At 38.8% G+C, this 144,179-nt stretch overlaps 1 protein-coding gene and 1 long non-coding RNA gene across 2 annotated transcripts; both read left to right on the top strand.

Annotated features, from left to right (window-relative positions):
• Positions 1 to 664: 664 nt before the first annotated feature.
• Positions 665 to 104,344, top strand: CEP192 (centrosomal protein 192). The gene is made up of 58 exons (XM_075140805.1): positions 665 to 862; positions 2,816 to 2,866; positions 3,914 to 4,060; positions 5,472 to 5,683; positions 6,952 to 7,050; positions 8,109 to 8,249; positions 8,552 to 8,709; positions 9,354 to 9,504; positions 13,002 to 13,315; positions 16,460 to 16,808; positions 17,957 to 18,184; positions 19,028 to 19,150; positions 20,019 to 20,173; positions 21,717 to 21,763; positions 23,325 to 23,457; positions 25,995 to 26,149; positions 28,596 to 28,736; positions 28,992 to 29,331; positions 29,673 to 29,813; positions 32,321 to 32,385; positions 32,466 to 32,657; positions 33,613 to 33,736; positions 35,683 to 35,813; positions 38,859 to 39,900; positions 40,009 to 40,135; positions 40,643 to 40,814; positions 41,728 to 41,876; positions 43,711 to 44,083; positions 45,413 to 46,310; positions 48,093 to 48,241; positions 50,118 to 50,348; positions 51,814 to 51,939; positions 52,917 to 53,060; positions 53,271 to 53,334; positions 54,003 to 54,142; positions 54,272 to 54,364; positions 58,757 to 58,872; positions 61,016 to 61,192; positions 63,046 to 63,136; positions 63,929 to 64,105; positions 64,637 to 64,897; positions 65,117 to 65,229; positions 67,301 to 67,410; positions 72,081 to 72,222; positions 73,892 to 74,064; positions 74,426 to 74,549; positions 77,635 to 77,740; positions 79,193 to 79,397; positions 81,134 to 81,213; positions 82,090 to 82,185; positions 83,756 to 83,875; positions 87,686 to 87,807; positions 88,716 to 88,839; positions 89,316 to 89,374; positions 94,920 to 95,035; positions 98,560 to 98,674; positions 99,812 to 99,926; positions 103,058 to 104,344. The coding sequence occupies exons 1-56, from the start codon at positions 752 to 754 to the stop codon at positions 98,595 to 98,597; spliced, it is 9,966 nt and encodes a 3,321-aa protein (XP_074996906.1). The 5' UTR covers positions 665 to 751; the 3' UTR covers positions 98,598 to 98,674; positions 99,812 to 99,926; positions 103,058 to 104,344.
• A 924-nt stretch (positions 104,345 to 105,268) lies between these two features.
• Positions 105,269 to 118,102, top strand: LOC142078887 (uncharacterized). Its single transcript, XR_012672387.1, has 3 exons — positions 105,269 to 105,551; positions 116,555 to 116,688; positions 117,089 to 118,102. It is a non-coding gene; the product is annotated as an uncharacterized LOC142078887 (long non-coding RNA).
• Positions 118,103 to 144,179: the final 26,077 nt, after the last annotated feature.

A 144,179-nucleotide genomic window follows, 5' to 3' on the forward strand; every position in this document is an offset into this window, starting at 1 on the left:
CGCACCTGCCGAGGCCTGTGCGGCTCCTCTCGGCAGCTCACCCCTCCCCGCCTGCAGAGGAGCATTCTCTGAACTTCCTTACGCCACTCCCAGCCGCGCCCGATCGCATCCGGCGACCCCGCACTCGGTGCCAGCCGCCTTGCTGTTTTATACGGCAGATGCACTATTTAAAGTCATTCCGGCTGGCTCGGCAGCCCGGTCCCACGCTCCCGCGACACACACCGGCGCCGTTTTCACACCGGAGCATGAGGCCGCTCCCGCAGCCCTCAGCGCAACGCACCCGAGCCTGGAGCAGCCCGCACGCCCCGGGCTGGGAATCGGGGGGTGTGGGTGTGCACGCCGCGGGCAAGCGCGGCAGCCGGGTAGCATTCCCCGGCGGGACGCATCCCCCCGCCGCGGCGGGCAGCCCAGCCCATCCCGCCGCGCCGCTGCGCCCTGGAGCGCGTCACCCGCCTCAGCCTCCCGGCGGGGGCGGCCGCGGCAACGGCCGAGCACGAGACGCCGCTCCTCCCCCCGCCCCTCTGCTCGGCGGGGGTGACCAGCTGCGCCCGCGCGCGTCGCCGGGGTGCCCGACCGCGCTTTGCTCGGGGTGGGAAGGAGCGCGCACGCGCGAAGCAGCGAGCGAGCGCGGCGGGCTCTGGCGGCTGCGCGCGAGCCGGCGGCGGCCGTTGCCCCGCCCCGCCCCGCCCCGCGGCGCGAGGAGGGCGCGGGCCTGAGCCGGGCCGGAGCGTGGGGGCTGCGCCGCGGCGCGATGTTCGTGGCGCGCAGCATCGCGGCGGATCACCGCGACCTCATCCACGATGTCTCCTTCGACTTCCACGGGCGGCGCATGGCGACCTGCTCCAGCGACCAGAGCGTCAAAGTGAGCGGGCGCCGCCGGGCCTGGCGCGCGGGGGTGTCGCGGTGTCTGCCGGCGGTGCGCGGCCTGCTGGGGTGGCGGGGCCGGGCCGGACCGGGGCGCAGCCTTGCCCCTCGCGGCGTGGCCGGGCCTCCGGGCGGGAGAGGCCCGTACCGCTCCGCTCCGCCGCGCCGTGCCCCGCGGGGGCGAAGGGCCGCGCTCGGCGCCCACGTCCCGTCGTGTGCGCGGGACGCTGCCGTGGGCACAGACCGCGGAAGGTCCCGGCTGCGGCCCGTAGCGAAACGCCGGCGGTGTCAGACGGTAGCGGCGGGGGCTGCGGAGCCAGGACGCGTTCACACATCACGCTCGTTGTTTGTATATGCGCGCGTACACAAACGCGTGTAAGAATACAACTTTTTTCCCGACCCGTTGCTGCAGCTGGGAAAACATCCTTAAACTATTGTGGCTACAGCAGTGCTGCGTGTTTTGTCGATTCAGCTGAAAATCTGTATTTATTGAAGGGCCCTAAGGGAGGAAGGTGCTGGTTCTTAATGAAGTGCCAATAACCAAAGGCTGAAATGTTCTGCATGTGCTCTGGCAGATCAGGGAAACAATAAAATACTAGAAACCTTAGTTTTACATTGTTTTAGAGAAAATAAAATAATAGTAAATGACAAGTTAATGGCTTTTTCCATTTTCTGCTCATAGCGAGAAGATGGACAAAAATTAAGGAGCTACACGGTTAGATTTAAGAAATGTAATTTGCAGAGAGCAGTCATATCTTTTGTTAGACCAGGTAAATGGTTGAGAAAATTGCACTTCCATAGAAAGCTATGTCAAATGTAGATCAGGCTTAAAAACAAGCAAGCAGCCCCTTCTCCCTGACTACATATTAAAAAGCAAACACCCACCTCCGCAACAAAAAAAAAAAGGTCCCCCAAAAAGTAAGCCAAAACCATGCCAGGTCTGGACTACGTAAAACTTGCAGCCTAAAAAAGAATGTTCTTAAGAAAGATGCCAAGAGGTAGGTGGAACTCAAAACCTATGTTCTTTAGCAATGTAACGTTACTTTCCAATCATAACAGTATCCTTTATGCGACTGTCCTAAGAAGTTTTACTCTAACCAGAGTTTTACAACACTTGCAAAACAGCAGTGGTACATCTGGCGTAGGTCCAGTTCTCACTAGGTGTGTCCTGCAGAATAGCAGTTGGGGAGAAGTCACGAAGTTGGGCGGTGATGATAACAACCAAGGTTCTATTCGAGATCCAGAATGGCAGAAGTGAGGTGACTTTCACTAGAGTTACATAGTGACTGAGTGACAAACAGCAGTGGATGCCAGGCTTCTAGAGGTGTCTTTCATCTGGTTACCTTCATGACTTCCTTCACAATTTTTCAGAAAAAATGTCATAAAGATGATAAAGATGTATGGGAAATCAAGAGAAAGGAGGGTTAAGTGACTTGCCTGTGGTTATAAATCAAGACAGAAATATTAGAAACAGGAACAAGATCTGTTCCCCCACTAGCTTGATTTTCTTTTTGCTGTCCTGCTCTGTCTTTGGGGTGATTGCCAGGAGCCACATCAGGGTTTTGCAACCAGGTCTGAGCACGTGCAGTGGTGAGGACCGTGCGGGCTCTAGAGTGAAACTGCGGAGTGTACTCATGGAACAGAGTGAATGAAGTGTTGAGAATTGTAATAATTTGTCTTCTATGAATAATTTATTGTTTAAAAAAGATAGACTTCATACAACAGTATATGCCTCATACACCTTCATACAGGTGTATGCCTCTTCTCCCTACCTGTAGTAGGGATATTTTCAAGGTCAAATGAAGTGCAGTTGTGTACTGAGCCGGGTAGAGTTTTCCAGATGAAAATGTTTAGTGGTTCATATGTATGTTTTTTTAATGGCTGTGTTTTTTAGTACTATTTAGTAAGCTTTATATACAAATTGTATGATTCTATTTTGATTTCTCAATAGGTCTGGGACAAAAGTGAAAATGGGGATTGGCATTGTACTGCCAGCTGGAAGGTTTGTGTTTATAAAAATTACACCATTACAACCATAATTTCTCCTTTGTTTTTGAAGAAACATACTTAGTTTTTACTGACTTGTAGAGTAGAAGTGCTTTTGGTTTGTTGTAGATCCTGTATTTCTTATGGTGAAATACTTTTTCTCTGCTTTTATAAAACATCTCTAATGCCTTTCACTTAAAGCACAGGCTAGCATGCAGTCTTATAGTATTAGTACTTAGTTATGCTGGCAGACTTTGTTATTAGTAAATATAGCAGTAACTGGTGTTTAGGGAGTTGGAAAACAGTACCTTCATTTTTAATCGAATATTTCATTCTTGCATATTGTAAGACTTAAAAAAAAAAAAAAAAAAAAAGGAAGAGATTTGGCTATTAAGCGTTACAACATCTGACCTCTTCCCCCCCCATCTTCCCCCCTCCCCCCCACCACCTTTCTGAGGACTGTGTCATATAGAGACTCTGCTTCATCAGGATAATTAGTGCATTCAGCTTCTGAATTGTCCTTAAACTTGTATTAAATAGGACCACAATACAGTAATCCCTGTAAATGGAAATGTAAGTGAAGCTTTTGAATTCCCCTTCTCTAAAAAAAGAAGCATTAGGTTGACTAGGTATGAAAGAGGAGTTTCATGTAAAACAGGAGAAGATAAGTAATGCTCTGCATATGCTTTGGAAAAGTACAGCCAAGCTAGAAATGAGCATGGTAATGGCTGAAAATTGAAAACAAAGCTGTACTTTTTGTGTCAGGGCAGAATCTTAGCTTGGAACTTAAGGAGTAATAAATAATGCCTTGAAATACGCTTGTAATAATTACCTTTTAACCATTAACTAATAGCAACAAAACTTTGCAGAGCTTATAGGAATAAACAAATGCAACAGCTGCTGTGTAACTTAGAGCTTTATAAAAGAACACAAGTTTCAAAGGAATAATCTTTCTACTTCCTAGAATTTATTTCTGCTTCTGAAGAAAGTCATGAGGATGTATGATCGCTTGGACTAATACAATAAGTATGTTTCTCTATAGTGTTTTGGTGTTCTCTTGCAGACACATAGTGGATCTGTGTGGCGTGTGACCTGGGCCCATCCTGAATTTGGGCAGGTCCTGGCTTCCTGCTCTTTTGACAGAACAGCAGCTGTATGGGAAGAAATAGTGGGAGAGTCAAATGATAAACTCCGAGGCCAGAGTCACTGGGTGAGGCTTTAACATATTAATTACAGTTTCTATATGTTCTTATATAAACAGATTTACTGTGCCTCATTGATTTGTTTGCTTATCATAATGGGGTGAAGCTTTAAACTGTTTAAATTCCAGAATTAAACAGAAGACTGAACATGAAAATTGTTCTAAATACCAAGTTACTGGACATTTCTGGGTTTGCAACACATTTTCTATTCCTGAAACAGAGAGAGCACCCTGTTTTCTTCTGTTAATATAAAGCGTTCCTGATTTTGTCTATGTTTTGTTAATTCATGGCAATATTCCAATATAGAGTAAGTATTTCTAAAGCATTTGGGGAAAACAGCTAAATGGCAACGTTCAGGCCAGTTAGTGTCACTACTATTGGTGTTTCTTAATAAGATATTCCCTGGCAAACAACTTGCAGACATGAATTCCCATCTACAGTAGAATTAAAGTTGTGGGGTTTTCCTTCTGTGACAAGAGCTCATTTGAAACTGTCTCATGCTGTTCTTTCCCAACTTTCAAACAGTAGATCATGGTTTGGGGGGAAATAGTTTGTGCAGAAGTGGATTTTCTGGGTAGCTTTTCATCAAGGGAATTTTAGATCTAAACAGATTGTTCTGCAGCTATTCCTCACATGTAATCTTATATAACTCAGTATAGTATTCTCGCCTCTGATGTTTTATTTCGGTTTAGGTTGCTAAAATATCTGCAGTTTTCTACTATCTACTAAAATTTTCTAACGTTAAAATACATAATTGTGAAGAGTTGGGTTGTCAGGACCTTTGGCACCCAGTGGGGTATGAAAGCTGACTTCCATGTGCAGGAGGCGGTTGTGATCAGCTCAAACTCATACTTTCTTGTCAGGAGAGGAGACAACTTGAAAAACAAATGTTTTAGATTTTTTCCTCTTTCACCCTAGCTAATCTTCCTATCACATGTCTACTGTATTCACCCATTCACTTATCAGAAACACTTGTTGTTCTGTTGGAAAATGCTTCATGGTAAACTTTAGCAGTACTGAAAGTAGAAAGTGGTATTGCTAGGCATCGCAGTTAATATCGTCACTAGTATGAATGGACAGTTTCAAACTGCCTGTGGCCAATACTCTTGTATTTTATGGTTATGTTACGTGGGTTTTTTTTTCTGAAGAGCATAATCTAAACAACTCTTTTTGGTATCAGAACATTGATACCACTGTGAGTATATCTCTTGATGCTTGAAACTGCGTCAGTGCAATGATCTGTCATTTCTCCAATTCATTGGTGTATAAAGATTTTTTTTTTTTTTTTTAGTTCTTGATGGAAGAGGTAAGTGATCCTCTGAAATGGTGTTGTCAAACTTCCATTAGCCTTCCATAGGGAATACATTTTTGATGGAAATTTCTAGCATTTCCTTGAAGAATTTCTGCCTTTCTTTGCAGGTAAAGAGGACCACTCTAGTAGACAGCAGGACATCTGTTACAGACGTGAAGTTTGCTCCCAAGCATATGGGTCTTATGTTAGCAACCTGTTCAGCAGATGGAGTTGTAAGGATTTATGAAGCTCCAGATGTGATGAATCTCAGTCAGTGGTCACTGCAGCATGAAATCTCATGTAAGCTGAGCTGCAGTTGTATTTCTTGGAATCCTTCAAGGTATGTTATTAAAAATGTAGGTTTTGCTTTATGACTGTTTAAGCAGAAGATCCAAAGAGTTAGTTCTGAAATTCTGTAGAATAAATCCTAAAACATGCATGGAGAAGATTGAGTGTACGTTACTCAGATCTGAAAGAAAGCTGCTAACATTTCTTTTAATAAAGCAACTCTGGCAGAGCCAGAGAAGTGTTACAAAAAGTCCTCCTGTGCTCCCAGCTTAATTATTTGTAGCAAGTAATGAGCTAAAGAGCTATGGAGTGCTTTTTATTTATCCCATGAAACTTGGATTTCCATAAGAGAAGGTATTTATAAAGGGAAATTCCTGTCTCTTTCTCCTTTCCTTAAGAAAGGTGTTGCAATAGGTGATAATTTTGACAACTCCAACAAGGACACGCACCCTTACCAGTGCAACAGAGTACTAGGAACCACAAGAGTCTTGCTACCACAAATACAAAGCCTAAGAGTTGTTCTTTTAGTTGTATCCTCAGGGGCTCAATGATATACTTGACCTTCTTGAACAGGACGGAATCAGAGAGGAATTTGGTTTGGTAGTCCCCACGCAGAAGAACACATACAAGCAGGGGTTCTTCACTTCCCAGCTCACATCCTCCCCCAGCAATAACAGGAAGGGAAAAACCATTCAGGGCTGAACTGCTTTGGATTCTGTTTGTCCAGAAGCACCTAATGGCTTTCCCTGCAGAAGGAGTGGTCTGTGTCCTGCTGATCCAGTTATTCTTCTATTCATTAGTTGTAGTCTGTGCTGGAGGTTCAGAGTACAGGCTTTCTCTTTAATGCATGAGATGGCATTAAAAGTTGATTTAAAAACTAGAACTCATCCACATTTAGCTTCTGTAATCTATCTTCCAAAACCTCATTGAAATCGCACTAAATCGATCATTAAAAGTACTGCAAAGAATGCAGACTCTGCCGTGAAACCTGTGGCAAATACTTGACTGCAGATGCATATATAAAATCAATCCTACTCTCTGGGAGCATTATCTTGAATGGCCAAATAATGTTCCCTAATGATTTCTCCTTGGTGGGTGTATAAAGCGGGCATTCAAAACAACAGAATGGAGATTGTACTGGTAACTCTGAATAGCACTTACTTATGTTTCCTTGTGATTTTTTTGCCCCCCCCTTGTGATTTTTTTTTTCTGCTATTGTTTTGTTTTCTTTATAGATAATGTGTCTGAAATTTAAAAAATGGCTTGGTGTACTTTCTGTGAAATCGTTTGTAAATATAACTATTTGTTTTCACCTTCTAGCTCTCGAGCACATTCTCCAATGATAGCTGTAGGAAGTGATGACAACAGTCCAAATATATTGGCTAAGGTTCAAATTTATGAATATAATGAAAATACCAGGTATGCTAAATGACAATATATAACATTTGTGGAATCTTGAAGTAGTTTTTAATATATGGCCTTTTATTTTATTCCTGTCATTAGATGTGGAGTGTAGTAGTAAATAATAATACCTTAATTCTGTTTTGGAGCCATTGGATGGGAAAGGAGAGGGAGACCTCAGAATGATAATTGATGTTAACAGACATTATATTGATAATTTTGTTCATCTCAATGCAGAAATGCCAGTGTTCTTACCAGCATTTTAAAGGGAGAATTGTTGTTTCTGCTTCTGCTAATTTACATGCTTGATTTTGCACAAGGAATTAATAGGACAAAGTTGAAATTTGAATTGTGTTGCACTAGGCACTGTTGTTCAAGGTGACCTTAAAATGCTTTTAAAAGCATGTTTATAATGACAGAAAGTCCTGTGAATTACTAGCGTTCTGTGAAAGTTCAGTTTGTACAGTTAAGAATTCAGAACCGGAAAAGGCCAGGAAGTGTACGCACAACCACTTTCAATTAAATGATGACAGGGAACTTGTGTTTCATTCAGGGTGATTGATGTGGGAAAGGAGCCAAGGTGTTTTCTGGATTTATGCCTGGCTTCAATGTTCTCTGTGCATTAACAATAAAGAAAAGTTGTTGTAACTTACCTGGTGGTAAGTAAGAAAATGGAATACGTTTATCATACCGTGAAGGAGGCAGGTAGGGGTCTGCTTACAAGCACAGAAAATTTAGTAAGAGATACAAATTCCCTTTAGATTTGAATGGAAGAATCTTTTTATGTCCCTTTTCCAACTGTAGACAAAAATGTTCTTTGTACTGGAATCCTTGCTTTGTTGTATGGTTTAGCATACTGTTGTTAGTAGTTGCTGTATCTGATGTATTCAATTTCTGAAGAAATCAACTTGTAATTATTACTTAAAATTAAATTTATGTTAAGAAAATGTTTTTATTTTTGCAAGTCTCATAATGCATACTAACCCCTTTTTCCCTGTTCCACTATGTCTGGTTTATATAATTTGCATCACTGTCAATTTTGACGGCACTAAAGGTTGATTTTTTACGCTGTACAGGAAATATGCAAAAGCAGAAGCTCTGATGACAGTCACAGATCCCGTACATGATATTGCATTTGCCCCAAATCTGGGAAGATCCTTCCACATCTTAGCTGTAGCAACCAAAGATGTACGAATTTTCACACTAAAACCTCTAAGGTGAGCTTGAAAGGAAGGTAGTTCAGTATGATGTGGTGCATGCTATATAGTCTTATAATAGTATCTGCGAAGCAAAAGTGGTAACTTAATGTATGCAGGATTGTTTTTTAGCAGCCTGATTTTTAAAATGACAAGATTGTGAGCAAGTCTATAACTTTGTCTGAACATCTCTTAATACTCCTAATCTAGTAACAATAGTTACAGAAGCTCCTTGAAAGATGTAGTCCTGTCTTTTTGTCATCGTGTTCAAGCCCAGACCTTTGAACAGTTATGTGCAGAACTGTTCCTTTTCTCTTACACAGGAAAGAATTGACTTCATCTGGAGGATTAACAAAATTTGAAATTCATATTGTGGCACAGTTTGATAATCACAACTCCCAGGTGTGGCGAGTGAGCTGGAATATTACAGGCACAGTGCTTGCCTCCTCTGGTGATGATGGCTGCGTTAGGCTCTGGAAGGGTAAGGTCACCCACCTGGAACACATTAGCTTTGTAGTATGCTGAATATACTTGGGAATTTTACTAAAAAAATAATTTTGGAGTAAAAGTTCATGTTAGATTTGTGAATGATAGATTTTTATATTTCTGTTTACATAACTTTCTGTGCTGGAACATTTGCATGATTTAGGCTGCTGTGAATAGTTGTTACTGTACCCTCAAATTGTTTCACCAGACTAGAGCTATGTAAAGTTGTAATTTTTAAAATTAACACGTGTATTGCATTACTATCTTTGCCGCTGCCAAAACCAGAAAATCTACGTTCAGTCACAATGTTGAAGCAAATTGGCTTTTTTCTGTTTAAATTTCCAAGCAACAACAAAAAAAAACCAGTGGCAGTTTCCTCATCCATTCTCATTTGTTTCTCAGTATTTTAATACAGGAAACTTATTCTTGCTACTGAACAAAACTGAGTTTTAAATCATGGATAGGCAGAGAATGTCAGACAGCTAAAGGGCCAGATCCTCAGCTGTTTGGAATTTATATATTGGTATTTAAGTTTAATTCTAATTCACACCAGGTGTGTAGCTGTTGAAACATCATAGTTGTATCAAAAGCTGAGCTTCAGGAGAGAAACTAACAATTTTTATTTATCTATATTTGCAGCTAATTACATGGACAACTGGAAGTGTACTGGTATACTGAAAGGTAACGGGAGTCCAGTGAATGGTAATTCTCAGCAGGGAATTTTTAATGCCTCTCTAGGTTCAGCCAATACAAGTCTACAGAATTCACTAAATGGATCATCTGCCAGCAGGTAGGTTGATTGGTAGAGAGATTGAATTTCAGTAAATGCTCTCTTCTCTGAATCTTCTTAATTTCACTTAGCTTTCATGTTTGTTTTATAATGTTTTTTTGAAGTGCAATGTCATTTATTGCGTGAATACTTCTACAAGCTATTCTAGTTTTGCTTTATGATGGTGTCTGTTATGCCAGTGTTAAGAAGAAAATGAACAAAACCTAAGCCATACTGAATCATTCTGTATAAATAAGCAATGTAAACAACTATTTTCACTTTTAGTCCTTTCACATGATTAAAAATAACTTTTCTGAAATAGTTTCAAACAAGGAGAAACTTCATCATACTGCTGTGTAACTGCCCTTCTGTTTTAGATGCATGTTTAAAAGTGAAGCAAAAATACCAGCAACAAATTCTGTTTTTCACTGGGATAATGTAGCAGAAAGGAAGGAGGAAAAGATACTTCATAATGTATGGTTTCAGCAATCACATACTAGTATTAGTTTACTTGCATTTTTGCAGGTGTAATACCAACTGAATAAGTTTTGGGTTTTTTTAATCTTCCTCATATGGCATTCTTACTGCAGATTAATTTACTTTCTCTGATATGTTTTTATTCTGTAATAATTGCTGTTTAGTAGGTAATTTAACTGCCTCTTCTGAAAACCCATTTTAATTTGTGTGCACCGAAATCTAGAAATACACTGAGCCCTGCATTTGTATGGTGGAGTGTGTACAATCAACTTTACAGCATGTGTCCTATGTAAGCACTAGATGTGGCCAAATGCCATAGCAGCAGCTTACAAGTTTTGTGGCCGCCTTTATTTTTTTCAAATGCCTTGGGATAGCCTCCATTTGCATCCATGTACAGCTACTCATATGGCTTTTTTTCAGTTTAAAATGCTCATCTGTAAAGTACAGTGACAGTTTGCTTTTGGAGAGTAGCCTTTGCTCCCCCCTTCAGCATTCAATCCTGAATGGCAGTTCTGGCTTCCAGATACCTAGCTGCGTTGAACAGAGAAGGGCTTTCACGTTTCCCTCATAATAGAAATGAGAGAGCGAGAGGTGGTAATGGGCCAAGTCTCCAGCAAGAAAGAGGCCAAAATTATACTAGTCATCTGGTTCCAGGTGCTGCTTATGGTGTGGCAAAAAAATGCTGAAATGCAGTCCTGTCTTGGAAGTGTGATACCCAAACCTATTTAACTGTATTTGCTTGGGCTCCTGTAGGGAGATACAGGCCATTTTATACCTCTTTAGCATAGGGTGTGGTTTCACAGTCTCCTCAGCGAAGTCTGTGCTGCTGCCAGCAGGACTACCCTACCCTACCCTGTTGGTGGTTCTTCTCCTCTTCCTGAAGTTGGTAGTAGGCCATTGTGAAACTGAAACTTCTAGCGTTATTTTAGACTCCCTCCATTGCTCTGTATTTTGAAAGTGTTGGGGTTTTTTTGGTGGTTTTTTTTTTTAAACAAATCATTCTCGGCTCCAATTTGGAATTAATGTTTTGTTACAGAATTAAGTCTGTGGATGTGGAATTTCAAAATATATGGTGTCTTGTCCTAGGATTGAGCGTTACTGTAAAAAAAGCTGCACTTAACTACATGTTTTCTTTTGTAATCACATTGGCTTGAATTGCAGAAGCACAGTTGCTAACTTTTTTTAGTGTATTAACACTTAAAATAAAGATTTATGTACTGACATTTGACTAAATTGGTATGCTACACAGAATTTATTTTGTCTGTGACTGTAGGTGCTATGTTTCAGTGTCTATACATTTAAACACTTAGATAAAGCATAGGCAGATCTGGAAAACTTTGTTAAAGCACGACCACCAAACTGGATTTGTAATCAAAACAGTTTCAGAACAGATGATGTAGATTGTTGGAAAATAAGTCAGTAAGGCTATATTGTAATGTTGATGTAATTGTGTGTCTAGATTTATGATACAATTTCCATTCTCCATTTGTATTATGTCCTTTTTAACAGAAAGCAGAGCTGATACCAAGCTAACTGGAGTAACTTTGGTGTTTTGCTGCTTGTTGCATGCACACAGGAATGGAAAACGAACTCCTTTTTCCCCTCCCCAACGCCGTTTGACCTCTCCCAAGACACCAGCAGCCTGCTAACTACTAAATGCTATTCAAAAAGCCTTTTTAAAACACGTGTACGTTTTTTGTACTAGCCCGCACAGTTTGATACTGTTGGAACTTCTGATAGAAAAATACTTGGAGAGGCTTCTTGTTTGGAAAAAAACCACAAACAAACAACAACCCAAACCCAAAAACTTCCATCAAAACATTTTTTTTTAAAGCTTGTCAAATTAAAAGACTAGTTCATGACTAAAAATGAGAATTTTTGTCCTTGATTGGGATGGGAGGAGGGAAGTGGCCATTAAAATAATTTTCATTAAAATTGTTTGGTAACTAATTTGTTTTGCATTTCATAGTGTTCAGCATTTGATTAAGATTCCTAAACATCACAAGTTTGTCACTGCTTTGTAATATATGAAACTGTTAGTTTTAAAGGAATAAGAAAACTGTGTTTTGACAATTGTACAGATGGTAGTTTTTAATAGTTTGGTATTGCTTCATTTATAACTTGGTATGACTTCAAATAAACATTTTGTAAGTACTGTCATACTTTCTTCATCCTAACTAAGAGAAGTACTTTTTCTGATATGTACTTGTACATTCCTATGGTAATTCCATGGAGTAACTAAAATTCTCTGAGCATAGTATCCTAAAAAATGCAAACACTTGAGCCATACAAAGATGGAAACCAAAATGCAGCTTGTTGTGAATTGTCCCATAATTTCATTAATCATAGAGCTGTTCCTTTATGTAAATCCACGGAACTGTAAACAAGACAGAAAACCTGTGTAGGTATCTAACATAGTTATACTTAAATGCACAAGTATTACGGGTAAGTTCTAATAAAACCAGCAGAAAAATGGCATGAAGTGGCATAATTCTGAGTCTTGCATTCACCAGGAATCTTAAATTTACTCTGAGGATTTTGCAGAAATATGTAAATACATAAAAAGATTGTATTTCATTGAAAGTAGTTACTCTCTGTAAATGTATATTATTAAATTTTAAGTATTGTAAAAACAATGATGTTTTTACGCTATTCTAGAAGTGCTGTGAAGTTAATCTGAATTAGATGCATATGCAGAAAATGTACTTACATAATATTTAATGTATATCTTGTGTTGCAAATGAAGCGTTACTAAAAGCTCTGTTAACAAATCACAGGAATTCTGGGAGAATGAAAGCCTGTTAATAGCTGTGCTAAACATCCTTTTGATTTCCAAAGCAATCTGTTCTTTTGTAAAAATGTATACTAGGATTATTATTACGGTATTCTTTTCTGTGAATTTCAGTGGAAAAGACTGTATTATTTTCCTTTAAAGAACAGTTTCCAGATTTGTCTTGTTTTCAATTACAAGCCTTGATTTCTGCTATTATGTTCTATTGGTTTTGGCATGGATATACTAAAGCCTTTTTTTTTTTTTCCAGCATGTCTTTTCTCCCCTTTGGTTCTCCTTGTATTTACTACCTTTCTCTTTTTCTTGTTTTGTTTTGTTTTTTTGTTTTCTTTTGTTTTTTTGTTTTGGTGTTTTGTTCCTTTCTTAATTGTTTCAGGTATTTCTTTCCCCCTCTGGATTCCCCACGGGCTGGATCGAGATGGTCCAGTCATGCCCAGCTCCTTCCTCCTCCTCCTCTGATAGAGCACTCTTGCGATGCTGACACTGCCAACATCCAGTATCCTCACCCTCGCAGACGATGTGTATCTCGGCCTCTTAATCTATTACCTGAGAATGAAGGGGTTTAACATGTTACTTTAAATAAACTCTGAAGGGCCTTATTCTGGTGTTTGTGAATGCTTCCATTTCTGGCTGCCTTTGTATTTCTTCTCTCGTACAGAAGATTTTAAAAAATTTGGGGACTTCATGCATGTTTTGCAAAACAAACCACAACATTTGGGACATGTTATTTGTTTGTGTATCAAAGCAACATTTTGATCTGTACCCTTTGAACTATGGCAACACATACAAACAGTATTAACCACGAGCTATTTACAGAGTAGCTGACTTCAATGTGCCTGTCCTTTTTTTCTTTTTTTTTTTTCTTTTATTTTTGGAATCAGTTTAATGCGCTCTTGATTTTTTTTTTTTCTTTTTGTATATTGCACTGACAAATGTGAAATACGTTCTCAAAATTAAACATGCCTTCAAGAAGTTGTTAACTAAAGGATGATATTGGATCAACTCGTAAAAGAAACCACCATTCCTGTGTATACTGCAGCAAAATAGTTTGGAGCATTTGGTTACATAAGAATTTTCCATCTTGCTGTATAAATATTTAAATTTTATAATTGTGGTTGACTAATAAACTTATTCTAAAAGGTCTGTATTAGTATGCTTTTTCTTGTAATAGGCTTGCTTTTTTTTTTTTTTAAAACAAGTTCCTGATTAAGGAGCTTTTTTGATTCAGGTGTCCATTCTCATAGCTTTGCTTTTGTGAAGTCGTGCTATTCTGGATGCACAGTTGTGTATTGCATTTTTCTGCCACAGGATGTGCTCTGACTTTTCTCATGGGTGTGTTGAAGGTCTGCAGAGACTACTGGAGTTGTTGGATTTGAAATTATCTCGTCATTCTTTTCCAGTGATTGAATAATTCACTTAGGACATTTTGAAGAAATAGTACTGACTTGAAAGCCTCCTTTTTTGATGTGTCAGCACAGGAACATCATTGCTGGGGATCAGCATGCTGGCACTGACTCAGCTTTGGCTGGTGTGAGAGGGGCGGGAGGATAAAACTGGACAGTGACTGCATGGTATTGCTAGGGAGTAGCATTGCTGTACAGGATGTAATCTGGTCAGCAGATCTTAGGGGGAGGAAGGACAAAAGTGGGCTCTGTGCAGCAGAAACCCGAAGTGTAATAGTGTATTTCAGTGTGCTTCAAAAGGGGCTTATGCTACTTCCTGGGCTAGACCAGTAGTATAAGGTAATGGAGAGGGCAACCTGCATTCTTCTAAAATGAGAGCAAGTTCCTGTGAGTTTTAGTTGTATTCTGGAAACCTTATTTGTTCATATGCTATATTTTTGCTCAGATAAACGACATTTGTTTCTTGATTTATCTCTGAGGAATCTAGTTTTAATTTACTAAAAAAAAACCATGAGAGGTAACAATGGTGTTACGGACTGACCGTGTGTGGAGGTAGGCTGCTGGTAATTTTCAACCAGCAGGAACAGAACTGTTTAGTAAAAGCAGGTAGTTAGACCTTTTTACCAAAAAGTTAACTTTTATGGAACTATACCATACTTCATATGGTAAACAACAGAAATGTTACGTGATTTAAAAATAAGGTTTAAATGGGGGTAGGGAGTAACTATTCCTCTGTGGGAGAATGAGTCATTAATTAAAAAAAAAAAAAAAAAAAAGAGACCAAAACTATTATACTGGGATTCATTCCTAAAACAGAAGAAACTGTTTCTGGGTACGCAAGCAGCAGAATATACTTTTGAAGGTTTAAGCTACTTGCAGAATTTCTGTCTTAACCCTATAGAAGGAGATCAATACAGCAATTGATCTTTTCCTTACTGTACTTCTAGTTGTACCAGGGAAAAAAAAGGTCTCCTTCCTAAGCAGCCATCAAGAAAAGCAAGGTGGCAGCGTCTAGATATGCTGCTGTTTCCCAATGCTTAAAGTTTGTGCTGTGAGACTCTAGAGTGTCTCAGATATGCCTCAATTACTGCAGTGTAACAAAAACAACCGTAGAATATATCCAAAGATAATTCTTTACATATAACCATCCTTGATAAGCCAGATCTAAGGGAAAGATTCCCGCTTGCATTTTTAAAATTTGCTTCTGTTGTTGTTTTGGAGCCCAGAATATCCGCTTATGATACCAGTAAAATAAATGGCAACTTTTTGCAGCTTTTAATGCATTTGTTTAGTTAATTCAACATGATCACATTATTTTCCTTTGTGCTGAACATGTATTATTATTAGATATCCTGATTCCAGTTAACTTCTTGCTTAGAAACATGCTGTTACATTTTCAGTGCAAACAAGTCACGTTTCCAAGGGACTGGCCAAGTACTTCGACTTCAACAAATAAACTTACACTGGTTTTGGGCTGATACTTGCCTTTCCCCGTGGCTGCCATTTTGCATTGATGTCTCTCCAAACCAGGACCTTTCACTCCATATCCTTGACTGTTCACCTCTGCTTCCTCAAACTAGTGCTTCCCCCTTTATTCATCTCTCTTGCTCCCGTGACTGAAAATTATGAGCTGTACTTCTGTGCAGGATCTGGGCCCTTGAATGTAAGCAGCAAAACCCCCAAGAGGGAGGGAGATTATAGAAGGGCTTAGAAAGGGATGATTACAGCAGGTACTTGCAGCATTTTAAATTTGTCTAGCAATTTGTAAGGCTGCTGCCCCTTTTCTTCTTCTGAAAGATATGCATTATCCCGTATACTGTTTATGTACTTGGAGCGCATCTCAGCTTGAACTTCCAAGACTAGAAGTTTTTGGGTCTTGTAGTAGCCAGGAGGTGGCTTTGGTTTTGTTTTTTTTTTGTTGTTGTTATTGTTTTTGTTTTGAACATGGTATGAAATTCTGATGTGTGTGATTTTTCACTCTCATTCTAGCTTTTTGCAATCTCCATACCAGGAATACAACTGTAGAAGTAGTGTATTGTAAAAATGTCCTGGAATAACACTGAATTCGATTTAGATCTTTGAAGTTGTCATACATACATACACATATTCCTATATACCTTGTTTGGAAGGCATCGTCTGTCTTCTCATCCTCTACTTAAAAGAATGTGACATTTGTGCTTCAAAACTGAAATAAAATTATCTAGGTACGGCACATTGCTCAATCTCATCCAAGTGACTCATATAGCAACAATACGACAGAAAAAAAGTCAGTAATATAAACAATGCCTGTCATATAAATAAAAAGTGTCACATAAGTCAACTGAAGCTTTTTCCGTTCCACGTGGTTATACCCTGGCCCGGGGCAGCAGGGCCAAACCGGCGGCTCAGACATCACTGGCGGCACATCTCAGCGGCAACGCGGTGGCCGCCGCCGTTCCCCTGAAAGACCCCGAGCTACTCACCGGTACCGGGATTCAAACCTCACCGGTCCGTAAGCAAACACCTGAAATAAACGATTATCATCGTCCCCTTCCAAAAACCTCAGCCGGCGTTAGCGCGAAGCTACCTGTCGCCGGCTCCGCTCTCCCGGAGCAACCCCGCTCCGCCGCACCGCCTAACGGACGACGGAGCACCGCGGGGGGCGGTGTCGGGCGGTGCCGCGCGCCCCTCGCCCAATCAGTATCCCCCTCTCTCTCTTCCCCCTCAAACTTTTTCCTCCTGCCGTGCCCCGCTGGCCAATCGCCGGCTCCGGCTGGGGCTCGCCCATTGGCTGGCGGCGGGACGAGGCGGGGTACGGGCGGGAGGGCGAAGCGCGCGCGCGGGCTCGGGAAAGTTTGGGAGGTGAGCGGCGGCGCTGCGCACGCGCTCCCCGCCAAGGGTTGGTTTGGGGTGTGGGAGCGGCGGGGGGGGGTGGGGGCTGTCGCGTCTGTCGCGTCTGTCGCGCGCCAGGTGAGCGGGTGGGTCCCGCCCGCCCGCCCGCCGGGGGGCGCTGCGCGGCGGAGCGGCGTGGGCGGGGCCAGGCAGGGCTGCGCAACGGGCGCGGGACGGCGCGTGCGGAGGGAGCGGCGGTTTGAAGTTTTGGCGGTTGGGCCGCGGTTCGTCTCTCTCAGGCGAGTGGCGGCGGAACGGGGGACGACGGGGGACGGGCCTCTCGGTCTTGGCTCCCGCCCCTCGCGGCAGCTCCGGGGAGGGCAGGGGCAGGGCCGATCTCTTCCGTTTGGGGAAAAAAGGCGTCTGCTGGCTTCGAGCCGCTCCCCGTCCCGGCCTGCGCGGCGCAGAGTGTCAGCGGCCGCCTCCCTCGGCGGGGCCGTCGTGCCGCTGCCGGGCCGCTCCCGGTGGGGGGTGGGGGGTGGCGGTGGTGCCTGCAGGGGGTGCTGAGGGGGGTAGGGCCCGGGCCTTCCGTGTCGAGATGAGTAGCACTGGGCTGTGGCCCGCTGAGTAGCGGCCCGAGATGATCGCGTCACGGAGTTTGTAGCTCCCCAGGTGCTGGCTGCTGTGGAAATGGAGGAAGGCTGCCTGGGTCCAAGCAGCTTTACAGGCTAAATATAGGTTGGCACGTCTTGCAGCGTCGGTACTGTAACTTGCAGGAGTGCTGCTCTTTTTAGAAAGTCCAAGAAGGCTATAAAACTCCGTGGCCCCCGAAAGACTTGGGGGGGAGAGGACTGGAAATAATTTTTAAGCACATTTGTGGGTGAAGTGGGGTGATTGCCAAAGAATATTAGCCGTGATGTATAAATAACGTGTTTTTGACAGCATTACTGTGACTTGTGTAACTGTCTAGTTGTTTTGTTCTTACTTTCAGATGCTGCTGGACCAGGGCTGATCGTGTTGCCAAGCAGAGTGCTATTTTAAGCAGCTTGATGATGGAAGACTTCAGAAATATTGCCGATGAGACGTTTCCAAGCTTCTTGGGCCATTCACTGAGTAGCAGTGCAAGTGTCATTTTTGAAAATGTTACTATTTCCTCAAACCCTGGCTTACCTGTTGCAGCTTCAACTGTTGCCAGGAGTAAAACGGGCTGTGACAATAGGTGAGACTACCGGAAAATAGCACTTAATCATATAAAAACCAATTGACTGATTTGAAACATTTAACTTTGGAGAGGAAAAATTCTTTTGATAGATTATTTGGTAGATGAAAAAAGTATTTACAAATCAGTAGCATACTAATCAGCAAACATAGGATTGATTGTATTAGCAGTGAAAAATCTGCATTACATTCATAACTCTTAAATTCTTAACTTTTATTAAAATCACCCTCTAAAAGAGGAATTTAGTTTTTAGACTGATAAGATAACAATAAAATTTCTTTTAACTCAACTCTTGAAGTTTGAAGTCATATAGAGAGTAATATATTTTTTACATGTGTGTTCTCTTAACTCTATTAACTATTCATTTAACTTACCTGAATCTGGCTCATTTTAGAAAAGGTAGTGTCAGAACTAGTGTTATGGATGCAAATTAAAATTTAACACAATTTATAATGATTTGTTCAGCAAGGAGTAGAGCAAAGAGTAACAATTGGAAGCCTTTGCTCACTTAACTGCTGCCCTGTGACTTAACGAGAAGTAAGATCAGACTTTTATACCCTGTCTTTCCTGTTTTCCAAATGGGACAGCACTAGCCACTAAAAATGATAATGTGGTATTTCTCTAAAGAACTACGGAAGACTGGAGAGAATCATTCTGGGTACGTGTGTGTACCTGTAAATACAGATTGGCTAGAAAATGCTAAAATATTCAAATAATTGAACTTGTAGGAGATGAGTGGCCATCAATGTGATTTCCCCCCTTCCCCCCCCCAATTCTTTGGAAAACAGGAGAGGTGCATATTAGAATGATTCTGTTGTGTGTTTTTCCTCCCCACTTTTACAGGCTTTCTGATATCTGTGCATCCTATTTAGAAGGGAAACATTCACCTCCATCAGGATCTTCTCACAGTAGTCAGTCGGATCCTGAGCCAATGGGGAGATTTGCCCTCAGTTTTCGTGATGACATGTAAGTGAGATGATAGTTAAAATCTAATTCTGTCCTAAAATGCACATACCAGTATGTAGTATGTAGATTTATATGTACTATAAGCTGATTATGGAATACTTCAGAATTGAATTGCCCACCTCAGCAGCAGCTTCTACTATTGGCCTTTTGATGGCAGTAGCTGGAGAGCTCAGCTGTGCATTAGCCTGTTAGCTTACAGTGTTTGGCAGCCGAGGCAGCTTTTGCTACTAAAACAGCTCCTCCACGTTTTCTAAAAAGGGATAGTGGCAGGCTATGTGGAAGCATCCTGTTTAGTGCTACCACTTAGGCTATAGAGCCCTACATGAACAACATTCTGCTGTTTAATTGATTAATTGGGCATCTTGTACAGGACAGGAATGAATCTTTAGAAGTGATTTTTTTTTTTTTTAAACTATGGTGTTTTGTTTTGTTATCACACTAAAAATTTCCTAAGCGTGATTAATTAATTGACTTATTTGAATCTGGCTTGTATTTACCTAGGTTACGTTACATAATGTAGAATTAAGCTGATGTTTCTGGTTCATGTCATGTGTGTGAATAATAGTTTGCACTGATTTAAATCTGTTCCAAGTAAGTATCATGCAGTTTGCATACAGAAAGGAACATCAATTTCTATTAAATTTAGCTTCCCGTGATTGCTATTTCTTAAGAAATAACTAGTGTTAGTGAAATAATTTAGAGAACATTACTAAGCAGTGGAAGTCTTGAAAGCTGTTGCATAGGTTATTCTAACCAGGCATTAAAACTGGAGAATTTATCAAATCTATATATAGAGAGATGTTGTATAGTAATGTTGATCTGTATATCTCACTGAATGATTTTTTCATTGAAATAATTCTCTTTCTAGGGAAGTTGCTACACAAGTTAAAGAACCACAGCCAACTTCTGTTAGTTTGAAAGAATCCCACTCAATATATGGAGAGCGAGATCAGAATGTCATTGAGCATTCAAATCGCAGTCAAGATACCTTACTTGAGGTATTGCCACTTGAACGATTGGAAGGTATTAAAATTTGAGAAAAACTGTATACTTATTCTCAGTGTAATTAGCTTTTTATGCTATAGATGTCTTCTCTTAACCCTTTCACTGTTTTATGTCATAGTGTAAATGGGTTCTGAAAAAGAATCTATTTGATTTGAACAAACTGAAAACAGAGAAAGCGTGTGGTTGACATTGTGTTCTTAGATTTCTCCCCAAAGTACAAAGCTAGACAGGAAGCTGGTGAAAATAGTGTTTGCTATAAAATACCATAATTAGAATACTAGTAGAAATCTTAATTAATTTCAGGAACTTTACTTGTGGAAAAAGTGTATGTAAGGTGTGTTCTACCCCTTCACTTTCAGTAGGTGTAAGTCTATGAGATTATTTTTTCACTAAAGTCTCTTTTCTTGCTGTGTTCCAACCTGTAATAGGTGATCTTTAACTGCAGTTATAGAAGCTGGAAACCTAATTTTCTAGTGAGGTGATGCATGAAAAAGTAGTTTGGAATACTTGCTGTGAAAACTATGCTTTTTTGAAATATGAATAAAGTAGTGGAAACAAAATAATATTCTGTAACTTATTTTAAAAGCATGGCTATTGATATTAAACTTGTTTGGGTTTTTTGCTACTGCCAGTCCTGTGATTAAATTCTGCTTGTTCCTTAAAATTCAGTAAATATACTTGGTAAATACATACTTCTAATCATTACCCTTTTCTAAGCTTTATCTGAATATTTGCATAGGTTTTCATGAGGTAAGTATTAATAATTTAATAGAGAGCATACTCAATTAGGAAGTATTATGGTTTGTGATATAAGTGGGTCTTTATGAAACACACTTCTAATGGTGAAGTGTTGACTTCAGTCACTTATTATTGTAGTCTTGAGGAAGTGGCAGTAACTATGGCAACAAAAATCACGATGCTTTGGAAAACTGGGACTGCCCGTGCGTGGACTTGATAGTGCCTGATGGTATTTAGTTCATTGGTTTTAACTTGTTGTTTATTCAAGTTTTAGGGTTCTAGTCCGGAAATTGCCTTTTATTCCCATCTATTATTTAAGAATTAGGAACCTGTTCTGCTAAAATCTGTATGTGCATGTGTAAAATGTTCTCTGTCTTGTGGGACTTGCGGTTGGATTATGGGTGGGTATAATACAATGACAAATGGAAGCTGCTTACAAGTGATCCAAAAAAAGAATTGGCCCAGTAGGTGAAATGCAGCAGTGGAACAGAACACTTGTTCCTACTTCTGCTAGTGCAACCTGGGACTCCTTACTTTTTTGCACTACATTATAGAAATCCTTAAGGCAGTAATTGTCTTGTATATTTTTTACAGTTTTAGCCCTGATGAAGCCCTGCCTTTTTAATTATTCCCAGATACTTTTGATCATTGTTATAAGAACATGTAAACTTTGGTATTGTGATAAAGTGTACATTTCAGGATTATTTTTATGGTGTATGCCAAGACCTTCATGGGGCTCAGTCTGCTATCTTACAGAATAGTTAGCACTTAGTAGTATAACAAGAGCAAAATAAAGTACTGATTACTGATTCTTTTGTTCCAGATTTGTCAACTGGAATATGTTTTCTTCCAGAAAGTAAGAATAACAAGGTGAAACCTTTTCTACATACAGTGAAATTAAAAGTTTTCTAATATTAATCTTGTACTAGACTTAATTCTGTGAGAGGAGGAGGGAGGGAATTGAACTGGTTTTATTGTCTTATGTTGTGTATCCCTTAAGTTTGTAACAGTGCTAGTGTGCTGAATGTGTCATGCCTCACTTTGCCTCCTTTTTGCAGATCGCTTAACATAATTAGTACCATGGGAGCATGACTCCACTGAATCTTTCTCAATTGTGAAAATTGTTGTTTACTCCTACCCTCTGCTGTCTTGTAGTTCTTTATCTATGTAAAGACCTTACATTTTATCCTAATTGTAGTTTAGCTTAGTGAAAAGCCTTCTGAGGAACTTCTTTGAATGCTTTTGGAAATTGAAGTAGACAATATACACCTGATTTGACTTGCCCCTGCACTTGATAATTACTTGGAGGAATATTAGTTCAGATTACTTCTTCAGTGTCCTCAGCATTAAAAACTGCACCATTTGTAAGAACACAATCTTCCTGCTGCCTCTGTGTGGTTTGTTTTGGTTTGGTGTTTTTTTTTTTTTTGTCTCTGTATCCCAAAGGTAGCACATAGCTGCAGGTATCGACAGGCAGGGCTATGCTTCAGCTGTTTTTATCTACTGTGTTAGAGAACCTGACAATTATGGGCACAGAGATACAAGACAGACAGGAATGGGAGATTTTGTGGCCTTTACAGAAAATATGCCTCAGGTTGCAGCCAGATGCGGTCCAGTATGTGCTCCTTAATGTGTCATCTGGTATTTACTAAATTGATTTAGTTTTCTTTAATTTGATTTTTAATTTGATAATTCAAATTTTGATTTGAAGCTGCAATGGTCAGTGAGTTGCAGTTGAATGCTCACAGGCTGTCATCTGAAAACCATAATTCAAGTCGCTTTCAAATTTTTTACTTTCTGAACTTTGACTTTTTTGCTGTCTGTCAAAGATGATCTGTTTTATCATAAAGAATGTGAGATGAAATCCAAAACAGACATTACATTGTGCTGTTTTTAAAAATCATTCAGGTATATGAAAGATACAATGTTTACAGTTAGCTAGATTTCAGCTGAAATACTACTTTGTAAGTAATTTAGTATGCTCATTTGAAGAAATTATCAACGAAGGGTTGATCTGGGTGTACGATTTCTGAAGGAGCACTGTTTTAGCAGCATAGGAAACTATTGAGAGTTGTCTTTGTACTTTTTAAGTTGGGATTGCAGCTTAATGAATGGGGGGGCAATTTTTTCAAGTGTAAACTCTTTAATGCAATGGTTCAGTATTTTATTTTTGAGGTTTTTTAAGTTTGGTGTCATTCAGATGCTTTTTCCCTCTTTCCCTTTTATGATCCCTGTATTTCTTGCATCTCTCCATTCTGGAAGCTAGCAGGCAAAGTCCATGGGAAATAGAATGTTTGCTGGGATAAATAGGAAAAAAAAAGTGGGGCAGAGTTTTGGAATATTATTAATCTCATTAATTGTTTATTATTAACTGAATTTATATGATAGCTAGTAACTCCTAGAAACATTTCTGTATGGATGCTTTTCACAGGTTGGTCCATCTGAACCTTCTGAAAAGCTGATAGAATGTGAAATCTCAAGTGATCATCTTAGCAATAGCCTTTCAAGTTTTTTGGAAAATGAGAAACTCTCATCTCTTGAAAGCTCAGAAGAAGATTCCACTGGTAAGTGTATTTATAACTCTGGGTAGTTGACTGTAGAATTCTGACAACGTTATTGCATACTTCAGAAGAAAGGTATTGTTTTACTGAAGTATTTAATATAGGATTACGCTTGATCAAAAACTAGTAGTAGGAATATTGAAGAAAACTCCTCACTGGGAAACTGGCTGTTTTAAAATTGTAAAAGGAGTAGGTGGCTATGGAATTTGTCAGAGAAAATCACAATTGGAAGTTTAATCTAAAAAATTAAATAACAGTCCTCAGTTACTGTGAATCAAAAATACAGGTAGAAATGTGGGCATTCATTTAATAAAGTGGTAACCCTAGCTACAGTTTCAATTTAGATTAATAGAGATAAACTTTTATGATGAAGAACATGTGTTTGCAGTTAGAATTAACTTTTACTTGAGTTTCAGTTCTCTTTAGATGCCACACATGCAGGATGATACCCAAGTTGGAAGTCTAGTTTACTCATAGGGATGAAAGTGAGAGCATGAGTTCTGTATAACTAAACAAGAGTTTTGAAATTTCTGTGCCCTTCCAGTGGTTGCTGTTGAAGGAGAAACATGCTCTTCTTTATTAATGCAGTTGACTTTGCACATAACGTGAAGGATGATAGGGTATGTCCTCAGATGCAGAGTGATAAATAGGTTTACTGCCATCTTGAGATCAAGCAGCCCTGCATTCAAGTAGGGTTACTGGATTTCTCCCTATTATATCTACAGATGTCATGACTATCTTTTGAAGTCGTCTTGTTCTTTCTCGTTGCATAACTTCACTTGTGCGTTAAGCATATAAAAATGAAGTTAATAGTTTGCTGAGTAAAGATACTATTTCTTTCCATCCAAGGGGATGGAATTACTTTTATCTGCCCTCCTAAGGAGTTGGTAGTCTTTAGTTGGAAATACTTCTCTATTCAGTACTGTCACCAGTACTGGTGAAGCTAATTGATGTTTTTATTTTTCCTGGTCAGTGTGCAATGTACTAATTTTTATCATGTAATTCTGTATTCAGTGTAAATTTGGCAGCTGGGTGGTTCTAAAAATAAGGAGGAAGTCTCTGGTATCTGAGGTAAAATACATTAATCTACTTCCTCATTATTTGGAAGGTAGCGGATTATTATTTCAGTTTCATGAAGAAGAAATTAAGACATAGGTAAATGAGATTAAAACAATTATTGTGGTGTTGTTAATTTGAGATTGAATTGTAGGTATTTGGCTACCATTCAGGTAACTAATTAATCCTTATGTAATTTTTAAAGCACTCTATGGACGTTTGTTCTGAGGATAGGTATTAGTCCTCTTTCAAAAATTGAAGAAACTTAGCCTGCTGCAATCCTTCCACCTTCTCCAGTATCATATGTGGAAACAGACCCGTGATGTGGATTTTTCATTTACTAATTCTCAAATGTAACAGATCCTGATTGCTTTGCTGTAATATCAAAGTTGCTGAGCATCCATAGCTTCCAATTCAACTAAATCACATTTTGTTGAAAGAGCGTGCTTCGGGAAATCAGGCTTTTTGTACAGGGCACTGGCAAAACTGGGAATGCAAAGATAATGACTTACCTGAGTGTGTATACATGTACTTTTTTCCTCTACATTCTTGGCATTGTGTAGACTTCTGGCAGAAGGAAATACTGAGAAGATTCTTCAAAATTTCCTTTTTGGGAAGAAGAATTGAAGTATACTACAAAGGCAAAATCGCTGGAGAATTCTTAAACCATCAACAACAACCTGAAAATGAACATTTCTTAAATTATGTGGAAAACAGAATATAGTTGTGAGTTTATAAATGCAAGGCCTGTTTGAGTATACTGGGTTGTTTTTTATAAGGAAAAACACAGACAGTATACTGTTTCCTGGAAATAAAACAATAAAAAGTAAAGATGTCAAACTTCTTCTTGGAATATGTTTTACAATGGTTTTAAGAGTGCATTTAACCATGCCCTAAAAAGCTGACTGATGTTTGGGTCTTTAAAAACAAACAAACAAACAAAAGCCCTGGAAACTCTCCTCTCCCCCCAGACCTCACAAATTAAAAAACCAGCCCCAAAACAAGAAAAATTGTGTCTTGGAAAACTTCTTACTTGGCAGATAGGAATAGTACTGTTCTTAGTAATAGCGCTTAACATTTTTTGCCATTGAAATATAGGACTATGCTTTCAGTTACTTTCTGTGAAGTTTGAAAAATGCTACATGTATTTTACTTTTAATTTATGATTACGTATATGATTTGCTAATTGGAATGTGGTGGTGTATAGATCATGTGAAGGAAGATGAGTCACTTGATAGCCTGGGAGTTAACATGCTAGCTTATAGTCATCTTGTTTTGCTGTATATCACTAGTCATGAGTAAGACGATTACGTGTTTCTGTGACCCAATTATTTTAAGGGAAAAACAGGATAATTCTGCTCTGACTGTGTGAGTATATTGTGAGACTCAATGTATTTAAAAATTATGGAGTTGCTTTGATAGTGTGTCAGGTGATATAAAATGACCGTGAAAGTTGAATAGGATATTTTCTTCTGTTTCAATAGATGATGATATTGATGATGAAGAGTTCTTTGATAACCAACTAGAAGCCTATTTTGAGCAGCTGATACAACCAGAAATGACAAGAGGAGACGCCGACATACAGAAACTCTCAGAATGCTACACAGCGGTGAAGCTTTCTGAAAATGGCTTATTTCAAGTAGGTTTAAAGTAAAGTTCAAAGCTCAGCACGCCCAGTGGCCCTTAAACATGGTAGCATCGTTGAGGGTTGTCTGCCAGGGTGAGCTAGGTTTTATTTCTTTCCTGACAAACCCAAATATTGTCCAACAGGTAGCCTGTACAGCAAAGCATTCTTTTTAAATTTAAAGATAGCAAATACAGCTCTAAACTAGAAACAAAGCCGTTTGAGTGAGCTTCTGACTTTTTCTGTTCCCTCTGCAAGGTTTTCCTTGGGGGAAAAAAAAAAGGAAAAGGAAAGAAGCTGGGTAGCTATTTTTGTATTTATTTTCCTCTTCCCTGTAGTGCAGAGCTAGCAGCGGATTCATCTGCTTGTTAGGGAAGGTCTTGCTGTTTATGAGATGAGGTGGCATTGGGTAAGTAGCTGGCTGTCCCAAGAGGCATTAGTCAGGAAGGCTTGCAGTGAAGCTGAAGGGTTTCCTATTATGGTGTCTCCTTTATTCAAGCCTCCATTCAGGTTTCCCATCTCTCTCTAACCCTGCTCCTCACACTCCTCTTTGTCCTGTGCATAACCTTCTCCTTTCTCCTGATAGGCAGCTCTGGTAGAGAACAGTGTTAATTCTGTAACTTGATCTTGCAAAGGGGGGGGAAAAAAAAACAAACCAAACTCCTAAAACTGGATTTCTGTCCCTTCTCTGGGATGATGGAGACTTGTCCTCAGAGAAATCCTATAATAACTAATATAGCATCAGTAGTATTTCCTGAAGATGGACTTTTTCTGCTGGACTACTTAATACTGCATTTCTTAATTCTTATTACAAAAGTAAAAATTACTTTTAGAGTTTTGGATTGTTTGTGCTGGTCTGAACTTATTGTACCTCTGAGGCATTTTCTTGAACGCTTTAAGGTATGAATGTTTCTTATACACCTTGCTTCCCCTCATAGCTTCCTAGTGGTGGTTTTTATTGTCAGAGATGGTAAGATGTTTGTAGGTAAGCATTTGGGATCCTCTCAAGTCCGCCAAGAGAAATTATATCATTGGTAACTAAGCAGAAGCCTCTACTGATACTATTGTCTTGTGATGGCATGATTTTAATTTTGATTACCAGCCTCTGAATGCAACGAATTTTTGATGAAAGATAAATCTCCGTAAGAAAGCTAATACCCATAAAATGCTTGCTTTACTCTGTCCCCTCCAGCCCCAGCAAGCTGGTCAGCTGAACTGAAACTAAGGCCATCTTTTGATCTCCTTTGTAACTTGCTTGTAATACCCAGGAGGTGGTCCTGTTGTCTGTGTAGGAATTGCTTAATTTTAATCTGATGTTTCTGTGACAAACTACTTCTAGTAGTTTAACTTGTTGGTATTCTTAATTAGAGTTACAGTTTTAACTGCAACAAAATTCAAAGGACAGAACAGAATTTTCTTTTAAGACTTTGATAAAACTTGTTGAAAAGAAATTTAATTCACTACTGACAAAAGATTCTGTTGTATTTTTTGTTTCTGTAACTATTAAGGTAACGTGCTGGCCCTTATTTTCTGTCATACAACTGGTTTATAAAATCTTTTTGATCACTGGTTTATTATCTTGGATAGCAATCTCCAAGGTTTTATTAAGTGTATAGTATCGCAGAGACTTGTTTTTCCAGGCGAGTAAATAAATCTCTTAAATAAGTGGTCAGTGTAAGAAAGGTAAGTGTAGAGCAGCAACTGGCTGACTTGTGGTTTAGGTTTGAGCAGCAGTTAGTTCCATTACAAATAGAGTGCCAGGGATTAAGTGCTTTTCCGTTTTCTTGGCTTTGCAACGACTGATGCGATCCTGGCAGTTGCATGCTTGACCGGAATGGGAAAGTGTAATTGATTTAAACAGTTAAATAAACTGTAGCTTCTGAAATTTCAGAAATTTCCCAATTGACATCAGAGTTTCTAAGCTGTGGGAAGTGATATGTTAACCCTGTAAAAGCAGTTTGCATAGGCTGCCAGTTGCTGATCGACGGCTGTACGTGAAGAAAGGAATAGGTGATTATCTGAAGAGTGAGAATAACACAGTTCTGCTGTCTGACCTCCGGTCTTCTCTACTTGTGTAAGATGTTCCTGCTTCACTGCCATTGTAGATAGGTACAACAGGTTCTGAGTTGGATTTGGAGTCCTCATTCAGCAGTGGGTCAACCAGAAGGGGAAGAGGAGTAGCATGGTGCCCTTGTTAAAGGGAATGAAAAGATGTAGTAGGAATAAGAAGAGATCCTCCATCTTCTTGCTGTGTATGCCCTTGGAGGCAGATGCATGGACTGGCATAGCCAGGAACTATTGTCCTTGGTGGTGGTGCTAGCAGCTAGAGATGTCTCTGGCAGCGGCACATGAGCGAACAAAAAGAGAATTTTTTAATATTGTAAATACAACTGTAGTGTTAATTTTTTTTTCTTTGGTGTATCTGTTCTAGTGTAACTTAAATCTTAATTTTTTTTAAAAGGAGAACTTTCAGGTTCCTGACGCTTACCAGGCTGTGACAGGAGTAGACTCTGGAAATGCTAGTGATGAAGATTCACAAAATCAAGGGATAACTGGATGTCCTGTGCAAAGAGAAATGCTGCCCAGAGCAGTACAGCAACTGGTATGAAATTGTCATTTAAATGTCTGTTTATCATATAGAGTAAGACTGTAGTAGAAGATGGCAGTGCATTTGAAACTAACTCAGACATTGAACTAACAACCCAAACTTTCTTTACAAAAAATTAATAACACCACTTTGTTTTCAGATATATTTTTCATACATAGTTAACTTGGACTATTTTGTACCTAGAACTATTAGCACAAACAGTTAACAACTGCTCTTCTGACACTTTTAAAATGATTATTGTTTTCTAAGAATTCCATGACTACTGGAGATGTGCTAGATTCCTGCACTGCTGCTGAGTTGCGGTTAGATTCACTGTATCTTCAGTGCATGAACAGCCATAAAGCTGATGTCTCGGATGTCCTTCCAAAGCAAGAAATACAGTCCTCTGAGTGTCAGGCTGCTTCTTCTGATGCAGAAGTACTACATACAGCAGGAGGAATTTTGAGGCACTACACCACTCCTCAAGTTCTTCTTGGTGCAAATGCACCTCAGACAGATGCAACTGCATGTGAAGTAGGTCTTGCTGATACTTACCTGTCTCCTACTGCAGACAGCTGTGAGAACATAAGTTTAGCTACAACAGACAAAGGTAGGTTCCTTTAGATATAACCCATCTATACAGTTGTGACCAGACTCCATTGCATGGAAGAAGAAATAAAAATTATAAACTATGCATTTTTCTTTAGTTGTGCAAGTTGGTAATAAAAACCAATGTAGCATGAATAAATTTTGACTTGTTTTTGTTTTAAAAATTACTGACCGTTGTATATTGCTCTTAACTGTTGTTTATTTGATTATGAAACTAGTTTAAGCTTGCAGTTGCAGCAACTTGAGCTACTCTTTTTTTGAACTCCTTAATTTAAACTTAAGAGACTTTGCCATATTCCTTTTTATTTTAATCAACAGTGTAGCATTTGATATATCTTTCAGGTGATTTACCACACAGCATTGTCTATCAAAATGAAGAGGGCAAATGGGTGACTGATCTTGCGTATTATACTTCATTTGATGAAGAACAAGATTTAAATCTGTCTGAAGATGATAAAATAAATGAGGAGTTCATTACTGGATGTATGTAATCTTGTTCCTTTTTAGTTCGCTGTGTTATCTGTAATAATGTTAAGTAATCTTTTTCCTTTTTGGTTTTTTTTTTTTTCCCACTTGAACAAATCAGTATTTGGTGTTGCAAAGCCTCCAGGCTTTAGATACCACAAATTATTTGAAAGCTGATGTTGATAGTAGCCTGTAATGATATTATCATTAGTTACAGTTGACACCTTCTTTCCATGTTTCCTGCTCTTCGCATGAAGAGTCTTTTGTTTTGGTTCAAAAAGCGTTCTAACATCTGTCACTGGTACCTCTTGTATGAGCAAAAGTAACTCCTGTAGCTGTCACTTCCACAATTTTTCCTTTGGACTTTAATTATTGCTATCCTTTCTTTCAAGAAGATGAAACAGTAGTCATTCTGTATTGCATGATGGTTATAAGACAGGAAATAACTGTAAATAAGAAATGACTACAAAATCAACTAGAATGTGAAAAGAGCTGCTGAATTCACTAGCTGGTGATTTTTTTGTGAACCCCTTGGGAATGTCTTGATGCTGAAAGATGGTACTGGTACTGAAAAATGTTGGAGCTTATTGAGAGGCTTTACTGGACTCTCATCTTCTAACAAATTCCAGGCTTCTTGAACCTCTGTTTACTTAAAGTTGTTTATTTTCCTTAAGCTGTCTCAGACCGATCTTCATGAGAGTCTGTATGTTTGTCATACAGGCTTGGATAATATGCATGTAGTACTGTAAATAAATCAATTCCTTAACACGAAAATGTCATCTGGTAATCTGTTTTACTAGACAGATTCAAGCAATGTGTGCAACAGTATTTCTCCTAGTCTCTTCTAGTTTCTAAACTAGACGTATGGATGGGCAAATATATTCTAAAGATGTTCATGGTCCACTCAAGGTTTTTCTTTCTTTCAAAGAGAATGCTGTATATGTTGCTGTCTAGAATTGTTTATTTTGAATGAGTGATCAAACAGGGTTGGTTGGTTGAAATAGTGTTTTTCAACACTGTAGTGGTTTTCTGCTGGAACAAGCAAATATGATCCAATTTGGTAGAAACTTCCCTATCTAGTATGTCAGTGAAGCAGCGCTCGTCCATTATTTTTCAAATGCCAGGATATTTCAGACACTTGCCTGCATCTCAGACTCAGGTTGTCGAGTGGTTAGACTATTTGACTGTTGTAAATTTTTTCAAGGCTGTTTAGTCTTTTCCTACCTGATAGGTTTTTAAAGGAATTCTGCTTTTGAGCTGATTGGCTTACCTGTTCACATGATAGAAGACATGTGCTTACAGATTCAATGTGGTTAGCATTCTTCTGACTGCTAGTTCGCCTGTCTGTTTGCAGTGCTCAAGTGTGATGCTTGACAGCTGAGAGATTTTAGTTGTAGGGACAGAAAGGAAATGTTACATCTGATGCTTCTGAGTCTCATTTATGACATGTCTATCTCTGTCAGCAAACTGTCCACACAGTGTATTCTTGTATAAAATAGTGCAGGATTGCTCACTTGACAGAGTTTGGTGCTTCAGGAAGTCTTCAGAGAGCTGTATGGCTTATACAGAGGATTAAGGAAGAACTGATATTGACTTAGAGTTCAGCCGGATATAACAATGTGTCATTGATAGTGCTAGGTTGTGTTTAGGAATTGCAGTTGGATTGCTCCATAAAGATGTATTCCAACTTTGTTTCTTTCCTCGGAGTATGTATTGTGACTTCCCATGAGTAATTTTACGAACAACAGCTGTATTCACTTTGCAAGCTTGCGTCCATTCTTGACTTATTCCTCCATTTGCCCTGTGTCCTCTATGACTAGGGATGTTGTGTGTACAAGGCCACATATTTTATAAGTTTTGATGGGCTTAATGATACATTAACATTGAAATAAGGTGGTATCACAGTATCTCTTGATCAGCAGTTTTTCACATCATTTTGGTGAAGAGACTTAAAGTGTTCATTGCTCTGTAAATGGTAATTGTGAAAATGGTACAAGCATTTGAATTTAAAAGAAGTATTGATTTTATTTGGCCAATTAATTTGCACAGGTATTTCATGAGCTGGTACAAACCAGTCTGTTTCTTTTGCTCCAATTCACAAGTACCACCTTGATGAAATTTTCAAAACCAAATGTAGTAAAAGTTTGTTTGGAAGTAGCCACATGATGCTCAATTCTAGCTAGTATGGGTAGCATAACCTATGAAAAGTTATAGTTTGGTTTGGGGTTAAGGCTGTAAGAGACTTTATTCACCACTAAGTTAGTTAGCTAAATGCTGATTTTACTTTGGATCCTAAAGATCCAGGGAGTACTCTTTTAAAATGAATTTCATATGAACTTTTCTCACCATAACGGGATGGAATAACTCCTAGTGGGTCAAAACTGTCATAACTCCAAACTGTCTCAGATGTAGAATTAAATATTGCAATATCTGTCCCTCAAAATTTAGTTTAATGATGCAAAATAGTAATGACAGGACTTAATAAATTATGCCTTATTTTAATAAATGTTCTCTTTGGTTTTAAGCTGAAGCAGCAGCTATGATTGCGCAAGATCAGGAAGAATTTGAGAAAGCACACAAACTTGTGCAGGTAACTAATTATCTCAATGTAAACAGAATAGTTCTCTAATTTATTTACAAGTTACAACTTCTGAAATGTCTTGTCTGCAGGCGGAAAAAGTAGACATTCTAAATGCATCTGAATTAGCAGATACTTCATGGAAATCTGCAAATAGCTGCATTCTGCTGAGAACATCTGATCTTGATAAAGATGCCAGTTATTTACGTTTGTCTTTGGGGGAGTTCTTTGGTCAGAGATCTGAAGCTCTTGGTTGTCTTGGTGGAGGCAGTGATGTGAAACGGGTATGTATCTTAACGTTTAATATTAAGACACAAGGAGAGGACAAGAACAACAACAGCTAGCACTACTTTTGTTTTTTTATATTGTAACTAATTCTTTCTGAGAACTACTTTTCTAAGTTCACTTGCGAAGGAAATTCTCTATGTGTGGCAGGTCTGGATTGGCTTTTGTTTCCCACTTGGAATTTCTGATGTGAAGGGCTGGCTGGTGTTATTGATGAATCTTGATCTTCACCTTTTGGTCAGAAACTAATTACGTGTAGGATTAGAGAGAGAAAAGTACATCATATACAGGGTGCACTTTGGAGGTCCAAGCAAACAATCCACTTGGTAGTTGAATGAAACGCTGCTCAGACAGGGGTATTTGAACAGTGAGAGTATCTTTGAACAGCTGTTGATAGTTGATGTGCTATCTAGGTAAATGCCTGACTTCAGTAAAAAATGTAGTCATCTAGACTCTAACTTACCAACATACTTCTGTATGCTTCCTGCATCTATCTGATACCTGCCTCTTCTCTTATCTGTTGTTGGTAGACAGTATCTCATCTGTGTTGCAGACAAAAAAAAAAGCGGGTAGGTGTGTACAATGGGAGGAAGAAGTCAAATATGCTTGTGTAATTCAGTCGTGTCCTGGTGAATTGGTAGAGTTGGCATGTTCGATCCTGGTGCATTCAGAGGCTGAGTGGCAGAGCATGGCTCCAGGCAGAGATGATGAGAGCATATGTACTTTCTTTTGTCTAACTGGTATAAAGTTTATTTTATGTATATATTGGAAGTGTGTGTGTTTGGATTAGGCATTTGCAATGCTAGGAGGCATATGTTATTTCTCAGTGGTATGAGAGCCAAACACCAGCTGGGGAGGCACTGTGGCTGAAACTGCTTTGCAAGCCCACTGAACCTTTTTATTAATGATTAAATTTACTCATGCTGTATTCTGGGGTAATTTTTTCTTTTATAGCCATCTTTTGGTTACTACATTACATCTCCGAAGAAAAGGCAACCTGTTGCTTTGCTAAGGCAATCTGATTCATCAGGAGGTGACACTGGCCAAGAGATTTCGCAATTGTCTGAGGTGTTTCCAGGTAATTATAGAACAGAAGGGTCAGCCCTAGACGGTGTTTATAACAGTAGTTAAGAATTACTTGTATATAGCTATTAAAGACTATTAAGAGTAATCCATGATAGAAAGACTCTAGTTTTCATTTACCAAATATCTTTTTTGCTGTGAGCACCTCCCCTATCCCCCTTCCCCCACAAAAACACAGAACCTAAACACTTACAAGAGGGAACATTCTAATACTAAGTACTACCCTAAATTGTCTTAGATATTTCAGCATTTCCAGAATACTGAATAACTATCAGAATACTTTGTAATAATTAAAGTCTGTTCAGAGTTTTCCTGTTGAAAAAGCTGTATAAATATGTTGCCAAAAAACAACCAACCCACCCCAGAAAATTGGTCTGTTTGCTCATATAGGTGTAGAGGATATAAGGAAAGAAGGAAAACAATTTGGGTTATAGCTGAGCTGACACAGTCTATGTTTTTTCCTGCCATCTTTAAAATAAAAAAAATTTACACTCCCATGATATCTGCTTAACTTACATATGCCTGTCAACTTAATAAGGTATGTTTAGCAAAGGATGAGTGCATTTTAAAGCATCTCTACTGCTCTTGATAGAACTGTGGCAACATCAATCTTTGTGAACCTGCTTCAGTCAGTGCAGTGCCTTAAATGCTTTTTTGCATTGGTGAAAAATACCCATCAGGCTTTTATGGAGTCCGCTTCCTTGAAACAGCTTTACAGCTGTAATTTTCCTCATGCTAAGACCTTGCAAATATTTTTAAAGGGTCTCTAATGATTATTATTTTTTTAAAATCTAGTGTTAGTGTGCTTAAATTCATTATACAGTAATCTGGATTTTTGTCAAAAAATACCAGGAGTTCACTGAGTTCATGACCTCTGTTCAATTAAATTATAGTTATAATTGTTGCTTTGAGTAATAGAAAGATACCCTAATGTGCTCTGCACTTCTTTTGATATGAGGGTTGCTATAAATGTTAGAGAAAATAGGTATTTGGGTCACTTCGTGGACAATAGTTACTGCCATCTGATTTTTAGTAGTACTGGCAATAATAATCTTTATCAGCAGTACCAGTATGCAATTCCTGCTTAAGGAGTAGCAGATGGAGAGGCAGCTGAGAGGTCAGCAACCTGAGGAGGGTGTTACTTGAAATACAAAGTGTATCCAAACCCCAAATATCTACTGTAAGAACAGAAGTAAAGAAAAAAAAAAGAAAAAAAACAACCAAACAAAAAACTAACCAACCAACCAAAACCCAACCCCCACGCCCCCAAAAAAAAAACCAAACCAATAATGTTTGCTGTTTCATACTTGTTTTCTCACTGATCAGAGCATCTTTAAAAGCTGGTTTTAGTGTTCTAGAGAGTCCAGATGTTTTCCTTCAAGCAGGAACTTGTTTGTTGAAATCGTAGCCTCTAGATCTCATATGAACAATACCTCCTAGTTTGGGTTTGATCTCCTAATCAAGAAGATTACTCGTGGCTTTGATGGTTTCAGGAACATACCTGTCCCTCCTAAACATACTCCTTCGAAATTGCCAGTTCACTGCTATCTACCTCAGTCAAACCCTGTCCCCAGCATAAGAAAATTGGCTTTACTCAGATTTAACTCTTCCAGTTTTCTCCTGGAGTTTGGTCTATGTTCATATTATCTTGCAAACACCATTTTATGAAAAGGTTTGTTTAGCTTGTGCTAATATGATAAGCTACCTGAAAATAAAATTTGAAGAGTGTGAGCATGGTACTCTTAATGCCGTCTAATTTTGTGACTTGAATGTAAACTTTGAGTACTGTACAGGGAACAACTGATGTTGCAGTATTTGCATTTGTGCCATTATAACAGCTCTCTTTTCCATAGAGCATTAACGGAGCATGTGTATCCCACGAATGCAGGTGTTTAGACAATTTACTGTAAATTAATTCCCTATCTTTTTCTTTGTTCTTAGATGACTTAGAAGCACAAACAAAAGAACATGCAAATTCTACCAGCTGTGAAGGTGGATGGCATAGGATGGATAATACATCTGGAATACATAAAAGCATTAATATAGAAGCTGCTACCAAAAGTAAAGCAAAGGTATTTCTCTTGTATTTTTCTATTAAGTGCGACTATGAACTTGAACAAAGTTCAAATAACTCCAATTATTATTGTTGCCTTGAATATGGCTAAATTTGGACTTTCATATCAGCTCATTGCTTTTTATATTGATCATTTGACTCCTAACAGGGGCCACTGTTTGTTAGGATAGTTTCATTAGAAATCCATGAACCTGTAGTGAGTCAGGTGTTAACTATCACCATCTCATTTTCCTTTTTCTCCCTACTTCACTTTAGGAGTTGCTTGGTCTGTCAGCCCATAGTTTTTTCAGAGATTCCTAGCCTATTGATGTTCTGCCATCAAGTTTCTGAATTTCAGCTATGTCTTCCCCTTCTGTTTTTTTAAATGAAACAACTTGTCTTTAGCATGCGAATAAAGTCTTTTACTTGATAAAATTTGAAAATATTGATGTGATGTAAGTCTGAAAAAGGTATATTTTCAATTTGGTAATCCTAGACACCTACTTTCTCTGCCTTAATGTGTCATGTTCTTTTTCTGATCAGGCAGAACACATACATACCCATTCAGTTACAGAAACAGCCCTTGTCCTACATGATCACTGAAAGAAGTCAGTAGCTAGCAAGTTTGACTTCGTTTAGCTGATCAAATGATGAAGGCTGCACACTTAAATGCAGAAGGACTGATTGGATCGCTCATCTGACTGTGTACTGCCATAATTGCTTTTCTTTCTAATTTATCCTTATACCTATTGTTCTAGATAAAAAATGAGTAATTTGGGGTTTTGATAATGTATTTCCAGATTGTAATCTATCCTGCCCTCAACTTGTATAAGTTTAGGTCATCCTCAGTCTGATATGGATGCTAAAATGTTCTCAAAAGACAGACAAATCACAGAATGGTTGAGGTCAGAAGGCATTCCTGGAGATCATCTGGGTCCTCTCTGGGCAACCTGTTCCCGTGATTGATCATGTTGACATTAAAAATCTTTTCCTTATGTTTAAATGGAATTTCCTGTATTTAAAATTGTGCCCATTGCCTCCTTTCTTCTCACTGGATACCTCAGAGAAGAGTCTGGGTCCATCTTCTTTATTCCTTCTTTATTCCTCCCCACTCCCCTCCTCCCCCCATCGGGTATTTATACACATTGATAAGATTTCCTCCCGAGCCTTATCTTCTTGAGGCTAAAAAATTCCAGCTCTCTCCTCATATGACAGGTGCTCCAAGTTCTTACTCTGCTCATCTTTGTGGCCCTTCGCTAGGCTCTCTCCAGTATGTCCATGTCTTCCCTTGTGCTGGGGAGTCCATAACTGGACATAGCATTCCAGATGTGGTCACACCAGTGCTGAGTAGAGGGGAAGGATCACCTCCCTAAGCCTGCTGGCAACTCTTTTCTTACTCCAGGCCAGGATGCTGTTGGCATCCTTTGCCACAAGGGCACATTGGTGGTTCATGATCAACTTCATGTCTACTAGGACCTGCAAGTCCTTTTCTGCCAAGCTGCTTTCCAGCTGGCCGGTCCCCAGCCTGTACGGGTGCATGTGGTTATCCAGGTGCTGGTCTTGGCATTTCCCGTTGAACTTTGTGAGATTATTCTCAGCCCATTTTTCCAGCCTGTTGAGGTCCCTCTGAATGACAGCCCGCTCTCCTGGTGTATAAACGGCGCCTTCCAATTTTGTATGATGGGCAAACTTGCTGAGGGTGCACTCTGCCCCATCATCCATGTCATTAATGAAGATGTTGAACAGTACTGACCCCAGTCTTGATCCCTGGGGTACTCCACTAGCAAGTGGCTGGCCTCCTGCTGGACTTTGTGCTGCTGATCACAACCCGGTGAGCAGCCAGTTTTCAGTCCAGTCATGGTCCACTTATCTGCTCCATACTTCATCAGTCTTTTTATAAGGACGTTACAAAGACATGCATGCATATCTACAAGAGGACAGATATTTTCTTTTCTTCCTGAATGTATATGTATCTAAGAGAGGTGGCTAGAGATTGTGGTCTGGACATGACTGTCTACTTACTCCATGCCCTTTGCTAAGAATAGCCAATGTGAAAACTAAAGAAGAAATCAGACTTGAGTGATAGAGAAAACTGTAGAAATAGTCTTCCCCTTGTAGAGAGGCAGATGGTTTAAAGTTAACTGGGAAGATACTGTGTATTTGGTCATGGTAGTGTTTGTTCCTGATGGTATTTTACTCCCAGTTCTTCCAACTGAATTAAAACATTTGAGAGTCATAGAATCATTAAGGTTGGAAAAGACCTCTAAGATCATTGAGTCCAACCATCAACCCAACACCACCATGCCCAATAAACCATGTCCCCAAGTGCCACATCTACACATCTTTTAAATACTTCCAGGGGTGGTGACTCAACTACTTCCCTGGGCAGCCTGTTTCAAGGCCTGACCACTCTTTCAGTAAAGAAATTTTTCCTATGTCCAGTCTAAACCTCCCTTGGTGCAACTTGAGGCCATTTCCTCTCATCCTGTCACTAGTTACCTGGGAGAAGAGACCAACACCCACCTTGCTACAACCTCCTTTGAGGTTGTTGTAGAGCGCAACAAGATCTCCCCTCAGCCTCCTCTTCTCCAGACTAAACAACCCCAGTTCCCTCAGCCGCTCCTCATAAGACTTGTGCTCCAGGCCCTTCACCAGCTTCCTTGCCCTTCTCTGGACACCTCCACCACCTTGTAGTGAGGGGCCCAAAACTGAACACAGTATTCGAGGTGCGGCCTCACCAGTGCCGAGTACAGGGGCATGATCACTTCCCTCGGATTTTAAAAGTTTTACAGGAACTAGGGCTTCCTAGCAGGCAATCTTTATTTAATCTTTTAAAAAAAAATTATGGAGTAGACTTAAAAAAATCAGTACAATGAGTATTACGCCTATTGCAGTATTCCTTCTTGACAGTTGATTAAATATGTGACAACTAGAAATGTTAATATATTACTATATACCGAAATGCAAGATAATTAAAAAAAAACCCAACCACCAAAACACAAAAACCAAAACACTAAACAAAAATTTCTTAATTTGTTACCTAACTAATTTTGGTTTGTTGTAGGATGGAATTCATAAAGACAAGTTTGAAGACGGCTTATCTAATCATTCTGACTGTGTCCTGAGTATTAGCACAATTGCCTCTGCTATTGCTAATGCTTCCTCCAGTGCTGATCCTTCCCAGCTAGCTGCTATGATGATGGCACTCTCTAATAAAAGTAAAAGAACATGTTTCCTTCCTGGAATTGTTAAAGAGACAGAACGCTCTGCTAATCAGGTCTTATCCAGCAATGTGGAAAATAGTGCATTTGATATGGAAAAATACCTCAAAAAAACAGATGAGATTGGACATGAAAGTGAATATGAGGGTATTGTGAAACATGAAGCATCTGTACAGAACCTTATGCCTGATACCTTTTTACTGAGTAAAGATAAAAATAAGGATACTCTTGCAGAAGACTTGATTAATAATCATAGCAAGCAGCAAGAAATAGAGAAGCGATTTCTGGATTATTTTAATGAAGGAAACGATATTCAGAATTTCTCAAGTCTGTCTAGTGTTCCCAACCATGAAGATGTAACTGCAAATAGTGTTAAATATTCAGAAAAGTTGTCAGATTTAGTAAATACTAAACATTTACAGTCAGTGAATGCTGATCTTAGATCAGATACGCTTGATACCCGAACCTCACCCACTGGAAATGAAGCACAGACATGTGGAATTCCTTTAGCAGCAAAAATGGAAGTGGCACAGAGAAGTCCGCTTGCTTATCAGACCAACGATCTCACTAGTAGATGTTGTATTGGGGAAGACACAGAAACAGTAGATCAAGCAACAAATGCTGTTCCTGAACCATGTAATGATTTGGTGGAAAGAAGTACGGAAGATACTCTGTCACTCAGCAACTTAAAACCTGCCCAGCAATCCAGTAAATGTGTCTCGGTAAGTCCTACAAAAGCAAAGCCTACGCAGAAGTTGAACAATGATGAAAAGAAGCAAAATGCAAGAATAGAGAAGAGAAACGAAGATGCCAGTACTGCTTGCGGTGGGAACGTAAAACATGTAACTTTTGAGAAGCTCTCCCCAACTTCCCAGAATAGTACTGGTAAGTAAACCTATGTAAGTGTAACCAGTTGATGATAAGGCTTTTCTTGACAGTAGACTTGTTCTCTGTACTTAAATAAATAGTTATTAATTTCTGTTTATTTACCAGAGCATAAACCCATTCTACCTGAATGTGACTTGCAGCCTCTAGAGGATGAGCAGTGTAGCTTCAGACCTTCAACTTCACCACTAATCCACTCTTCTCCTAGTGAGACTTCTGGAACAGCATTTTCAGGGTAAATTTTTTGGTGCAGGTTATAAGAATTATTAATGCTTCATGAGGATTTTTGAGGGATCCAGTTTTAGTTTGAATGTTAACCTTGATCTCAGTTTATAGGAGATCTTTATTAGGCTAAGACTTCATTCTTAGCCTAAGCCTGGGATATTGAATGATTTCATTTGACATTTTTCCATCTAGTTAGATACAAGTATATTGATTCACCTTTTTTCTTTTAATAAGTTGTTGTGTTGTTTCTGTGACCTTAGCATCTGAGTTCAGTTGTGGAACTCTGATGCTTTGCCTTATGGATTTATATCTAATGAAAATGAGTTTTATGTGCATCAAAGCCAGAACTTCTAAAAGTTAATTGAGAGCTGATTTCTCATTTCTACTGACTGTACTAAATAGAATGGCTAAGTAAGTTGATTTTTAGAATAGTATAGCTAATGTGTAGCATTGATTTTCTTGGGGGCAGCATTAGAAATATATTCTAATACTGACATACTTTGAATCTGTTTTTCAGGTCTGAAACTGACTTTACCTGCACATCACGTTATGAGGAATCTTCTTGCAAAGAGAGTGTACTACCTCAGTCAGTTTACTCAAGTCCTAGCATGAGCAGATTAACATATGTCTCTGCATCTGACAGTACCCTTAAGAACACAGCTGTAATACATAATCCGGAGACATACTGGGTAAGAAAATCTTGAACTGTAAATATGTATTAATTCCCTTTCTTTAAAACAAACAAACAAACAAAACACCTCTCCCTCACCCCCAAACCAAACCCTTAAATGGTCAAAATAATTCTAAATTAGAAAAGCCTTAAATGTTTCGGAACAGTTTAGGACATGCTGTGCATAGGGAAAAGGTATTCTGCTTCTCCCGCACTCCTGAGTTTCAGAAATTTAAATTCTGAAATAGATTGTGTTAAATGCACAAACCCTAATGAATATAAACATAGTAAAACATTCAAAGAACTACTAACTTTAGAAAAGTGTTAGAGTTGGTGTATTTTTCCCCTTTGATTCCCCCCCCCCCCTCAATTGCTTGTTAAGTCATTTCGTTCTTGGAATGCAGTATTGTAGTAGTAGTTTGTAGGTTCTATATCTGCTTTCATCACCCCTGAGGCTCCCTTTCTGCTCAGCTTCAGCTGTTAGGAGAATATTTTTCCTTTTTTTCTGGACAAATGTTTATAAATACTTATTTTAGCTTTAACTTCTTTTTTCAGGATTGAAGCTATCATTTTCTACCTCTGACAGTCATTTTGACTGTTCTTACTGCTTTAGCAAAGAGTGTACTCTGAGAGTGAAACTTTTGTTCAGACTTGCAATCTTATGCTGATTAAGATAATTGGCATTCTTTTATCTAAATCCATGGATTCCTTGGAATATGGAATCTTTCTGTTATGCCTCCTCCCCTTCCAAAGTGTGTGGGAATGTGGGTGGAACTTTAAAAAACAAACAAAAGCTCAAAAACCTCTCTGACTGCATCCATATCTGTGTAAATCTGAGTGGTTACATTTGTTTTCTAATATCTTTATCAGTTGTGGATTCCTCTAACACAGGAAATAGAAATGCTCTCTACTATGCATTTTTTCATTTGCAGAGGGTGAGGCTTTTAGGACTGGTGGCTAGTGAAAGCTTAGTGAAGCCTTCTGTTCCTCCTATAGGAACACCAGCAGCAATGTTCCTTCATGCTGAAAGCATCAGGAAGAAGCAAGCATGTGTTCTGGCCTGTAGCCCATTTTGTTCTAGGTCTAGTTGCTCAAGTTACACAGGGAATCTATTCTTTTCCATCTTGCTGTTTCCAGTGGGAATTGCAGTCCTTAGGAAGGAACGCAAGGGAAAATTTAAATGGGTATTTGCTTGCAGTCAATGCTGGCATAGCATCAGCTCTTGGGTCTGTTTCATGTTTGAAATGCATATGGTTCTAGATTCCTGTCATCTCATGCAAACGGTGGCTCCTGATGCTTTGCTGTAACTGGCTGCATACTAGTTTGCCCCTCTGTCTTGAAGAGATGTTACTGTTTGAGTAGTCTTTGTTCCCCAGGGTAGTTTAGCAAGGAGATCCTCAAGTACTTTGTCAAAGTTTTACATTTCTATTATGAGTACATTTATAAGTCCCATTTATAAGGCTGCAGTGTTAATTTATTCCTTTGCGTTAGTAGTCTTTTACGCTGAGAGAGAGAGAGAGACCGCTGGGAGAAAGAGAGCTTCATCTCACTTGTACTTGTTAAGAGCCATTTTCATGTCCCTTGCCTGAAGCTTCTTACAGACAAGAAGAATGTTTGTACTGGTATTATCTTCAGATCTGAATACTTCCTATAGCACAATCTGTTTAATCAGTGGTGCTCTCTCCCTTTAACACTAGCGTTGGGTTGTCAAAGGTGCATGATTTTTTAAAATTTTTTTTTATTTCTTGTTTGGTTGATTTGGCCCGGTGAGCCATCTCACCTCAGGCAGCTGCCCTGAATGCCCTTTTTAAAGGAATGCAGCTTACTTTTCTACAACAATCGGAACAGCTACTTTATTGTTCTTTCCCCTTCTTTCACGTGCCTTTCTCTGCCTACCAAGTCCTATTTACTTAAGCTGAACAATTGCTTTATAGTGTAAATACTCTTCATCCTTTTGTGTAACTCTCTTGTTCCTGTGTCAGAGTTCTCACAGTACACCTGTCCTGAGCTGATGTCTGATTGCTTTGATACCACACTGGTTTGTTTTTGAAACTTCTAAAAATTTTTTTGAAACTCCATTTTTGAAAATGGAGTCTGTGATCAGGATGTACTTCACAAGAAAAAATTAACCTTTGTAGCACATCTAAAGAACACTTTCATTTTTCAAATGGGTAGGGGAAATCGGTAGGGGATCGGTAGGAGTTCATCCCCTGTATTGGGAAGCCTGCCAAGTGTGATGCCAGTTGTGGGAGGGTGGTTCTCCCATGGTCAGTCCTCCTCCACTGATTAGTGCCAATGGTATTGTTAGTAGCTATGAACAGTGCATGAGAAGATGTAACCACTTCTGCGCTTGACAGTTAACCCAGTAGGAGATTCCTTGAAACACATTTGTGTGTATGCATATTTATGGTTCGTACTTCTTTGTCTCTTGGTTTGATTTCTAAGTACAAAAATCCCAAGACTGAGAATAAGGTGCACTCATTCCACCTATACACCATGCATACCTGCCAAAATGGAAGGTCTTTGGGCTTGAATGATTTCTTTGTGTGAGTGGACAAAGAAAGTGTTTGTATCAATGCATTTTCATGCATCTTAATCTAATCCTTTTTGATTAATGATTTGGTTCAGGACCACTCATCTTTATAGTTTTTTTCTTAAAAAGCTGGCAAGTATGTCTTTAGTGGTGTGTTGTGTAGGTTTTTTTGCTCTCAAAAAATCTATCTGCTATGATGTTAATGTTCTAGGTCCTTACTGCTTCTGGGTCTTTAGCTTTTACTAAGAACTCTAAGTACAGATTTGATACCTAACCACATCAGCTTTTTGTTAGTGGCTTCTTAATACCTGGGAATTCTTATTTCTTGTTAGAAGAAACTTAGACCTTAGAAAGCACCTTTGCATTCAAGAAAGTCCTAAAGAATATGGAGAGAAATAATCTATACCACACTTGGATGCTGCTATTTAGGATCGATTCTATCAGAAATGGGATCAATTAGGATCGATTGTATCAGAAATAGTGTCAGCAGGACTAGGGAAATGATCGTCCCCCTGTACTTGGCACTGGTGAGGCCACACCTCAAATACTGTGTTCAGTTTTGGGCCCCTCACTACAAGAAAGACATTGAGGTGCTGGAGCCTGTCCAAAGAAGGGCAACAAAGCTGGTGAAGGGTCTAAAGCACAAGTACTATGAGGAGCGGCTGCAGGAACTAGGGTTGTTTAGTCTGGAGAAGAGGAGGCTGAGGGGAGACCTCATAGCGCTCTACAACTACCTGAAAGGAGGTTGTAGCGAGGTGGGTGTTGGTCTCTTCTGCCAAGTAACTAGCAATAGGATGAGAGGAAATGGCTTCAAGTTGCGCCAGGGGAGGTTTAGATTGGACATTAGGAGAAATTTCTTCACTGAAAGGGTTGTCAAGCATTGGAACAGGCTGCCCAGGGAAGTGGTTGAGTCACCATCCCTGGAAGTATTTAAAAGGCATGTAGATGTGGCACTTGGGGATATGGTTTAGTGGTGGACTTGGCAGTGTTACGTTGACGATTGGACTCGATGATCTTAGAGGTCTTTTCCAACCTAAATAATTCTATGATTCATGCATTTTTAAACATGAAAATCTTCATGGTATTGGATCCAAACACAATAAATAAGAAAATTCACTGTGGGTCTATTTTTCAGAATAATAATGTCTGTGAACCTGTCAGTGAGTTTAGGAATCTGCTCCATTAGGTTTTTTCATAGTACAATTATTTTCCCACAGAATGACTTTATAAAATCACAGAAAGTCAAACATTTTTGGCCCTGTGGAAGCTCTCTTAGTCCGTGGTAACTTCAGAGAGCAGAGCATTCTTCTGGTGTTAATGCCTAGAGGGGTGGGTTGACCCCCACTGGTGACTGATCGCCCCCACAATTGCTTGCTCACACCCTCACAGCGGGATGGGGGAAAGGATTGGAAGGGAAAAGGATGGGGTGGGGGACTGGTGGGTTGAGAGAAAGACAGTTTAATAAGTGAAGGTGCGGGAGATGGGGGAAAAGTGACGCAAAAGCAATCACTTGCTACCGGCAGACCAATGCCCAGCCAGTCTCCAAGCAACAGCTACTTCGGAAAAAGTCCCCCATAGTTTTATTGCTGAGCATGATATTACATGGTATGGATTCTCTCTTTGGTCAGTTGGGGTCAGCTGTCCTGTCCATGTCACCGCCCTACCTCTTGCCCACCCCGAGCCTACTCTCTGGAGTGGCAGAGTGAGAAATGGAGAAGGCCTTGACACTGTGCAAGCACTGCTCAGAGACAGCTAAAACACTGGTGTGTTCTCAACATTTTTTTGATCACAAATCTAAAAATACAGCACCATAAGGGCTAGTATGAAGAAAATTAATTCCATCCCAGCCAGACCCAGTACACCTTTCTAGAATGTGACTTTAGACAGCAAACAGGTTGAAGTCACAGGTCATCTTTTTCAAGGTGAGGAGTTACAGATGTTACAAAAGCAAAACTTTAGACAAGACTTGACAAACTGGATTATTTATGTCGGATGGCAATACCAGCATTGAGGTCTGTCTTGTTTTATGTACCCTATTTGCTTTTGTAAAATTAATAATACTGCCTATTATATTTGTTTACTAGAGTGAAAATGCCAGTGAACTGAGCACGACAATAATTCGAGCCAGCCCAACTCCTTCGCAGCAACATACAAATGAAAATCCAGAAGACCGCTCATGTCAAAGAAATAGAAAAGCAGCACTGCTTAGTATTGACCAGAAATCAGAAGAAAATGATCTTGCAGGTCTTAAAAGAACGCTTGATGATGTACTGGGTCAAGAGCTGTCGAAAGGTTTTCCGAAGCATGAAAAGCAGCATGCATCTATTCCTTCAAATGTAGCAGCTAATCATAAAGAGCTAGATCATGTTAAATCAGCTTTACCAAGTAAATTCTGCATCTTTCAGCCACTTTCTGTTAATGTTGATGCTCAAGAAGTGTGGCAGGATCAAACAAGCAAAGCACAGAGACAAGGATTACCATCCTTGAATGTATTACCCGTATATCCTGGATTAAGCACTTATATGCCATTCAGTGAAAACTCATCTGGTGAACAATATGTTTCTATTTCAAGCTTTAAACCCCATGTCACTGACTCTGAGAGTCAAGCAGTTCCTTCGTCTGTTCCCACATTGCTTACAGGACGTTCTCTTGCAACGACTCCATTTGCACAACAGCATTTGGGAAATATACCATCTACTGGAAATACAGTTTTGTCTCAGTTTCAGGGTTGCAGCTCTGCAGGTTTTGGTCTTCCAACAGGGCTTTCTTGTTCCAGTATCCCAGCAGGACGTGTTGAGAATCCGCTTATGGTAGGAATTCCTTTAGGTCCAAATATTGGTCCTGGCTCTTTGGGTGCAGCTTCACTTGGTAATCCACACCATACTTCCTGGAACAAGAATATCTTAAATATAAAATCATGTACTGGACAACCTCTTGGAGCTGGTAGAAACGAGTGGGAGTTGCCAAAGTCACCTGGTATTGGTAAGTGTGTTTTTTAGAGTGTGTTTAAAATACAGCTATTGGCCAGAATGGTGATAATGATGATGCTAATATTATAGTAAATAAAATTAAGATGACTACTAAGTATAACCACAATTATTCTTTATGCAAGCTTTGTTATTTTAAAAAAAAGGTATTACTAATTTTCCTTATTTAATGATGTTTTCTGAGTTCAATATCTATTCTTACAGTCCCTCTAATGGTTTTAGAAGAAATTTTTCATAATCTAGAAGAATTTCAGCATTCAGTGGTTTTGTGTTTGTTTAAAAGATCTAGAACCGTCTTTCACAGGAGGAAGAGAAATTCTAGCTGCAGTTCATGCTAGGCAAGACAAGTCATGCTCTGGAAATTCAGTTGTATTTTCTCTGGAAAGTAGATGACATTTCTGTCTCCAGCCTAACTTGGTATTAGCAGTCAGTTAGCAAGCCAAAAAATCCAAGGAGGAGAGTGGAGGGCTTAAGCTGTTTTCTGGTTATGAAGGGGAAAGACAAGCTGCCGAGTGCCTTCTGTACTTTCTACTATTTCTCTGTATCTTGACTTATCCCTAAACCCAAGCAATGCAGATTAGTGTTTCATTTTAAAGACTGCTTTTAACTTGTGATCTCTTTAGTTGTTTTTTGCTATACTTTTTTCTGGCTAATTCTTTCAGAAGAAATTACAAGCTAGTGGGGATGAAGGTTTAAATTTGTGACAGTTTTAGGTTATTTTCTGTTTACTGATTGTTCTAAATCATTGATCTTGTTTGTTCAAATTTTACTATTTTAAAATGCACTATCTTACTCATTGCCTGTTTTTAGTATACATAATTTCTAGGTTTTTGTACATGTTTTTGATCTCCAAATATCTATGTAGTCTAACCTTGGTTTTTAGCAAACTTGATTTTTTTTAACTTAATTTCCAGTGATGCTAGTCTTAGTTTGTATTTTCACCTTCATACTTGTGCTAGATTTTCTTTTTTGGAGGGGAATCAGAGTGTGATTTAAAGTAAAGCTTGTTGCTCAAGTAACTAAAACTACTTCAGGTGATTATGTGTGTCTCTAACTGAGAAGTCAAATTTCTAATTTGACATGAGTACCTATTAGTGGGTTTCTGGATGTAATGAAGATTGATCCTCGGCGTACCAGAGAACTCTTACCTCCATTTGAGTTTTGTGTTGTCATTATAATGTTGAAATTTCTCTGAAAGAGTTATTTTGAATGTTTTAGAAGTAAGGACTTCCTGGAAGTAAAATATTTGAAGCAGGATTTCTTTTTGATGTGGTGATAATTTTTGATGACTGCACTTCTACAGCAAAAATCTACTCTAGGAGTACTCAGTATTTTCTGTAGCAAGGCCTGAACACCTTTTTAGTTAACAGTTATACTCTGGTAAAAAAAGATTTTCCTTTTGGTTAGTGTAAATGTTCTAAAGATGTTGTAATACATTTTCTGAGTTGGGCTAGTATGGTTAAACTGTGAACACAGAGTATTTTATATAAGGTGTATATATATACTTTGTGGGTTAGTGTCTACATGGGATGTGCTATTTCCGTATTTTTGTTCGTGACAGTAGAACTCCAAGTACAATGCAAATCAGAAACAATTGATTGAAATTCTGAGTATCAGGCTTGTGGAAAACTTTCTTATGAAAACCGTAGGAGTCAAACGTTTCCTTGCCATAACAAAGCATTTGTCAAATGAGTTTATAAAGTTGACTTGGTGGCAGCCTGAATGCTGATTTGTTTCTGGGTACTTGGAACTAACAGGAGCGTATTTTCTTCCAAAGGACATGTAAAAGTACCAGAAGAATTGAAGTTCCCTAATGCCTGTTGCGTGGGAATTGCATCACAGACGGTTCTTAGCATTTTTAATCCAACTGAACGGTGGTTGCAGGTCAGCATTGGGATACTCAGTGTTTCAGTTAATGGGGAAAAGGTAAGAGATTTTTTTAATAAAGCTATAGGAATAATGCTGTAATCTTACCAGATGTCATATGTAAAATTAGAGGCCTCTGTACAGATTTGTAATTTTTCCCCATTTTATTGTTAATATGCACAAAAGCAGTGCTACCCTCTTTCAGCCAGGCCACCTGACTTATTTCAACAAGTAGGCATAGAGAGGTAAATGCCACATGACTGCATTGACTTCTAGAATTGTTTTGCGTGCATAAAGTGTGATGGGTTTGAATTTACTGCTTATTCATTCCCACCTTTGTATGCAAGAAAAGTCAGCCCTAGAAAAGAAAGCATCCACACTGAGGACTGTTACTGTTAAAACATTTTGTGCAGTTTGCTCCCATTTTTCTTGAAATCAGGAGAATCTTGTGTGACAGGGAATGAGAAGTATTTGGAGCAGGCTTCAAGCTAGATGGGTTGTTCTGTGGGTTATATGTAGCTTGTAGGCCATAGATTGGGCACCTTGCACTTTAATTTTGTTAAATTGTATCTACTTCTGTCATCATAGTAATAGTTCCAGAGGTAAAAGATCTCAGGAACATGAGAATGAGTTAGATTAAAGGTCCATCAGTATAATTTAATTTCCTTTGCTGATGAATACTCTTAGTAGAGAAGAATATAACAACAGAGCAAGCATAGTATACTCTGAGCTTCTGGCAGTTTGATGCTTGGGAACTTTTGAGCTAGAGGTTATTTATGGACTTATTAGTTTTTGGTGGGCTGCTCTTTATCTAGTTAATCTTTTGAAATTGTGTAGTGTTGTCCACAGTTCAGTTCAGTTATGGATTCTATGCACTGCTGCTTTTTTCCTTTTTTTTAATCTGGTTCTTGCTGTTTTTGTTTGATGGTCCTTATTACTGAGAAATAATGGGCAATAATTCACTTTATATATTGCTGCTTGTAAGTCTTACAAATCGTTATCATATCCTTCCTTAGGTATATTTTTTCATCAGATGCAGCACATGTCTTTCCAGGAGTATGACTTCTGTTTTTGCTCTCGTTTTCTCTGAATACTTCCTCTTTAAAAACCACCAAACCACAATTCTGTGTTTGTCTGTATATACAGGTCTATATGAGAGTTAAGATAAGTTACGTATTTTTCTGGTCACTCACAGTATCATGGGACTCTTATGCAGCTCTTCAAACCTGAGATTCTGTTGTACCAGGAGGTCATTTTTTTCATGAAATTACTTTACAGTTGACAGTCCCATTTACAGTTGTTTCCATGAATAAATATATACATTTAATTTGTTTGCTGCACAATATAATTAAAAACCATGTTTTTCAGTCAAGCTAACTCTGAGATACACTGAGTATGACTTGCAGTCTGTCACTCCTGCTTGAAGATTATCTATTTTCACAACAGTATTTTCACAACAGAAACTTTAAGGCATCTGCACTAGGATTTACTGGTGACCTCCATCCACTGACCTTTCCATTACTCTTTCACCATACCTCTTCCTCCCATCTTTGATGGCAGAAAGCACCAAGTAGAATTGGCTTTGTTTGTTTATTTTGCTGCTGTTCTCTCTCAAAAATCAGGGTTTTACTTATGAATTAACTTTCAAATATAATAAATACTATAATCCCAGTGTCAATCTTAAACTAGGTGCTGGAAAAAAACTCCAGCAATTTTCAGGCTGACTTATCTAAATCTTTAAATTAAAAAAAAAATGCCTACAGTTTAGTGAGATGGAAGTGGGACATGAATATGAAGATGCAATAATTAATATTGAGCAAAAACATATACAAAATGTCTATGTTGAGCAGTGGTGCCAGATAAATGTGATATTTTGAAAGAAGCTGTCCTCTGGCAAGAGGCCTATTGAAAATGACAGAGATTTTTTTTTTTTCAGATGGATCCTGTGAAATATCAATGTCTGGTTTTCAAGAACAAAACCATCGTAGGACCCTATTCTACCAATGACCTGAAAATACTTTTCTTGCCTTGTCATTCAGGGATCTTTCAGTGTATTCTCAATGTTTCATCTTGGCCAGTTTCTGCAGATGCTGAGACAATCGTTCAGGCAGAAGCTTTGGCAAGTAGGGTAGTTCTGACAGCAGTTGCTGAAAATCCTAATTTGGAAGTAAGTAGCTGCTTATTGTGGTGGGTTTTTTCGTTGGAATTTTATGAATAGTTTAATGACACTGGAAAAGAATAGGAATGCAAGGTTGTTCCTCAAAGGAACCTGGGATTTCTTATGTTTGGAGTGGGGAGCTAATATAGGAGAATGTTTATGAGAAGCTTATGTAACTATCTAGGACTTTTTACTTGTGGAAAAGCACCTAGCTGGAAATGAAGAATTATTATGCAAATGTCCTGAAAAGAATAAATTAAAAGGTATTGCTTTTTCATTATTAAAAGAACGGATGAGATCTTAAACATCTAATGCTTTCTAAGTATCTGCTATGTTGCATACCATTGGGCATTAAAATATAACAAAAAGCATTTTTTTCCAATTGTAAGGCTTTCTTTATTTTTTACATTAAGTAGGCTTTGTCTTGTTTCTTATTACTTTCAGCTGATTTATGGTTGTAGAGAATATTTTCTTATTTTGGACTAATTAAAGGTTAAAATTAAGTGGATGTATAAAATGCTTTGTCTTGTGTCTTATCATGAAGAACAACCAGGTGTGAGACAGTGTGACATTAAGAATTAAATCTGGCTTTATGTAGTCCTAAATTCAAGAGTACGGACAGGCAGAAATGGGCTGATGGTACTTTTGGAGGTGACTGAACAAATTACATGATGGTCTGTGACGTCGCTGATAAAAGTAAAATTTTCAGTCATTAACCACAGCTAACAATTTTTTCCCATTTTAAGGTGGTCTGTTAACCTGCTTTGAGCTAAATATGTATTTTAAAGTAACGATATTCTAGCTGAATAGGCATGAATGGATATAATTTTTTTTATGCTTCTTCCATAAATTTTAATTTAATTTTTAATGCTTTTTTTTTATACGTAGTTTGGCAAAATCCATCATTCTCCATGTTCTTCATGGTATAGTTCATTCAAACTTGCTTCTTATTTAAATTAAAATTAAACCCTATGCTATATCTCTGCATGTCTTGTTATATTCCTGAGACTGGAAAAAGTACCAAATGACACTTGTTTTTATGCTAACAAAAATTAACTACTACTTACTTATTTTCTTAACTTTTAACTTGCTAAAATGACGTTTTAACTATCTGAAACTGATACTTCTTACTTGCTAGCAATAATCATAGTTTAAATTTATTTTTATTTTAAATTAGCCAAAATAATTTGGTTGTGTACTGGGTTTTGGTAGATAAATATTGCACGAAGATTGGCTTAATTGATTGAGGCAAAATATGTGGGAGATAGCCAATTGGATGTAACCCCTTTTGATATCAAAGGAAACATGTTTCTTAGACTCCTCCTATCCCTGTTAGGAGGTGTGTATTGTATGCGGGTATAGCATTAAGAGAATGGAATAGGTGAATAATATCCTTACTTTCCTGGTGCTTTTGTATGGTAGTGTGTTTTGGAGGTTTTCCTTCCTTGTAAGTTCTGCTTTGCCTTAAAACCAGGTGGAAACAGGAAAAAGAGATTATCTGGATTTTGGTGACTTGACTTCTGGCAGTTGGAAGGCTCTTCCATTAAAACTTATCAACAAAACCCATGCTTTTGTGCCGATTAGACTTATTATTAATGCCGTAAGTACTGTAAACTTCCTGTATGTGAAAGTTAACTACTTGTGATACTGAATTTTAATACCAAAACACTTTGTTATATGTCATTAAGAAGCATACCCTGGACACTAGATGGAAGATTCCCAAGAAATCTTTGGTTAGTCAGGAAATAATTTTTTTTTGCAGGGTGGTAATCTGATTCAGCTATAACAGTACCAACAAAAATGCTTCTGGGATAGGTGTGGGGTTTTGCTTAGTGGTTTGGTTTTTTGTTTGTTTGGGTTTTTTTTTTTTCTTTTTTTACAGCCCAGCCATGGATTCCTGCCTCTGTGTTGCCTGATTTGAGAGCACAGGGCAGCAGATAGCAAAAGGGTTGCGTTGTCTAAGCCTTCCCTCTGAGAAGATGGAGACGTATTCCACTGTTCAAGTGGAATAGCTGTCTGGTCAAACAAGAAACCAAACGTGCTTTGTAGCAAGCTTAACATATTCTCCCTTCCTCTGCAGGAGCAAGAGCAGGACTCTACACTCTATCTGCTTTGTCTCCCACTAGACAGTAATAGCCTGTATTATAGGCTACAATATGCCCCTCTGTATTTCTGTGGCAATGCAGATTTCATATTTTTGGCTAGGCTGGTTGCTGTTTTGTGCTGTGGGAAGAGCTGGTCTTGTTCCCTTAGATGGGGGAACAAGAAAGGACTGGCCTTATGTTGGATCAGGTCATCTTGGTGACTAGTAAGGTTTGGTCTTGCACAGCCAAACTTTTTGGAGGCTTAAACGAACCAGTTCCAGCTTGCCTCCTTTTACTGCAGAAGGGTTTCTGACTATTTTTAGAGGGTTTGCTGGACTATCACATACCATCTGAAACTACAGGCTAATGTTTGATTGTTTTTTCCAAACTACTTTGATCGTTCAGAACTTGACTTGTATTTCTCAGCTTTGTCAGCATTATTGTTAGTGACAATAAGAGATTTAATACTTTTAATACTTTATTTCTTTGACAGAATGCAGTAGCTTGGCGCTGCTTCACATTTTCCAAGGAACCAGTTAATCCTTCTAATGAACAATCGCTTCAAATGGATGCAGTTTCTCAGATAGCAGCTCCATCAGTTGTAAATCATGTGATACATGCAAGCTATGATGGGCAAGTGAGTAGTTTGTAGTTGACTGATTCTTCCTGTTACTTGCTGTCTGAAATGATGGTTCTGAATATCTGGGTTGACAGTAATGATTTCTGGGGAGTCTACCTATTTGAGCAGTAGAATTTTGTTGCTAGTTTTGGTGTGTTTTTTTTTTTTCTCTTCAATAATTTTCTCTCTGCCCCCACCGTAAGATGAGTCAACAAATTTCTTTTTCAGGATCCTGAAGCTTTAACAGTTTGGGTTCTGTTCCATGCACCTAAGAAACAAATTTCTTGTTCAGGTATAGCAATTTGATTTTCATTTCAACTAAAACAAATTTGACTTTTAATGTGCGCGTGTGTTAGAATTGCAGGAACAGGCTGCGAATTTGAAATTAAATGTTCTATCTTTTGGTTTGTGTCCTAATATTTCGGGTATCGCATTCAGTTTCAGTAGCTGAAGGAGATGGAATACTTCTATGTCTTAATCTTTCAGATGTTAACAGGGGTATTTATACTTCAGTATCAAGCTGTACAAAGCGGTTATCTACTGCAAGATGTGTGGAATTTGCTTTACTCCTTTTGCTGAGGGAATTAAATTATCACTTAAGAAAACATTGCGCTGGTTGCAAAATAGATAAATTTGAAGAAATCTCTGAGTTTTCCGAAATAGGAAATAGTACATATATCAACTAGTTTGGCCAGTATGTTAAGATGGTTTTTTTGTTTGCTTTAGGGGCAATTTCAGCCACATTTGACAGAAAAATAAAAATCTTAATTAAGATCCTGTGAGACTTTACTTAAAGGAAAACAAAGTGTTGCTAGGGTAATGGGGAGAGTTTCTGTTAATATCACCAGAACATTAATATGTTAAGATTGGACAGTAGCTGAAGTGAGACGCGCATCCATAGGAATGGCCTTTTCTGCTAGCAGACTTGGTTGCTTTTGTTACTCATGGAATTGTTCCTAGATTCCTTGGGTCCAGCAGATGAATTCTTGGCAAGAGTTGATGTGGAAGTGGATAGTCCAGGACCTAGCAGTGTAATTAAAAGTATTCCTCTCCGAGCGAGAGCTGGAACAGCAAGGATACATGCTCCAAAGGACTTGCAGGTTTGCATGTATTTACAAAGTGTGTTTTAATAATAGTTTGTCTATCCTAACCTACTTCTTTTGTGATGTTTGGTTTTATTATATAAGTATATATACATACGTACGTACACGCTTCTTTACGTTTTCCAGACAATATACCTGTCTACGAGTGTGGGTTCAACAGCCAAACAGCAGCTGCCTTTGAAAAATGCTGGAAACATTGGTGTATATTTGAAAGTTAAGGTAAGTTGTCTTCTCCCTCTTGAAATCATAAGTTTTGTGCTGTTAATGTTGTATTGAAACTAGAACTGAGCCTTGGGATCCTAACTTAACTGTGTGGTTTGACAAAATGTTTACAAGTTTACATAAAGGAATCTGTAGCACAGGTTATTTTTTCCTCTATCCTTCCAGTTGCGGGCAGTGACATTGCAAGAAACAGATAGACCCAGTCTTTTAATACATGGCTCCGTGGCTGGTGTCACCACCACAATTTTGGGTTTTTAGATAATGGGATGGCCTACACGGTACCAGGCCTGCTGGTGTCAGACGGGATTCACCTTTCTCAAGGGCGGAAGAGGATCTTTGCTCATGAGCTAGCAGGGCTCATTGACAGAGCTTTAAACTAGACTTGAGGGACGGGTTGCTAGCAAGGGCCCTCAGCCTGTGGCTCCGAGACGTGTTGGCTACACTGGAGCACAGTTGAAGTCTTACAAAGATGAGCCAGGGGCTCCTGAGGTAATAGGAGCCAACAGGGAAACACCAGTGAAATACCTCAAAGGAATTAAGGGGTGTTCCTCTAAGAAGATGACATGGCCAACTTCAGCCCAGCTGAAGTGCCTCTACACCAATGCACGCAGCATGGGCAACAAACAGGAGGAGTTGGAAGCCATCGTGCTGCTAGAAAGCTATGACCTAATTACCATTACTGAAACTTGGTGGGACGAATCCCATGACTGGAGTGCGGCTCTCGATGGCTACAGGCTGTTCAGAAGGGACAGGCAAGGAAGGAGGGGCAGAGGCGTTGCCCTCTACATCAAGAAATGGATAGAGTGTGAAGAGCTATCTCTGAAGAATAGCCACAAGCAGGTTGAAAGCTTATGGGTAAGAATTAGAGACCAAGGCAACAAAGGGAACCTTGAGGTTGGTGTCTACTACAGGCTGCCCAATCAAGGGGAGCCTATTAACAAAGCCTTCTTACACCAGCTACAGGAAGCGTCGTGCTCGCAGGCTCTCATCCCGCTGGGGGACTTCAAGCACCCTGACATCTGCTGGAAAAGTAGTACAGCGAGCTGTAGGCAATCCAGGAGACTCCTGGAATGCATTGAGGATAACTTCTTAAGGCAGGTAATAGACAGCCCTCCCAGAGGGGATGTGATACTGGACCTCTTGGTCACCAGTGCAAGGGAGCTAATTGGTGACATCAAGATTGGAGGCAGCCTGGGCTGCAGTGATCATGCACTGGTGGAGTTCGCAGTCCTGAGGGGTATGGGTCAGGTGACGAGTAAAGTCGCTGAATTTTAAGAAAGCAAACTTCCAGCTCTTCAAGGAGTTAGTCAATAGGACCCCCTGGGAGGCTGCCCTCAGGGACAAGGGAGGAGAACAGAGCTGGCAGGGTCTTCAAGGACGCTTTCCATAGAGCGCAAGAGCTCTCGATCCCCAGGTGCAAGAAATCAGGAAAGGAAGGCAAGAGACCAGCATGGCTGAGTCAAGACCTGCTGGTCAAACTAAAGGGCAAGAAGGAGATGCACAGGCAGTGGAAGCAGGGACAGGTACCTTGGGAAGAGTATAGGGATGCTGCCTGGTTGTATAGGGATGAGGTCAGGAAGGCCAAGGCACGGATGGAGCTGAACTTGGCAAGGGATGCAAAGAATAATAAGAAGGGCTTCTACAGGAATGTCAGCCAGAAAAGGAAGGTCAAAGAAAGCGTACTCCACCTGGTGAACATGACTGGCAAACTGGTAACAACGGACAAGGAGGTACTCAACAACCTTTTTGCCTCAGTCTTCACTGGCAGCCTCTCTTCCCACACCTCTTGAGTGGATGGAATGCAAGATGGGAACTGGGGGGAGCAAAGTCCCTCCCACTCTAAGAGAAGATCAGGTTTGTGACCATCTAAGGAACCTGAACATACATGAATCTATGGGATCTGATGAGATGCATCCCAGAGTCCCGAGGGAGTTGGCTGATATAGTTGCCAAGCCATTCTCCGTGATATTTGAAGAGTCATTGCAGTCAGGTGAAGTCCCTGGTGACTGGAAAAAGGGAAACATTGCACCTATTTTTAAAAAGGGTAGAAAGGAGGACCCTGGGAACTACCGACCTGTCAGCCTCACCTCTGTGCCTGAGAAGATTATGGAACAGATCCTCCTGGAAGCTATGCTAAGGCACATGGAGGACAGGGAAGTGATTTGAGACAGCCAGCATGGCTTCACCAAGGGCAAGTCTTGCCTGACCAATCTAGTGGCCTTCTATGATGGAGTAACTACATCAGTGGATTAGGGAAGAGCTATGGATGTCATCTATCTGGACTTGTGTAAGGCCTTTGACATGGTCCCCCACAACATCCTTTTCTCTAAACTGGAGAGGTATGGATTTGATGGGTAGATTATCCGGTGGATGAGGAATTGGTTGGATGGTTGCATCCAGAGGGTAGTGGTCAATGGCTCAATGTCCAGATGGAGATCGGTGATAAGTGGCGTCCCACAGGGGTCCGTACTGGGACCGGTACTGCTTAATATCTTCATCAATGACATGGACGGTGGGATTGAGCGCACCCTCAGCAAGTTTGCAGACGACACCAAGCAGAGTGGTGCGGTTGACACACCTGAGGGACAGGATGCCATCCGGAGGGACCTGGACAAGCTCAAGAAGTGGGCCCCTGTGAACCTCATGAAGTTCAACAAGGCCAAGTGCAGGGTCCTGCACCTGGGTCAGGGCAACCCCCGGTATCAATACAGGCTGGGGGATGAAGGGATTGAGAGCAGCCCTGCTGAGAAGGACTTGGGGGTACTGGTGGATGAAAAGCTGCGCATGAGCCAGCAATGTGCGCTCACAGCCCAGAACACCAACTGTATCCTGGGCTGCATCAAAAGAAGCGTGGCCAGCAGGTCGAGGGAGGTGATTCTCCCCCTCTACTCTGCTCTGGTCAGACCCCACCTGGAGTACTGCGTCCAGCTCTGGAGCCCTCAGCACAGGAAAGACATGGACCTGTTGGAGCGGATCCAGAGGAGGGCCACAAAAATGATTTAGAGGGATGGAACACCTCTCCTGTGGAGAAAGGCTGAGAGAGTTGGGCTTTTTCAGCCTGGAGAAGAGAAGGCTCTGAGGAGACCTTATTGCGGCCTTTCAGTACTTAAAGAGGCTTATAAGAAAGATGGGGACAGACTTTTTTAGCAGGGCCTGTTGCAACAGGACAAGGGGGAATGGTTTTAAACTAGAAAAGGGTAGATTTAGACTAGATATAAGAAAGACATTTTTTAGAATGAGGGTGGTGAAACACTGGCTCAAGTTGCCCAGAGAAGTGGTAGATGCCCCATCCCTGGAAACTTTCAAGGTCAGGTTGGATGGGGCTCTGAGCAACCTGATCTAGTTGAAGATGTCCCTGCCCATGGCGGGGGGGGGGGGGTTGGACTAGATGACCTTTAAAGGTCCCTTCCAACCCAAACCATTTGATGATTCTATGATTCTATAAAGAGAATGAAAGATAGCAAAGAGATTAGCTCACATTATTGGAAAAAGCATATGGGAGTTTTGTTGCTCAGCTTCGGTTATATTTGTTTTAACAAACATACTTTTATGATTTTTAATTAATAGATTTTAACAAGTGTGTAACAAATATGTAGAAGTAATGAATCCTGTGCTGCGTAGCAGGTGTTAGTTAGCTAGTAGAGTCAAGCCCTTTTAGAGCAACTAGGAATATTAGCATTGGGAAACATCTTTATTTTCTAACAAAGCTGCATTAGTTTTCGGTGGACATCTTGCCAACTCAAGTATGAAGCGAGTTCTTTTCAGATATGTGTTTTCTTTACTTGACTTTAATTTTCTTGAGAATCCATGGAAAGTATGGTCCCAGACTGAAAGGTAACTACATGCATTTGAAACTAGCATTTCAAAGTCAACAGAAGGAGCAATCAGTCCCCTTTTACATTAAAAAAAAAAAAAAAAAAATTCAGGGTTGTGAGCCCATCGTGTTCTTGGAGCACAGGCCATGGAAATAGGATGCATGACTAGTATCACAAATGCCACATTAACATAATGATACTGGATACTAATTGATACCGGTAATGATTGGTACCACTGTTGAGACTAGTGATGTTACTTCACTAGTGGTGTGCCATTGCCATGTTGTACTTACTGTTAAATTCTTTAAATCTCTTTGTGGCCCCTTCAGCATTGTATACACAGTTGATGTCTTAAGATGCTTCTTTTAGAGGTATTCGTATTATAGTGTCCAACTCTTTAGAAGAGTTTAACTAGGGCAGGGTTATGGGAAAGTTCTGAAGGTGCCAGGTGCATTTGAATTGTCTGAACTGTATGTATAAGAGATGCACAACCAAATTGTATTATATGTTGTAGAAATGTTTACTCCCTTAAAATAAGTAACCAACCCTCCCTTTTCCCCTTGCCCACCTTCAGACATCAAATCGGGACAGCTGCTTTGCTGTTGAACCTGAGGATCTTTTCCTTCTTCCTGGAGAAGAACAAGAAGTGACTGTCCTGTTTTTTCCAAAAAACATAACGGCTACAGAAAGGTAACATAACTGATTTTATGCTGCCTGTTTTAAAAAGAGCTACTTTTGACCTTAAGGTCATGAACAAATTGAAAGTTTTACCCACAAGGGAAACTTTGACTTCAGTTGTTTTCGTGAGAGTCCTCATTCATTACAAAGTAGATTTTTGCTAGGGTTCACCTGTTCCATAGGTTCCCTACCTCTTTTGCTGCACATAGCTTAATGAGTAGCTAATATTTCCCATCACAGATTAACAGATATCCCGAGACTTGTTCAGTGTAAATAAATGGAGTAAGTCCCTGAAGCCCTTTATACGGAACTTGTTTCTAAAGTACAGCAAAGATTTAAAATACTTATCTTCAGCAGCCCCTTCAGTTGCTTCTCTCTTCTTCACTCTGCTGAGACAAGGGAAATGTTATTTCTATTTTACATACGAAAAAACTCAAGCGCAGATCAGGACCAAAAGTATTCATTAATTTTGGCTGCCATAATCAAATAAAAGTTGGGCTGTAAATCCTGTACAACGCTAATGTACATGTTCTGTTTGCAGATGTAAGCGTTTGTATATTTGCACATTAGCACTTGTCGAACTTCATTCTGCAAAAGAGACTTGATTGGTTCAAGTGACCATTCTGGTGTTGTGTAAGAGTTTTTTGGCAATGGCAGGGGACAGACTAATTTCTCCAGAGCAGCTTTTCCTCTTTTGTTACATGTTTTCCAGTTTCTGCTATAATAGAGCAAGAACGGACAAAGGAATCTGTCCAAAATATGTTCAGCTTCACTATCGAGCTTAACTGGGCCCACTCAGTGCATTAAATTAAACAATGAGAGTTCTGTGCTAACGACAGTATGATCCTAATGGATAGGCACAGAAAGTGATTAATCTTTGCTTTTGTGTAGCTTTATGCATAACTCCTTTGCTTTACAGGCTCAAGGTACTCAGTAGAGTTGGAGACTTTGCAGTCCACTTGCAAATGCTGCCAAAAGACTGACAAACTAACTAAAGCAGTAACAAGAGTTCATGTTCCCTACTGATGGGATGCTGGACTCTGTCAGTAGGCATCACAAGAATTCAATGGCAGCTAGAGTGGAGGTTCTTGAGTTTCATTCCTGGCTCTGAGTGGGTCTGTGCTATATCAAGTGCTTCAGCCTGTTCTTTAAAAGCTTGATTTCCTTCCTGCCTTATGCCTTTTTTTCTAGTTTTTTTTTCTGTTTTGTTTTTCTGATTGTTTTTTCTCTCATTCCCTGTATCGTTGGTTAGATACTTCCGATCTCCACTTCCTTCCCTATATACTTTAGCCTTTTGTTTTATTTCTCTGTTGGTTTCTGTCCCCCTTAATTAGGCATTACTTTCTTTTTCCTGGTTCCTCTTCTGTTTGGTGTTTTTTTTTTTTTGTGTGTGTGTCTAGTTTCTTCTCTGTTTTCTTTGCTAGTTACGTCCAGCTTTCCTGTTCAGTATAGCCCATTTCTTTCTATTTCATTATTTGAATCTCTACTCCTGATGTTCTCATTCATCTATTTCTCTGTTCTGCCTGAAGAAGGCAGTAGTCATCTGCACTGTGCTTGTGTCCTATAGGGTAGCAACCATATCATGAAAAGCCAGCTGTAGGTGGCCTGGTTCCCTGTCTCTGGCCCCAGTGTTCTTTCTCACAGCAATCCCAGGAAACAAAGTGAGGAGAAAATCTTGGGTTTGAGGCTTTGAACGCTACCATTGTTAACAGGACTCAGAGTTTAATTTTGACGCTCCTGGGTATCTCACACTTGTAAAACTTCATTGAAGTTTCACAGATATTTCAAAAGTCATCTCCTTAATGTACGTAGAGACAGCCAGACTTTGTTTCTCTCCAAAATTAGCCTGTCAAAATAATCAGAGGAGAGCTTAGCTGTAGCCTCTGAAATACTTACCTGAACCATTTCCAGATTAAATAAGTGATCAGAAGATTGCTTGAGGTACATGTGGCATGCATATTTACAAACAAAAGGATTTAAATTTTGCTATGCGTAAAGCTGGCCTTTGTCATAAAATAAAAAAAGTATTTGTATTTTCCCCTTATGAAGGTAGTTTAAAAAGGCCTATCTATAATTTTTTTTTCAGTTATGTTTCGTTTTCAGCAGCTAATCTTGTTCTGTGGTGGAATTTAAATTTGTTTATTTATTTTTAAAGTACTTTGAAAATCCTTGTGCTGCCATCTGGGCCTCAGTATGAAGTGGTGATAAAAGGTGAGGTGGAGTCTGAGGAAAATAGACCTGTGTCTACAGCTGCTGGCTGCTCAGATATCCCACCCGTACTCTCCAACAAGCAGTTCATTGCCTGGGGAGGAGTAACACTTGGAGCATCAGTGTAAGTATAAGTTGGGCAACCATTCATATGGAATATCACGTGAAGTATTTTATATTGCACTTATTTGAAGTAAAGTTTCCTATCTATTCACATCAATAATCCACAGATGATAAACTAAGCTGTTTTATGACTCAAGTGAGAGAAGCAGTATATTACAATTTTTTTTTTGTGCAAGAAATTTTTGGAAACAAACTGTGATCTTGTTTGAGCTTTTTGTATTCTTCAGGACTCTTTAGTTATCGTTAGAATAATATCTGATTCTATAAGATTAGTGTGTTATGTAAGTAGAAATGTAGTGGAAAATATTTTCTAAGTAAGTTGATGGAAAAATTCTATTGGTTCTTTTGACACCTACCTCTTGCTAGAAATAAATCTCAATGCTTGTTTTTCTTCAATTCATCCAGTAAGACTAGAAGAATCCAGTCTGGTAATGTAATTTGACTGTCCGAATAGCATAGGCTGTTGAACATCCCTTAATTAATTTATTTGAATTTGAATGTGTTCCAATGTTAAAACTTACAGTGATGGAGAATCCATTGCATGCCTAATTATGATTACTTTGTCCTTCAGACTAGTTCCTGTCTGAACTTTTTTAGTTTCAAGTTTACAGCTTCAGTATTCAATGATTTAGTGAAACTGTTCATAATTGTCTAGATATACTTTGCTTCTTTTGTATGTAAAGGCTGCAAGTTTTGCAGATCTCTGGACTTCTGGTAAGTATTACTTTAGGGACTAATCCACTGTTGTTTTGATACTTTTTGAGGAATCTAATAATGTTCCTGGTTGTTTAAAAGTGATCCATGTTTGTAGCCAAGAACCATATCTGATAGCTATATTCCTATTTTTCTGTTTTGTTAAGGTAGTGTATTTCTAACATAGTAGTTTTGGCTGTTTGGTGTTTGGGAATTACTTTCTCTTCCTTGTATGCTGCTACCTTTTTATTTTCTGTTCCTCTTGAAAAACAGTTTTAATGCACCGTTGGTTTTAGGAAGCTGAAATTATTTTTAGATTTTTTGTTCCAACAGAGTACAAAACAGTGTCTACCACTGAAAATCGTGGAGAGGCTTTGCTCTCTCTCCATCCTCCTCTCTGATTCTAACTGCATAATCCTTTCTCTTCCTTTAAGTTTTTACGAGTTTTAGGGCTTGTCACATCCTTCTGTGATTGTTTTTTGACTTGTTAAAATGACAAAGGCACTCGCTTTTCTTTCTTGAGAGGTTTCCTTCCTCTGTCAAGGAAGGATCTGAGTACCAGAAGCCTGGTCAATGCCAGAGAGAAAAAAACTACTTTTTGGTCAACCTGATGCTGCCAAGTGGCCATAACTTTCTGTGGTACTATCATGTTGAAAAGTACATGAAAAGAAAAAGTTATCCTTGATTTAGTTCTTTACAACTGTTCCAGTGAATCTGGGCCAGACTACTTACAAGACTCTGTTTCTGCGTTACTAAGTGGCTCTGGATAATCTAATTATAACTGTGTCTTAAAGTGTTTTTTTTTTTTAAGGAATTTTTGTATTGACACAACTGCTGCTTGCTTTAAAAATTCAAGCTGTTAAGTACAATACTTGAACTTCAGAAAAGCTGTATTTATATATATTTTGGGGTTGTTTTGCTGCATGAGTGTAATGAGGTATACACGTTTGATGTGTAATGGGGTGTAATATTGTAAGGTCTGTAAGTTTGAGAATACAGAAATAACTTTCTAGCTAACATTTCTGTTGTTCTAAGAGGTGATTTTTTTTTTTCATGAAATGACTTTAAAATTGACTGTCCCATTTCCATTGTTTCCATGAATAAATATATGCAGTTAATTTACATTTGCTGTAAAATATAACTAAACTACGTATTTTTCAGCCAGCAGAAGTTAACTCTAAGAAATGACTCTCCATCTGTGACCCAGCATTTAAGACTGTTGATAAGAGGCCAGGATCAAGACTGCTTTCAGGTAACTGTCATGAAAATTTCTCTTCATTGTTTAGGATAATTATCAGGATACGTTTATAATAAAAAATGTTTTTGCCCTGAAGTGTTGTTTCTTTATAAACTTCAGTGATTAGCAGGCTGTGTGAGTATTTGCTCTGAGACTGCCAAGATGGACATGGTAGCAGAGCTTAAGCTACAATGGCAACCTTAGGAGGAGCTGAAACGATAGGAGTGCTGCAGCAAGTTGGAGCTCAATTTACAGCTCCTTAACCTGCTGTAGCACAACAGAGTCAATACTTGGTGAAGTGATCTGTCAGTGGCCCTTCTTGCAGGAGGGATTCCAGACCTTCCTTACTCCAAAGGACTCTGTGTACTTGAGGGAGGGAGGAAAGGAAAACTGGAATTAGCCTTTGGGAATTACCATAACTAGAGGGTTTTTGTGTTACGTAGTCCACATACATTTATATCCCCTTTTTTCCTCAGATGTTCAGATTTGATATCTAAAAATCTTAAACTGAGGGAGAATTAATGTAGTGCTGGTTAAGTTCAGCCTTACCTTATTGTGGACTGAAGGCAAAAAAACTCTGTGGTCTAAACTGAGAGGCATCAATATGCTCATTGTGGGAATATAAAGTATCTTGAACTTGGTCTTTTCTGTTGTGTATTAAGCATTGCAACCTTAAATATGTGCCATTGTCAATTGAGTTAATCCAGGTTTTGAAGAAATTAATTTTGGGTTACTAGTGAAGTAAGACTTACTACTGTATATTTTTCCTATTGTAGTCACTCATTTCTGATGTCTTCGTTTTTATAGCTGCAAAGTATATTTGGATCAGAAGAACGCTTAACTAGTAATTGGGAACTCAAAATTCGTCCCAAAGAAGATACTAACATATACTTGATGTTTGCACCTACTCGAGTAACTTGCTTCTTTGCAAAGCTGGAAATCAAACAGCTGGGGATTCGATCACAGCCAGGAATTAAGTTTACTGTAAGAGTCCCAACTAACTTCTAATAATTTTAAACATACATTTTTCATAATTATTTTAAATCTAGCACTGAATAGCTGTTTCTATCGAAAAGTTGAAACTTTTCAAGATATACACTATGCATATCTGTATATTTGTTAAAGATTTTGTGGGCACTAAATTTTACAGTTTGAACATTAGCCTCAATTTTGCATGCACTTTTTCCCTTGTGAAAGAAGAAGAAAGATTTTTATGTACTATGTTAAAAGTAGCCCAAGATTTTAACTCTAGAACTGTCAAAAAATCTGAACTTGTCTTGTTTTATAGGTAGGCCTTAAATTAATTTTCAATAAAAACTTGAAACAGGTTGAATAAACTTAGGCTTTTTTATTTCTTGCAGAGTCTTTTCAGTTGACGTTTTAAGCATTTTCATTTGTCTTTCTGTAACTCTTTATATAATTTACCATAGTTGTAAGAAGTTTTAGTAAGAAGCTTTCTTTCATTTGAAGTACTATTTTTTTTGGTGATTTTTTTTTTTCTTTTTTTCCCCCCAGATACCGTTATCTGGATATGGAGGAACAAGCAATATAACTTTAGAAAATGTTAAAAAACTGTCAGATAGTTACATGGTAACACTGGATGGATTATTGCCTGCAAGATTAAGGAAAGCTTCCTTCCGCATAAGAAATACAGGTTCTCGGGCTGCCTATGTTAAAGCACTGTGCTTTGCAAACCTACGGACGAAAACAGTTATGGATCCTCAGGTAATGATGGTATCTCCAGAGAAGTTTGTACTAAGAGAAGGAGCACATGAAGTAAGTATAATACCTGATTCTGAGCAAGTTTTATTAATTTAAATTAAAATAAATGTGATCAATGAGAATGTGTCTGACTAGTTCTTTATTAAAATCTCACTTAACTTGTGTTAAATCCTTTTTCACTTATATTGCAGTAATTTGTTGACTCATTTTCCAAATGTTAGTACTAACAATAAGATTTTTTTTTCTGAGTATGTTGTCTATTTATTTTATCAGGTGATTACTATAACGTGGAATCCAATGGAAAAGAACTTCCATAAAACAAACACATTGGTATCAACAGTATGTTTTTTTTGTGGAGATGAAATTTCTAGGCAGCAGTATCGTAGGTAAGATGTACTTTGCTATTGTAACAGAGACAGATATTTAATAAAAAGTTAAAACTAGAGGTGTGGGCTACCACGAGTATGGTTTTAACATGCTTCCAAAAATAGCAAGAACAAACCAAAAGACAGTGATGATATGGAGAGATCTAGTAAGTCTTAAATCTGGTAGGTTGCTTGGTGGGGGTTTGATTTGTTTATTTGTGGTTTTTTTTACATACTGTAGCTACAATCCTAGTTAAGGGTTTTATTTTCTTTTTACATCCTTGAATTTGAGTGTGTTTGGGTTTTGGGGAAAATTTTTGCTTTTTTGCTTTTTTGTATCGGAAGATAGTTGTGTTCTATCTTGGTATCTCTCTTTCCAATACGTATGTAGCGTTAATTTTTAAAGGAAAGACTCATGAAAGGAGTAGTACTGAAATTCAGTAGTAATAAGTTTTGAACAAGATTTGCATCTTGGTTTGCTGAATTCTGTTGATGAAGACAGTGTTTGAGTAGATGTGTATGTGAGAGAAATAACATCCACATATGCTCGTAACACACTAAGGACATTAGTAGAATATATCTTACCGAGCTGAAATAGAGGCTATGTTACTCTGCATTTCAATTTGCGTGACTCAAATGCACAAAAATGGCATACTCCGCTTTTAATGACATAAGTGGCTCTTTTGACTTGTGCTGTGTATGGTGTATAGTGATAATGCAAAATGTTAAGAATAGGCAGAGCACTAAGGTGCTGGTGATCATTCAGCGCAAAATTTCAGAATGGCAGTATTTCACTATTGCTTTTAAATGTGATTGCCTGAAACTTTATGAAAGTCATTGTATTTATTGTTATCCAAATGAAATATTAAACATAGCTGAATTTAACTGTATGACTTTGAATAAAAAGCTCATGGAATAGCTGCATTTGTGACCTTCTTGATAGAAAATCGGCTTATCTTAGAAGATGCTTGTTACTGATTTTTGTGTGAACTCTTTTGTCTGAGGCGATGCTCACTATCATTGAATCCTTCTCAAAGAGCAAAAATACTTAGGGAAAAGCTTTCATCTACTGATCAACAGAAAACCCATTAAGCTTGATGCACCTATATAGGTAGTGTTGGAAACTTTTTTATTCAGACTCTGGACACTGATACATGAGTGAAATTATTTTTGCTGATTTTGTTAATCAGGAGGCGTGACATTTGGTTCTTGTATGTGGTGGTCTGGTTGGTTGTTTCTTGGTGGGAACTCCTCTGAAGTCTCCCTTGATAATTTGAAAGGGATGCTTATTTCTTGAAATAACTGAGTACTATAAGCCAGTCAAACCCCATTCTGTAACTGTGTACTAGAACAAGAACATGATTTGGGACTTAGAGGCCGGAATGTAAAATGAGTAATCTGTCTAGTCTGCCAACTTGTGGCTCAAGTTCTTTACTCCAAAATAGTCAACAGCCTGGTAAGTAGCTTAGACCTGAGAGTTAGTAGTGCTGAGGTATTCTTTCCACCTCCATGGCTCTGACCCTATCTGAGTGCCAGGTTTCCTCTTACTGACCTGTAGCTTCCCATTTTTGCCAGGACTATTTATATCTCTATGCCTCCCAGTCTTTTCTGTCCTGTTGGCAGTCATGCTCCTTGGCTGCATGTTCCTGCTGTTGGCTGGCACCTGCTGCCATTCTGCCATTGACTAGTCAATTTTTCCCCTCAAAAGGCTTTCACTCGTGACTAAAATAGCATTCTCCTGCTTCCTGTGGTGTTTGAAAAATCACTCAGATGCCTGATGTACTTGTAAGAAATCTAGGTAGGTGTGACTGACAGCAGAGAACAAGTATCTTGGAAAGACAAGTGTATGATAGCCATTATTTCAGTGGTTCCTTTTACTGTGTAGCAACAGAACAGTATTTCTTTAACCATTTTAAGATTTTGAAAAGATTTCAGTTTTAAATGAATGCTCACAGATTTGAGCTTGGTGTATTTGAGAAATGATAAAGTTAAAATTATGCTGGATTCTTACCAATCTTATAAATCTTTTCAAATTCTTGTTTCCAATACTTCGTGTACTTTAATCACGCTTGTTTCTTTATCTCTTTAACAGAGCTATGATGTATAAACCTGAGGTAGAAAAACACATAATCCCAGAAAACAGCTTATTGAGAAACATTGTATTTGATGAAGAATTTCAAGGGGAGCAGCTTGTGACAGAAGGTAAGCCTATGACTTGTTAAAAGAAAAATGTAATACTCGTATTTGGGTAGAAAAATGTGCTTTTAAGCTTGAATCTTAGTTATTTTTCCACTATTTCTTTTTTGATAAATGTAGAAGCAAAATTCTCAGTTGGGATGGATGTATAGGGTTCGTGTGGCAAGGTTTTGGTAGCAGGGGGGCTACAGGGGTGGCTTCTGTGAGAATCTGCTAGAAGCTTCCCCCACGTCCGATAGAGCCAATGCCAGCTGGCTCCAAGACGGACCCGCCGCTGGCCAAGGCTGAGCCCATCAGTGACGGTGGTAGCACCTCTGTGATAACGTATTGAAGAAGGGGGAAAAAAAACCCTGCGTAATTGCAGCTGGAGAAGAGAGGAGTGAATATGTGAGAGAAACAGCCCTGCAGACACCGAGGTCAGTGAAGAAGGAGGGGAGGAGGTGCTCCAGGCGCCGGAGCAGAGATTCCCCTGCAGCCTGTGGTGAAGACCATGGTGAGGCAGGCTGTCCCCCTGCAGTCCATGGAGGTTAACGGCGGAGCAGATATCCACCTCAGCCTGTGGAGGACCCCATGCTGGAGCGGGTGGATGCGCCTGAGGGAGGCTGTGACCCCATGGGAAGCCTGCGCTGGAGCAGGCTCCTGGCAGGACCTGTGGAGAGAGGAGCCCACGCTGGAGCAGGTTTGCTGGCAGGACTTGTGACCCCGTGGGGGATCCATGCTGGAGCAGTCTGTCCCTGAAGGACTGCACCCCGTGGAAGGGACCCATGCTGGAGGAGTTCGTGAAGAACTGCAGCCCGTGGGAAGGACTCACATGGGGCAAGTTCGTGGAGGACTGTCTCCGGTGGGAGGGACCCCAGGCTGGAGCAGGGGAGGAGTGTGAGGAGTCCTCCCCCTGAGGAGGAAGGAGCGGCAGAGACAACGTGTGATGAACTGACCGCAATCCCCATTCCCTGTCCCCCTGCACCGCTGGAGGGGGAGGAGGTAGAGAAGTTGGGTGTGAAGTTGAGGCCGGGAAGAAGGGAGGGGTGGGGGGAAGATGTTTTTTAAGATTTGGTTTTATTTCTCATTTTCCTACTCTGATTTGATTGGCAATAAATTAAACTAATTTCCCCAAGTCAAGTCTGTTTTGGCTGTGATGGTAATTGGTGAGGGATCTCTCCCTGTCCTTATCTTGACCCACGAGCCTTTCGTTACATCTTCTCTCCCCTGTCCAGCTGAGGAGGGGAGTGATAGACCGGCTTTGGTAGCCACCTGGTGTCCAGCCAGGGTCAACCCACCACAACGGAACTTGCTTTCTTTCATTCTATACCTGTCTATTTAAACAATTTAGTGTACTTTTCTCCTAGCAAAATGAAACCCCAGTCTATGAACGTTATAGCATAAAAATGCTCAGTTTATTTGTAGAGTATTTGCCTTATTATTAATAATTGAGAAAAGTTCAGTTTCTCGTACACAGATATATCTTATATTTGAAAATTGAGAGGCAGGCAACTTTGCTGACATTAAAATACATATTTCCCTTCCCAAATTAAATAACTTCATAGGTTTTTTTGTACTTCTGCTTGTGTTAGCAAGGAATTTATTAAAAAAGAATGCAGTATATTGTAAAGGTGTCCTTAAAAAAAACCCAACACTCCTCCCCCACAACTGTTCAATCCCATAAGTGTCATGAACAAGTTTACTGTCAGACCCTATTTCTTGAACTAGTTCTATTCACGTATGGAAGGATTTTACTGTTCTAAGGCTACTACATCTGAATAAATGTTGTAGTCCAATTCTTTCCCTATAGATCGTATGTTATCTTTACTTGGAAAAGTAAAGATTGTTGATCGTTCATCTTGGTTGAGGTGAAATCCTAGTGAAGATAAGATACTTGGGTTCTGGAGTATGCTCTGAAGTTGTTAAGCCAGTGTTGGAGCCTAGACATCCTTGATTATCTCTTACTGCCTTATTGCTAGAGTTTTGCTAATGGCAGCTTAATCTTTTTTTCTTTCTGTAGGAAACAAGGCCTACCTCTTGCATCTTAATGTTTTTCTGTCTCTTTTTGAGAACGTACTTTCCTGAATTTGTGAAATAGAGCTTATTGTTCTCTATTTGGTCACAATTGCTTTGTTTACTCAAACTTATTTATCTTGGACATAAAAGATCCTTGGACATAAAAGATCCTTGCCCTCTTACATATTACTTTCTGTACTCAATCAATAAATTTGAGGTGAAGACCGTTGTTACAAAAAACCTAGGAGACAGACTTGTATAACACTGCAAATATGCCTTCAGTGAGGGATAGTGGAAGAGTAGCTCTTAGAAAAGTCAACTAGATTATTCTTACTCGTTTTAACAAGTACAAGTTGATACAAACTTCAACTTCCTTACCTTCTTGTCACCCAGTTATGTCCAGTGTGAACAGTACAATCTTACTTTACACAGATTAGTGTTCACTCACTTTTCAGTGGGAATATCCACAGTTTTTTTTTGTTACATGTTCTTGTAAGTAAAATTCTTTGCAGGAGCTAATAGTAGTAGATAGAATTAAGAAATCTGATTTTTTTTTTATTTTTTGTAAAATGCTATTTTTTAGGTGAAAAGTAAGTTATTTTTTCAACATCAACAACTTTTTGGCCTTTTACATGAAAGACTGTTAAAGAGATGATGCTGAAAAAAAGCTCAAAGAGTAGAATGTCTTGGCTATAAGGATTGCTTTTAATTTAAAGTTGGATCCCTAGGCTGTTTTGGTCTCCATTCCTCATTGCCTTAATCCACAGAGGTATTTGGAAAACCTATTAAGAAATTATGTACTAATGTCAGTGTTTGAAATAGTGTGGTGTCAGTTTTTCACCAGTCTGCTCATTTGATGCACCAGTGTGGTACGGTCCAGGGCCAGCAGCTGGAGGGATCCACGTTGTACGTATGTATGTTCCCAGTAATGAGCCTTCATCCTGATCATGCAGAGAGGAGAACAGGATGAGGCCAGCGGTGCTGTTTGTGTTTGCGTGAGTGCTGAGTGTTTCTGTCTGTGTTGGTCTGTGTGGCTGGCTCTGTGTGTGTGCATGTGTGGGGGGGTGCTTACTGGGAACACATGCACAGCCTTGCCACTGGTTGGGCCTCTGGCAGCCTCACCTCTATCAGGCTACCAGATTCAGTTACTCCCCAACACTAATGTGGTTTGCTGCACTAATTACACATCTTTCACATACTGATCTAATGTATTTCTAGTTGCTAAGGTATGCTTCAGTTACTGATTGAACAGAAACAGTGGTTGTTGATACTTAACATCTAGCAACTTTTTATTCTAAAGCAGTCTGAAACATTTTGTGATTTCTGTACTTGGGTTGTCAAAATGAATTTGGTTTCCAACGTGTATTAGTATATTGTCTGCATATGGATGTATTGTTAAAGAGGAGGGAAGGAATTCTGATCCAAGTATTCTTCACAAGATTCTCTTGCGCATTTCTAGGTATCATATGATGTATTTCACTGTATTTTATTGGACCTAAGCCTTTGTATAAAATTGTTTCTGTCTGTTGTGATTGTGAAGATGGCACCATGATATTGTTTGCATGCTGTGATTTGGGTCTGACACTTTTGGCTCTGAAATTGTGTGCACTGTGTCCTTGGCATTCAAAGTTATCTTAATGATATCATGAACTAGCCATTTTGATATTTTAAGTTGGTGAAAATGAGATCGGCTGTAAGAGTTAAATATTTTAATGGGATATTTGAAAGTCGGGATTTCCCAAACTGAATGGAATTCAGTTGGGGGGCTGGGGAGGGAATAAAAGAAACTTAGAGTAGAAATAATGGTCATCCTAAAGAAAGAACATATTTCCATACTGAATTTAGTTATATATATGACAGAATAAACAAATTATTTCTTCCAAAAAACACATTCTGCTAGACATCCTTTTGGAAGACTTAGCTTTGCTAAGAAGTTTCCGTATGCATGTAAATTCTAACTAAAAACACTTCTACAACAGATATTGCTCTGTCTTATCCGTACCTGAGTTGTAGAAGCTATATACAAATATTAATAATTGTCCCTGGTATCAATTACGCAGCAAAAAAAATAATGGCTGGATCAAATGTGTCCTGTGTGAGAAGTGTTCACTTCTTCATTCTGTCTATTCAACATGAAATGGCTCAAAGCAAAGGAGAAAACTTTGACTTGATGATTAAACATTTCGATGAAACACTTTATTATTTTTAAATCCTACTCTTACATTCCTGACCTTTTGGATATTTACAGGTATAATCAATTAAATAATGAAGTGTTAGATTAAATAGACTGAATAGTTGAAAAATAACTTCTCTCAAATTGAGTCTCTTTCTGTGAAGACTTAGGAATATATTAGTCTTATTTGTCAGGGTAAAAAAAGTAAAACTTAACTTTAATTTGGCATAGAATCAGATTAGTATGTACTATTTGTATAAAAGTGAAAAATATCTCTCTTATAATTAAGAAGTTAAAATTGGTGTGTATTTAGATTTATATGTTACATCTCGTGTTAATATTGATTTATGCCTGATAACTGAACTTGTAGTAAGTAATTTTTTTAATAATCTAAGGTATCTTAGCCAACAGATTATTAACTAGGTCTATATCCTAAATCTCTGTTGTGTAATTTCTGAGTATTATAGATTTATTCTTATTAGAATTGCTTTATTACTCTCATTTTTAGTATGTGATATCCCACGGGGGACATGTGATATCCATCTTTTCTACACAAATATGCGAAAGGTTATCCTTTCTGTGGTTGGATATTCTACTTTTGATCGGGATGGATTTCAGCAGTCTCCTGGACGTCATTTGGAATCAGATAGGTAATATAACTATAAGGCTAACTGTCAAATAACGCCTATCTGAAGTGCATCTCCTTTCATTGAAGATTTTAATGTCAGTGATGAAAATTGACTTGCTTTACAAGTGAAAGAGCTGGCTCTATAATGAGAATGGCTCCAATGTATATCTAGGTGGCTCTTCTCACATTTTCTCTATATAGTCTGTTTAAACTGTTATGATAACTTTTAAACTATTCCCTCAACTGTACCTGTTGAACTCTAGATGCTGGACAGTTTTGGACACTTGACAGATTTGTCGGCTAGCAAGGTGTTTGTCAGGCATAGTGGAATTGCGAAGCTAGAGTTTGGAAACAAATATCTGCAGCAGCAAGCAGGACATTTCTCTTATTTGGTGGTTGTCATTTGTTCATTTTTTCCCACTTGATAACCTTACCAGTTCTTCTAGATTTGAATTTATTCCCTGGCTAAGCATCGTGAGAATCTTAACTTTCTGAGTAGACTGTAATTCTTAGAAGAGATCTGAGTGTGTTAACTACTAATCTGACTGTCAAGGAATTATGTGAGTCAGTTGCCTTCCTGGTTCCATTGCTATCTTAAGAGATGAATTCTCACAGGTACTAGTTCAGCTGTCCTGAATTGAATCAGGATTCTCAGAAGCATTAAAAGTAGTAGCAGAAATAACAGGAAGGAGAACTGTATGTTTGCACAACCTTGTATGGAGCATAAGTTATCTATTTTTTCTTTAATTGTTGATTTCTGCTTTTATTCTAGTATTTAAAATCAACCTTGTTGTAAGTTAAGCTTTCAACTTAAGAAAATACGCTGAATTCTAAAATAACAGCTTCCTGGCTTTCATATATTAGCTTATCTGCCATGTATTTTACAAGCAAAGGTGTGAAATGCTGGGCCATGAAGATGGTGAAGGGATTGGAGCATCTGTCTTGCAAGGAGAGACTAAGATCTGGGTTTGCTTGGTGTGGAGCAGAGAAGGCTTGAGCAGGGGGAGGATCTTATCGATGTGTATAAATACCTGATAGGGAAGTAAAGAAGAGGAAAATGGAGTCTTCCCGGTGGTGTCCAGTGACAGGACAAGAGGCAATGGACACAAACTGAAATGCAAGAAACTCAATTTAAACATGAGACAAAAACTTTTTTTTCCTTGTGAGGGTGGTCAGACACTGGAACAGGTGGCCCAGAGGGGTTGTAAAGTGTTCATCTGTGGAGAAATTCAAAACCTGACTGGACAGTGTCCTGAGTAACCTGCTGTAGCTGACCCTGCTTTGAGCAGGGGTGTTGGATTAGGTGATCTCCAGAGGTCCCTCCTGACTTCCAGCATTCTGTGAAACACAACTTGCGTTGCCTTATTTCTCTCTGCAGTACTTTCTTAATCTGAATAAAATACGTATAGAGGAAGCATTTTACTTTATTATCACCTGAAGAGAATTGTTTATTTTAGTACCTTCCATTTGAAACGGTACCTTCCACTTCTAAACATTATGTGAAAAAGCTGTGTCATGATATAGCTGCTGAATTAGTTTTTTCTTAATAATGGAGAATTGAATTAAATTGAAGGCCCATGTAAAGAACATTGTATTTCAGTATTAAATTTTGAGAAATACTAAGAAGGCTATTACAATTACTCATAAATTATTTTTATTACTACTTTTGCTTAATGCAATCTTATTTTCAGATTTGAGAACTCTGTCAGACATATCAATGCAACTTTGGATGTTCTTCCTGTTAAAGGACCTCAGGGTCCTCCATTACCTGTAAAAACTGATGATCTAGTTCAGAATAAATCAGATGCTCAACAGACTTGGGCTGTTAAACCTGAGTACTTGACTTTGTCATCTCCTTCTATTAGTAAGTATTTTTTGAAGTTGATGAAATAACCATTCTAGTATTAAAATAACTGTACTGCATACTATGTTTGTAATTATTTTGTGTTTGTAAATGTGGCTTGGCCAATAATCTTGCTGCAGTAGCTTTACATCTAAACAGTAAACTTGGTTTGAGCACAGTTTTGGTTAAATTGTCAGAGGTAGTATCCTCTCTGTATATGTATACATACAACATGCACTGCATACCTATGAAGATTTTAAAGCATTGTGAAGGTAAAAATAGGGCAGAAAACGCTTTATGTTAATTGGTACATCTCTGAATCTTGGGCACTTCTGTGAATTTTTGTATGTTAGCTATTTTTAACTTTTTTTTTATATTACAGGTGGAACAGCAGATACTGGACAGGTACAAATTGTCAACAATTCTAATAGGATGTTGGCATTTGAGCTTTCCTGGCCAGCTCACTGCCTTACTATAACCCCACAACATGGAGTTATTGAACCAGAGTAAGTTTCTTTTCATAGGTTCCTTTATGTATGAAAGTGTGGTGAGGTTTTGGAGGAATTTATTTTTAGTTGGTTTAGGAATTCAGTTAATTTAGGAATTTTAGTTAGTTTTTAGGAATCTATTTTAGTTTGGTTAGACTATACTGTCTTTTTGTCAGCTAACACGCAAATCTAGCTTTTATGTTTTAGGACCTTATCCTTTTATAGTTCTATATAGAGGGAACGTTCTTTTGTCACCTACAGAGTTACCTAGGAGGCCAGGAATTTTCTGTGCCTGGAAATATTATTATTATTGCATAATTTTCCAGGAGCTGTTTGGTCAACAATGCTGAAGCTTTAAAAATCTCCTTTCACAATAGTTTTTTGTTTAAAAATCACCTGTGTGTGTAAAAACAAAGAAGACTTCTTCCCTCCTTCCCCCCCCAAAACAAACAACAAACCCAAAAATAACAGTTCTTATAGAATGCTCCTCTTCTGGGCACTTAGTGTTTTCTTTTGCAAATGTGCTGATATTCATCCGAAATTGATTGTGGGTTTTTTTCTGTATTCTGACAAAACTGCTTTTGCTGCTCAACCTTTGGCTTCTCAATATCTGTAGGTATGAAAAGAATGACAAGCCAGTGTCAGGACACCTGTGTTTTAATTATTTTGGAACAGTAGTCATAATATCACTGCATGTGTGTAGGAGACTTCTCATGGATGTCAGCAAAGTCTTTCATGCTTGAAAGTTCTGACCACCTCTCACTTCTAAATTTCTGATTTTTTTAAGGTCAGTTCAGAAAGGCTTTTAAGACCCTGTTATTAAACTATTCTCATCTTCCAAAAAAAAAAAAAAGTCTCATGTTCCACAAAAAATAGGTTTTGCTTTCTGAGTTTTATTTAAATAGTTGCTTTAACTTTGTAGATGTTTGCCCAAATAGATACTTTCTTTTCAGTCCCGCATCACTGCTTAATTCCGTGTTCATGTAGATGTAAATTCTTGGATGTACTGCTGGGGAACTTTGATCACCAGTGAGAACAAAATAAAGAGGATTCTCTGGAAGGGCTAGGATATCTGCCACTCCTTGCAGATTCAGTCAGTACCACGAGCAATGGTTTCAAAACCAACAATGAACAACTTTGCAGTAGCTGTGAAAGTAAGGGCATATTGAGTGTCTCATACACTAGACTCAGGACTGTCTGTGGAACGATTTCTTAAAAAGAGGGAATTGAAGGCCTTCTGTAAGCATTTTTCTTGCACTGCATAATTTTAAAATGTGTTCCCTTCACTGGAAAAGAATGAACTGAACCCTCACATTGGGTCCAAGTAAGTAGTCTGGATCAGGAACAGAGGCCTGCGAGTAGGAAACAGACCCGTGGGAACAGCTGACTTAAGCAGAGCAAGCTGCGCTTGTCCGGTTTTCTACTTTTCATGACCAACTCCCTGCACTGCCAAGAGCAGTCATCCTGTCAGGATAGGAGCCAGCCAGAATCTTTTATATTATGCACTGCGACGGCTGGAGCTGACAGAATTCTTGAACTGATTTAGGCCAGGAAAGGAGAAGGACTGATTTCTCAGTGATGTTGAAAGAAGGTCCTAAGATCAAGGACTGACTCTGCCATGCTAAAGCAAGCAGACCACCCCCTGTTTCACCTTGATGAAAACCCTTAACTTCCATGGAATGAGCTAAAGGCAACCTCTAACCTGCCTGAATGTGGAATAATAAAGTCCCGAGGCCCTACTGAATTTGGTAGTATTCCAGGAGATTTTCTCGTGGAGGCGAACTGAAACTAGCCTCTGGCACGTTGCTGTCCATCGGTGTTGGGAGTATTGGTAAGCACTGAAAGGAATTGCACTTTGGGACTGTTGGAGTCTTCAAAGGCTGCAAGAGCTGCCTTTGGAAAGTGTTTCTTACCTAGTGCTCCTTTCCATGGCAATGAAAGTACTGAGAGGTAGTGTCTTTAGGTTGAATATGACTCTTCTGAGAGACACGTGGTTTGTGACCCCATGCAAGTTGCATTTGCATGAGAAGTTTGCAGTAAATGTCGAAGACAAGCTGGTAGGAGCAAAGACAGTGGAATGGTTTGTGATAATAGATAGTGTGTGTACTTAGTAAATCATATTCTCATGAATGCAGCATGTACATGAGAGAGAGAACCATGAGTGAAAAGATTCTGAAAACCGCAGAGATTCAAAAAAACCCCCACAATTCTTTAAGGAAATATCAGTATCCTGATTTAATATTGTAAGGCCATTAACATCTATTAGTTGAAGTTTATAGAGATGGTCATATTGTGATAATGGTTATGGAACTGACTTTCCTATGGGGGCTCCTACACTAAACTTTTCAAATGCAAAGTGCTGTGCTAATGACATATTAAGCTAATTCTTCAGGTGTAGCTTGTGTGCTTTTGCTAATGTACAACCAATGACCTTTACTTCAGTGATTTTGTACTAATTTTTTAAATACTTCAGTGCTTACTTTCTCCCCTCCTTTATTTAAATGTCTCTAGTATAGAATATGGAACATTTTAAATTAGAATTTATGTTCTCGCTGGTCAAATGACTGTGTGATGGCATAACTGCTTCAAGTGAGTTTAGACTCTTCAGTGTCCCCTGCTCTAAATAACTATAGAAGGCATTGATAACATTGAAAGGCTTTTCTTTTTTCCAAGATCAGTTCTGCATGGGAAGAAGGAAAGCAAGCTGCTTCTCCAAAACTAGAATTAGTTTAAAACATTCTTAAAATGCGATTTGTGCAGCATACTTTGTTTGAACAGTACAATTCCCTTGTTGACTAGTATTGAAGCTTATTTTTCTGAAACATGTAGCTTTATGTCTGCTTTACATGGCCTGACTCTTTTCCTATGACCCCATATACAACCATCAATGACAAGTTTATGAAGTGTGTTAGTGTTAAGTTTCTGACTACTAAAGCTTGATAATATATTGGATATCTGAATACCTTAAATCTAACCATCTCTAGATCATCTTCACTTACCTGCTATCTTAAAAGTGCATCCTTTTTTGGGGGGGGCTAGTGAGATCTGTTGTAGATAATCATTCTAATATGAGGAGCATGCTAATACTTTTTTCTTTTATTAGGAGCAGTACGCTAATTCTGGTAAGTCCTAATCCATCACTTGCCACAAAGCCTTCATTAATTCCTTGGAGTGGCCTAATCTATATCCATTGTGATAATGGACAAAAGGTATGTGGCTTACTTGAGAGTTGAGATTACAACTGTTTATTTTACTTTGCTGGGTAAGGTCTAGTCACGTTGCTAAAACCTTTTAGATATGAGACAGCGGTTTTGTCAACTTCCATTATTCTCTCTAATTTGTAAAGTTCTCTCTTTTTAAAAAAAAAAAAAGAAAAGAATAAATGTAGTTGAGATGCTGTTTTGCAAACTGAAATTCTTAGTTCATTCATCTCTGAAGAAATACTATGATGTGAACACTTAGACGGAATTGCCAACGAAATTGCATCTGTACACCTACCACTGCCTTATGCATCGTTTTCTAAAATGCTAAATATATATATGCACACATGCGTATATAAAAGTAGTCTATATAATATTTTGAAATAAAAGAAGTTGAAGGAGGTTATTGGACAGGTCACCATAGCTCCTTTAGAGCTCCCTTAAGGTAAACTTAACCTTCTGGCCAACAAGTCTGTGATAAAGAATGTCTAGAACAGGTTCTTGCTCTTCATGCATTTTAATCCAAGACTTTTCCCTGATTAAATTAAGGCATATAAATAAAATTTATGAAGCCAACAGTTTCTTCTTTCATCAATGTAAAAGCAGAAAGACTCTGTGGTAATCTCCCCCAAATAAATAGAAACACCTGTTTTCTTATTTTTACAGCCAGTATGAGTTTTGGGTTAATTGTAACAGTGCATGGAGAGAGAAATAAAAGACACTGACAGGATAAAACGGCATATCTACTTTCCTTCTTGATGGAGGAAGGTGAGGTATGATACAGAACTGGAAACTAACTTAAAAAAAAAAACCCAGACAAACAGGGAAGTTGTTGAAAAGAGTGAGTTGAGAAGGAAATGGAGACTGTGCACATATTTGACTATGTTATGTTCTACAATGAGAGAAAAGGATTTAAGAGAAGAAACCTACTAGGACAAAAGTAGAGAATTGTAGCAAAAACAATCAAATTGTAAGAGATCTGATATTTGATAATGCTTTTGCCATTTCTTTGCTACCTATCCAATTAAGCAAAAAGTATGCTAAGATTTTACTAGCATTAACTGAAGTTTTTGGAAGTGCTAATTATGTAGCAGAAGTGAACACAAAGCTCATTCTGTGTGAAGCAGCCCTGTTCCCGTTCTCTGCAAGCAGAGAATATTGTAGGAGTTGTCAATTAAATTTAACTAGTTTGAATTATTATTCCTATTGAATTAAAATGTCTAGATAGTAAATTTTCCTGTTCTCCTAAATTAAACTTGTCCTAAAATCTTTAAACTTTGTGAACTGAAGTTAGAGAAGACCTGGTAATTTAACATATGAGACTTTCTCATACGTTGGAATGTAAACAACATGAACAACATGAGCTCCTACAGCTCAAGGAAATAGAGCTAAGTAGTTTGACTTGTTAATATATCAATGTTCACTATTTAAATCTTTCTTTTTCTCCAAATTGTGCAAAAGTTTATTAAAGTGCAAATTCGAGAGGCAGTCGCACAGAGTGTATCTGGAGCAGACTTTCCATCTAGAAGGCGTGATATATTTACTCCACAGTCTGAAAGTCCTACTGTTCATGTGGCAAAGCCTCTCTCAGCGCTCCCTCTAACAAAAATGGAAATAAAGAACAGAACCATTGTTTTTCCTAAAACAAGACCTGGCCAAAACTCAGGTAATATTGCTTACTTAGTAAATGCAACATCTGTAGTATCTTGTGTTCAGAGGTTTTGTTTACTGTATTGCATGTTTGGGAACTTGAATGCCTTTTGTTCTTTTAGTCTGGTAAGTGTGATTGACCAGTTCCCCTCTTCTGATTTTAGTTTGAAATGTTACTCTTTGCGATGGAACTCTTTTCAGAAGTCCTTTATTTTTTTGTCTTTTTTTTTTTCTTTTTTTCTTCTCCTTATGCAGTATAGCCACACTTTCCCACAGATAGGTTTGCATACAGACAGGTAAGTCACCAGTTTTTTAAGCAGCTGTGATGAATGCAACCATACTGAGCCTGGGCAAAGAGGGCACTATGAAGTTGCTGTGTTTTGTTGAAGCTCTTTTTTGGGTCAATGCACTTTTGCAGTAGACCATTCTCCTCATCTGTGTATGTGTCCCTCAGATGTGAGATAAATCTATCTGCATGTAGCAGAGAAATAAATGTTCTTCCTAAGACGATAGGAATGTCAGCTATGAGTCTAGCTATCCTTGTCTTGTAGTTAATGATCGAGGAGGACGCTGTTGATCATGGAGTCTCAAATCCTCAGTCTGTACTTTTAATTCCAGTAATGCTTAAAATTCTCCAGATTACTGTATGAAACTGTCATTCTGTTATCTAGATACCAGATTTTTTGGTAGAGCTTGGTTTTCTTTTCTAGGTAATGAGGATTTTTTTTTTAATGATTCACTGACGCTACGTTTTTATTTAACAGACTTCAGAACTTTCAAGGCTTAATTTATCAATTATATCTGGGGGTTTTACTACATTTATGAAAAAGGAGTATAATATAATACTTCTTTCCTTTCCTATTTTTATAAATGTCCCATATAATATATCTGTAGCTAAAGTTCCTGAAGTGCTACTCTAGACTGAGATGATCTTACAAATGTCCTGTTGATTCTTGGCAAGAGACACATTTCAAGGTGTGAAATATGCTTATTGATACTGCCAAAGTTGGGATTTTCTGCTATTCTGTTATTCTCCTTTCTGCAGGTCAAGCATAAGCTTTTTATTGAGGTTTCTTATATATATACACACTATATATATATATATGTATGCTGAGTAACAAATCCAAACTAGGATGAGAACAGATTTTATTTGGTGCAACTTTATTTGATCGGTCCCAAACTAGAATACTGTCAGTGTTTTTCCCTAAACTGTCGAATAATATCTTTGCAGGGACTTGGGTATCTTGTGGGGTTTTTTGGTATTTTTTTGTATACTGTATGTGAAGGTATCTGCCAAAAATCTTAATGCAATAAACTGAGACTGTTGGAGGTGACTTAGATCTCTCGGCTATTTGTCATGTTCTGGATTTATAAGAAACTAACTTCCTACTACCAGCAATACATTCACGTAACATTCTTTGATATGCTTCAGGTTCTTTTAGAGGATTATCTATTATTGTTTTAGGGTTATTGAGGGTGAGATTTAGGCCTCACTTTGTTTCTTGTAGGCATCTTCAATACGATTCTTCACGGGAAAACTTTACTTCCAAATTTCTTTTGTATAAAGAAATTTTTCAAGAATTTTATGACAGTGTGCTTTGAGTCTGCTCTTGGAGCTGGCATCATGAGAACTGTTTCCATTAAACTTCTGTGTGTCTTGAAACATAGTTTCTGTTTAAACTCGTTCCACTAAAGATACCTGAACCCTTGAACAGAGACATTTAATGTATTAGTTTAATATTTCTCTTCTAGAGAGTTACCTGGAAATGGAGAATAAAGGGGATGAAAATGTGAAGTGGCATCTGTCATCTTTTGCGCCACCCTATGTTAAAGTGAGTGAATGCTTGATTTGATAGTTTTATGCAAATCTCTTGGTTTTTTTCCTTCTCTCTCCCTGCTGCTCTCTCTTTCTCCCTCCATCTTCTCAAGAAAGAATATATATTTGAGCATGAAGTCAGTTACAAAGTTTCTTTTTGCCTCTGTCCATATCAGGGACATCTCTAATGTGCTCCCTGACTGTAAATCAGTGCTCTGTGGGACAATTTCTGGTTCACTTACTGGCTTACAGAGTTTGCTTGTGCTCATGCAGTATCATCATCCAGGTTGCATTAAGTAGGCCAGCATACATGAAAGACGTGTGTCCCTTTTGGCTCCAGAATGCTAGAGTTGTCTTGTTTTGAGACTTGTGCTGCTGGAATTACACTGTACATGGTATCTCTCTGTAGGTAATTTAAGTTAGGTCAAGGATATTTGAATTACACTGCTGTCGTCTGTGCAATTACTGTAGCTGTACCATTGATATTTATAAAAGCTTCCCTATTTTTTTGGTAGTCTGAAATCTGTCATGATCGCTTTGATTTTATGATAGAATTATTACGGTCTGTTGTCGTGAAATGATGAAAAATGGTTATATAGCACTCTTAGCTGTAGCCCAGAAGACTGAGTATGCCGTGTTCCATCCAGTGCACCACCTCTAAACTGGAAGTCAGTAGTCATGGTGACTGCATAGGTGTTGTAGGAGTTTTAGTTTTTATTCATTTGCTTTTAGGGAGTCAATATTATTTGTTCACTTGAAAGCAGCTTGATTGGGTGTATCTTCTTCAATACTTTGTAAGGGTGGTGTGTGGGTGGGTATATCATGTGAGGTTTTTTGGTTTTGTTTTTTTTTTCCTTTCCCTTCTGAATCTGACTCATAACTTTATTTGCAGGATGTGGATGAAACTGGTTGTGTTTATAGGGTTACTTACTCCGCCTTCAGATGTTCCCGTGTTTCTGGTACTCTTGAAGCTCACGGACGAGAGAAGGTAAACTGACATTCATAAATATTTCAAGCGTATTAGTGTATCTCAGTTGTAAAATAGTATCTCACATGAGAAATTCTCTGAAATAACAGTTGAATTTTTGAAGCTGGTCATACTTTATCTGATAATGATAAAATGCTGGCCTTCCAAAATTGGGTTCTGGGGTGTTATCAGGTAGTCAGTATCTACTTACCACAGCTGTTATAATGTCAGCTGAATCGATTCTAAGAATTCATGCAATCTGTGGTTTGACTTTAATATGGTGGTGTTTTTGTATTTGTTTGGGTTTTGTTTTTGTGTTGTTTTTTATTAAGATGAATTATTCTAGAACAGAAAATTGTTTTTAAATGTTTTGTAAAAATCCACAAGAAAATCACTAATAATACTGGGTTCTTATGAAACTGATGTGAGAACTGGTTTCCCTTCCTTAGAAGCAGTCTTGTCATACTTGTTCAAGAGCAGTTGTCTGTTCCTAAAGTTGATTTCATTTGACTTACAGTTTTATCTCCCGGCCAGTAGAGGGTTTCATAACCACAATTATAAAGCATATCCAAGAACATACTGAATGGGTTTCTGTGGGCCTTTTGTCCCTTACCTTCTCCCTCAATGCTATTTCAATTCTATCTGTTCATCTTCATGAACACCTATCTTTTAATCATTACAGATTATTATGACATTCCTTAACTACATTATTTCTATGATGATGCTATTTGTAATCTATTTACAAGACATAAAAAACTTACTCCTGTCCAGTTTCATAGTTATTTCATAATATTGAAAACCATTATGTGAATTTAAACAATTGTCTTTGCCCTAGCAATCCTAGTTCAGGCCTATTTGAATAACATTTACATTATTGGCATGTCAGGCTGTTGGCTGGAGATGATAAGGTACAGTGCTATCATGATTTGCTGTTTTTTGCAGTGAGTATGATAATATTTGGCTAATTAGATATAGTTGTAGTGATCTATTCTAATCTGCTGCTCCCCTTCCCTTTCTTCCCTCAAGCTCAACTCTGAAAACAATGCAAGTTTACTCTTGAATTAACCTGGTACAGCACTATACAGAGACAAGCCTTTGTTACATAGGTGACCCTTAAGGATGATCAAATGCATAGCCTGCAAGTTGGTTTAAATTTCAGGCCTTATAGTAATTGTAGCACAGTGCTTACAGACTTGGAGCTGGAGGAGTACAGTCGTTCACAACTTAGCTGACAGATGAAGGAAGGCATTGCTGTCTTTCAGCTGCACGTATTTCCCCTCCTGGTCCCCTTCTTCTCCATTTTACTAATAGAAATAATTGTGCAAGTACTTGCTGATTTTGCTTAAAGCAGATTAGCTGAACTCAAATTTTGTTTGAGATTGCTTGCACAACCTATTTCATCAGAACTTTTTCTCTTGTGGGCTAAGGAGGATAAGTTGTATTGTTTTCTGCAAGATCAGCTGTGTGTGGAATGTGTTCTGTAGTGTGTAAATTTTGTGCTGGCTTAACTGTAACTTTGTATAGGTAAAATTGTGAAGATGTATAGATTATTTTAATAAGCTTCTGCAAAATCTTTCTCTTGTTTTGGTAGGTTGCTGTAATCTTTTTACCTAGAGATAAAGGGGATTATTCCCAGTTTTGGGACCTTGAGTGTCACCCAGTTGAAAAGCCTAGTTGGAAACACAAATTAAGATTCCAGCTTTCTGGAGCAGTGAGTATATAAATGCTATAAATGCTGCCCTGAGTGCAAATTTTTGATAACATCTTAATTTTAGTATATAGTATTCTTTCTCATATGCACTGGCGTATTCTGAAAAAAAACCTGCTGATATTTTTGTTGGACTAAACTGTACTGTTTTTCTTGTGTTACAAAAATACCTTTTTCATCTTGCTTATGTGATAATGCATTAACTTTTGCCATTTAAGACTTAAATTTTATTTTGCTCAGAGAAAGTAGAGACAAACTTGCCTTCTGTGGGAATTGTTTCTGTAGATGCAGATTTGTTTCAGACTCTTAAGTGGATTGGTTTTATTTTTTGTAAATGAATAGCAAAGTAACTGACCTTTGCTATAATATGTAACTTAATGGAATACTGGAATTTTCAAATATCCGTGTTGGAGAAATGGATGTGTCTCTTGACAAAATCTGTTTGAGTATTTTATCAGAGTAACAATGTAGGTGGCGGTGATTTTTGAGATTTGTACACGGGAGCGATTGGATTTGAGCTCTCCTTTGCTACCCTGGTGTTACTTAGCTGTAACTTTATGGTGAGGCTTGGAAGGAGGGGGTTGGGAGTTAAAACTTATTTTCTGTGCTCTCTCTCCTTACCTTGCTCTTAATCTCTACCTCACCATTCATACATAGGACAGAGAATCTATTAGTATTAGGAGGAATTAATTCTAATGATTAATTAAATGAGCTGAATGTGAAGAGCTTTGTATGTGATTGCTGTCCTCTCTAGAGAGTTTGCCTTGATTTTTCTAAGAAGTCCAGATAAAGATTTGGGCTCTTTCTTTAGAGTACCAAGCCTCTTTCTGTAGTAGGAACCTTACTTACCCTTCTTGCCAGGGTACTTTACCTTTTATTTTGTAGGGTTCTTGTTCCTCCCAGTAGTTAATTGTGTTCAAAAGGGGACTTATTAAAAAAGTATACGTTAAATGATTTCTAATTTTGGCATGAAGCATAAGACCTGTATAATGTTTGGTTTGGGAGGGTTTTTCATTCAGCTTTCATCTAATTTTTTGAACATAATTTTCCTTAAAATAAGGAAAATGTCTATGTCATTTGTCTGTTTAAAGGTAGTTGAAATTGAGAGAAGATGAATTCTTTATCAGAAATCTAGAGTTTTGAAGAATTCTCTTCTTAAAAAGTTGTCAGAGTTGTGTAAATCTTTGAGCAGCACAACTTGATATTAATGTTTTTGAGCTACCGTGTCAGATTTGTTCCTCTTGATTTTTTTCGAAGCTGTTAACAGTTAGATCTTTCTAGCATCTCTTTGTGCATATGGGAAGAAAATTGTAGAAAATACTTGAAATGTGTCATGATCGTTTTGAAAAGGAGTTGAAAGGGAAATACTTTGTTTATCAACTAGGTGAGGAACTATACATCTGTTTGGAAGAGGGGTCAACACAGAAGCTTTGCTTAGATTGTCGCGGCTTTTTTATCAGATCCACTTTTAGTAGAGAAGACAAGTCAATTATAATCTATTATGTCCTGGGGATCAAGAGTTTAGACTGTGTTACTACAACTTTGAAAAGTTGGATCCTGCTGGGTTTGCTGAGGCAGAGGGGGCTACGGCTCTGGTTAATGTGACTTGTGATAGAACGAAGTGGGAAGACTGTGACTGACTGACTGTCATTCAGAGTGACTGAGTGGTATTTATTTATAGCACCACTTCAAAAGAAATGAAAAATTTGGAAGAGCTTAGGAAAGAACTAAAAGAACAAGGTGAAGTTAGGAAAACCAGTGGCACTTACCACTTTCATTTTTTCCTGAAAAACCAATTAACTGTGACTTTAATTATGCTCTGCATGCGTTTGCAGTCCCCACCACTGGAAACCATAGTCAGGAGCTCAGAAGATCATGTCTTCAAAACTGATCCCAGAGACAAAGAAAGGAGGGATTCTACATGTGCTTTGCAGCCCCAACCTCTCAATACTGGCCATTCAAACTTAGTTTTTTCTTTTCCTGAGAAACATTAGGCTGCTAGCAGGTATTGTTCTAAGATCATTGAGCTAAGAATGAGTATCACCACTGTGCACGGAAGTTTTGGATTGGTATTTCAGTCTAATTATTGGTCCCTTCTGGGTGAAACGGGGAACGAGCAAGAACCTGCCAGAAGGCTGAGGCAGCACCTAAGTTCTGGTTGCTCCTTTAGCACGTAGAAAGTTGAGGACTGCATAAAGAATCCCTGCTGTTGTTTGAAGATATTACACGTTAAGTGCATACCATTTTTTAATTTACATGGTTTATGTACTTTAACTGTGTAACCGTGTAACTTTTTAATGTATCATTTTGCAGCAAACTGAGCTGAATTTCTTGATACTTAACACAAAACATACTGCTAAGAGTCCTGACTTTATTATTATTAGCAGCAGTACAAAGCTTCGTCTTCCTTGGGTATCCCAGAATTGAAAGGAGGAAAAATCTTTTTAAACTCTGTGAGCAAAATAATTCCAGTTTTAAAGCTAAACAAATTTCTATGCTCCTGAAGTTGCTTTGGAACAACAGCACTCAATTATAACCATTTGGACAGTGTTAACGTACTGCTTTCGTTTGAAACAGGAAAAGTCAGTATGGGCTATGGTAAAGCATGCAGTACTTCAAGATGCCCTTATAAAGACTGGGGGAACTTCTGATCATTTTCCATGTTGTGCCTTATTCTCATGCAGTAAACTTGCCTTATTGATAAATTAGAATTTGAATGATAACTGAGGCATGACACCCATCATTTTGCACTACATGGAAAATTAAAAGCTCTTGAAACAAGACTCTTGTACAAATCCTTTCTTGCCTTTATGTATTGGGTTCTATTGTGGTTCATGGGTTATTTGCAACTGAAAAATATTCTTTAAAATTAAGATTATTTTTTTTTCTTTTTTTTGGCTGCTGCTATTTCTGACAGACTGATTAGCAGCTCTTTCAGTGGAAGAAATGAATGTCTAAAAGACAAGTTTGTCATAGCAGCTCTATTGAAGATGAATCTATTTTTTTCATCTTCCCTGCGTAAGGGAATCAACTGCTTGTCTAAAACGCCAGCACCGTTTCAAAAACTGAGATAATGTTGTACGACGCAAGTGTAGGAGGTTCTTTTGGTTCTTTAACTTTGTTCAAGACGTTGTGACGCAAGGGATTCCAAACAGTATCTGGCTAGATTTGTTAAACAATGCAGAATTTGAAATTGGCTATTTGGTGAAGTATTCCCTTAAGATGATCTGGTCTCCTTGTGTTAGAGTACACTGAATGGGGGTCCTGAAGATGGTAAGTTTCTTGACCTAATTTCTGAATGTAACAATTACCGTATAATGCATTATCAGATTCTGTTTCTGTGGAGAGACCTTTCTTTGAGAAGGATGTATTGTTCATAATACAAAAGTATTACAAAGCTTTTTGCTGTTGTGAGAATTCAAACTATAATGACGACTTACGCCTTCCTTCTTTCTGAGCAGTTGTTTGGCCGACTGCTGTTCTTGAGGCATATGGGCAGAATGTCTGCAGAGGAATTGTTTTTTTGTTTTGGCTTTTAGTAAAATCTTCGTTGCTAGCAGCCTTCTCGAGATTCCACCTGCACTGCTGGTGAACTGGCTTGTAACAAATAAAAGTATTCATAAGCCACAGAAGCCTGTTAAAGTATTCCTCCTAAATCACTGCTTCTGTCTCAATGATCCAGACTCTACTGTTCCTGAAAGATTATACTTTAAATAAAAAGTCTTGGATCGGGTAAGGGAAATGACTTACATACTTGAATACTTAAATACTTTGGAATGCAAAGTTAAAAGGCTTCTCTATTTTTGCCAACAGGGTACTAAAACAGAAAATGAAACTTCAATTGTGAAAGCTTCTGCAAGTGCCCTCACAAAAACTGAGCTTCCAGTTATACCAGAAATGAAGGTTTACTCTGAAGCACGTACAGTTAAAGCAGGGTATGTATGGACAAAACTTGAAACAAGAGAGTCTGCAACTGGGTAAAGGGTGGTGGGGGGGAAACCAACCCCACAACCAAAACCTTTTTTACCATTGGGACAGCTATGTGGTGGAACAGGCTGCGCAGAGAGGCTGTGCAGTCTCTGTCCTTGAAGGTTTTCGGGATCTGACGGGACAAAGCCCTGAGCAGCCTGGTCTGACCTCAGAGCTGACCCTGTCTGGAGCAAGAGGTTGAACTAGAGACCTCCTGAGTTTCTTCTGACCTGAATTATCCTATGATTCTACGTTAAAGAGTAAACAGCTGCAAAAACCAAACTTGCCAAACCTCTTAATGGCATCTCCCAGGCCATTTTTCTTTTCAGTTTGTTTTCTAAGTTGCCTAACCACGATTTGCTGTTGTAAATGAACTGGTATCAGCAGTAGAATCTTGTGTATGCTTTTTGTACACTCCCCTTTTGGAAACTCCATAGAACTGTAAAGTCTCTTCTGAGAAGGCCACTGTACTGCATGTCTTCACCTTGCTGTTCTTCAGTCTTAAGTTGATTTCCAGTTCTTTTACTATGGGATGATGTGAATATGGCAGGGGAGTAAAATGTTTTGATGAAATATGGCATCTCTGAGAAGAGTCTAGTTCTCTAGTAAAGCATATTGGGAGAAAATTCAGATTGTGAAAGTGTGTATAAGTAAATGTACATTTATTTATGCCACAGTGATGCTTTCGTAATTCTTTCTGGCTAAAATGTATTGCTTATAAAATTTAAGGTGACAGAGTTGATGCCTTCAGGATCTTTCCATTTTTCCTGATTTAGTCTCACAAAATACACCTGTTATGTTGAAGTATGCTATCAATATATCCAGACTACGTAAGTAGGAAATCTTAATATCTTAAATCCTTTTTTCAAATTAGACAAAATGAGATAACTCGAGGGATATATGCACCAGAAGACCTGTACACTTTTCCTCCAACTAGAGTTGGGGAATCATGCACATTAAAGGTCAACTTGCGGAATAATTCCTTTACAACACACTTGGTAAGTTTGACAGACTTTATTTTAAATACATTTTCATAAGTCCTTCCAACAGTTCAACTGCACTGTTTTTTTTTTTTACTCTTGACAGAAGATCGCAGTAGTACAAGTCTTAGTTTGTTAGTTTCAAAAGTCAATATTATATTTGAAGAACTTTGCTCTCCTGTAATTTTTCTCTTTTCTTTTGTCTGACGGAATCACTGAGTGTATTTGTAATATGTTTGCAACTGAAAATATAGTAGATTTTGCATAGATTTGTAATTATCCTGATTTTATTTATTTTATTTTTTAACTTCATTAAAATATTGAGATGTGAATTTTTCTTACTATGCACAAATGTGGGCATGCTTTTATTTTTAAACCCTGGGTCTGTGTAACGCTGTAGTTGTAAGTGACCTGATTTATCTTAAGCATGTCATAAATTGAATATGATAGGCTTAGATATAGTGCGCTTTTAAGCATTTTGTATTAAATTGCAGCTGAAATTTGTAAGTCCCAGAGAGCCTTTCTACATCAAGCACTCAAAATACTCTCTAAGGTGAGTAACGCATATGCTAACATTCTCTCCTAACAAAAAAATTGAACAAGTAATTCAGTAAGATAAATATCTTCTCTATATGTACAGTGCTAAAATGTAGATATAAATATCCAACATTCTGGCTGTCTAGTTAAAGGTGGTGGTGTTTTTTTTTTTTTTTGCAAAGCTGTACTCTGTAATCTTGGTTAGAAGCAGAATGAGCCCACACAGTTATTTCTGCATCTGCCAATTTCTTCCCTGCAAATTGTTTCTAACAGTGCTGCTGCTTTTAATGCTAAGCCTAATGCTTCATTTAACCATTTGGCATGCTGTGCACAATCAAGTCATTCCTTCCATTTATACTTCCTGCACAACAGACCAAGCAAATTGCCTTCATCATGCTTCTAATTTGACAAACCTGCAGAGCTGCATCAAAGATTCTCTGCAAATACAAGGTTTGAGCAGCCAGTGGAATTGCCTGGTCATACCAAGTATTTCAGCATATTACCTGCATAAAAGGAATTTTCAAGTTGGTGATAACAATCCCTCAGAATAAACCCAGTCATCGTTAGAGTTCATTACAACAAGTATTTGACAGTCCTATTAGTCATCTTTTCAAGAAGTATAGCATTTCACGTGCTCATCTGTAACAGTGGGATTGTCAGGAAGACAGAAATGCAACCATTTTGTTAGAAGTCATACAGCATACATTCTCAGTGTTTAAACAGGTCTCTGTTTTAAAGATGGGGAAACTAAGGATATACGGAACAGAAATTGTGAGCAAAATCATAAATGGACCTAGATACTCTGGCTCCTAATCTAGTTTTGTCTGCCAATGATACTTAGCATCTATTATAAAGACAGGGCTGTGGTGGTGTTAGCCACAGGTATTCAAGGTATTCTTGAGGCTGCTTTTCAGTGCAAAATGTTATAACTCCACTTAGGCATGTGTTCCAGTGGTTGTATTTAACTGGCATCTTTTTATTAAATACGTCACATCAGATGGCGCAGAAGGGTTTTTTATGTGTCCAAGATAAAATCTGTCCAAATAAAGAAGACTGGCTAGATCTGTCTGAGGCTGTATAGCTGTAGACAAAGGACAGGATGACTTGATTGTCCCTGGAAAAAAAGATGAGTAACTTCACTCTTCCAGTGAAGTTTTAAACATTTCAAAAATATTGAGGAATGCTATAAAAGCTATTTGGTATATTTTCTGTGAGAAGTGATAAACTCCTATTGCTTTTATCCAAAGTAGAGTTAACAAGTTTAAAATTCAGTCTACTGTTTCTAAAGGTTATCAACTGAATATACTGCACTTTCTAATAACATTCTACTACCTTTTTTTCTAGTAACTTTGGCTGTTTTTTCTCCAGTTGTGAATATTGTCCTTTCCTAGCTTTTTTTAAAATTCATTTACCTGAAGTCAACATAGCACTCTGGAGAAACTCTCCCATTTAAGAGCATAAAGCACAGAATAATTACTTGGCTTGGATAGATGCTTTTAAAAAAGTGTTTAAAAGAACTCTTTAAATGGCTTTTATTTGACAACAGCATGAAGGAGAGTTTCAAGAAAGCCAGTTAACAGTTAACTGTTTCCATCTAAACTAGGTTAACCAGACATCTTACAAAGTAATGTTCAAAAGTAATTGGATAAGAAAACTGTTTGCAGGAACTTGCAATATTAGTCTGTAAATAAGAGCGTGAAATTAGAAAGTACCACCTACCTATTTTTTTGGACCAAAAAAGTGTTATTGTAGTAACCATGGTGGTGTGGTTTAACCCCAGCCGGCAACTAGGCATCACACAGCCGCTTGCTCACTCTCCCCACAGTGGGATGGGGGAGGGAATGGGAAAAGTGAGAAAACTCATGGGTTGAGATAAAGACAGTTTAATAGGGAAAGCAAAAGCTGCACACGCAAGCGAAGCAAAACAAGGAATTCATTCACTACTTCCCATTGGCAGGCAGGAGTTCAGCCATCTCCAGGAAAGCAGGGCTCCATCACATGGAACGGTTACTTGGGAAGACAAATGCCATCACTCTAAATGTCCCTCCTTCTTTCTTCTTCCCCCAGCTTTATATGCTGAGCGTGACATCATGTGGTATGGGATATCCCTTTGGTCAGTTGGGGTCAGCTGTCCCGGCTGTGTCCCCTCCCAGCTTCTTGTGCACCCCCAGCCTACTCGCTGGTGGGGTGGGGTGAGGAGCAGAAAAGGCCTTGGCGCTGTGTAAGCACTGCTCAGCAGTGACTAACGCACCCCTGTATGATCAACACTGTTTCCAGCACAAATCCAAAACATAGCCCCATGCTAGCTGCTAGGAAGAAAATTAACTCTTCCCAGCCAAAACCAGCACACATGATCTGTTGCACGCTCTTCACTTGAGGGCCAAATTTGAAAGCAATCCTGTGTAATCAAGCTTTAAATCTGGATAATGGAATTGCAAGTTTGTATTTGTATTTAGTATCAAGAGTCTGACCTTCAGAAGTTGGTATAGTGGCTTGCCAGTTCATGGTCAATTGGTTATGTGAGCACAAGTGCCAATACATAGCACTGCTGGTTCTTTTACCACAGTTTGCTCAGTTGAAAATAATAATGGGCTTTATCCAAACACGGTATCTTGCAACCAAAACTGTAGCCAAAAAAAAATAAAAAAAGAAAAGGAATTTTAATAACCTCCACCAAATATCTTAAAGCGTGTATTTTGTTTTTTAACCACAGAGGTGTCATTTAGCTAATCTTATAAGTCCTGGAAAGAATGGGTGGAAACGAATTCTGTCTGGAATTTGCATTCAAAAGAGGAGTTCTATTGAAAAGTTCAGAGTAGAACTTTTTTCACTGCAGAGGGAGTACCTTTAACAAGATGACTCTTAAGTGATATAAACATATGGATGAAACATTAAAAAACACTTGACTTTTTAAAAACCTTTGGCTAAGTTCTGTTTTTGGAAGGACTACCAGGTTATGCCTACCTAAAAAAAGTTTGAAAACTAAGGCGTTTTATCGTATTACCTTAAAAAGCCATCTGGAATAAGTTGATTACAGGGTAGTAAATATTTCAGATATTACTAAAAGGTAAAACTGTTTTTTGCTTGACTAATTATTTTTGTTTCCAGTAGCTACTATTTTGAGTGTCAGGAGTCACTATTAATTGATGATAGATCTGGTTACTATGGCTTAGATGCAGCTTACCCATACTGTTCCTTTTAAACTTACCTATTGCTGCAATTGTGTTTAAAAGACTACAGTATTACTTTGTCTATGAAGACATACCTGAATTCTCAGAAATACCACTTGAAACTGATGCAACAACCTGTAAAGGCCATGCAGTATTCTTAGACTAATTGAATTGCAGGCATAGTGAAAAGTTTGAAGTAAAGTAAAACTTTTCATTAAGAAAAAACCAGTTAATTGCAGGAGAATTCTGGTTGTCCTGACACTGTTCTTCCTGACTAGTTTCTGGCTACTGTACTTCAGAAAAATCCTCCAGGTTGCTTCATTTCTAAGAACATTTATGCTATGTAGTAGCTGAAGCCTGAACTTTCCCATTTTGTTAGTTGAAGAAAATGAAAATAGCATCTCTCCCTTTGGTTTAGGAAGTGTAAAAATTCAGGTGTGTTGAGCCTTATCCCAATTGTGAGAAATCAACTGACTGCTACAAAACAAACTAAGTAATGTCTGACTACGGCTGCTTTTAGAGAAGAACAATAACGTGTATAGCACCAACCAAATGGACACCTGAATTTAGAGGTCAAATGGAATTGAATATAGTTGTCATATGCTAAGAAACTGTGCTCTGCCTCAGTATCACTGAAGTCATATAGTATGTATTCTGGAAGTTAATATTTGACAGCCAGATGTGGCCATCTCTTTAAAAGAGCAATACATAACTTACTGTTAAGTTTTTGATAGTATAAGTTTGAGTTTGGTTGTATTGTTCTTTTTGAGTAAGTGTTAGGATATGTAAGGAAGCATACATATATTATTTTGGAGGTGATGATATAGACTTGTGCATCCCTCCTGACTTTCTACTGAATTTACTTCTATTTTTGTAAATTTTCAGGTGGCCTGGTTGTATGCAGCTTCAGACTCTATTCTTACTAAAATTTGTGTTTTCTACTATAATGCATCTGTTACAGATAGTCATACTGATGTTCTTAATTTATAAAATGGATTTTTAAAAACTAAGCTGAGTAAATATCTTCATCCCATATATAATAGATGGATAAAGAGACAGAGCATGCCAGGTTTGTTATACAACACTTGGCAATCAAGTATGAGACATGAAACCCTGATCTGGTTGTATTCCTTTGCTGTATTGTTGACTGTAGCTCAGTACTACATAATTAGTGCTTTGGTTTTTTATTAACGCAATTAGAATAATACAGTAGCATACCAGTCTTTATTCTGAAAGTGGGTGCTCTTAAGTTACTTGATTGACCAGGATCTGTTTAAAAAAGAGGAGGGGAAAAAAAAAAGAAAAGAAAAAAAATCAAAATACATTTGTTAGTGTAACTATTTTAGCACTAAGGATGATACTAAACAAACGAGGCTGGGATCAGGCTTATATGTAGGGCCAATATTATGATTTCCAAATGTGGGAGAAGGGTAAGAGCACAGACTGATTATGATAGGTTGGATTAGTGTAGAGGAAAGGAATATGAAAAGATAGGAACAAAATAAGAAAAAATAGGGAAAATAAGCATATGCCAGAGGATGTTGGATAATACTAAATACTGTTAAGGGGAGAAAACTGAAGCTACAATAAAAGCAAACAGAGCCATCTTTTCTTTCTTTGTCTTACTAAATGATGCTGTTCATTTTTCCTTATTCCAATATGTGCCTGTTACCATTACCTGTCTGTTAGTGCTGTTAGTGCTGGATATTTCCGTTGGATGCTATGGAATCCAATAGGCTGCCACTCAGCATTTCCAGCTTGTTGCTTGTATAGCTTTTATTTTTTAAAACATTCACTCTAGGTTTTTGACAATTAAGACAGCCACCCATTACATTTGGTATATTTTTATGCAATCTGAATAGAAGAGGAATTATATAACCTAAAAAGATGTAATGTAAAATTTCTAAAACACTGTTTGAGGATGGGTATATTGACTTGCAATGATTCAGCAAAATATTTCTTAATGTGGAGGCAATTAGGAGTAACAAATTATTTTACTAGCTTCAAATTGGTGGAATTTCCAAAAGAATTGGAAATTTTAGTGTACTTGTCACGTGACTTCTGAAGGGAAGAAATGTAGTAACTTTGCTCTAAATACATAATTTATGCACTGTCAATATTATTGCAAAGAGGCCGACCAAACTTATCTAGGTAGACTAGTAGCGATAAAGTATTGTAGTACTTTGTATAATCAGTAGGAAAGAATGACCTTTACAGTCGAAGTCCCTCAGAAGAGTAACAGATAATCAAATCTATAAAAATAAACTTGATGATCCAGTGCACATCCAATATACTATTTTCGTGAAAATCAAAACTAGACAAGAATTTATCTATCTGGTAGGATTTACTTTCTTATTAACAATGAATATGCACATAACTGCCTTTTTACAGATCCCATCATTACATCAATGTGCCAGTCCAGTTCAAGCCAAAGGCAGAAGGAAAATTTGAAGGTCTCTTCGTTGTGCTGACGACCAAATATGGCTCAGTTTATATTCGGCTATGTGGTAAAGCTATTGCAAAAAAATAGTCAGAACAGTTTTATAATTGTTTATAATAATTTATAACAGTTTATGCCATTTAAAATATTCAAAGATTTGCTACTACATTTCTGTACTAACGTCCTCCTTGTTTTGCCCTGTGATGCTGCTTTGATGGAAAGTCTTCTGTAAGATGAATTATGGTGCTTGTTTTACAAATCTGTTTTCATAGTAAAAGCACTGAGGAATAATATTATATGTTTTGAAGTTATCATGTTCTAATTTATGTTTCTGCACTTTTATTGAAAAGGGAAGTTTTCTATTTTTGGATTTATTAGGAATAGCTAGATACTGATATATTTTATTTTAAGCATTGTAAATACAGAAATAAAATCTATGTGTTAACACTTGATTCTACCTGATTTCTGTCTTTGGTTAGAGGATTCCTTGCTGTAGGTAAGGGATCAAGCTGCCTGCTCTTAGGCAATGCTAGTTTTTTGGGGGTCTTCGGGGAGCAGGGGGAGGGATTGCAGTACAGAAGCTGACCTGTTAATATCACGTCTCCATTTGGTAAAGCTGGGACCAGATTGATGATCTGACAATCAGCCCCTAACTTTTTACACAGTTCAGTGGCAGGCATAAGCATTGCTTTTAACTCTAACAATGAGAAAACAGTGTAAACTAAACATGAGCCATGCTGCCTTCGGCCCTCCAGAACGATTCATCTAACCCAATATTCTGCCTCTAACAGTGGTGAAAAGATGTTGCTTTGAGAGATGACTGTCTGTTAATAAGGAAACTGGATCACTGAGGAGGAAACATCGCTATTTGTTAATAAGAGCTATGTGATTTTGTACCTTTTACTATCCACTAGGACGTTTTTAGTAGTTGTTTCCACAAGGTTAGATGACGGTCCCTCCTGTGGTGTTATGAAGATTCTTCATAACACTGGTTTCCATAAGGATAAAATAACTCTTAGAATACATCCAAAATTTTTGTCAAAGATTGATTGTGATATCAGTTTATTCCAGATTATTTTACCTCCAAATTTCAATCTTATAGAACTAAACCTTCATGACTTTGATGCTGGACCAGCCTCTGTTCCTTCTATATTATTAAGACAAGCTGCTTTAAAAAGATGTCTTGTTTTTCTCTGTGCCTAAGGAGTTGAAACAGCTGTCAGTATTGTCACAGAGAATTTCCCCCTAAATAGTGGTCTTTGTAAAAGAGCGCCTTTGAATTGCAATAAGAAACCTCAATTTTGAATAATTGTTCATTTGGTGTAAATTCAGAATTGTCTTTGCGTGCTGTTCCTATGATAGGGCTGCTGTCTGGGACCCTGTTCACACTTCCGTTGTGGGCTTTTCTTGAATTCTTGAGACGACAAGAAGTGGGAGGAATGGTTATGCGTTCTTTCCTATGTTGCCACCTGGATTGGACATAAGGGAGGAAAAGGGCGCAGAATGTGCTGCTGTGGATACTCTGCTGAACTGTGCTTGTGTGTGTATAAATGTATACACATATATATGGGTGAAACACGTTTTGAAGAACAAGTATGAGCAAATGACCTGCCCTCGTTATCCAAGGGAATCCTGGTTTGCAGGTGATGCTAAATATTTTGGCATCTATTTGCAGCCCATTTTGCTTGATTCACTTCTAGTAAGAATGATTTTCTTTGCACTGTGAAGAGGAAGCTACAGGCTGGTAACCTGACCCAGACTCTGTGCTGAAGAACATCCCTAGAGCAGTTGTCCCAGCATGTTTTGGGTGCTTGAATTGTATTGCTATACTTGTATTCATAAGACAAATCAAAATGATTCCAGGTGATATAAGATCTTCTAATATTTTAGTTGTTCTACTCCTTAGGCTCTTGTTTCACAAATGTTTAACAGAAGTTGTATTAGTACTACATGATGTGTAATTAACCTACCTACTGAAGAATAAGTTGTGCATGACTTTTTTTCTTCCCCGCCCCTCCAAGTTAAGTACCCCCATACCATTTTGGTATGGTTATAACAGTCAGTGGACATATTGGCAATAATTATTATCTCTAGACATGGACCTTGTCATATATGGGTAAAGCAAATTATCTCCAGGAAAATGTATGCTCTAGTGTGTGCAATGCAAACTTGAAGACAGATATTTTCTTTGTTTGTTTGTTTGTTTTGGTGAGGCAGAGAAAGTGAGGAAGAGGAAGGGAGTACTTCAGTGGAAGCCCAAGTCTGATAGACAGCTGATTCATCAGTTCTGGGTGAAGTTTTTCCCCAGTAATGAAGGTGCAAGAGCTGGAGCATAGCCAATGTATTTTTACTTGCAAAGGGAGAACATCAGTGGGACTTCAAAAGTCTTGAGGAAGTCACTTCAAACTGCTTCCATTCCTAGTCCATAAAATGACACTGCTTCCTCTCCCCATGGTTGCCCTATCTGTGTAGTGAACTCTTGTAGTCAAGATGATCTTGCTTTGAGTTGTCCAGTGCTTAGTATAAAGAAGCCCTGATCTCTGTCTCTACATCTTTTAGAGATACAGAAAAATAGAACAATTCTGACCAATTCTCAAAGACTGCAAATTGGATTAAGAGTTTAAACCATGATACTTTTGATAAAAGAATCGGAATTAGCCTTGGGTATTATTCTTCTTTCATTTTCGTCATTGTCAGTTTTGAAACTTTTTTCAATTTTCTCCTGTTGTTGGATGCAGTCCTTTGTCTCAGACTGGGAAGACTGGCTCAAATGTCCCAGGCAGGCAAACTTAAAAAAAACCAAAACAAACCAAACAAAAAAACCCGAAATGATTTATCTTTAATTATGGTAATCTTACTTGTTGGTTTTAAGACCAATCAGAGAGAAAATTCAGAAATAAACTATTTTTAAAAATTCATTAAGTGTCTAACACCGAGGATGTCTTTGTACCTGCCTAACCTAATTGGGATATTAGTAATCATAATTATTCAACAGCTTTGTAAAGTTTTCACATCATTGACTACAAATGGAGTTATAATACATTCTGTACACGTGCTTCAGTGTGTTTTTTGGAGATTGTTGCCCTGGCATCTGAAACTAATTAGTGTTCAGAAAACCTAGTAAAGGTGCATATCAAGACCTGGCTGTCTAGAAACTTATTTTGATCATATAAAAGGTTAAAATGATAAAGAGAATTCTGTGAAGGTTTTTTGGTGTATAAAGTAAGTTATTGAGGGCAGTGGTGGCTTTTTGAAGTAGAGTATTAAAGACTTTTGGGCATTTCTGTGGTAGGAATGCCTGTTAGGTGAAATGCTGGTATACTCGTGCTCCTATGATTTGTGGAGGAGTTGGGGGGGCTACAGGGCTATCAGAGTTCACTACGAGGTTAGTAGGTAATGTATCTTATGTATGTGAAGTATGTTAGCTTTCTATATTGCAGCATCTTTGGAAATGAGAAGAGGCATTATGGGAACAAAAGTCCTTGGAAGCTAATGAAAGAGTGCGCATTTGACGTAAGATCAGGACTGTAATTGAATATCCTGACTTTTATTCACAGCTATCTTGTTCTAACTTTTTTCTCCCCAAACTAGATAATAGAAGTTCATGCCTTTGTGCTTTCACTGTATAGCACAGATGAAGAGTATGCATGTCTTATAATCAGTTTCTGTGAAGAATCCACCTGCCTGCAGTGATGCCTCATGTTCAGTAAGAAAGATGACTGTTAATAAAGTGGCAATGTTTGCATCATATCAATTTTCTCACCAAATTTACCAGTTAAGTAGAATATTGATTCTAGCTTCCCATTTGAAAATTTGAGTTGGCATTAATAGTAGAAGAGATTTTTCTCAATGTGCTTATTAACATTAATTAATTTTTTTCTTTACAACACTGCATTAGTTCACTGGTACATCATGTAACATGGAATCTGCGTTACAGGTTCCTAGGCAGTGGTAACTTAAAAGTACAGAATAAACAAGTATTGCAAGCTGGAACATGATGGATTAAAAAGAGGGTTTTCTTTAAACATTTTATTCATTTACTTAAACTCCTCCTTAAACCTTTTCAGACTTAATGTAATGTTGTGCTGAATCTGTAGTAACAGCATGAACACCATACTCGCAGCATAAGAAAGTTATGATAGAAAATGAATTCAGCTTTCAATAACATACCATTTGACCACAAAGCTTTCCTAAGCATATCATTCAAGCTCGCATGTTTTATTTTTGCTGTATGATTGTCTGAGGAAACTCTTACATGAGCAGTTTTTAGATGTAAAATCAGATGGATATAAAGCACTTATTTACAGAAAATTAATCTATTATGTGATTATCTCTGAAAACTGGGTGCCTGGGTGGCACATTTTGGCTGTAGACCTGTAGACATTCCAATTTGAAGATGTTAGTTTGATTTCTGCCTCTTCTCTCTGACTCTGGGAATGTGTAATTTCTGAAGTGCTCAAGAGCTCAGAAAGATGCAACTAAATTGTCTGTTCTAAATATTCAGTATATTTAGAAAAATCTGCCTCATCCCTATTCCCAAAATTCGCATCCTTTTTTTTGTGGGGAAAAAAAGGAAGTCAGTGCTGACAAGATGAAACACTTAATGTAGAAATACCACTTAAAAACCTGGAATTTTTAAAGTATAAGACACTTTGTAAAGCACTCTGCCTTAATATTTTTCCTGGTTAGTGTATTCATTACTGCTATTGTATTAGCCAATTATTTGTAACACTACTTCATGTCTTTATGGCTTAAAATGCTGAATTCTGAAATAGCTTGTGCTTGCTTCCAGTGGCAGCTTGTTGTCTGGAAATGACATTTTCAGGTATGGCTTTCCTCACAGGCTCTCATCTATTGCCACCTGCCTAAATCTGACAGTTGAGCACCAGCTGGGAGTTATGACCCGGAGAAGCATGAAAGGGCTGGAGAGAGACAAAATGATCCATCAAGTCCTACTTGTAAGTCAGGTCTCCAAACATGCATTTTCTACTCTATAAATTCAAAATTAAAATACTAATGGGCATTCTTTTGTGTTCATCCAACAATTGGTTCATTAGGTAGGTATGTACAAAGAGGCTCTGCTTGTCAATGCTGTTTGGCTCTAAAAGGAGGAAAAATCGGTAGGGGTTAGGCTAGTCGTGAAATACCCCCACCCCTTTTCTACCTTCCTTCCATGTTTGTTCTGTGAGGCTGGCGGTAGGTAATACTCATCCTGCATAGAGCTGGTTTTCATTGTGAGTATTCTGTCACTAGTCACAGCTGTCAGGTATGTCAGTCATGTAGTATTGTGGTGGTGTCAGAGACATAATCAGAGAGATTAGGTGGACACAAAGAGCTCTGAATGAGGTGGTAATTGCGTTCAGGGGGAAAAGAGAGTTAAAGAAAGAAACTTTCCTTTCTCACAAGATCCGTTAAAGAGGTGACAGCTAATATATTAAAGCTGGAACAAGATAATTGTGGTAAGAATCTTTGTGTGTTCTCCCTAAAATGCAGTGTGCTCACAATAAATATTCAAATGCTTATTTTGTGTTGTGAATACCAGATAACCATTTACAGTGAAATGCAACCTCTTTCAAAAAGTTTAAATTCATTGCCAAGAATGTTCTAGGAACAGTTATAAAACTCAAAAGGAATATTGGTGCTATACTGAATCACAAAAATGCCATCTTATGAAAGCTTCTTTGCAGGGATTTTCTTCAAATTGGTCCAAGTGATGGAAAAGAAATACTGAGATGCCAGCCATGGGCCGTGCTCTTCCAGACTTTACGCTTTGAGTAGTACTTTGAATAGTACCTCTCCCCCTCCTCTTTTTTTTTCTTTTTTTTTTTTTTTTAAAAAAACAGTGAGACTACTTGAGTATCTGTTTACATTACACTTGTGCTGTATTAATGCCATGCTTCAGAATTGCTACTTACCTGTAGGATCCAGGAAGGAATTCCCCTTCCCTTCCCTTCCCTGGCTTCTGAAAGGTTTTCTTTTTGTGGTTTTTTTTTTTTTGTTTGTTTGGGGTTGGTTTGGTTTGGGTTTTTTTGTTTGTTTTGTTTTGTTTTTTCTCTGTTTTCATTTCCCTCCCTACCTTCTTCTGAAGCACTGAAGATTGCTACAAGTGTACACACAAGGTTGGCAGAGTATACTGGTGGTTTCTTTGGCAATAAAGTCTTTTAAGCACCTGGTCAGTGTATTTTGCTTCCTGTCACTAGATTTGGGGTCAAGTCCTCTGTCCCCTCCAGTCCAAATACACAGGGGTAAATGTTTTTGTTTCCTCTTCATGGTTTGAACCTTTTCCTGTGTCCCTCTGGGAGCTCTTTAAAATTTCAGCTGCTGCAAGGACTTAGGAAACTGTTGATCTCTGCTCTCCCCTGCTCTTATGCTAGGGCTCACGTATTATAGATTTTGGTTATTTGATGTGGGCCAATGGATTCCTAGGCCAAATAAGATGCTAGGAAGAAACGTCAACAGCTTTTGGAGTGTTATAAGTTAACAAAAGAGATGTTACATAGACCCTCCTGAGTTAGGAATTAATTCCATGGCTGATTGTGATTGTGGAAAAATAAGCTTCCATGACCAACCCCATGTTCTTTATGATCCCAGTGAACAGCTACCTTGATTCCCTGGCTTTGCACAGCTGCTGACATATTGAATGGTTAATCTGAAATCAACAGCACTGCTGAGTATTCTTCACTATCAATGAGTATAAAATTTATAAGTAATGAGTATAAAAGCTAAACGTAACTACTAGTGGCAAAATCAGTCCCACAACAAATTCAAATAATACCAAACATTGTCCATCCATTGTACCGCTTGCCATCAGAAAACATGAAAAACAGAGTTTCATTTCTGTCCATTAACTTCTTGGTATCTCACTAGTATTTCTATGTTGACTGAAGTAAAAATCCAGTCTGGCAATCTTTCCTCACAGAACTCTCACAGGCTTCAATGACAACTGTATATGTATAAGAAATGCCATATTAAACCCTATTGTGATAAACTTTTCATGTCTCCCTTAACATTCAAAACAATACTTTTCCATTTTATTTTGCAGCACCAAGTTCTACTAAACCTTGCAATGTAAAATGAGAAATTGGTGATAGCGAGATAATGGTGTTGGTCAGAAAATCTTATTTGACTGATTCTTCATATAAATGAAAGTAGTTTCACATTTCTCGTGGTATTTATGGATGGCAGTGGTGGTTTTCCAAGCCTTCTTTTCTTGCTGGCTATTCTGATTGATACTGAAATGGGTTGATAAGAGTCACCTCCAAAGACAGGGAAAGATCTGACACAATTCCATTGTAACAATCCTGCAAGTGCTTTTAGGATAGTTGAGCCACCATGTATTGGTATAATGGATTGATCAGTTTGATTCTTTTGATAGAGGTAAATCACTTTGATGCAGGTTAATTCAGGCTGTGTTTACAGAGGTTACTCTGATCCCTTTTTCAGGCTACTATATGTGTTTTCAAAGAAACAATACCCCGAAACCTTTAGAGAATGAAAACCCATTCCTCCCTATTTACAGAAAAGTATTTTTTTCTTTCAAACCGGGAGCCTACAAAATAAGTCTTACGTTTTCATCATAATCCTTTATGAGTTTTAAATCTATTTTTTAAGTTGGCAATTTTAAATGGTTCCTGGTGAGTAGAGCCCTGGTGAGCTTCAAAACCACACACAGTTTCAATGAAGCTGTGTGAACCTGCTTCAGAATCTCTGCAAGTTTTCCAAGCTTTTATGCTCTCGTATGGTTTACAGACAAAAACCTACAGGGGTCCCATTTAAAGCCTCCTAGCAGCTAAAAGATAGAGAAAAAATGGCTTTTAAAAAACCTGAAGTACCCTCTTACGAGTGCATTAAAAGCAATTTTGTTTGCTTTCCACTTTCAAAATGCTTCAAGCCGCCAAAGACGCGATGTTAGAAAATGACTCATGAGTACCAGAGAGAAACAGTCTTTGAAAGTTTGTTCATAGTAAAGGATGATAGCTAGGCAAGTGCGGCTTCTGTATTCAGAAAGAAATATCTTGTGTCCTCATATTGCAGGTTTTTTTTTCTTTTTCAATAATCTGTTCAGATGTTCTTCACCTTTATCTTACAGGTTTTCAGCAATTGTGCGAAAATCAGCTCAGAACTTCTGTTTGTTTGTTCCTGTGGATGCTTTCAGCGTTTGGAGACCAGGGCCTCCATGGAGAGGGAAGGAAATGCCAAAGCAACGAAGGCTCATAATTTAACCCACTGGCATGTGTAAGATTCAAAGAGCAGGAAAAATTTTCTTCCTTTCAGGTAAATCAGGGTGTGTCACCCTGTTGATTCTCTAAGAGTATATCCTGTAGGGTTTAGGAGCTTTTAGTATTGGGTTATGGTTTTTTTTTTAATTTTCATTGCGGTGCTTGGTATTGGAGTGGTTTCTTGATTTATTTGCTCTGTGGGAAGCATTGGGTGCAAAGGCAAAGTATTAAAATGTCCTCCTCACTTTGATATTGATACAGCTTCTCACAGTTCTCTCTCTCTCTCTCCCTCTCCCACCCGACAAGTGTGGAGTAGACTTTCCAAAATTCAAGAATATTTGGACCTTGTATTCTGTTCTAAGCCTCTCTTGAACAAACATGCTTTCCTTTCTAAATTGTTTTGCTGAGTATTAGGGACAGAAGATTCATTTAACGGAATCTAGAGATGAGCTGACAAAACAAATTTTAGTGAAATGTTGAAGTTTATTTTCTAATGATTTAAACAGATGGTACCTATAAGAATCTCTCACAAAACCATGCCTTTTGAAGGCTTACCTTGTGCACTTTATGGTTTCTTCTATGGAATAAACAGGAGTTGTGCATTAGGATCAGAGGGGCATTTCCCATGGTATGGTGCAATCTCAGTTTTATTGCAAGTAGAAATTTTACAGATATAGATTATATAAATATATATGTTGTCATTATTCAAGTGTAATTCTACAATATAGTTAAAAACCTATTTTTGTTTTTCATAGTTGATTGTACTGGCAATTCAAAAAAGTCTTTCTTCTAAATGTAGCATATTTGATATGAAAAAACATGGAGGAAATGGACTAACAGCATTAACTTTTAATGTTTCTAGTTCTAAATTTTTAAACTTCATGTATCCACCAGCCCCTTAGCTTTCTCTCTAGAGAGTTAAAAAGAAGAAAGGAAAATTTTGATGCACTTAGTTGTTGACAATAGCTGAAAGTTGAATAAATATTACAAGAATTGAGGAACTAAAAGAATTAAATGAAAAGACAGAAATGGTAGTACAAAGTATCTAAGCTGTCCTTGTGACAAAACAGAAAGCAAGATGTGTGTGAACAGGATGGGAACGTAACCTAAGACCATGAGATAAAGATTCTTACCTGGTTTTAATTGTGAAAACACAACCATGAGCTTAAAAGCTGTCTCTAGAAAGAATCCTGGCTTACAGGCTAGCAACCTATTGTGTAGTTGAATAATAATTTAAGAGGTTTGGTATTTTTAGAAATCAAGTAAATTAAGTCATGGGATGGAATTTCCAAAGCATTTGCATATCTAGAACAACAGTTGGCGCTTACTCTTGCCATTTAGTTGCATAAACCATTTAATGTAGGCAAATTATGTACTTCCCCAAAACTCTTCCCCTTCACACCTGCATAGCTTTTCCTGTGTTCAAACAATACGTGTTAGGCAGCTAGTGTATGTCAGGAAGTAATTTCAGAGCCTTTTCCGTATGCTACATATTTCTTGCATGGTCTCTATAGTTTCTGCGTACCTCTGTCCCTTGTGGTCACCCCTGAAGTCCTGAAAGGAACTACTGTCATAGCTCCAGGCATCTCTGTGTGGCCTGTAGGAGTTAGTCCGTTAGGATTTTCAGTACTGCTGTAAACAAGAAAAGATGTTTGTGAGTTTAAAAAAACCCACCAAACTCCAAAACAAACGAACAAAAAACCCCCTGCAGAAGAACTGAGGCTGTTTCCCAGAACTGCTATAGTAATACGGAATTACTCAAAAGAAGAATAATCATTAGGCATCGCCAGAAATGAAACCAGCTATGCTGCCGCAGTATAGTAGTTACCCTCTTAGGAAGGATCTACTTCTGTACTGCTTCAGTAAGGAGGTTACCATGGATCTTATTTTATGGCATGGAGGTTCTCATCCAGTCTTTTGTAGAAAGATGAATTTTATTTTGTGTAATTGCAAAAGCACATTTATGAGTGTAGAATGAAATAGAAATTCATATATTGAAATGAAGCTTGCATGTGGAACATTAAAAAATAATTTAAAACAGTTCTTTATTTTGGTGGAGTAGAGAATGAGACAAACAGGTGAAAAATGTTAACTTGTTGAAGGTAAGGAAGTTGTGAGGTCTTTTAAACAAAGGTTTTGAGAAGAGACTGGATACTTTGACACTTGGCTGTGCAGAAAGAGTGTTGTTTGGGGATTAAGTACAAGATGTTAGCTTTAGCAACACAGATGAGTAATATACTAATATAATTTTTCTTGATTCTAGCAATGTATAGAAAATAAGCTGCCTTTTAGAAGACAAAATTGTAGATTAATGAAGTCATGGGCAGAAGTTATTGTCTGGATCTTGCTACGCTTGCAGAAGAGGTAACTGCCCCTCAGCTGCTTGTCACCGTCTTGTCAGCTGGTGATTATCATCGTCTCAGATCTGTTTGTTGTGTGTGTTGTCATTTTCTAACTTGTATGTCAAAATGAGTTAGGTTAGAAAGACGTTTGTGTTTTTTTTTTTTTAACTTAACTTGGTTCACTTTGAAGGCAACAGATTGTGGAACATTTGTAATAAAAGCCCCTCCAGCAGATAATCTCTAGCAGAAGGGTGATGACAGGCAGCTGGAGGTTGTAACCTCTTCTGAGCTGGAGGAGTTTTTTAAGACACATTAGTTGTTCCAAAACTTGGGTGGAAGCAAGCATATCTGCTGCAGGGGCGGGGATCTTGGAGACACCCCTCACCCTGGAAAGCTGCTTCTGGCATTTCCACAGCCAGGACCCACCCATGCTGCTGATCTGCTCCCTTCTATAGGCATGTGACTTAGAGCAGGGTGTCAGTATTTAGAGCCTGTTTGGGTCAGAAAGACATGCTGGAGTGGAAAGCAGGCCACCTTGGATGCCAAGTATTAAGGATGCCTTTGTCAGCTTGGCTGAAGACCAGCCCAGCTACAGGTACCATTTTTTATGAACTTCATGAGATTGGGTTGAAACCCAATGCTCTTGTCCCCTAACTGCAACAAAAGGGGGTATAGCTGCTGCAGCAGCGACAGCAGACTGTGTGGTCTGTTAATGCCCTGGAGTGCACTGCAGTTCTTGAAAACCTGCTTCCTCAGTAATCCAGTTTTATATATGCTGAAGTGATAACATGAAGGTTGTCCTAAGATGCTTTTCTGTTAATTTGGTAATGTGGGAGTTGCATGATAATTGCCTTGGGGAACAGTGGGCTTCATATGTTGCACTTTTGGTGGATAAAGCCCACACTGCTTCGTTAGGCAGATTCTTGTCATGTGAAAGACTCTTGTGTCATAGAGTCCAGGCATGAAGAGGTGCACCTCTGCACCACCAATACTTGCTGTCCAGAGGTTGGTCCCTTTTTGACCTGGACAAAATAATCTTAGTCACTTTGACACATCAAAACAAATATTCAAGAAAAAAGCCTGCTGTCACATGGCAAGGTCTGTGAAAAAGATAGTATCCTGCTTCTTAAACAGGGAGGGAAGCAGCCTGTGGTGAGATGAGCTTTTTATGAGCAGCAGTTTTCAACAGGTCTGTAGGCAGTGCAGAAATAAGTCACATTCCTTCTTAAAACAACAAAGCCAATGCAGGTCAGTGTGCTAAAGCATTTGTTCTTCTAGATGCACAAGTTGAGGACTTACTAGTACGGGAGGCAGTACTTCCTCTCTGCAGAGGAGGAACTCCATAGTGCTTAGCCCAGTTAATGTGTGTATCTCAGGATATGAAACATCATAAATATTGATATCTAAAGGAGGCAAATTTTGGTTCCCCTTGCCAAGAATTTGTCGTACTTGATTATCCAAGGATAGGATGCGGTCTATTTTCTGTGTTACTATGGTAGGCCTAAGATCTAGCAGGTCAGACTAATACATGGTCCCTCAAATGGATCTTAGTGTTTGAAGATGAAGATAGATTTGTACTCAGTCCCAAAGTCCAAGAAGTCATGTCAGGAAAAGCACTTTGTTTAGAACTCTGGAAGGAAGAGTGACTTGGAAGAAAGTCACTAGCTCAAAAATTGTATTAAGAGTGGTAATATCTAGTACAACAGAGAAATTTATTTATTGTATGACCACAATGTTTTCTTCTAAAAAAAAAAAAAAATCAACTATAATAACACCATTTTCTTTCTGAAATTTGCCTTGCTGTGACTTACAAATCTAAACAATTTTTAATCAAAAACCTAGGGCCACGAGAGTATGAGCTGGAGGAAAGGTAAAAAGTCTCTTCACCTGTTCTGGCATAGGAAGTGTTGATGTGCACCTTTATATTCAACTGAGAAAAGTAGAAGGACCTGTGGTGGAGAGAGTGTTTTACTTGGTCTTGCCTTCTGTAGAGATTGGGGTACGGGCCTAATCTTGTAACTCCACATTCCTGAATCTCTGGCTTTAATTACCGAGAACAATGTATAATCACAAGGACTTCGGGCTTCTTAGTGGGAACAGAACATGCTGGCTGTTCAGTGCAGCATCCTTGCATCTAGATCAGTACTGTTTCAGCATCGAGCTTCTGTAGATTCTCAGTCTTGATAAATTGAAACTCTCAAAGCACTGAAGGGTAACTTGTTTCTATTGTAGCTAACTCTTGTGATGTTTGTTTTAGAAATGACTCGAGTACTCATGTCAGTTAAAGAGTAAGCGTTAAGTTGCTGAAACAATCTACTTACTGGGATGCATCTGAAGGAAAGGATTTCTCTTTCATACAGCTATTGTATCTGATCATCTCTTATTCACTTCTTTGTTTAGAACTCTGGAAGGAAGAGTGACTTGGAAGAAAGTCAGTAGCTCCAAAACTGTATTAAGAGTGGTAATATCTATTACAACAGAGAAATTTATTTGTTGTATGACCACAATGTTTTCTTGTAAAAAAAAAAAAAAAATCAATTATAATAATACCATTTTCTTTCTGAAATTTGCCTTGCTGTGACTTACAAATCTAAACAATTTTTAATCAAAAACCTGCCATTGAACAAAAGCTACATATAGTATGTCTTTGCAGAACTTAAAGACGACCATGCAGCAGAAAATATCAATACCAACTATTAAAATAAACAGGTGTTCCTGAAGGTGCAACTGAATGTTGCTGGCTAAAAGACATGTTTAATCCCTTTCTGAGATGGAATTTTGCAAGGCAACTGGGGGCCGACTGATTGTAAAAGGGCTTATTATGAGGCTGAGACATTGTTGGGGCTGGATACTCTTTGAATGGCATCTCGATGTCAGCCTAGCCCTGTGCTGATTTTGCTTTCTTTCTCATTCTTAGGGAATAGCTAAATGACACACATTCTTCTTCCTGTTGATGAGGTAAATCGTAAACATCCCTCTAGACTCCCAGATTCACCTTCTACAGTGATCTATCTCAGCTGTGGCAATGCAAAGTTTCTTTCACGCAATTAATGGGATAATTATATCAGAATGATGAGATCATGCCTTTTGCTGAAAAGAATAGAGATCTTTCATGAACAAAGAGAGCTTTATTTAAATCTTTGCAAATAAAGCACCATTTTATTCAGTGAAAGTGGGTGACTGCTACAATTTGGGTAGGCACAGCATGGCATGAAGGTGAACTCACTCTGTAGAGTGGTAGGTAGAGCTTTGGGGTGGCTGTCTCAGAACAAAATAAGCGATTTTTTTTTGTCTGTTTTTTTTCCTGCTTGCACAGACTAGTAGAGTAGCGTGCAGGCAGTTTTAATATTGCCTAAGAAAACCTAAGACTGTTGGAAGTAATTTCATTTGTTTGCTAAATAAATGTAGAAGACCCATCTCAGTCCTTTCCAGTGTATCAAGACTTTTCACGTAGGTAGATATCGTGCATGTAAATGAAATTATAGTGGTGGACAGCTCTGTCATCTGGGGGAACTACTGAGACTCACAAACTGATCCTGAGTTATGAGCCATATCCAAACAGAAACATGGAAAATATTTCCACTCTTGATTATTTAGGCTTATATGTTTGTACAAGGGAAAACCTAATGACACTGCTAAGAGAAATACATGGGTCTGAGATATTTTTACAATTCTTTTTTTAAGCTGCAGAGCATATTTTTTTCTTTAAAAAAGTCATTCGGTGAATACTAATTTTAGTCTGACTTTTGACACTGTTCTAAGTGACATCTGGATTTCATATAAAATCATATGTCTGGTACAAAGCTGAGACTGCCCACTGACAAATAAATTCCTATGCTCATGTAATTCTCTTCAAGAACAGACAAATCACAGCTATACGGACTCCAAAGCAGTTTTGGTTTTATTTCTGGTGGCAGATGCGATTCTTACGTTCTCAGAGGCTTCTTTAAATGAACTCATCATCTAGCCTGTGTCTGGATCGTTGCAGTTAACTACCAAGTAGAGTCTATACCAGTTAATAGTAGGACTTGTGGATGGGGAGAAGTCTCCTTGATGTTGCTACAACCTTCCCTGTATTAGCGAGTGATCTGTGAAACCGGAGGGGCCCGGTAGGTGAGGGGGTCGCTTGGAGCCTCTTCCAGCAGCAGCTGTGCAGCCTCTGGCTGAATGCCCCATGCAACTGTTTAAACGCTCCAAGCGCTGGCGTTCCCTGCCAAGATTTCCATGCTGCTGTTGGGCTGCGGTGCCAGGAATGGGGTTGAACAGAACAATATCTTCTTTGCTCTGCTGCCTTGCCCCCAGCAGAAGGGCAGATACTTGGAGGGAGAAAGGGCTTGGAGATAACATTGTGTCTGTTTCCCTGGAGAGGCTCTGAGGTCTCTGCCTGGCCTCACTGCATGCGGTGGAATTCAAGTTTTGATGTTGCTCATCTCTCATGCTTTCAGGATAACAAATGGAGTACAGCAGAGAAATAAATAAATAGCACTGTAAAAACAAAGATTAAACACAAATAAATACTAAGAAGATAGTTCTAATTCCTGTGAGCAGGAACAAGCTTTATTGTCTTACAGTTGTTGAGTTTTGAAGCAATACAGTTTGGGATAGTTACGTGCTAAAAAGCTGCGAATGGCATAGCTACAAATAAACCATCAGCAGGTATTTATTTGCCCATGTATGCACGCTGGTGAAAAGTCTCAAGTTTGAGGAACAAAGATAATATTTCACACATTTGTCATCTTGCCAGAAAGACATAGCTTGCAGAAGTGAAATTTTCTGGAAACAATGTAACTTAGATTGGCATAAGATATAGGTGTGGCTGTATTTTATAAAAATGTTGCCAGACTGTCTGACATAATGTAAGTGCACGTATATTGAGAGTATACATACACGAATAACCTGCTTGGTCTCTAACTCCTTATTCTAAGTAAATTACTCCAAGTCAGCTGTTTTGCATTAACTGCATGCAAATTGTTATTGTCAGGTCAATATGAGCTAATTCAAAGACATTTATTTTCTTGATTAAAGACCAACTTCTTTTTCATGCGTTGCTGGGGCAGAGTATACATTTTATAGAAAATAATTGCAGACGAACTGATTTGTAGTAAATTTGACGTCCTTGCTTAACTTGTGACAATTTGTTCATGAATTCTTACTGTTAAAGTGTGGCATAGTGAATAGGATACTAAACAAGCATGACGTTAATCTGCACAAGTGGGACAGAGCTTCTACCAAGGGGAACTTCTTTCTTTCTATATGTATTCCTGATTCATCCTTTGGGCAGTCTCCATTCTATGCAATGAAAGGAAAACTACTGTAGAAATGATAACATGTAATAATAGAAAATGAACAAAAATAGAGGTTAATGCAACAGTGTAAATTGACTCATATTTCTGCAAATGATGATATTGTATCAGAAAAATTTCTGAAGTTGCATTAATCTGTAACAGGAGTTTTTCAATGTTAGGATTACAATCCATCCTTTCACTTAACATTTAAAAAACCCCCCAAACTTTAGTATATGGCATCACTACCTATTGTGTAAATAGTTTCCTAACCTAGGAAAACTATTTCCATTTTTGCTTGTGAAAGTCTGTATTACATAGTGTATAATGCGTAGTGTTACTAATCAGTTGCAGAAGACTATCCTTGAACATAGTACTTTCTCACTCCTTAGATTTGAGAGAGAAATACAGGGTTTTTTCTTACATCTCATTACGTTAAACTTCTGAATCAGGGTATCATTTTCACAACATGATGGGGCACATCTCGGTACTTTAGCCCTCACTAGAGACATGTGAATGACCTGTTAGGATGGTATCTATAATGATGATATAGAGCTTTGGAGTTAAAATTTTGAGATGTAGAAACATTTTTTTTCCACAAATTTTGAATATATTTTTCTAGTCGTGTCTTGTTTAAAGTGGTTCAGCTGTCAGTGAAGAGTGCTGAAGATGCCAGCCAAAGGAATAGTCAGCGTGTTAAAGGAAAAAAGTGTAAAAATCTATCATTTTTATGTATTTTGCGTTCTTGCAACTTGTTATACTGATGCTAAAATAACTGGGAAAAATCCTTTTTAACAGCTTTTTTTATATTGGCCTCTGTTCTTGGTGTCTGTGAGGTATGTTAACATCTGTAGGTAGTCTGCTTATAAATAAATAAGTAGCTAAGGAAGTATCTGAGAGAAGAGACAGCAAGTTATTGGAGGAACTGTTAATACGCTTGTACAGATCTGAGCATTAGAGAACTGTTTGTCTTTTTTCAAGCTGTTTGTGATCTAGTGGTTGGAGTTTGAATGCAGGAATGAATTCTGCTGCTCAGCCTTCTCTGTAGTTGTTTTCTTGCCTATAGAATAGGAATAATGCTTGTGTATGTCTGGGTTGGTGAGATTGAACTGATTAGTGACAACAAAATGCTTTGAGAGCCTTTAATGGAAGGCATTAAACAACTGTATGCTATGCAGATTTTCAGTGTTAAAAATATATTACAGATGACCTGCAAAAGCAGTGGGGAGCATAAAAAAAAGTCACTAGGGTACCTTTAACATGAAAGAGCAAAGAGACAGTTCCTAAGATCCCTTTGGGAGGAGTAAGCTAGAAGGGAATAATATAACAGTCTTACTTGCAGTATTTCTGTAAGCAATTGTAGAAACATTTTTCCAGACATGAAAAAATGCCTTTGGTCATAGCAGCAGATGAAGCAAAGCAGGCATATGGTCAGCAGCAGGTTCCACTTGTTCCCATTCTGACAATACAGGTATCTGATACAGTGGGCAGCGTTAGCCTGGGATGCCTGAAGGTGATGTAGACTTGCCTCTTAGGCATGAAAAGCCTCAGCTACTACTCACATGACAATATATGCAATTTGAGTAGTGTAATCTGTCCAACCTATTTGCCTTAATTTTAATTATCTTCCATCACAGTAAAGCCTTCAGATTTTTCAATGCTGCATTAATGCAAAAGCTTTAATTTAAAAGGAGTCCAAAAGCGGGGAGGGATAAAAAAGGAGAAAGAGAAAAGAAGTAGTTGTAGTAAGTGGACACTGGGAACTTCTCAGAGCTCTCCAGCTTTATCCTTGGGGAGAGTTGAAGGGCAGAACTAGAAGAAATTTCTTGCAATGTAGGGTTCTTAAAATGAAGGCAATTATATTTCAAAGTTAAGCACTGACCAGGTGCTCTGTACTGTGCCAGGGACACAGTGAAGATGATCCTTATAGCAAAAAATGAGGGATTTTTGAAGTGTGTCAATAGAACAATAGAATTATTCTGTGAAGCCCTAAAGAAGAAGAATAGAGTAGCTTTCAAACACGTGGATTTGTCAAGTTACTAGGAAGGATTTGAAAGCTAGGAGTATGGGCAGCTGAATAGGAATGATTTTATTAGTGAACAGAAAAGACAAGCTTATAGATTGTAATACTGACTCTCCCATTACAGTTAAGCATAAGATGATTCTGCTGTTGTTGATAATCAATTCCATTACGCATCCTTCTCATATGATTTGCCTCTTTTCATGTGAGACTATCCAAAGTTTTGGGGTTTTAAAGTCATGGCTTCATATGAGTACTAGATGGGCACAGTGTTCTTTATTGAATACCTCTTCTATAGGTTTTGTGGGTGTGTATCTGTGTGTGTAAAATGAGTCTGATCCAGGTCCTACTGAAGTCAATGGGATTTCTGATGTGGACCTGAAAAGAGTTAGGATCTTGTCCAACAATATTTGGCAATTCTTTCATTTAAAAGTGCTTTGCAAACTAATTACTTCCCTCACAACTAACATAAACCAGTACAGTAGGACTGGTAGCTAAGAAAGTAATTTTGGCTATGTTTTTGGAGAAAAAGGGGGTTTTGGTAGTACTTTAAAAATAAAAAATTGTAGAATAACAAGCCGTGAATAGCTGCTTTGTGGTCCAGTAAACAGAACACTGTAGAATAAACCAGGAGAATTTGAATCAGTTCCCAATTCTGCCTGTTCTCATAGTACATTCTTAAGGCAAATCATATTTCTTTTATTACTTAGGTTCTCTACCTGTATCATGGAAATACTAAGGCTTGTCCTCCAACATAAATCAATCTGAGACTTGGGAGTGAAAATTAAAACATATTTGGGAAATTTTATTATAAACAAGAATCTTGTATCTTTCACATGGCAAAGACTTTATTTGTAAATTATTTGTAAATTGGTAATAACAGAGTACATCCTGTGTATTATTTCATATGCTAAATCACTGAAGCAGGGTCCAAAGTGTGTTAGTGCTGTGAGAGAGTTTGGAAATAGCATTTTATTATCATTATTAATCTGCATATTGGAGGCTTTTTTCCCCCCCAGTCTGAAAAATTCACTGACTAATTTGTAAAGCAGATAAATGGATGTGAAAGCATATGGAAGTTACTAAATCTCTTTCTATTTTAATGTGGTAGTGCTATCGACATTTCAGTAAACTAGACAATTTGGTATTTCAAGTATTTATAAGTCAGGGAATCAATTCAGAACTCTAGTTGCCATTTTTCTTTTAAAGCAATGCTGTCAAAAAGAAAAATTCTGGTTCAGGTTAGGATTCCGTTCTTTCAATCTATGCTGCCTCATAAGACACTTGGTACATCCGTAAGGATCTGCTAACTCCAAGAGAAATGGTTTGAGGTTCTTTTATAAAAGAAGAATAGCCAGGATAAGACAAGAATTTGTTTATTATTTGATGATCAAATATTGTCTAATTGCTACATACATTATTGACTCTATATAATAAGATGTTGATACAGAACTCCATCTTGATTGCTGTTCAGTCATCCAGCCCTTCTTAACAGGGAATGTAATTTCTCTCTTTATTATGGTAGTATATGTGGTATTTGGTAGCTTATGTGATATGATCCAGTCCCTTTCTCTTGGTTCCTCGCAGAGTTTCCACATCATAGCTTTCTTGGCTGATTTATCAGAAGCTGAAGGTAGACCTGGCAACCTGATCTATGCTCATTCCCAGTGGAGTTTTTTTGCATTAGGCCCTTCTTTTAGGAAAAAGAGGAGGGCGTTACTGCCGTTATAGTCTGGAGAGTCTTGGGGGTGCCGGTTCTCTTAGCTGTGCGTCAGTTGTATAAATTCTGAGACAGTTAGAGTGGCCAGAGCTTTTCATCACAAGCTCCAAATTCTCTGGTGTGTTGGTGCTGTCTTCTAGAAATGTCATAGTGACCAACAGTGCAGTTTTTGAAATTTCAACAAGATATACAGAATGTGTCTCCAACTGAGATTTTTGCCATGCCTCTCGCAAGCTCTTAGATTACTTACTGTGTACGGTAGCTGGCAGAGTTCCAGTCTGGACTCAGCTGATTGCCGTCTCTATAGTACTTTGTCTAATGATGTCCTTTCCAAGCCTTTCTATTGTGGAGAACAAAGAAATGTATGCTCTCTAAGGTTACCTTATTGTTAAAACCTGAGGATGCAATCCAGATATTCATAGCACTCACTAAGTTTACAGTCTGAAATTGCATTTTATTTAGTGTGAAAACCTTTTTAGTTATGTCCATCATGACAAGAAAACCAAAACATCTCTTAAGCTTTGTATGATTAGTTAAAACTGAGATTGACATCTAGTGGAGGGGTCTAGAGGTTGAACTGGCAGGTGAACAACACATTGCAGAATAAGTATGTGTGTGTGTGTGTGCACCCATGAACAACGAACTAGCTGGAGTCTAATTTCAGTGAATGACTAGAACAAACAGGATTTTGTACAACAGCAAATGTTGTAAAGTCATCTTTCTTGTGCTGCCTTCCTTACATCCTTACATACCTTTCCCCCCGTCATTGCTTTAATACCTACCACCTACTTAACAAGGCATACAAAGTGGTCCTTTCCTGTGACGGCGCAGTCGCTGGAGTGACACCATGGCACACCACTGTAACATGCTGTTGGAAATACAGTCTGGGTTCTGGAACCCTGTGTGTGTGGTCAAGGGGCCCTACAAGTCCATCTGCGCACATCTGCTTGGGCATTGAGGTGCATGTCAAGGCGTTGCACCTACTCGGAAGTTCAGTGCAGGCTGAGGCCTCCATCCCTCTATGACTGAAACATTAGAATTTGCATTAAGATCTTGAACCACTTTGGAAAATTTCAGAATCTTTTATTAAAATACTTGACAGACCTTTTTCCTTTGAAATGGCCGAAACAATCATGGCAAGCTTGTGGTATGGTTTTTGTACGTTACTAATTTTTAAAATTTTGAGGAGATTTGATTGCTTGCCATTAGTTCCATAAATCACCTGATACAGAAATTTTCTTCCCTGACATACTCTTGTTAGTCTAATCAGAAAGGAGAGTGGAAGCCTTGAAAGGAATGACCTTCTTGGGAATCATCCAGGAGAAAGAATGTAACTTCCTGACTTTAGTGAGAGACAATTGTCTTTCTCTATTGTCATGTCTTCCCTCACTAGATTCTGCCATGATAAAAAACCAAACCACTACCACCAACAAAAAAACCAAACCACCAAAACCCAGTTCCCCGCCCCCCCAGGGGCTTGATTGAGTAGTGTCTTTTGGAAGTTAGCATATTGAAGATTTTTCTGTCCCTATGCACTGCAGGATGCCAGTGAGGTTGCAGTCTTCTTTTGTGAAACAGCAGCAGGTTAGGATTATGAGCAGTGCTTATCTGCTCGTGGTGGACAACTGGGAGATGAATCTGAATGACCTGTTGGGTAAAAAACCCTGTCGAATAGTCTTCTAACTAGTTTTAGGTGTTGTTTTATTTGTAGCATGCTTTTACATGTAGTTTAGTAAGACCAGCTTATTACGTGTGCCCATATGTTATCTGGCTATGTTCTTACTGCGGTTTGAATGTTTTTAATTTCTTCCTCCTTGTTCACTCAGCGTAACAGATAATAGGAATCAGTAATACTTGAAATACACTGATCTGTGGCTTCCTGGTGGGAAACGAGATGAGTCACCAATAACTAAAACCAACAGCTATTATGTCCCTGGGTTCAGATTTGTTCCTCTCAGTCTAATTGTTCAAATACTTGCTTTCTCCACTGGCTTCCCCCCTAGCAGTGTGGCACATCTTGTGGACTGCAAGACTGGGAAGGAAGAGGTGTTAGCAGTGGCAGCATATGTAACAAGCCCAGAGAAGGGGCCCTGCCAGTGATGATGGATATAGACACTCAGACCACATGCTTCACCAGGTTGTGTATCTCCTACCGTATCTGATGGCACGATTGGGCCAAGTATTTATTACAGAGTCAGCAGAGAACCTGTTTCCCAGGTTTCCTTGGTTCTTGCATTGGGGTTCTGGACATGGCAGGGGTGAGTGGCTGCTCCTGTTGTTAAGCTACACCCTTAGGAACGCAGCACCATGCTGTCTTCCAGTAACATTGAAATCATTTTTATTATCAGATGAATGATAAAGTAGTAAAAAGCAAAAAAAACCCCAAAAAACCTCAAAACCAAAACAAACCCCAACAGTCCAAATATTAACTATATCATTACTAGGTTTAGAGAGGAGGATAAAGAAAAGAAAGAAAATCATACACAGGTCTGCCTAAACCTTAAATCAATTATAAGAACTTTCTCTTATTTATCCAGGAAACAAACTGTCAGGATGCCTATGCAACCTCATGGATATGAAAACCCAATATTGTGATACTGTGAGTATTGCTTTCACTGAAGAGATGGTTTGGTTTTTGTGTTTTTTTTTTTTTAATAAGATAAGTTTCTTCATATAACCAGATTCTCTCTGGGATTCTTTTTAGAGTGAAACCTCTACACGGCTCCAAGATCTCCTATGATTTATAACTTTATCAGGGGATAAATGTTAACACTCCTCTTAGACTGTCTCTCTTCAAGCTTCAGAAACACTGACACTCTTCAGAGATGTTTTAAGTGGAGCCAGACCCTGAACAGAACTTGTAATGGTAATTTTGGTGATTAAAAGGTAAAGGAATTTATATATCTGAGGAATTGTTGTATTCTGGCAGGTGCCAGTATATTAGGTTGCAAATTGTCTCTTCCAGAGATACCTTGGACAGGAACAAGAGTGCCAGCAGTATTGAGTGTCCTCTGGATTTCACTTTCCAGACATGGATCCATACATAGTGCTTTCTGAGCGTGTGCACGAGTCTGTGCATTTTGTCTGTTTTTTGCTGTTCTTCTACATGCCCAAAATATCCCAAATTGCTGCCAGGCAATTTTTTCCACTCGAGAGGTATTGTATAGAAATAATTTGTTACTTGATAGGTGATTTTGTTATGCTTTACAAAATGTTCCATGGGTTAGGGATATTCCTCTGCACATGGCAAGAATCTCTGATGGAAGTGAATGACTTCTTGTTTTCCTTGAGAAGTCATTGAAGGGAACACAGCTGAAGGATGTCAAACTCATTTGTTATAAAGTGTATACAGATTACATGGGCGCTCTCAGAAATGGAGCACTTGACTCTTGATGGCTAACTATAGAGCAAACTTGAAATCAGGGTTCTCCCAATTTATCAGATTATAAATAAATTATAAATACCAATTTATAGGTTATAAATAGTTGGGTATGGTGATTATTAACCCTGTGACCTTTTGGTGATTTTTTGCAACTTCCAAGACAAGTAGCCCCAATCCAGATTACTGGAAGCTGCTCTTTCCTGTGTTGTTTGATGTTCCTTTGGCTCGTTGTGGCTTAATCCAAAATATGTTTGCTAAAGTCATCTTTCACTGCTGATCTGACTGTTTCTGTGTTTTGGAACTATTCCACTGGTTCCCTGTTTCCCGTTACATCCAGTCACCCACGGCACAAACGGCAGGCCGTCACCTCCATGATCTTCAAAGCTTGGCACTCTTAATTCTGGGTTGGCAGATCCCTGGCTCCTTCAGGCAGACTTGCAACTAGGGAGAGGCAAGAAGGGAAGAACACCTGAGTCAAGAACGCACGTGCTTAAAGTTAGCAACCTTTACAATTCATCGTTACCTACTCCCTGCTATTTCTTCTGTTCATTCTTAGGGTCACAGGTACAACTGGGAAGGGAAAAGTCTTCAGAGTGTGGAATGTGGACTGAGGCTGATGATCTGAATTAACAGAAATAAGGATATTTTTTTTTTCCTGTGGGAATGGTGGTCATAAATATTTCTACATTTAAACATATAATCGCAACTTCCAGAACTATACTTGTTCTCAACGGGTTTGGGCATAGCTGAGAGCAAGGTGGCTGATTTAGTTGATGATGCGTATCCCAAAGGCTACTCACAGAGAGAGGGGGAGCTTGATGGCTTTATCTGGGACTGTGTTACTGAATCTGACATGGACAGTGTCAGCAAGTAAACACAGGCAGGGCAGAAGCCTGCCTGGGGTTCCTGCCTGCTGGGCCGTGACTAGAACTGGGTTTTCCTGTCTTGCAACATTTTTTGAAATGTCAAAAAATTTCTCATTCTGCATGGGACAAAGCGTACTTTTTTTGCCCTCCCGTCCCTAACAGAGGTGCAGAGGCAGGGCCCGCCTCGGGGCCGGTGGGTGCCTGCTTGGCCGTGTGCGTGGCGGGGCTGCTCCCGTGGGGGCCGTGGGCGGGGCGCGGGGGTTGGGCGGAGGCGCGCGGCCGGGCCCCACAGGCGGGTGGGGGGCTGCCTCCTCGCCGCAAGTTTCACCTCGACCCGTGCCCCCATCTCCACCCCCAGGCCCTCGCTGGGAACCGGCGCAGCAGCTCGGGAGACGCGGGCCTCTCCTCACAGAAGCGGCAGCGGCTCCTCGAAGGAGACGCCCCGCCGTAATTTCGGGCCCGTCGCTGGCGGGGTCCCGGCGCCGGCCCCGGCCCCGCTGCCGCCGCGCACATCCGCCCGGCAGGTGTCAGTGTGGGCTGCGGAGCGGGCGGGAGCGCGGCGCGGAGGGGAGGGGAGGGAGCGCCGCCGCCCCTCCCCCGCTCCCTCCCCCCCGCCGCCGGCGGCCCCCGCGCCCGTCCGCCAGAGCCAGACTCGCTGCAGACGGGCGGCAGCCAGCGGAGCGGGCAGGGCGGGGGGAGGAGGGGGAGGAGGAGAGGCTGGGGATGAGTTGGAGGCAGGCACAGCCTCAGCGCAGGGAGAGACGCTGCCGGAGACAGGCAGGGGGAGGCGGCGAGGCGCCCCGTCCGCTCCGGAGGAGGCCAGCCCGGCGCGGGGGCGAGCGGCGGGGGCCGGGGGGAGGTGAGTGCGTGCGGCCGGCTGCCCGCGGCGGCGGGGCCGTGGGCGGATGGGGGTCGCCGCGGCGGAAAGTGCCGGGATAAGTGCGGGGAGGCCCGAGTTGAAGGTCTGGGAACGTGCGAGGGACGAGGCGGCGGCGGCCGCCCGCCCGCCCTCCCTCCCGCGGCGGGGGGAGCCCCCGGCCCCCCAGAGCTGCTGCCGGGGCCGGGCTGAGCGCGTCCCTCCGCGCCCGCCCCCCACCTGCCCTCCAGGTGCCCCGGCGGGCGCTGCCTGAGGGGGCGTCGGGCGGCCGTTGGCCGGCGCGGGGGGCAGCGGTGACAGGTAGCGCCGTTGGCGGGGGGGCGGCCTGGGCGGCGGGGAGCCCCGTCGCTGCCCGCCGCCTCCGTGCTGCTCCGCGTGGCCGGGGGAGAAGCCGGACCGGCAGCCGGGCGGCGGGGACGGGAGTGGAGAGCCCCGGAGCTCCACAGGGGAGGCGAAGGCGAGCGGGGCTGGGGAGCCGCCGCGGCGGGCAGGGCGCTGGGGAACGCGGAGCGTGCGGCACGTCCTCTCCGGCTGCTCCGAAGTAAATACTTCAGCTCCGTCGTAAATACTTCAGCTCCGTCTGGCCGCTCACCTCGCCTCAGGACTGACGTGGTGCGGCTCGGTGGGCAGTGCTGGGGGAGCAGCCCCGTGGCGGTGTCCTGCCCAGCCCCGCGGGAGAGGTCCTCACGGGCATGTCTGTGCGCCCTGGTCCAAGCAGGCAACTTTTACGGGAAGGAAAAGCAGCAGTGTGGCCACCGGGCTCACGCACAAGAGACCTATATTTAATGAAGTGCCTTTTTCGGTTTTTTAAAGTTTATTAGTAGATGTCTAGCTTTGCCTATCTGTATCTGACGCCTGCCTGCATTGTTTGCATTGAATACGTGCATCCCAAATTTCTGAATGGTGTGCCAGGTTTTCCATCATGTAGGTGGGTAGGTAGTTACGCGTAGGTTATGCCTGGATGCTTGCTGAAGAGACAAACACACTGTTGCACGTAGGTTTAAGTTCACTAAAGAATAAACAGGAAACAGGCAAAATGCAAAAGTAACTTCTGTTTTCTTAGGAGATCTTAACACCTAGAATGATAAAGGTTTTCGTCGGACTTTTTTCTTTATTGTTCAGAACCTTTTTTGAATGGTAAATGATGGTTGTGCAAAAGAACAGAAATCTGGTGAATAATTTTATGTGGCACTATGTCTGTTCTTACAAACAAAAAACTCTTGCATTAAAATATTTGTGGACTGGAAACATAACGTGAGGAGTGAAATATAGCATTGTACATCTGAGGCTAGCCAAAAAGGGGGAGAGTTTTTGCCGGTAAGAAAGCCTGAGGGGCAATTACTGGTAGGCATAGATGAGGTAAGAACATAGATGCTGCGTAAGTACGGTAATGTTCCTTTCTGGAAAGTGTCTTTTGGTTTTCATCCTTCAACCCCCGAGTATGTTGGTTAGACAAAACTTCTATTCTGCCTTCCAATTTCATTTCTAGGGTAATGTTTTGGGAAATCTACTCTTTGCAATGATCTAGAGTTGTTTCAATAACGTATGATGCACTGTTGAGTAGAGTTGAATAACTGTGTGTGGTGCACACGTGTATGCACTACACTAATGAGAATATAAATATTATGGCTTCGTGACTGTAAGTAAAAGGGGAAGTTTTGCTGAAAAACCAGTGCACTGGTGGGAAGCAGTCTAAGCAACACCCCCTTGTCCACGTTAGCTGAAATAGTGATGGTACTCTTAACATCTATATCTGTACTGCTGTTTTAGCACCAGGTATTAAGTTACTGTGATACATAAAGTGACGAGTGAGAGGAGAACTTAAATTGGCATGCGTCAACTATATGCAGTTATGTATAGAAGTAAAAATATATCTTTTTATATATTCTGTGTCTATAGCAGCATATTTAATTCTGACTCTCAGGTATGGGAAGATTATTGTTGCATACACATAAGGCATATCAGTATTCTCCAATAAATTCAAATGCCTGTTTGGGCCTAAATGATGATAAATGTATAATGCAGAATGAGTTAACAATGTGAGACAGTATATTTCAGACCATTGGTTTATGTTAATTGAAACATTACAGGCACTAGGCAGCATTTGACTGATGAAGTTTGAATTCAGTCTTCAGCATCTTAGACTTGTTACAAGAAAACTTGTGGAAGTAGAAAGAAATTGAGATTCAAGATTGAGGCGCAGTTGTATTAAGTTTGGTAAGATTAAAACTATTGAACAGTAGCTTAACCTAAGAATTTAGAACTAACCTGTCCCTTTGTTATTTTTAGGTAGATAAAATGCTACTTTCTCTGCATAGGACATTGAAGGTGAGACTTGAAAAGATGAGTTGTTAGTTTTCTGTGCAGTGGAAGTACCATGTCTTTTGGGCAGGGATGGGGAGAGAGAGTAGTTTTCTCTCTGATTTTCTTGACCAAACTTAGTTCTCTTTTTCACAGCTGCTCTACAGTACTCTGTCTAGTGGCTGCTGCCCTTCCACCAAGCACTGGTTGTATTTAAGTGACGCTGTCTAAGATAATTTGGAATACTTTCAGGATGTGATGTGCCAGAATGAAGTAAATGATTATTGAAGTAATAGAAAGGTATCTTAAAAGTAATTTAACTCAGTATAATCTCTAAGAGAAATGAAGTTTTAAAAAGTGCATGCCTGCCCACCAACTCTTGCATCAGCAGGAATGGTTGTTGCGTTTAACTTGTGAGTGGTCTTGGAAAAGTATTCTTCTGTCTGGAGTTTCTAATAGCTTAAAACAGCTCCTTGTAAGTGAATTGCCAGTTACAGAATACAAATACTTCTAGGAGTTTAGAGATGAATTTTTCTGCAGATTGGTTCTGTGGTAACCGTGAAATTCTTCAATGGCACCAAGCTAGTATCAGCTGCTCGTTAAAGGCACTGATGCCAGAACAGTGGTGCATCAGTTGCTGGGAATCCAACCCTGTAGTGAAATGATTCATACATATACATTTTCTTTTCTCAGTTGACAGCTATTTTTAAGAATAGCCGTCTTGCCTAGAAGGTTGATATCTAAGCAAAGGCAGCCTAGATAGCTAAAAATTTCTTTCCCACTAAACATAATCTTATCTTTGCCAGACTTTAATATGTACACTAAAACATTTAAATTGAGTTGATTTTAATTGTTTCTTGTTAAATCTCTGGTGCTAATTGGTCATTGTAAAGGGATCGTGACATTTTGGAGCTGCTGTCAGGAAGTAAGCGATTTTTTGCACAAACCAAGATGATGATTTTGAAGAAAATGTCAGTTTGAAGCAGTTTCTAATAATAATGGATAGCGATATCGGAATGATAACAGATACCTGAATAACTTCCTGAAATGAATGGATTCGCTAGGTATATAAGTCTGCAGAAACGGTCTCAGAACAAAATAATGACACATTTGTGCAGTGTACTTTAACTTTTTCTATGTGCTGCACAGGCAGAATATTCCAGGGAAAGAAAGCTATTGACCTTTTTTCCCATGGTGTTCTTCTGAACCTTGTATTTGAAAGAGAAATTGAAGGTCTTTATTTTAGAGAGGAGTTTTATTTGCTTACTTCTGAGACTGTCAGTTGAGTAATAGTAACTGTAAGGGGACTGCAGTAGAAAGAATGCTTGCAGGTGAGTAAGAGTGATCACAACATTACAGAGTTCTGTACTTCATGCTGGCAAAATGTCTCTGTATTCATCATCTATATTTATTTAATATATGCATTTCAGTAGCGTATGCCTTGATTTAGCATATTTGGAATATGCTAAATGTAGATGCATTTTACTAAAAGCTTTTTCTTATTGTTTAGTTAAGCAATGGAAATTTGCAAATACTCATATCACCATTCATTATCACTCAGCATAATAATGGGTAAATTTAATCTTCCTGATTAAGATTATTTTGGTCACAAGAGACAAGGGAATGAAAATGAATCATTTTCTTGATGTTGTGCTGTGTCTGTGTTGTTCATATCTGCCTGTCTTTTCTCTAAAATCCTACTACAGCAGCACTCTGGCCTTTTAAACTGTGTTTGGATGATCTTGCTCTACATCGAACTTTTCTTTCAGATAGGAGACAGGAATTAAGAAGAATCTAAATGCAGTTTCTCTTCTTATTGCCAATGGAGAGCTTTCCTAGATTTGAAGTAAGTTTTCTTTGTGCCAAATGGCTGACTTTTCTAGAATAAAATCTCTCTAGGGTATGCAAAAAGTCCTCTGGTTAATATATTGGCATTCCCAGAACCCACTAAAACTTAGGCAGGTTGCCAGACACCACTTAATGAGGATGCCGAATGTCTGGCACAGATCTGCATGAAAACCAGCAAAGAAGCTGGGGGTGGAAGTGCGTGCGGTGGGGAGAGGGGCTGGGAAGGCGACACATCCACACCCATAATTTATTTTTAATGTCTGCATTTTGCAGAGGAACTGATCAGAAATCCTTACCACTGGATTTTGAGAACTCATTGGGCGCAGGAGTCTGGATGCTCCAAATTGAGGTAGCTGTGTTCTCATAGGAATACAGTTTTATTATGAAAGTAATTTATGAGTTAGGGGGGTTAGTTTTTGAGGAGAGCCCCAAAAGAGGATGGGAAGTGATAGTGATTTTATGTTTTATTATCTGCTAAAACTGAAAAGCATTTGAAAATGTTGTTAGACAATTTAGGGGACAATGGAAGTCAGTGATTGCCAGCATCCACACAGAAAGGCGGTTAAAGTTACATGGCAGGAGTAAATAAACTACTGCTCCTAGAACACTTAATGCTCAGCATAAACCTGTGGTGTGTGGCTCTGCCTGCTGCCACTGTGCTTAGGTTTTGCTACATGTTAAGTAGAATTGCAGGTGTAATAGGCTCTCTGATGGCTAGATAACTGTTAAAAAAAGAGAGTCGTATGCCAAGCTGAGGCATTTTTCTGTTAGAGTGCCATTAGAAACAGAATATATTGTTAAATCAAATGTTTAGTCTTAAAGCTTGAAACTGATTAAGCAAATTTAGTTATATTCTGAACGGAACATTGTTTCAGACATTTAAAGCACGAACATTTTCAGCATTTTTCCCAGGCTTTAGTCTCTCTCCTACCCAGCCAAAAAAGCACTAGTCCTATATAGACAAATTTATAAATAGACATTTGGTTGGTAGGCATGACTGAAAATATTTTTTTTAATCCAAAATAATTCTAATAGGAGTTTTTTTGCATATGGCTAAATTTGGAAACGTGTGTGCTTGTTACGTGCTTTTCGGTATAAGTTTCAGTGGTGTATTGTACAGTTTTGGAGAACTATTCCTCTTAAGAGGAATTTTACTCAGTAGAATAGTGGCACCTACTTGATGTGTACTTTTGGGTAGGACTAAATTGTAATCCAGATGCTCCTGTTTGGTTTTGTTTGGTTTCACTGAGATGAAATGATAAATAAAAATACTAAAGTCATTGGACTTTAATGCTGGTTGCAGTAGGAAAAAGGAGAAGTGTATTTTGACAGTTGTGTGGGGATCTTTGCAAAGTTTTATCTGTGTTGACACTGACTCATAGCTGTCTATAGGACAGGGAAAACAAGTGGTGAGAGTGGTGGACATTGTACCTACATTTTTAAACCAGCGTGTGTTTAGGATTAGTTCTAAAAGGCAGGACAGTATCTCCTAGAAAAGATACACTGCTCAAACGCTTCACATGAGAATGGAGTGGGTTGATTAAGTGTCTGTAGGAATTTCATTGTGTTTCCATCTCCTAGTGCTCTTGGTTTCTTCCATGCTGAACACCCTGGTACCCTTTTTGTTGAAAACTGAAAATAAATCTGCTTCTGAAGAAAATGTGGTTACAATATTGAACTTGCTATTGCCAGTAAAAGAAGAGTTTGGAGATCTCCATTCTTTTTGTATTCAGTATTTCATTTGTTCCTATGTTCTGAAATTGTCTGTAAAAGATGTACTGGCTTTTAGGGAAGATGTGCTTTTTTGAATGTTTGTGTGATAAGTATCTTGAGGTTTGAATGATTCTATTGTAATCTTTGACCACTGAATGTATTTAAGTCGTGATTTTAGAGGACAGTGCAAAATTCTGTTAGAGTTTCTGTTAGAACGAATTTTAATCTTTAATAAAGTAAAATCTAGAATCTCTCCCACATTGAGAGAAGATTGGTAAAACAGTGTTTTCTTCTGGATAAACCCTGATTTTTACTCAGAATTCTAAAATAAGAGTTGACTCATGTGCCTAGTATTATCTAGCATATGCCAGTAAAAGGCTACTGTGCTTTGTCTTTAATTTTCAGCATCCTGTACTTGCAAGCATCTTCGGATGGTACTCTATCTTTTTAAACACAACTCCACTCTTCTTCATTTCAAAGATTATTAGAAGGAAAATGTGTGCTTCTTTTTTAATTACCTTTTTATGTTGTGTAGCTGACCCTATAATTTTGGTTTCTCACACTTGTAACCTACTTGTTCTCCATTTCATAGAGGGAAAGGAGGGGGCAGTCTGTGACTGAGATACGAAGCAATCTCTTTAACAACGTTCTTCTTCCACGGAGACTTCAGTGAAATTTTTACTGTGTGTTAATTAAGAGTGATCCATTATTACTTTGGACTTGTAAACACCTTTAAACATTCCATTAAGTGTTAATGACACATGAAGCAAGAATTAATATGAATTTGTTAGTCCTATATCTAGTAGGGATGTACTATATGTAATTGCCTAAATGTAGCAGTGTTTCTTAAACTATTGGGTGTAAAAGGTATTGCTTCATTTTCTGCTTTTGCTTAACCATTAGTTACTGAATCTAGTGATGCTAATTTGTAGAGGGTATTTTTGGCCTGTACTATATAGAATTTCAGCTGGACGTTTGCCATGGTTTGCTTGGGATTTTCGTAAGACAAAAGTGAGTTGCCTGGCTTCTGCCCTATGGGTCAGTATTGAGGAGCATAGCAGAAGGTGTGGGAGAGAAGATGTAAGGAACGCTTATAAATAACCTAACTTAATCTCCGTAGCAGTTGAACTGGCGCCTTCTGTGAAATACCAAATTGGTGTGTGTTCTTCTCTTATAATTTCACCTTAATGGATAACTGGTTTTGTAGGTTTTGCTTAACTAGTGTCAAGCAAAATGAAACTGAACGTTTGTAAAAATATGTGCAGATAAGATACAATACTCCTAAGTTAGAGATTGCATCTGGTCATATAAAAGCTAGACTTGGGCTGACTAATAGCCTCTGTTGGCCAGTGCAGTTCATGTGTAGATGTTTTGTTTTACAAAAGGTTTGCGTTGACTACAATTCCTCACCAGACTTGCATGGGTAGTGGAAGTGGAGAGGAAGGGGGTTCTATGAATATTTCCAACATGGATGTTTTCTGTGTTTGTGACCCTTTCACCTCCCTCTTACTGTTTTAATAACCTTCCTAGTAGGTTTCTAGAAACAGCACATTTGAGATCAACTTTTTGCAAGTACTCAGTTTTCATTTAAAATGTCTTAAATTACGAGTTATGCTTATTTAATTGGGAAGCCTAACATGTGATCTATCTATCCAATCAAAGCAGCTTGCATTATGTTGAATACAGGTACTGTTTGGTGCCTACTTTCACATAGCTTATAATAATAAAAAATTTTTTAAAAAGCTACCATCTGTTGATGAGCAGAAATACTGCCAATGTTTGTCAAATGTGTGCTTTATCTGTCCTGTTCTACTTAGCACCTTATGGCAAAGCTTTCTCATCAAAGCATTTTACAAATATCTTTATTCTTACAGTGCCTTATTGGATTGATAACAACGGTGGTATCGCTTTTTAATGTAGGGATTAATGTACCAAGGATTAGGGAGATAAACATCTCTTCAGTTGCAAGAGGAAATCACCTGCAGTGGGTACAGAGATGAGGATTGTAACTCACAGCTGTAGGTGAAAATCGCTGTTCTACTGTAATGTTCTTTACAGCCTTTTGATGAAAACGACTGGAATGATGCAGAGTTTTTACAGTGAAAGCTCCAATAATCTATGTAGCTTGGTCTCCTTTTTTTCATAGGTGGTGGCTGGGCAAGTAGGTAAATTTCGAGAAAGAAATGTCACAGTGCTAATGTGTATTAGTGCTGATAATGCGCAGTAATGAGTTAAGCATTTCGTTCATGTTTCTTTTAAATTTTGTTTGAAATTATCTAAAAATATAGCAAACCAAGAGGAATTAAAAGAAATATAGAGAGGAAAAAGAGGGCCTCTATAGGTTGTAGAGTGGGAGTTAGATGTGTAAGGTATTCTGAAAGCGTCTCTTGAAATGGTGAGTTCTCTCTTCAGTTGAATATGCAACCAGCAACAGACTCTGCCTTTTCCCATTCCCTGTTTTCCTCTGGGTATTGTTAGAGGTTGGAGATAAAAGCCTTTAATCATGTCTATATGGAGACACCAAAGCAAATCACTTGAAGTGTCGAGTCAAGATGTATATGTTAAAGTATGTTAAACTTGTGTGTGAATGCTGTGTTGAATATAGAACAGCCTTATATATTTAGCTTGAATCAATCAAAGGTCATTTTACATCTGAAGGAGAACATCATTCAGAACATAAGTTAAATTACAGTGATCTAAAACCATCTGTGTATGAGTGAGAGCCTCTTGACATAGATGTTTACCATGCTTTAACTTCAGCGTTTTATACTGTACTTGATTTATCTCAACTTTCCTCTGTGTCGCTTGTTATTGATCAGTTTTCATGATGCTGCTCTTAAGAGGCATCTTAGATGGAGCTAATTGCAAACTTCCAAGTGAACATAATTTAGTCAGAAAATGGGAGTTCATTGAACTTCAGATGTTTCATTGCAAATATTTTAGATTTGACAGGCTTTCACTGAAACAAAATAAGACACAACCTCTCTTTGATTCCCGGTGAACTGTGTTTTGGCCAGAGGCCTGCTGCTTTCAGGGTACTCGGCATGGAGCTAAATTGCCAGGGATCCTACTTTGTGACCAGGAACACTGTGTTTCTAGGAACACGTCGTTTCCTTGGACAGCTTGTGTGAGAAGTCTGCTGCAAAGTTGAGGACTGAAGAAGTCCCTGTGGACGCACCTCAGATTTGGAGACCTACAGTGATCCTCTGTATCTACATATTGAAACTGTCAGTCCTCTAAAGAGTAAAACTAAGAAAAAAATCTGATCTGACAGTTGTAAAACTGAAGTCTTCAGTTGGTAGGAAATTAGGAGATTTTGGGGGTTTGTCTGCTTTGAGACAAATTAATAATACTGGAAAATATCTTGCAGCCCAGAAACTGGCTAGTTCTAGTCTGAGCTGTGTTTAATTATGCTTTCATGGATGCTGAGAAAGATCTCTTTTCCCCTTTCTTTTCAATCCAGAGTTCATCTCAAGGAGTACCTCAGGAGAACTAAAGCCTCTGCTGGTTAAAGGCTTTAGTTTACCCTTTGTCATGTCAGCTCTGACCACAGAGGTTTGCAAGTTGCGCTTCCCTATGTCTTGCATACGAAGACTTACATAAAGGAAAGAATATCCTGAAGTTTTTATATTCTGAGAGGTTAAAATAAACGATGAAGCATATATTCTTCAGGGTTCTGAGAAAGAAGGGAGATCGTTGTCATCTTTTTTTCTGTTTTTGTCCAGCTGAACTTGTCTCCCAAAGGGACAGTTGTATTGCCGAGAAGAGGAGCTGTCCAGTTGAAGTAGTTGCAGATGCAGTGTGTATAAGTGGAAATTCTGTTCTACCTATGCCCTTTTGTAAGTGACCCTTGGGAAATTGAGACATTTCCTGGACATTCCTGTTGAGGTCCATGGTGTGATGGAGATGGAGATTGTATTATTTCTCTGAAGAGGAAAAGGATACTCTTGTCTCTATTTATAAACATTCTATTTTATAAGATGATTCAAGGGTTGTTGTATTCTCCATATAAGAAAAACCTTGTGAACTTTCAAATGGCCACGAAGTTAAAAGCCATGCTAAAAGCTGTGAATGAAAACTTGGGAGCAACTTTGATTTCAATACACTGAAATGATTTTATGGTTGAAGATACTGAAAACACAAGTGTCCCTTTAGAAAATGAAGAGGCAAATGAGTTATATATATTAGCTGTTGTACATTTAGCTGACGCTTCCAAGATGTTTGCATACTTGTTAAGTTTATGGGCACTGAAGTAGAGGCAGATAGATTTTAGCAGCTTAAGCATCTCCCTGACTCATGAATGTGTAGAATTCCAAACATATTCCTGGGGTCAGTGAGTTGATTTGTTTTTGAAATTGATAAGTTTTGTCACAGAGTTGTAATAGTCTCAAAGTTCTAACTTTCTTGGTTTACATGGTGTAGCAGATATTAGAGGCAAGAGAAAATATGTAGCAAGTCATCTTCCTGGTATCTTGAGTCTTATGTTTGGGTGAAGGAGAAGAGTAAAATGCTTACTGGATGCTAAGGATAGTCTTTTTTCACAGTCTAAAAATGTCAAATGAATATTTTTTCTGACCTTGACGTGTAAAATACGCCATACTCCCCTCGTGTACTTGAGATGTTCTCAGGTGTCTCTGACACCTACCGAAAAACAAATGCTGTATTCAACTGGTTCTTTTACCTCCCACATATTTCTACTAGTTTTCCTGTTGTTCCTGTAGCTAGACTTCTCTCTCTCTCTCTTCCCCCACCCCGCGCCCCCCCCAGTCCTTTAGGATACAGACATTTCAGAGACTTCATGCATCTGTAATGTCTAAATGGCTTCCTCCTCTTTCCTTTCCCCTTCCACCCCAATCCAGAAATTCCAGATGGAAGCTCTTTGGTGTCAGTAACAGCTGCACAGCAGATAGTTTTTTGCATCCTCAGAGCTGTAATAGTTGTAACTCCATACATGTAGTTACGATATACATTTATATTAAGGATCTTCTGGTCCTTAAGTTTCCTCAAGGTTGTTCTAATAATCCTCAATATAGCATTTTCCCCTATTTTCTGTTCCTGATTGGAAATAGCTTCTTTCAGCAGAAAGAAGTTAAGATATTCTGTTGTAAACTTGGTTTTTAGGAAGTCTGAATATTTCGGAGTCCTATGTTGTGATTCAAAAATTGTGCTCCCTTCTTTCATCTCTAGGGTTTATAATAAGGTGTCAGCAATGATCTAGTCCATCTGGGAGCTTGCATCAATGCTTGGGAGAGCCATATGTGTCTGCCTCAAACAAGGCTATAGAAAAGTGTTCCACTAGCAACCAAGATGTCATCCATCTGCTAGACAATCCTGTAGCTAGTTAGCTTAATGACGTATTTATTTGACTAGAAGTAGTTTCTGTGTAGCAGAAACCAGCTTTCCTCCCTGTTCAAATTAATAGCAAAATCTCTGCGCTCTGGAGAAAAAAAACGTGCCCATTCTGGAGAATGTCAGGAAGTTTGTGGCTTGATGAGTTTGATCTATTTGTCTACTTCAGGATGTTGCACTCCCAAATTTCGAGTGAGCACATTGTTAGGAGATCGCTCCAGCCTTCCTGTGTGGGGAGCCCATGCAGTGCAGGTGTCTGGGTGGTGGAGGGATCAACAGACGAGGCGTAAGACCTGGGTGACCTTAGATGCGTGTAGAAATCCAATCATGCTGCTACTACTTTAGGGTATTATTTTAGCATACAGAGCTGTGTGAGGATTTCCTCCTGCAGCGATCAGAGCTGGAATTGTCACAGTAAACATTTTACACAGCTACATGGAATAAACCAAGTGATTATCTCTCTTGGTTGCTTTAACAGAAATGTTTATTCAAGATTAAGGGGTTCACAGTCTTCAACATACACATTCTAGATATTTGTATTCTCAGATGGCCCTGCAAAATCAGAGCTCCAGGAATTGTGGTGGAATTATACTGTGGGAAGAGAAGCTGTTCAGATACTGCTTGTTCTTACTGTAGTAAAATAGAGCACATCGGGACTGACTGTCATCGATATTTTTTCTTCCCAGCCGCTCTATCTACCATTTATTTTTAGTCCAAAGAGGCTAAGTCAGTGTTGCAAATTCTAGGCTGATCTGATTTCTAATCTGTCTGTGAGTCATAGTTGAGTTGAGAAGGGGGCAAAACAACAGGAGAAATGCAAATCTAGATGAAAAGAATGTTTTATGTTAATGGCAATTATATTACTCTGTGTTGAGGCAGTCTGGTGAATTTAATGTGGAAAAATGCATGTGTGTATTCAGAGAAACCACTATACAATCAGGTCCATCAGTAAATCTTCACTCATATCTTGCAAGGGATTTTACATGCAGCATCACATTGATTGCACTGGGAATTGAGAGACCGTTGCAGCTTTTTCTGAATACAGCTGTTTGTATGATTGGAGCCGACACTGTGCTATCTACCGAGTTTGGTAAATTTTACCTCAGAGTCATTGTTTAAAAATTAGTGAAAATGGATAGAAATACTTAGTGAACTTCAAGAAAAAATTAGTAGTCTATGCAGGTCCTAAATAAGGCTGAGAAATAGATCCTAAATAAGGCACAGAAAAAAAGGTTTCTTGGCTGTACACTAGAGGCCTCTCTTCTTACAGGTGTAAAACATTTTTTTGTGGGCATAGTAGCAGCTCTAAGCTGAAAAAGTAGGTGAAAGTAAAATCAGGACAATTCCAACATGTGGAGTTGTCCAGGCAAAACAGAGATTGAAGAAGTGAACTGTACTTACTCTTGCTTCATCTTCCAACGATACAGAAAGAATCGTAGAGTAATTCAGGTCAGAAGGGACCTTCTGGACCTTCATCTAGTCCAACCTGCGGTAATAGCACTAAGGCTTTTCTGAAGACATACTCTTGAACCTAGAAATTTGTTACTTAGATCTTCATTTTCAAAACTTGATTTTTGAATTCCTTGTGTTTGGGCAGAAGTGCAATAAAGGTGAAGTGGAAGAAAATAAAGTATGAAAAAAAACAACCTTAATTCTAAATATTCTGAGTGCCAAAAAAGAGCAAAGTTGACACAAACTCTTGTTGCAAGTGGGAGGGAGTTACCATCTCATGAGTAGCTGGAAGCTGTTGCGTGTGTTTAAAGTAATCAACACTGTTTTATCTCCTTGAGATGTTCTCTTCTAAGTGTTGTCTGCGTAATTAGTAAAGAATCTTGCAGTTTACTTTCTGAGAAGGAAAACAGCTGACAATTCTTCACTGATATGAACGTATGTATTTTTATTTGTATTCCACAGGGCTACTATCCATTGTTAAACAAAACACAGTCAAAAAATCTTTCCCATATCGTCTTATAAAAACATAGATGTCCTCTCAGAGGTAACTCTCTGATGGGTCAGAGTAACATTGAGTAAGCTTTTAGTGAGAAAGAGATTTTACATCTTGCTGGAAAGCTTACTGTATCAAAACTTAATTGTTCTAAAACAGAATGAAAAAAGCATTTTTGCATTTCTCCACAAAAATTACATCTATATTGGATTGAAGTGTTCCTCTGTAGTCTTGTATGATACCATGCAAAATAAAAGAAAAAATAATTTAGAATGAAGAGTCATAACATTATGAAATATTGCAAAATTTTTATCTTATAAAATGCCTATTTCAGTTTTTATTTCATTGTTCTTATCATCAAAAGGATACATTACAAGAAATATTTCTGTTTCGATGCATTTGATTTTCTGATGGAAAACAGATCCACAGGAGTATTTCTGACAAGAACTGAAAACTTCTTGTTTGGGAGCTTTGCTTTGTATTATTCAGTTAAATTTATTTGTTTTGGGTTTGTTTTTTTTAAGTTCCTTTACGTTCCTTGCATTTCCACTGCAAATTTGGAACTCGATTAGGGAGATCACTAAAACTCTGTTGTTCTGATGCTTCATTCTGTTCTGTTGCTTCATTCCTCTTTGTATTTGTTTTACCGTGTAAGAATATATATTACCTTATAGAAGATGGGGCATCTTCCTGATTGGTCTCAGCTATTGAATATGGTTTGTCTGACTGGATTGCTAGCAATATTAATCTTCTTTTCTTCATTTCTTACATGTACAGATACTATGCAAGATCCTCATTAATTTTGTATTTTTTTGTATCTCCTACCACTGATTTCCCAGTTTTGTTTACTTGCTGCTAATCCTATGTAGTTTAATGGTTCCTATAAATGGAAGAAGACTTATACAGAAACTTAATAATTTTGAACCCACTCTGTGTTTCTGTTCACTTTGAATTGAGGCTAATTAATAAACCAAACGAGGTTTTGGTTCTGAAGAGCATAGTACTGGCTATGTCAAGTCTTCTGCCCGTTAGCCAAGTGTTTTCCTTCTTCCAGCACTTCATATGTGTTGATGCATATATGATTTTCCTGTCATTAAATGTTCCTGTCCAGTTATGCAGAAGTGCTGTTACAAAAGAAGATTACGTGCTTGACTTCTGCTGAAGTAATTAACGTAAAATTAGACTGTCTTCTCCAGTTTAGTTTATGCATACTAAGATAGATAGCTTCGTAACACATACTGACTGGAAAAAAGGGGATGCAGGATGGTGGTACATCTTCCTGGAGTAATTTCTGGAATGCTGTTGCTTGGGTCTCACAGTGACAGAGTTTTAAGTCCTTGTCTTTGTATTTGGATATTCAGAATAGGGGAAGGAAAAAAAAAAGGGACATGCACAGATATTTGACTTTGGAAAGTCCTTATGTTTGATGCTGAGTCGTTTCTGTGTGGCACTATTTTGTGTTATAATCTTTATGCTACTTAAGTTAAAAGAAAAAGGCTTAGGAAATAAGTGAAAAAGAAGAGTGCCTTTGACTTTTGTCTTGAAAGTTTCTTCTGTGAGCTTCAATGTGTGATAGACTTGAATGCTGTAAGAGCCAACAGGCTTATTTCCACATTGCTCAACAGGGACTAGACCTTGAATACACAATTAAGGATGGACACAATGTCTATGGAACAACCTATAGTGAGTTATCACATCAAAGTCTGGCCCACTAGAAATGGTAGATGACACAAAAACACTCCCTTTAGTTTAAAATACATGCTATTTAGGTCTGGCGAAGCAATTAGCCACCTTTTTAATTTCTGTTTAGCTGTCTGATTGCTGACACAGCATAATTTTTTTTTGTTCAAGGTTTTTCATATCAAAGTGAATTACATGCTACAGGGTGCATTTTGTTTTGTGAACATAACTTCTACAGTCAAAACCTTGTACGCTGCTGGATAAACAAGTCATGTTGTAATTAGGTGTGTCTGTTTTCAGCAAAACTATGTCAGAACCTAAAACCATCAGATTAATTAGAGTTTGATTAAAGTGGCATGAGTATCATTGTGCATTCTCCTCTGCACTGTGTTTGTACCTATGTTATGAACAATATACTCCCTTTGTCATGTCAAATGGTCCTGCAAAGACCTGACCATGAAGTATTTTTTGCATTGTTTTTTTATTAAGAATAATTGTTGAGCAATTATTAATGATGACACTTGTCTGAAAATGTTGTTTTATCTGTTAATCTTAAATAAAAAAAAAAGTTACGGATGCTATTAATGTTTTTCATCTTATTTTTATATAGCCTGTAAAAGGTAAATAGTACAGATACAATACCCCATATGATTGAAAATTACTGATAAAATGAGGTAAAGTAATATGGATAATGCAAAACCCAAACACGCTTATAAAGCATATAAAGACGTTAATTAGCTTTACAAATGTGTTTTCCTTGGTCTAGAACCTTTGAAATGAAGCTAGCATGTAGAAAACGTGAAATGAAAGTTCATTAATGTTTGAAATCCAGTATGAACCTAGAGCAAGGTTCATTAAAAAAAAAAACAAACAACCCATGAAATATATATTGCAGAGGCTTGCAATGATTTTACAAAAAAAATCAGTTATTCTTCTCTTTGCATGAGCAGCTGTTAGATTCGTGCTATCTCAAATGTTTAAGGAAGGAATAAGACTCCATTTCTTGTCTTATTTTACATGCTCTTGCTCCATACGTTATTTAATTAAACTTGCTGGTAGAGAGGCCCATCTGCCATCCAGAACCACCAAGATGACTTCTAGACCTTCTTGTCACTGTTAATTTAATTTTCCTCTCACTGCTGTTCAGACTATTTCTCCATCCATTTCCACAAACTTTGGGAATCTTAGCTTAGTAGGAGTTTTCTGGATTCCAGGTCTGAATTTGACTTTGTAAATATTCAAGTAGCCTTCTTGAGTAGGTCACTTTTGGACATTGTATGGGATGTAGAGCTTATGTCATCCTCCTAGCGCAAGAAACCTTGCCAAGGTGGCAGAAAAGCGGCAAACTTTGCCACCTGTTTGCCACCAATGTTGCTCTCACTTTCATTAAAAGCTGCAAAGGGGGACAGGCATGAATTTTAAATGGGCAATGCTTATTTCACTGCAAGAGATCAGTTTGGTCCCATGGTTTGAATTCTGTATTTAAAAAAACAACAAAACTCCCCAACAGCCTCTTCCTATCGCAAACTCCAAGTTAACAGTTGTCATGAAAATGGGCTAAGTAGAAGAGATGGAAATGTGTTTATAAACCAGTACACAGCGGTGTGTTTTCCTTGATCAGTACTTTTTTAGGTTTTTTATTTTAATTTTTTATAAAACATGATTTTCCTCCCTCCCCAGTTCTGCTCAACTTATTGGATGATTGAGCTTAAATTAAGTATTTCCTATATATGATTTTCAGGAAGGCAAATTTACTGGTCTCAACTCTGCAGGAGTCCTGCGCTGATGTTGGTGGCTGGCTGTGCTTACTGGCAAGAGTACTGTTCACAAGCAAGATTATAACCAGGAAAACGTGTTGACTCCTCTCAAGACAGATTCTCCTTTTATATCTAAGTCTGTGTTCTTAACTGAAAATGTGGGATATATTCAAATTTGAACTTCTGCTCATGTCTGTGAGGGGAAAATGTCTTTACGTTTTATGTTATTGCATATTGTGTCTGTGCAAATGTAGGTCCTCTTGATGTTAGGAGAGTTACTGAACACATCAAGATTTGCTCTCTATAAAGCTTTAGGAATGCTTACCTTGGTGTTTTGGGGTGTGTGTAAGGAAAAAAATAATCTGCTTTAACTTAAGGTTAGTAGACTGCGTAGAAGGATCCCAGCAGCTAGATAGTCTTTGGTTGTGGCTATTTGAAAGAGAAATGTTAGCAGTGTAATTTTAGCAGTGTGCACAGTTCTGTGGTGATTTTCTTACATTTTATGCCAGATACAGAAAAAGACGGTTAACTTACAGACTTTCAAAAAGAAAGATTCTTCTTTCTAAAACCAGGACCAGAAGGACATTAATACGATGTGACAGTATTGCTTACTGCTCATGTTTAGGAATCAGTATATTTTGAGCATCTAAGAACTTTGTTTTATTGTTAGGGTTAAAAAACTGTGCGATGTCAAATGCTGAAATGATGAATTTTTTTATTATGCTTACAATGTGTTATCAAAGATATTGAAAGAAGCAACGATTTTTAACAAAAAAAAAAAAAAAAAGAAAAAAGATATTATTTAAGGCTTAGTGTGAAATGATAATTAAAAACAGCAACCCAGGCAGCTGTAACCATCCTTCATGATGTGTAGGGTTCAAACTGTGGTTGGAAGTAAATAAGTAAATATGGCAACTTAAAGGAAAAGAAACATATCTGAATAGATTATCAGTGGCACTGTTTAATGCAAATGAAATGATTCCTTTAGACATTATAGAGGTTACTTTGCCATGTGTTGAAAATAACCTGTAAGATAAAAATAAAACATAGTACTTAAAAAGGAGAGGCCAGAAGATTTAAATCTGACAAATGAGTGCCTGGTGCCTTGACTGAGCTGAGGAGCTGTTCCAACATAGGGATGCAGGCAACAATAGTCTCGTATCCCTGAAAATGCAGATTTGACAAAAATGCCTGTTGCTCAAGAGGACTGCTTCCAATTTGCCAGACACCTTCCCTACATATCCCTCAGTATGGCATACTGGGGAGGTTATTTGTACATCGATGTTCTTTTCTTCTCTTCCCCTTGCCTTTCCTTCTCCACTTCCTTGTTTTTCTGCCAGTGAACTATTCTGGTTTCCTGCAAACTGAGTTAACAAGAGCTAATATTGATGCTTTCAGGTAGCTTATTCCCATCTGTTCTTGCAACAAAATAAATGTTCTGACTAAATACTGTAACTATTTATGAAACATTCCATCAGAGGGGAAGGGTTGCATCTGAGGTTGGGGTTTAGGGTACAGTTGCTTTCTGTAAGTTAAAGTAAACGTATATTTAGAGAGGCACGGGAGGTAAAAGACAGAAGATGACTGCGTGGGGAGAGGGGTTTATATGCATGGATAAATACATTATATATAAAGAAAAAAAATAGTCACGTGGATCTCTAAATGGAGTGACTAATGATAACTGACTCTAAATCCTTTAGAGTATTCTGTGCATGGTTACCCCTGAGTATCCTTCCCCCTGTCCTTTTCTGTTCTCCTATGTTGAATGAATACTAGTGAGGTGGGAAGAATGCTTTGGGTAGACTGTTACGCTGTTGTTTCAACCTATGGCTCATGTAAACCTGAAGATGATTGGAAAGAGGGAGCAGATTACATAGCTACCTTCCAAGGAGCTGTGTGTTGTTTTGACTGTATACGTGAGAACAGTTACACAGTGAAGAGTCTGGGACTGTAAAGAGGATATTCGCATTATGTTATTATGTTGGTCTACTGTGTTTTTTTTTTAAATACAAAATACTTATTTTGAGAGAAAAATAGAGTATAAGGAAAATAGATTTAATCCTAAGGTACTTGATTTTACAAAAACTAAACTGCATATTGGCAGGCTTTCCCACTGGTGACTTGTGGACAGATAGGAACCTTGTGAATTACAGATTTTTGGGTGTGACTCATGTTGCATTATGTTTATTGCTGTCATGCTTACGTCACATAGTCAAAAAAAAGTCTAGGTGTCCATTCACTTTCTCTCACGATACGAGTCTTGACCTGATTTCTGGGAGCGTGTTCCTTTTTTCCCCACATTGCTGCATGGAATATGTTCAGTACCTAACTGGTGTGTTCCTTTGACTTCCATTTCACTGGTAATACGAATTCATTGCACTATGATGTTTTGGGGGTGTTTTGACCATATCCTAAAATATCTCTGATATGTAAAATCTGATTTTTCTCTATTGAAACATATACATTCATCAGTTATGTTACACATACCATACTCTGCTTTGGAGTGGCCATTGTAGTAATGTACTGCACAGAAGCCGAGCAGGGCAGCAGATCTTGTGTAAGGTGGACTGCTCCTTGAATCCTTCAGTTTCTACCAGGTGCATATGATCTTTCAGAAATATCCAATCTCCTGTGTTTGATTGCCATTATTCTGGTGGCAGCCTAACCCCATCCTAAGGGGATACTCTTATTTCCTGGCTATAGACAAGGCCAATCTGGTGAACTTTTGATACTGACTGTGACATTTTGCTTACAGTTAAAGCATTTTGTAGAAGTGGAAGCTGTTGTCTTGACAACTAAACTCCAGCTAATAATAGATAACTAAAGAAACCACGAGTGCAAATATATCATCATTCTTACAAAATTCAAACTTATTCCTGAGTTTGAGAGCTGATCTCAAGACAAACGTGTTTGTGTTTTAGATCTGTAGCATAAAGAGCTCAGACTTCACTGTGGCACAATAGTTCTATAGTAGACTTCATCTGTACGTATTTTAGATGCTATTTTTTCTGTGTTAAAATGTGTTTGCTATGCTAGTTTTCTGCAAAGATTACTGTTTATTTGCACTCTAATGGCTCTTTCTTACATTCAGTGAGTTAAAATTTCAAGGGTGTGTTGCAGTTTGATTGGGAATCATCATGTCAATCCAGCGTACTGTGTATGCTTCAGAAGAACCCTGGGTTTCACTTGGAGAGCCAAGTAATAGATTCATTGTGATTTTTATCCTCCACTAGAAGATTAATAATTTCCTTTTCCTTCCCCACTTACTCTCTTAACCATTTTAAAGTTGAATTTCCAATATGATTTGTTTTGTGGTTGGGAGTTAACAGAGTAGAAGCAATGGCATGTAATGTCACAGTTGGAAACACTGGAAAAAACTGTTTCTCCTTCATCCGTTGAGTTTTACTATTTAACTTTGGTTTTTTTCAGTGGGCCCATTCCAGTTCTTTTTAAGATGAAAGACACTTACCCAGTCTTCATTAGCTTGCACTTAGTGCATAGTGGCAAGTGCTTATATACTACAGAAATATGAACAATATCCAAACTTTTATGGAATAGAATATTAGACTTTTATCTACTTTTTTCTTTTCCCTTCTCTTTTTTTTTTCCTTCCCCCCCTCAGAACTGCCAGTTAGTTCCCCAGCATTTCTGCTGTGCTAATACTTTTTCCCAGAGAGGGTGTGACTAGACCTCAAAACATGGAACTTAAGTTCTGATCCTCATTCTGAGGAGGAACAGCAGTTCTAGCTCAGCATTAAGTCGTTCCTCTAAAGGGTGCTTTAGAGGAGGTAGCATGAAGAACTTGTATCAGAAATCACATGTAAATGTCATATTTGGTTATGGCACAAAAAACCAGGAAGAGTCTGAGTTATCTCCAGAACGTTTCTGGAGTGGAGAGAAAGAACTGTTAAACAACAGGAAAGACATCCTCTGTAGTGAGGGCCTCTGTGGGACTGCATTTTGGAGTGGGAGGTAGTGTAAACGAGTTTAGACAAGCTCACTTGTTGTGGTTCCATCTGTGGTTTTAAAAGAGAGATTTAAGAGAGGGATCTATTTTTTTAACTATTTGTGAAAGAACGAACATTGTATTTAAAATCACGTATGCTGGTAACATTACTACTCTGCTGGAACTGTGAAGGATCAGCTCTGAGAGAGGCCCTTTTGTTACAGAATGCCTTTGTTCAGAAATACATCATTCATCTACCACATAACACTGGAGATGATTGGGGTGTGATCTGACACTGTACCTGTGTTTGCCTCAGACTAGAAGCCCCCCCTTGTTCTCCATCCCTCTTTTCATTCTGTTGCCTTCTGCAGGAGACGTCTTGATTTATGCCTTGGATGCAATCTGATAAACCCTTTGTTTGTGGTGTGCTCTGCTGAACCTGGAAGGGAAGACTGTCCTGTAAAACTGCCATTGTCCAGAGAAGTAGCCCAAAAGCATATTGGTGTCAATTTTCTGATCTGTAGCAATATGAATAATCACTGCAGATTATTTTACATAAAATTGCAGAGACGGGAGGTGCTTTGGGGATGTGCTACTCAGACTGTGATGTCCTCTCTCATTTAAATTCATGATAGAAAGGTAACAGTTTTCCTCATACTTTCTTGAAATGTATATCTTAAATCTGACGATGTTATGGATAGAAAGCCAGTAGTCAAGACTATTAAGCTGATGAAAGAAGTGGAGGTTTGGAATTTCCATTCTTTTATTTCTGGAGGCTAACCTTAATGTTATGTACTTCCCCCTCCCCTCCATCTCATTTTACACCTTGAGGTATTAGACTTATATCAGTTGCTGTTGTTTTTCACTGTCTGAAGCATGGACATTGGTATTTTTGTGACTTCTCAGATGGAGGTGGAGCTCTGTCCTTGGGCTGCCTGCTTCGAACCGCTGTGCATAGAATCTGTCTTGAGAAATTCTTATGGGAGAGAATCCTCTTGAGTTTGGGTTTAACCAGGAAAGAAGAGTTGTATGCTTGCTTTCTCTTTTCTTTGAACAGCTGTAAAAGTAGGCATTGAACAGAAGTTAGAGGAACTCTCTCTATCTCAAATAGAACTTTTCATCTTTCGTTTTTGTAGGTCATTTTTTGGACTGTCGTGATACATAAGGCCTCAGTGTCTTAATAAAGATAACTAAGTTGTATGGACAAAGAACTTAAGTCTTCTGGGTTGTGCTTAATACTTTAGTTTATATGCCTTTATGACTGGTATCAATCAGTTTGAGAGAATACTTTTCAGATAAAAAGTGGCTGTAATAATAACCTGCACAAAACACTTTCTAGTGATCTTCAGGAGCAAAAAATGCAAAAATATAACACTGTATTAAATATAAATTAGTATAAAGGGAAAAATATATGCTCAAATTGTAGTAGACTGAGCATCTGTAGCTGAGGTTGCCTGTTGCTTTCAGTTAGGTGAGACTATTTCAGTTGTTTGTAACTTTCTCAAAGGTGAGCCATTGGAGCTGAAGTTTTCACTGCTGATTATCTGCTTTGGATTGATTATTTTGGGCTGGAAAGCATTTCAGGTGCAACACATCAGCTGATGTATCTCTGAGCATGAATTTGGGAAAGAAAATGGTCACTGTTGTCTCTGTGGGAAGGTCTCACCCATTCTTGACAGTCTCTCTTAGAGGGGAGACGTGACAGTTGGTGGTTGACCATTGCTGGAGCTGTGCCTGTACAGCTGTTTGTGGTGCTGCGCTGTGAAGCGGGTTGCTGAAAGGGTCTGGATTTAGACTAACCCTCCAAGTGGGAAGAGGAAGGGAGCTACTGTTAACACAAATCATTTCAGCCGTCCAGTTTGCAGCCCTGCAAGCGGCTGTGGAAGCACGACTGGAGTGGGGGAAGAAGAGGGAGGGTCAGCAAGCTGCGGGCTGTGAATGGAGCGGTCAGCCGGGGTAGAAATCTCTTCAAGCAAGCTCTGCTGCTGAAGCCAGTCTTCCATCTACAAGGGGTACCAAGTTATGTTTTGCTCAGAAGCATCTTGTTTAAGAGAATAAACTGTGCTTAAATGATGATTTCTTGATAGGTTGAATCTCACCATCAGCACTTTAGGAGCATGTATGTATGTGTTCTGTGATCTTGGTCTGCCCCAGATGTATGAGAATATAGAGCACTCATTTATTTGGGGAAAATGCCTCTCCAGGGGCCCTAAGTCCTCTCTGCATGTAAAAAGCTGCAGGGGGTAGCAGGAGGAATTTATAAGAAAAATAACAAGAAAAAAAACTATTTAGAAACAAGGAGCCTCTATAAATGACCCAGTATGGGACCAGTATTATAAAAATGGTTGTTTAATTGTGTCAGCAACTGGAAGTAGCTGGATTTGGGAGTGAGTAGAGGGAAGGGTGATGTGGGTGAATGGGTGATGTGAAGAATAACTTTTCTACCATATTGCATGACAGCAATGGATGGCATTTTTTTATAACTGACTTAAAAACAGATGAAAAACCATCCCCTTTGGTTGGAGTTGATCTACAGGGTGCTGGTCACTGACTTCAGTGAGGCCAGGCTTCCATGTAGGTACTTAGGCTGCAGCTGACAAGATAAATAGCTTCTAACTCTCTTCCTCCTATACAATTTCTCAACATTATGCTGCAGGTTCTTGAAGGGGAACTGTAGATTGCCAGTGGGGCTTGAAGACCTGCAGAATCCAGAAATCCCTGGATTTCTGTTGTTTAACAGAGGGGATGGCTAGGCTAGTAGAATTATTTCACTTTAAACCATCAGGCTAATACAGAAATATGCATTGTCTGAGACTTAGGCCAAGGAAGAAAAAAAACCAAACAGGTTGCTGTAAAGTTAGCCAGTAACCTGTGCAATCAGTCCCAGTAAATAACAACAACATATGCTGCCATATAAAAAGTGGAAATGGATCTGGAATGGCTGGTTAAAGCAGACTTCTGTCCATCTGTCACACAGGCTAACAAGTAACTTATCTTTGTTCTCGTGTTTAGTAAGGGTGGCCCCATCAAAATGTCAATAAATATTGTTAGGAATATAGAGGACCAATGCAATTTTGAATGGATCAGAGTCAGTGGTGTGTCTCCATCTTCTGTAATTGTAACGGAGAGAAAGGGAATACTGAAGTAAAACAGAAAGTTCTAAAACGCCTTTTGGGTACTGACTTAAAATACAGTTTCCTGTTAAGGTCGTGGCTTTTTGATGTAGGCAATGCAGAGAGGAGCTGACTGTCTCTGAGTTGCGCTGCCTTACTTGGATTGGAAGGTGCCTATCCACCCTGCAGCTGATGTTTGCAGCAGCCACCACTGTGTAAAGGTGACTCTTTCAGATTTGTGCAGCTCAACTTTTTGTCTTGAATTGTACTCAGTCATGTGCTGGTCACTTCAAATTTATTTTTCCCAATGCTAATAAAGTACACTAATATTTAAGTATTAAAACTGTGTCTGCTGTAATGCAGCCTATGGTAATTTCTTAGCCCTCTGATATCTAATCTGTATTTCCATTAGAAATTCTGTGTCCTGTGCATTCTGTTTTTTATTCTGCATTCCAGTAGTTGGATGGTCTTTTCATTGAAAGTGTCTAAGCACCAGGATTCTTGTTCACACACTGCTTCCTATGATGAGCTGCGTAAGGTAACATCTCTGCAGTACAGACAGAGCCCCCGAAATAATACAGGGTGCATCTGCCTCCCTGCTTATCTCGACTTGCTTCTCTTCCCCCTTCTGCGTTTAAGGTCCATCTTCCTAGTGCCAGTTTGCAGTCTGTGCTAGCAACTCAACTGGGGTCCGCCTCTGCGATACTCCACAGTGACCTGTCAATGACTGGGTAAGAATTCTGCTGTTGGTGAAACGTAAGTGAGGTGGTAATATCTGGAGAGAGCGAGCATGGAGCTGCTGTGTATGGCAAAGGACTAGAGAGGAGGAGTAAGTGGAAGGAAAATGAACA

This window comes from Calonectris borealis, chromosome 2 (assembly GCF_964195595.1).
Source record: "Calonectris borealis chromosome 2, bCalBor7.hap1.2, whole genome shotgun sequence".
NCBI classification, from domain to species: domain Eukaryota; kingdom Metazoa; phylum Chordata; class Aves; order Procellariiformes; family Procellariidae; genus Calonectris; species Calonectris borealis.

Coding starts and splice junctions, on each gene's coding strand:
- CEP192 (XM_075140805.1), top strand. CDS start 752: ATGTTCGTGGCGCGCAGCATCGCGGCGGATCACCGCGACCTCATCCAC. Junction 13,316..16,459: donor ACCTGAGAATGAAGGGGTTT/AACATGTTACTT, acceptor ATAAATAAAAAG/TGTCACATAAGTCAACTGAA. Junction 74,065..74,425: donor TTTGTCATCTCCTTCTATTA/GTAAGTATTTTT, acceptor TTTATATTACAG/GTGGAACAGCAGATACTGGA.